General features: G+C 37.2%; 1 protein-coding gene across 1 annotated transcript; it reads left to right on the forward strand.

Annotated features, from left to right (window-relative positions):
• The first annotated feature begins 3,143 nt into the window (after positions 1-3,143).
• Positions 3,144-112,963, forward strand: tns2a (tensin 2a). Its single transcript, XM_056448691.1, has 28 exons — positions 3,144-3,478; positions 53,793-53,898; positions 56,064-56,101; positions 81,458-81,496; positions 84,170-84,208; positions 85,205-85,254; positions 87,251-87,434; positions 89,188-89,238; positions 89,357-89,479; positions 91,381-91,445; positions 91,617-91,700; positions 91,790-91,902; positions 92,133-92,193; positions 95,024-95,099; positions 95,222-95,351; positions 95,842-95,907; positions 96,085-96,201; positions 97,819-99,273; positions 99,437-99,596; positions 99,789-100,783; positions 101,668-101,799; positions 103,338-103,430; positions 103,965-104,042; positions 106,366-106,443; positions 106,522-106,690; positions 107,290-107,358; positions 108,557-108,586; positions 110,922-112,963. Exons 1-28 carry the CDS (start codon positions 3,365-3,367, stop codon positions 111,061-111,063), a joined length of 4,857 nt encoding a protein of 1,618 aa, XP_056304666.1. The 5' UTR covers positions 3,144-3,364; the 3' UTR covers positions 111,064-112,963.
• The last annotated feature ends 10,387 nt before the right edge of the window (positions 112,964-123,350 follow it).

Consider the following 123,350-nt stretch of genomic DNA (forward strand, 5'->3'; position numbering starts at 1 on the left):
GAGAACACTGGACATCCATCACGAAGAAGCTACAGGTGACTCAGCTGGTGTTCAGGCTGGCCCACGGGATCAATGCAAAGACTTGTCTGTTTAACTTTACATCCAACATTACACTAAACATTACTTTTTATAAACGTAAAGTTAAGATTGTTAAAATAGGCTATTTCCTAAATGTTATTTTAGACCTCACTGATGTCCTTATAGACAAGTCCAGTTTAAAACTTTAAGAAAGACTCATAGAAGAAAGGTGTAGAGCAAGTTGCAAGTAAAGTATAAGTAAAAAGTAAAATATAACAAAGTTTTCATTTTTAAGTTGTATTCTTAGGATCACCACCACTTTCAATCATTTGCACTTGGATTTCATTTGGACCTAGTTCAGCATTAGCATTATTGTCTGTTTATTTTTTTTCCAAAGCAAGCTATTAGCTGAATTCTGAACACATCATTAGATAACATGTACACACATCTAGTGGTACTTGACTAATCTGTTAATGTGTTTTCAGAATTTTCAGCTGATGGTTTTTCCAGATAGGTCTCCTGGAGACCTGTGAACTCTGAGGCACAACAGCATGCAATACAGGCAGAAAAGTGTTTACAAGAAGAGAAATCATTTCAAAAATCATTGAAAAAGTTGTTACTGCGACATTGGTATTCAATAGAGAGTTGGCCTGTGTGTGCCTTTGGGGAGAGAGAGAACAGGAAAAGAGGAGGGAGGAAAACAAGAGGGGCTGAGGAGGCACGAGTGGAATTTGCCTTAAAAGGGGTACGATTTAATAGTCCTACAGGCCATCCTGTCACAACCACCCACTCCCCACCCCCCCACCCGTGCTCCATCTCTTATTCTCCTCTGAGAAAAGAAAAAGTTCCACAAGAAAACTGAAAACATGCCATTTCAAATGGTCTTAGAGAAGCAGAGTTTGAGAGTTTGGATTTGGGAGGCCTCGTCAGGGTAAATCGGCTCTGAAGGGCTGATTCTGTTCACACAGGTTCTCAGTTACACAGCCTAAGCCCAGCAGCTACACATTAACACTGCCAACTTACATACCAGCTCAGCCCAAAGCCCTGCAGAGCTGCGGCTTCTCTCTATTCCCAGCAATGGTTGTTTTGGTCTGATACGCCATTTCATTTCCTGGTGAATAGTCGTGGTTTCAGTAGGCCTGCTCCACAAGAATACTGGGAAAATATGCTAGGAAAAATGAGTGAAATGGATGAGTGAAGTCGAAAGATATTTAGTGTGATCCTAGCATGAGAAACCCCTTTGAGGTCAGAAGATCTGTAAGAGTTGCATGTTCTGTGTTGTGGATACTGGAGACAAACTGTCGCTTCACTTCATTCCAAAGCCGTTCTTCAGTCCAGATTCTATCAAAAGATCTTGTTCTTGTTAGATCAAGTGGTGCAAAGTGACAGAGAAAATTATTTCAGGATAAAAAGTTTTTGAGTGTTTTTTTAATGCTTAGATGTGCAATCACTTGGTTGTTCGGAGAGATCGCTACAGTGTTGCTGATTTTGACTGATCAGATGTCCTGGGTGGTTGCTCATGCATAACTAAGTCATTGTTTTGGAATTCTGGGTGGTTGATATGGCTTTGTAAAGCTTTGGTATTCTGATGATTGCTATGGTCAGGTGATTAACAGAGTTTGCATTAACTTTTAGCATTTAGAAGATGCATTTAACAGACTTACACCCGTAAACACACAACCAGAGCAAGTAGGCTGTTGCGGGTTCGGTGCCTTGCTCAAGGGAATCATCTCAGCCATGGATTTGTGGGTGATAGAGAGTGTTGGATCACTAGTCCAATTCTTCCCTCATGTTTTAAATGGTTACTAGGCCACTGCTAAGTAATTGCTAGTGTGCACTGTAAATGAATGATGACTTGGGTGGATGATAGGACATTGCAAAATGATTGTTTCACTCTTCTTTGTGGTTGCCAGGGCATTACTTGTGGATTACTTGTGCTGTCTCGGTAGTTGATACAACTTTGTGAAGTGATTACCTTGCTGTTCTATCTGTGCGCTCACATCGCTGGCAGCTAGAGCTCTATGGTAATGATCTTTGATGCGGTTCAGTGGCAACCAATCGAAATGTAGAATGTAGATTGCAGAGAACACAGTCCTGTGAACTTTGGTACCAACCAGTTGTTTCTATCTATAAAAACAGTACAAAACAGTATTGCTGCTTCAGAATATTTCAGACATATGGACGTAATGGATAGGTGGAGTAAAGCCACAACACATGCAACAACTTGATCTTCCATAGTCCATGAATTTGATAAAAGGCGTGCAACATTTTCACACTAGAAAGCATGTTTTTATGCAGGAATGTAAATGATTTGCTGATATGCAACAACCCCTTTAAATACTAGATAGCAAATTTTTATGATCTCGCCAGCAGAGGCAGACATCATCGCCGACAGGGCAGCAAGAGCAAACTTTGATGCTCTCGCCACCTGTGGTGTGAACGCACAGTAAGTGGTCCACAGTGGGCGCTCAATCTATAAGCAAATGTAAGGTCATTTAATATAAAACTATGCAGATAGTGCTTCATGGAATCCTAAGTTACTTAAAAGTGGTAGTTACTTAAACGTAAAAGAACATTCCTAGGGCATTCTGGGTTACAATGGTTTCCTCTTGATTGAAATAGAAGTGTGTGATTACTACAAGGGCATTGCTATGTAATATACTATTGTGCTGTGCGTAGTTTCTAGAGAGTTGCTATGTAATTGCTAGGGTATTCTGGGTTGTTACTAGAGTGTACATTGTGATCACTAACATGTTCAAAGTCACTGTAATATCCAAGTCTCTAGAAATGGTTCTGGTCCTTCCCTTAATTTACATCTTGATTTTTTTCAACAAGATATTGTAAAATATTAATCTTTTATATGAGAAAGATCTAACACACTACTCCCCAATAAATTGCATGATTTGAGGCATCGTTGGATGTGCTTCTAACACTAAAAATGGGCAATTAAGGAAGAAAAGTCAACATTCGTCTGTTTACGTTCTGAAAGACAGATCACTTGAGCACAATGGTGTGTGTGTTTCTGGGAAAAGTTGGGGGTGGGGGCTGATATCCTCTTGATGTTGGCTTGTGAGTTGTGTACGTTTGGCTGACCGGACGCAGGCTAAGAGTGCTAATAGACTTTTGATTTAATAGGCATATTCTCACCTTTGTTTACATACGTGTGTGCTCACCAGAGACAGATGAGTGTGAACTGGCGAACATGTGTGTGTGTTTGAATGGGAGCCAGGAAAAGGGGAAGGGCTTCGAGTGAGCGAACAAAAACAGCTGCCTCTTGTGTGCTCGGAAAACCTCATCCAGAGAGAGGGAGAGAGAAGAGACGGACCAGCAGGGTCCAGGCCTCTATATGGGTTGCGCCTTGAGTGGGGATAGCTGTGGGGACGAGCCAGATCCAGTACCGGTGAGAGGGTCTTTAAGGAGGGAAAGAGCAAAATCCAGGGGAAACATGAGGCTGACCAAGGTGGGTGCTTCCCGTATTTGTTTACAGGTGATGAGTTCATGTTTATTTGTATGCTGCAGTGTTGGATGATCAAGTATCTGCTTGTGGTGAAGGAACTGGGTTTGTTTGAATGTCAGTCAGAAGTTTTGCAACTTCTTGTAGCAAGAGAAGTTACTCCCTTGTAGCAAAGACAGCATCAGATAAGGATGCATTTGCAACTTGTCAAAGTATATGATGCAGTACCACACATTTGGTTTGCTTTCCTTGATTTTTCATGTTTACTAAAATAGGATTAACATTTTGAAGAAAATATGAGGTATGTTTACCTATGCGGTACTTGGGTATATTTGCCAGAGTGTTGCTTTGCATTTGATAAGCTGCTCTGGATAGATGTAAGGGGTACTATGGTGTGTTGCTCAGGTATTCTGCTGCTTTAGAGTATTTTTAGTGAGTGCTGCATTGTTTTGCGTGGTTGATAAGGTATTTTGGATGATGCTGATTCTCCGAAGACTGATTATGCAATTCTTGAGCAAACAACTGTTATGGTTGTTGTTGTTATTGTTGTTGTTGTTGAGTATTTTGATGTTTACGTTGGTACTCAGGTGTTTGTTTTGGTTGGTTAGATTAGGTTAGTGTTAGGGTTTTGTTTCCCTTGTGTTCTGGGTAAAGGTTGGGGTTTCTAGTGGTTCCTGCTAAGATATTTTGATGGTTACTTTGGTACACCGGTGGTGGTTTGGGTGGTTAGATTAAGGTTCTTGGTTGTGTGTTCTGGGTAAAAGTTGGGGTTTCTAGTGGTTCCTGCTAAGATATTTTGATGGTTACTGTGGTACACCGGTGATGGTTAGGTTAAGGTTCTTGGTTGTGTGTTAAGGGTAAAGGTTTGGCTTTCTAGTGGTTGCTGCTAAGATATTTTGATGGTTACTTTGGTACACCGGTGGTGGTTTGGGTGGTTAGATTAAGGTTCTTGGTTGTGTGTTGTGGGTAAAGGTTGGGGTTTCTAGTGGTTGCTGCTAAGATATTTTGATGGGTACTTTGGTACACCGGTGGTGGTTAGGTTAAGGATCTTGGTTGTGTGTTCTGGGTAAAGGTTTGGGTTTCTAATGGTTGCTGCTAAGATATTTTGATGGGTACTTTGGTAAACTGGTGGTGGTTTGAGTGGTTAGGTTAAGGTTCTTGGTTGTGTTTAGGGTAAAGGTTGGGGTTTCTAGTGGTTGCTGGGGTATTAAGATGGTTTCTTTGGTACTCTGGTGCTCGTAAAAGTTGTTGTTGGTTTTAGATATTATTACTTCAATATACATACTCCAAGTCTCTGGAATCCCACAACTTCATGTTTTGACTTCTTTTCCAGCACAATGTGAAAACTGTTGGATGATTTAGGGGACATTTAAGATACCAATGTTCTGGATCTGTGAAAATGCTACATAAACCATTCCAGGTCAGTAGAAGTGTGTAAGGATGAGCATGTCGATTCTGAAATAACAGTGTCTCTCTGATTGTTGACACTGACAAAGAAGGACTGGAAAACTTGAGGAGGGCTTGATTGTGTGTTTACATGCCTGAGAGTGAAAGTCTATAATGGTCTGGTCCCTGAGGCTGGTTCACGTGCAGTGCAGCGTGGGAACTTCAAGCCCTCTGCATGATGTCACAGAGTTGCAGCTGATCCTGTAAAGCAGGCCTGGGAATCATTATGTTTCTCTACGCATTTATTCAGCCATGCCACTTTCATATTTCACCGCAGATCCATAATCTGTGCCCAAACACATACAAATTTTAGTCTTGTCACTATGGGATTGCAAAAGAGTCCATCCACTGCCCTGTTGATATTTTAATAGCAAACTTGCATAAGGTTGAGGTTTCTCTTGAATGCTTCCTCCTACTACTATAACAATTTTATTTGTTTTTACAGACATTTTTCATTTTAATTCAAGCCCAGTTTCTTTTCTTTTTCTGCGGCTGCAGAGTTTAATGGTAATACTCCTAAATCAGTATATGATCATGTCACGTAGAAACATTTTTGGTCTGCTGATGAGATTATAATGAAACACTGTCTCATGCAAGCATATAATCCATTTATGATGCTATAGTTACCCAATCTGACATATAACTGTTGTTTTTTAGTTCCCAGTTGACCAAGATAATGCTTCCTAGATCAACTTTTGCAGGATCTGAACTTACGACCCTTCAGATCTTTAACTTCACTCAGCACCCATGCATTGGATAGTTGTTACACTAAAACAATCATTGCAGATTGAATTATGTGTTGCCCTTGGCTATTTACTGTTTTTGTTTAACAAAGAGAAGCTTTTGCCTTTCTCCTTGGCTTACCCTCACTGAGCTGCAATTGTCTTAGCGTGACAAACAGCAAGTCTTCACTCTCTGTCTTGTAAGTCTCCAGGCTGTTTTGCATTGTGTCATTCTTTGTCTCTAAGGGACAGCTGTACTTGGGGATGTTCACTGTTTTTGACATGGACCTTAGCATAGTGCATATGATCTTTGGGATGTCTAGGATTTGTACATTTCCTATTTTTATTTTAAATTTAAGTTTTTTTCCTGTCTCGTTTTGTTTTGTCCTGTTATAGTGTCACGAAACACCAAAACATATTTTTTGAGATGCTGACAGATATATACATGTCCCAATTTGCTAAATAAAACACTATTAGGACACATATATTTCACAAAAAAGTGAAAATTGTTTGTTTTTGCGTTGTTTCGAGCAAATTTGTTCTTCCGATTTGACAATTTTTTTTTTAAGCTGCTTCATGGAGATGAGATCCTTGTGTAAATTAGAGTAGAGACTGGATATCTGTACCGGCTGGTACAAAGGGACATCATTGAGTTTTCAGCACATCTATTCATTAATTCATGAGAAAGACTTGGTTCGAACCAATCAGCGTGCTCTATTGTGAACGAGATGCAACTTTATTAATATGCATGATATAGCTTTGAAGACTCTTTTTACCTGTTACAGTGTTCAGAGATATCCCATGCTGCCAACCATAATTCAAACAAGTAGTAGAACTGATCAGAGACATGGTTCGTCAGTGTTGCATTTATAAATGTGCTACAACAAAGGTTTTGTTTCCATTTCCCCATGATGAGAGCACAGCTCGTGTGTGGGTCCAGCTGTTGGATTACAGTGGTCTGCTAACATGCGACAAAAATACGTTTGTTCAAATCTGGAAATGGTGAAATCCATTAGTCTTCTTTCAAAAAAGACACAATTCCAGTTGATGTTGATTGTCCTGTCGCTACAGATTTGGTAAATGTGCGATTAATGTTCGTTGTTTATGTTTCTCCAGATGGCAAAGTTAGTTAGTATCGTCAGCAGAACTCTTTCTGTTTTTGAACACTTTAGTCACTTATTTGATTTATTTTTAAAACCTTTTTACACATTTTCTAAAAGTTGCTCAATGCTTTTCTCTAAAGTTGAGGTTATATTTTGTTCGATTTTTTTGTTGTTGTTATTCTTGGTTTAATCAGGATATTTTTGAAAAATGTGTTTTTGTTAAAAAATTATTTTTGTCTACATTTTTGACTAGGTCACATGACAAAAGCAAAGCCAAAAAACCCCACAAAGCTAAAAAATAATAAGCTTAATTTGTCTTTAATAAAAAGTCCATCTCAATTTGGGGTGACACGGTGGCGAAGTGGGCAGCATGTTTGCCTTTCAGCAAGAAGGTCACTGGTTCAAGCCTCGGCTGGGTCAGTTGGCATTTCTGTGTAGAGTTTGCATGTTCTCCCTGTGTTCGCGTAGGTTTCCTCCGGGTGTTCGGAGTCCCCCCAAGTCCAAAGACATGGTGCTATAGGTGAATTGGGTTGGCTAAATTGTCCACAGTGTATGTGTGTGAATGAGTGTGTATTGATGTTTCCCAGTGATGGGTTGCGGCTGGAAAGGCATTCGCTGCGTAAAATATATGCTGGATAAGTTGATAAGTTATTTCGCTGTGGCGACCTCGGAATAATAAAGGGATTAAGCGGAAAAGAAAATTAATGAGACTCAGTTTGGACAACAGGGCAAAATGGGGGGAAAAGATGTGTTTTTAAACATAAATGTATTAGTGTGGCCAACAAATTTTTGTTTTGTTTTTAGTGATGTTGATTTTTGCTTTTAGCAATGTCTAGAAAACGATCATGCGCTATCACAAATCTGAGTTTGCTTTGTCTTCTGCAATCTAAAAAACACAGCTGTTCTCAAACTATGATCTTTGTTTATCTTTGCTCTTTGGGACTTATGGTATATTCCTAGAATATCCATGGAATGATAGAAACTTTACCAAGTGCTACTTTACTGCAGCCATAATCCACAGGCATCCACTATAAACACCACACAGGAAAACGCCTGGTCAATGTATAAATAGGTTCTGTTTCTCCCACAGCACGGGACACACACACACACACAAACACTGAACACACTCATGCATGCTGCTTGTGTAAAACACATTCAGGGCATAAACATGTTTTTCATTTTCTTTTCCACTGATCGCAGCATGCACATGAATATTAAGAGATCTGCATATGAATAACGAATACATAAAAAAAATTTTGGTTGTTTTAATTCAATTCTGTTCATCTTTATTTCTATAGCGCTTTTACAATGTAGATTGTGTCAAAGCAGCTTAACATAGAAATTCTAGTAATTTGAAACTGTCAGTTCAGTTTTCAGAGTCAGTTTAGTTCTATTGTGGTCTAATTTTCACTGTTGAAAGTTCAAACACTGAGGAGCAAATCCATCAATGCGCAGTTCCACAAATTCTAAACCAAGCAAGCCAGCGGCGACAGTGGCGAGCAACAAAACTTAACCAATTGACAAAAGTGAAAGAAACAAACCTTGAGAGAAACCAGCCTCAGTTAGGCATGACCATTTCTCCTCTGGGCAAACTTTTTGTACAGCGCTGCAGTCTAGGCGCTGGAGGCCAGAGAATGCTGGAGGTCTATTAAGGAGAAGCTGCAGGTGTGACTAGATCACCGGCAAGTGTTCAGGCTGGCCCACGGGATCAATGCGGTCACTGGCGTCTTTCAGGAATCAGCTTCATGCTCTCCACTCCTCCATGACCCCCACAGCATCTGCAAGATACGGGCTGGTCCAGGATTATGGAGACCTCGGGATAAGGAAAACAGACTAACATAAACGCAGATGCCTTTCAAATTATAATGTATTTTGGGAAGTGTTCCCTGCTCCAGTTGCCCTAAATCAGGGGTGTCCAAACTCGGTCCTGGAGGGCCGGTGTCCTGCAGATTTTAGCTCCAACTTGCCTCAACACACCTGCACGGATGTTTCTAGAAAGCCTAGTAAGTGCTTGATTAGCTAGCCCAGGTGTGTCTGATTGGGGTTGGAACTAAACTTTGCAGGACAGCGGCCCTCCAGGACCGACCTTGGACATGCCTGCTGTAGAGGATTTGAATCTCAAAAGCATTTGTTAGATATTTAAAATAAATCCAACCATACTGTCATTAATTTTAAATAAACGGCTGATTTGTCAAAAGAATTTGATTCTGTGTTTTTACCCCAAATTGCCAAAAATGGACAACCCAATGATTAGATTTTTTTATTACATTTTTAATGCAATTCAGCCAACAAAAAACTACACTCAGGGGGGAGGCACAAATTAATTGTTTTCTGTTCGATCCACTTAAATTTGTAAAAACGATTAACTTAACTTAATAGATTTGTGTTGAGACAACATGAAGGAATTGTGTGGATCCCAGCATTTTTAACAGTGCTAGACCCCCTAGTAACCACATTTTCAATTAAAGTTTATTTGTATAGCACTTTTTACAATAATTATCATTTCAAAGCAGCTTTACAAAAGGTGCACGTTGTTACGTTATTACATTACAGACAAAAACAGAAAGAGTTAAGCTATTGTGTATTGGGTGGACAGAATAATATACATGGTTAACCTGCAGTTCTATAATATATAGTGTCCTTTTAAAAAAAAAAAGTGATGTCTAGGTGTACAATACATAACCACATATCAACGTGTTGTTAATCCATTTGGCTGCTATACATATGACTTGCACTTGATTTTGCACATAGACACTGTAATCTCAGAAGCATCGATTCTGATTTGCTATCATATGTTCATCTCGAATAAACGTATCAATGCACATTAGGGTGTTACTCTGACAGGATGTGTCGTCGTGAAAGAACATGAGAAAAATAATGTGCACAGGGAGAAATGTGAACTGGAAGCACTTGAAAGGAAAAGGAAAGCCATCTCTGTCCTTTTAGTGCCACTTCATCAAAGCGCGAGTGTTCTGGGGTCACAAAAAACAAAGCTCTGAAATCTCTCTCTGCACTCTGTTTGCATTGCTGTCAGGGAATAGTGCCCTGACATCTGCCCGCTGCACTGTAAATGTTTTGGGAGCGAGTTGGGAAATGGGCAGAGAATGAGAGGAGGGATATGATTCAGCGTTTCATAAAACAAGTAAAAATCTGTGTAAATATTGTGTGCTGCTTCAAACAGGGGATTTAAGAGGGAGTTTACATGATACTGTTTAAAAGAGGTCTTTCACAGTGCAAGTTTTTAAAAACTGTACCATTATTGTAAACTACAAAAATGCAATTTTGAGCTAGATTTTCAAGCTTCTCCAGGAACTACTTTGTGACAGAAAGAGCTTTGAGGAACTTAAAATACATTTTAAAGTTCCTAGAGTACTAGGGTATTTGAAGCACCTTTACTTTTTACAGTGTATATGCATGATTGCAAGCTAAGCTATACAGGACAATATGTGCACATTGACAAATTACTAAACAGAATAAAACATTTTTATTGTTTTGGTGGATCTGCATAAACAGAAGTCATTCTTACAACATTGTCAATTTTTCTTAATATACCCTTTTATTCGTAGGCGGAGGGTGAACAAACTCCAGGGTAAGGATAAGATATGCACTGCCCTTTAATGTAGTTAAAGACATTTGCGTCCAACCAAGAGGTTTCAACAAAAGCACCGCCTATCAACAAATGTCTATTATATTCAATGCGCACATTAAAGCGCACATTGAATTATTTTAGAATCTAACCCACTGTATAATAATCTATATATTAATAATAAAGATTCAATTCAATTCCTCTTTATTTGTATAGCGCTTTTACAATGTAAATTGTGTCAAAGCAGCTTCACATAGATTATAGTGATTTGAAACAGTTCAGTTTTCAGAGTTTAAGTTCAGTTCAGTTTAGCTCAGTTCAGTGTGGTTTAAATTGCACTGCTGAGAGTCCAAACACTGAAGAGCAAATATAACGATGTGCAGCTCTACAGATCCTGAACCATGCAAGCCAGTGACAACAGCGGCGAGGAAAAAACTTCACCAATAGGTGAAAGAAAAGCATAAAAAACCTTGAAAGAAACCAGGCTCAGTTGGGCACGACCATTTCTCCTATGGTCAAACGTCTGTGCAGAGCTGCAGTCTTGGCGCCGGAGGCTGGAGAGCACTGGACGTCAACAAAGACTAGGTGGAAATAGAGAATAAAGAGAATAATTAGCGTAGCTGCTGTTCATAGTGTATATAAATGAGATGCAAAAACCTGCGTGTAGCACATTCATGCATCATACCGTTATGTGATGCAATGAGTGGATGCTTTACTAAAAAGACTTTAATGTAGTTTTGAACTGAGAGAGTGTGTCTGAGCCTCGGGACATTATTAGGAAGGCTATTTCAAACTTTAGAAGCCATAAATGAGAAGGCTCGACCTCCTTTACTTGACTTTGCTGTTCAAGATACTACCAGAAGCCCCGAGATTTGACATCTTAAAGAGCGGGTTGGATTGTAGCGAGACAGAAGGTTGGTTAGATAAACAGGAGCTAGATTATTTAAAGCTTTATATGTAAGAAGCAATATTTTATAATAATACGAAACTTAAAAAGCAGCCAGTGTAAGGAGGATCAAATTGGGCTGATATAACCATATTTTCTAGACCTGGTAAGAACTCTGGCAGCTGCTTATTGTACTAGCTGAAGTTTGTTAATAGAGGATGCTGGGCAGCCAGCGAACAGAGCATTAAAGTAATCCATATAAATATATATGGTAGCCTTCTGTCTAACTAACAAACATGTGTTTTGGCATGGCAGTCAATATAAATAATAGCCACTGCTCTACCTTATGCAGCAAAATCCTCCTTTTAGACCTGGCATTATAAGCGTTGATGTTGTCTTCGTTATTTAGTTCTGTGGTTATGTCACTTTCGATATGCAGCCAGGGGCCAGAAATTTTCAAATGAGTTGACCTAAATAAGGTGGACCTCAATGCCTACTCTTAAACTAAGTGTATAATAGCTAGTTTATTATATTTACGATCTCTGGTAATATAGTAATTGACTTAACAAGTGACATTTTTGAGTATTCAACCCTTTTGCAAAAATGTGTCAAGAATCCGAAATCATTAACTTCTTTTAAGTTATCAAAAATGTCAATGACTAAAATATATTTCACAAATGCCCTTTTGCAGGTTTTATTGTTTAACATTTATACTAACAGAAAATGTATATAAATCGTCACCTTAGAATTATAAGGTTCTATCTGATTCTGACATTTTTGTCAAAATTTAGTTATTGACATATTCTTATTAAATGAGAACTTAAATGACAAGTCTTGAGTAACACAATAAAACAGTCACAACAATTTGTAAACTCATGTATAAATTATTAAACTATATCCTGCATTTCCACCATAAAAAACATTTTTGCCCAAAACATGAATATACTAGATTTCATATAATATTTACAATGTATTAACAAACAAATCAGTTAACAAAATTGTGTCAATGATTGCCTTTAAAATGTGTATTAAAAATACAGAATACTTTAGGACCATGTACAACACTGCTTGTTCAAACTACTCATTTCAAATGAGCTGAAACAACACAATTCTTGCGATTTTTTTTTTATTTTTATTATTATTATTTATTTATTTTTTTTGGTACAACTTGTTTTATGTTCAATCCACTTAAATTTAAGTTAAGTTAATCGATAACATGTGTGGAACCCTGTATTTCTTTATGTGAATGCCAGCTGTGTAATTAACCTTTCTCTTTTATTTAATAAATGCTAAATTGTCAATTCCACCATAAAAATGCATTAAACCTTAAACATTATTAGAGACAGAAATGGCTTTTATAAAAATAGCATTGAAAAATATAACTATAATCACTCAGAAATCACTAGTATATTTAGTAATTACAAAGATACTATTATCTCGTAGAAGTAGACAAACTAAAACAACGTTTTGTAAATCCTGTTTAGTTTTACAGCTTCTTGGCAGTGGTGTAAAGTAACGACTTACAAATACTCCAATTACTGTAACTGAGTAGGTTTTTTTAGGAATTGCTGTTTTAAAAATGTGTACTTTTTTCCCTTGAGTACATTTTTAGTGCTGTAGCAGTATTTTACTCCACTACTTTCCTTCAATATGCAGTCAGTACTTTATTTTTTCTTGTCCATGGGGATTGGCTAAGTAGAAAAATCTGTCTTGTGATTCCTGTCCAATCGAATCACACATAGACAGTAAATCGCATACTGAACAACCTCAATACATGGGCGCTTTATAAATGCAGCAAACCATAATTAAAAGTGTTCAAGACAATGTCCAGAATCTTTACAGGCAATGATTCAGAGACTGTTTAGAATGCATGTCACTGATGAGAAAATGAAGGATGTTGACTGAAATCCCCAAATAGTCTTAAACAATAACTAAACGCACTACAGAATATTACGTTTTCACACACACACTATAAAATTGCATGTAAATGCATCAGCTTTTCCCAGCGTAATACTCAGTACTCACTACTCTTAAGTACTTTTAAAAGGGCTACTTTTTACTCCTACTTTAAGTAACATTTACAACAGATACTTGTATTGTACTTACACTTTAGGGCAAGTAATGGTACTTTTACTTGAGTATGATTTTTCAGTACTCTTTCCACCACTGCTTCTTGGTAGTATGTTGGATTAGTGCACAATTAAGAGTATTTATTTTTCCGATTATTTTCTGAAAGTCCACAAAACTGCACCCTCTCATGCCCATCGCCTGTTTCTCTTGAGTCTTCATATTTTGTCTCCCTCCATTTTTTTTCTCATTTTCCCCAGCTTATTTGACTCCCACTACCCACGAAAATTCAATCCTCTCTCTTCCTCTCTCATATATATATATATATCTCTCCCTTCACAGCTGTATTTAATCAGCTCTTGGCTCTCTCATACCCAGTCATTCCTGTGCTCAACCCTCCCTCCATTTCCTCTTACTGCATGTTTTCATCTCTCTCTCTCTCTTTCTCTCTCTCCCTCTCTCTCAGTATCCTCCTCTTTTTTTCTTTTTAATAATGTTTGTGTTCTCCCTCGAACATTCCTTCCAAAACTGTTGGTCAACATTACATCACCACACAGCGACTATGTGTTTCATTGCAGCGCATTCATTCGAGAAGGGCCTTAAATGTAAAGCAGTCAGTGTGTTGACTTCGCCACAGGTGTTTCTAAATATCCGGGCCTTCCTGTTTTGTAATTTTGGAGGGATTTTAGGAGCTGTGGTGACACAAGTCTCTCCTGTGTGTGACAGAAACACGGCTGCATTGAAACACAGATGATTATCCACCTCCTGGAGGTGCAGTGAGTAATGAATGATACTCCACTACACAACACACTGCTTCATGGCTCAATTTTTTGTCTTCTTGGTTGTTGCCTCATACTTTAAATACAAGATTTTTGCATTTTCTGTTGCTTTTTGATGTAAAACGTACAAAATTCTCCTCTAGTAGACATAGTTTGGAAGTTTGGGTGTTATGCTTACTCAGAACTGTTTACTCAAAAGTAGGCTACACTCTAAAAAATGTCCGTGTCCGTGTCAGTAAAAGTCTGTACAATCTACAGTTAAAACCTGTTAAATGATTAACAGCTCATTTCAGTACAAAATACGGAAAATAACTGTAACAGATCTAACCTGTTTTCGAGAAACTAATCAGAGTGTCTGAAATCTCATCCCACACCCTCATTCACTAGTCTCTAAATTAGTCAATTAGTTTAGTCCACTAGACAGAATGAATGACCACAAGTAAGTGAATTGTTGAACACCTGCAGCTAACAAGCACAATCACTGAAGGAAAGAACAAGAAATAAAACTACAGACACAGCCTCACACCAAACCAACTGAATTAAAAGTGAGGATTAAACAATTCCATTAAATAACTGCATTAGCAGCTTCACTGATTACAGTTTGACTTCAATTCTTTCATATCTGCAAGAATATTTGATAAGGAACAGAGGTTTATATTTTTATTGAAAATGTTTCAATTGACCTCACCATCATGGAGATCAGAGGCAGTTTTAGTTGAGCTCTTGAACCTTTATTATTCTATCTTGATGTGTCTCTGGCTGTTATAACTGTGTTTCTGAAACTCATCAGTTATAGCACGAAAAGCAATGAAAACTGTCATGTATTTATTACAAATTGCAATTTACTGTATTTAATATATGAGATGTTATTTGGGACAGTAGTACAGCTTCCAGAGGCAATAATATCTCTCCAGAGGGGTCAATAAACAATTATGAAGGAATTAATAATTAGAGTTTCATCAACTCATTAAAGACAATTAATTAATTCATTCCGCAATGCATGCTGGGTACCAGCATAGTACAAAACTCCCAGCATGCATTGCAGCATTAATAAGTTATGCAGCTTTATCCTCTTAACATTTCTTTCTTTGCCTTTAATTTATTTTGTTTTTGGAGTGTAATATTTCAGTAGATTGCTTTGTATTGTTCTGGGTTGTTTTTTAATTTGATTTTTATTTTTTGTTTGTCACCATTATTGAGATTCAAAGACTAATTGTTGACATCTGTGTGGTTTTAAGTTCTCATTAGATCAAAGGTTCTCATAATGACTGGGGTATTTAGACCTGTCAAACTGTCATTGATTGCTAAAGTTTCAGTGGTTGTGTTTACGTATTTTATTCAATTCTCACACTTAAGATGATATTTAACAAGAATGCAAAGGTGGCTTTGATATGATAGTTAATCTCATCACACTTAATTTTATATTTAGTCTGGCTTTTCATGCTATAAAAATTGTGTGATTAACACAATTAATTATAGCAAACAAATGCAAAAACTAGTTTGAAACAAGAAGTTGAAGATCACGACTAAAGCAGACTCTGTCCTCTATCATGGTGACTTCAAATGAACAACAATTTCATTAAGAGCTTTTGTTCATGTGACAGAAATAAGTGAAGCTCCTGATGTTTGTGGAGTTGTTTAATGATCTCTGCTGAGATCTTGAGAAATAAAAGTTTTATTGAGTAATTATTTTTATTTTTATTTAGAGTTTTATTCTCAGTTGATTCCATCTTTGAATTTGGCTGTAATTTGTGTTATTTGGTCTTGTTTTTCTTTCCTTCAGTGATTCGGCTTGTTAACAGTTGTTCATCAATAATTATTAATCCTCCTTTAATTAGACACTTAAGTATCTCATTAACTTCATCCCTGTCTGAGTGTTCAACCCTCTGTAATGAGGACACTAGTGAGGATTCTGCTCTGGGATTTGAGGGGTTAAATTTTTTCAATGAAAAATACAGACTGTGGAATGTATTTTTAACAGAAATATTCTGTAGATTGAATTTACAAATGTGAAATGTTAAAAACAGTAGATTACTGGCAACCACAGCTGCCGGTATTTTTTGTAAAATCAAGAAAAACAACAGCAAAATACTGTAAAACATTTTTGTGTCACCATTGTGGAGGATAATAGCATCTGTGTGCAAGTCCAAGATGAACTCAGTGAATCTGATGTTATGCTGTATCTTCTTTTGTTTAAATGTAACTGTGTAGTTACTAATGCAGTGAAAGTCTGTTTGTTAATTACAGTCACACATGAACACAATAATGCATTTAATGACTTCACATTATTTTAAGAGTTTTTGTAGTGAACTGATGTACAATGATTCTCAATATCAATGTGCTCAGATATATTAGTTAGACATTTAAAATATTGATTTTAATGCCAGTAAATGTCATTTAAAATGTAGTTGCTTTCTGCAAATATAAATAATTAACTCAAAGGTTTGTAAATTATCATTGCATCAGTTAATTAATAACATTTTTTTTACAAAAAAGTTCTGGCAACCATAGCTGCCAGTATTTTTCCCTAGATTTTACAGAATTTTTTTACAGTGTTTGATTTAACCCTTGTGTGCTGTTGGGGATGTTTTTATCCACTCTGGGGTGATTTTGAGTCTTAATTTGGCCATAACTTCCTCTGTGTTTCGGCAAATAGAATGATTTTTGGAGACAACTTTTAATTTGACACACATTTTGGGAAATTTGGGAAATTTATTTAAAAAAATCAACCATGTGCGCTAATTTACTACCCTTTCATTATGTTTGGTGGCTGTTTGACTTCTGTTATGATCACATTTTTTGATTGTAAAGACGTGACAGCATATAATCATGCAAGTTTGACTGTTGGTGCTTTTTCCTGTTGGGAAGAGATACATTTACAAATTTTTACTGTTGATCATCAGCTACAATACAAAAAAGCGTACACTGTAAAACCCAATAGTCAACTTTATCAAATAAAACGAGTGTAGTTAACTCAAAATTGACTGAAAAGAGTTTGGAACTCAGTGCTGAAGGTAATGAGTTAATTAAATACCTCATCACTTCAACTTAAATGGTAGCGATTGTAGCGATTGGTTTCCTCAAACGGTTTGAGTTGCCTTAACTTATTGGGTTTTACAGTACTCAATTGGTTTAAGTTCTCTTCATTTAATGGGTTTTACTGTGCTCAAATTGCTTTGTTTACTCAAATGAATTAGGTTTGCAGTACTCATTAGGATTAGTTTGTGAACTTAAATGGTTTGTTGCAATCGGTTTCCTCAAATGGTTTGAGTTACCTTAAATTTTGGGGTTTTACAGTGTAGTTTCTGCTTTCTACGTATATGGAGTATAGTGTGTGTGTGTGTGTGTGTGTGTGTGTGTGTGTGTGTGTGTGTGTGTGTGTGTGTGTGTGTGTGTGTGTGTGTGTGTGTGTGTGTGTGTGTCAGAGAGACCTTTGCACACTAATCTGGATATGTCTAAGAAAATCAAAAAAGTAGCTTTAAAAAAATTGTAGTAGTAAAGTAAAATAGTAATAGAAAAAATAGTAAATGTATTCATGCACACACACTATAATTTGTTGTTTTACTCTATAAAATGCCATATAAAAGCCATAAACATTTTAACCAGGCCTATCTAAATAGTTATTGTCGCAAACTGATGATCAACAGTAAAAATGACACATTTTACCTCCTCCCAACACGGAAAATCACAAAGGAAAACAATCAATAATGCATAATCATATGGTGTCGTGGCTTTGCGATCAAAAAATGTCATTATAATGGAGGTCAATGGGGCAAAAACAGCCACAAACATAACAAAAGGCTAATCAATCTGAACAGTATACAGGGGCTAAAGAGATAGTTCACCCAAAAATTAAAATGTAATCATGAGTGGTTCCAAACTTTGAGTTCAGAGCATTTCTATGATTCAGCCAATATTTAAAATTTTCAAGGTCAGGAGAGAAGCATAAAGGCAGTCACACAAAGCAGTCTTGTTTTATATCCAGTGCATTGAATTTAAAACATGAAAGTAGACACTAAATGACATTTATTATGCTTCCTGGATCTATACAATCACTTTTGTAAACTTAAAGGGATAGTTTATCCAAAAATGAAAAAATATATATATTCAGAAGAATGTTGGAAACCTGCAGCCATTGACATCCATATAGGACAAAAATATACTAGGGAAGTCAATGTCTGCTTTTCTCCAATTCCTGCTTTTCCCTAACTTTCTTCAGAATAATGTGTTGAACGAAATGAAAGAAAGAAAACAGAAAAAACTCAAACAGCTTTGGAACAAGTGGAGGATGGGTAAATAATCCTTAATCTTCAGGATGAGCACTACACTCTAAAACATCTGTTAATTAACTTAGTTAATTAAATTAAATTAGTTTTCGTATTTTGTGTTTCACAAGTGTTTTCCATTAATTTATAGTTGAAAATTGTATTATGGGACCTTGATCTCAGCTCTGTTGACGTTTGATGTTGAAAATTCATCTTTACAGTATAACAAAGTGACTTTTATTGACATTTTAGAAAATTGAAATAATATAATGTATAAGAAATAATAAATAGAGAAAAATTGTTCATTGACAGTTTATTACAATGTTTCAAGCTCCCATAATACAACTCAAATGCATAAATATACAGGGAATAATGAAAACAGGAATCACAAAATGCAAACAACTGCTAATTTACGAATATTTTTAACAGTGTAGAACAGACAGAAATAAAAACATGTACATGAGTACTGCAGAATAATTAAACATAATTTCTATTTTCCACATAATTTTAAACATAATTTCTATTCTCTGTAAGCGATAAATAATGTGAAGAGCTCATGTCTAGTGAGTGTGTCAGGCTGTGTTTCTCTAATCCTCCAGTGTTTCTGCTCCAGGGCCCCCGTGTCCCCTGACATGTGCCCTCCACATCCTGCCTGCGCTCACTCTCTCATGGCCTGTGTTTGCTCCACACGGCTCTTCTTACCCCTCACTCACTCGCTCTAATCGGATTGTATAATTTCCTCTCTCCACCCGATACTCTTTTTCTAGACTTTTCTCATTCTTCTCTTTGCCCTTCCCCATATTATCTGTCATTCATTTTGTTTTCACACGTATTATCTCAACACTGATTAACTTCAAACACCTCTTACATTCTTATTCTACGTCCCGTAATTCGGCCATATTTATCAGACCAGTGAAAGTCAAAACATTTGATCACATGTGTAATCATTAAAGAGAATCAGGCAAAAAGACAAAGGTAGAAGTGTAGGCTACATGATGAAAAAACTTCAATAGCCTACAATAAAGCATTTGAAATTAGTGGTTGTATCTACAGAGGCAATATGTTTCTGGTTTATCACAAAAATATATGTTTATTGAAAAGAGCAATGACGAAAATAAAATTTTTCATAAAAGCATATTTTGTAAAGATAATGCTTTTAGCAGAAATATATTTTTTGCTGTGGTTACTGATGATGCGGCCACATTAGAGTTTGAGCATGCGGAATTCTGTTGTACGGCACTGCAAAAAGGGGCGGGATTAAACATGATGATTAGACATTTTAAAAAACGAGTGATTGGTCCATATTTTATTTCTGTCCAGAGAAGTCATGTTTTGATCCCAGATTAGTCTCACGCAGATATGTGATGCGATTTCGCTGGTCAGAGTTCACAAAGCTTGAACTTTGCAACACAGCGAACTGCGAAACATGTCACACGAGCTTGTGTTTCCAGTCTGATGCATTTGCCTGCGTATGAATGGAAGTCTATGAGCAGAAAGTCCAGTGTGATCGCAGCTTAACTCACAACTGTGGTCAATCAAAATAAGGTGTTATTTTGTATCAATGTAGAACAACTCCAATGTAACTTCACTTTAAACAAAAACTGGGGCAGGGACAAAAGTAACACATTTTCAATATTTGCTAGATTTACTGGCTTAATCTTGTTTACTTGATATATATTTCTGAATATGACCTGCAAACATATTTTATCCTTTATTTTTGCAAAAAAATGTATATATATGAAACAGCATTTTCATTTTTAATTTCAGCTCCATCAATTGTTTCAAAAGCAATCCAACAATGCAATATGTTAATATTTTATACAATAAAAAAAAAATATATAATTGGTAATATGCATTAATCTTATAAACACATAAGTCAAAACACTGCAAACTAATGTGGACGTGAAAAATAAGGTCTATTAGCAGTGAGACATACTGTAAAGTGTTACTCTCTCCCCACAGGAACTCTCGCCCTTTAAACCTGATTGACTTTTAAACTGAAATAGACATTTCAAACCCAAGGATGTGTTATTGCACTAAATAACCTGTAGATTGATCATTATTGTGACACATGAAAAGAGAAACACAGCTTGTAATAATGAAAAAAGAACCCCTATAATAATTTACTTTTTGCACATAAAAACAGAAATTTGGAGCTAACCGCGGGACACGGTCCCGAAATCAGCTGATATTTGGCAGCTCCAAGGGTTGCATGCTGAATGTACTGTTAGCCTGGAAAGCAAATGTTGTCAGGGCTTCGAGAAAATCCCTTTGTTACTTTCGTCCCCGTTTCTCCCCTATAGCTATTAACAGGAGGCTTACTAGGCTTACATCAGTTGAGTAGACAGAGCTAATAATCACTTTTGCTATGCTTTGCTAGCTGCAATTGTCTGAACGGTGGAACGCTCTGTACATTATCTTGAACAATGTAAACAAAACAACAAAACTCCAAGTCCACATAAACCGGTGGAAATATAGTGGAAAGCACTGAAGTAAATTCCAGGTTTAATTGTAAAATCAGTTTCCCCTGTATGTAAATGATACTTTTACACAATTTAAAGACACTCAACATTTACAGTAATTCATTTAAACATTCAATAACACAACATAATGTACAGTGTGTTACAGTGTTACTCATTAGAAGGCATACACATTTGCACAATATGTCTGTATGGGCTTTTAGTGCTTCACGTTCACTGCTTTCTGTTTGTACAGCTTGTGGACTGAATTCATCACTTAAGTCATTCATTTTAATCACGTAGCGTTTGAAAGTGTTTATTAGCCTATTTGGCTAAAGGAACAACTTGTTTCACCGGTGAGTCTGGAATGTGTTATATGGGGGCTAGCTAAAGGTGCTGTATAGGCTAATTAGAAGAATTTGGATCTAGCATGTCTTTAAAAATGAATTGATAAGTGACATTTTATGTATTATAATAGGACTTTTTTAAATTCAGTAAATGAATGGAACTGCAGAAGTAACTCCACTAGTGACCACTAGATGTCGATATTGCGTTTTCAATAGTTCAGAATGTCACTTTTTGGCGGGCAAATATACAGTTCACTGACTTTCATACTAGTTTCTGAAGAAAATGCAAATAATTGAAATACATTGATAGTTTATACTGTTTTGTTTCTGCATATGCATCAATTAGGACAGAACCGTGAACTTTAAAATATTAATAAATTGATCTAATTTACATTCTAATTTCAATTGCAAAGGTTCTTAAAACATATATTTACATATTCATATATTTTATTGGTGTTGCCAGTGCCAGTTTTTGTATTAGAGTGGTATAGGCATAATATAATATAATATAATATAATATAATATAATATAATATAATATAATATAATATAATATAATATAGTATAATATAATATAATATATAATATATTATAATATAATATAATATAATATAATATAATATAATATAATATAATATGTTAATGATTAAGTCATAGTTAAAAGATGTTAAAACCTTGAAAAACCTAAAGTTGGCCCATGGTAACCTATAATTTGGCCCACCATCCCATCTGAGAAGAGAGTGAAAATGATGGGAAAGGTTGGAACGAATGCCTTTAACAGAGATCATAATTTTTAATTTAATGTAACCTTTTTTGTTTGCTTGTTTTATTGCTGAGCTACCAAAAAGCATACTTAACTTAAATGTTTCAATTGCATGTTTATAAATGAATCAGATTTTTAAAAATATAAATAGTGTCACTTGATAGATAGTGGATAATGGAAAAGACATCACATTACATAACTATAGTAAGTTCAATATAAAATTAGAAGATATATACTGCATTGGTTGTTTACTGGTTATTTATATATATATATATATATATAATAAATTAGGAAATTACGCATGGCAACTTTAATGTAATCGTTTGGTATATTTACCTTCGGCCCACCACGCTCAATGAAGTTTGGTTTTTCCTTGATAACCTTGTTAAGAATGATGTTACAGAGCAGCGCAACATTCATGAAGACAGGCGCGTCTAATTTGCATTCTGTCCAATCAGCTCTCGATGTGTCTGGATGCAGCCAATCAGAAAAGTTTGCTTCCAGTATCAACATTCCACAGTGTTCTTTTCCCGCCGTAACTCCACCCACACCGCCAGACTGTGAGTTTAGTGAGAGTAAAGAAAACAAGACCATCAGTAGTCGAGTGCCTCTCTATTGAATCACTGGGAATGTAGCCCATGACATCTTTCAGGAAAACTTTCTTAGCTGGAATATTCTCCAACAAGATGAACAAGGTAAAATAAAGTATCATTCAGTAGGCCTATAGATGTATTTATAAATTCAGACTATAAAGAAACAGAAATTTGTTTAAATAAGATGTCTTTAGTGAGCAATTTTTATTTCTATTATGTTATCGTATACATGCTGTATATTTAATACAAACATAATTGTAAACAATGATGTTTCCCTCTGTTAACGTTACATGTGCTAGCATCCTATAGACCAGAGTTTCTGATAACTTACTTTTAAGTGACTCTAGGTTGTGTTTTTTGAGCTTATAAATAAGAAACAAGACTTTCTGTTATCTCATTGACCACTTGTAAAACATGTGCTTTGGAAGTGTTTGTATTAATGCTGCCTTCTCAATTCCCACGCTTTCCATGTTCACTATCATGACAAACAGCATGAAACATGTCAGACGAGATGTGTTACAACGACACGAGAAGAGTCTCTTCTTGTTTGTAGGATAACACGACTTTCGTTACCGCAAATGAAAACCCTTGTGAAGCTCTTAAAAGTTTTATCACTCTGCTAATTAAGTCTGGCAAGAACTAATTTGAGTCCTGCGTTTGAGTTTGTGTGTTTACTGCGTTTCGTCGTCGATGAAAGAAACGCATACCTTCTGGTTTTTCCTCACTTTTTGCCAGGGGTGAAACTCCACTGAAAATTGGAGCAGAAAGAAACAGTCATCATATGACTTCACGAGCTGGTAACTAATAGTTACTGCGTCATCGTGCATTAAACGCCTCACTAGTGACAACGGGCTGTGTCTCAAAACACAATGAGCTCACTAAATAGACAGCAAGCGTTTGTTAACTTGTACAGTGAGTTTTCGTTAGTTTTAATAAACGTTGCCTATTATTAATATAAACGAATAATAGCACATTCTATTCACAATTCAGTACAGCAATCGCCAAGCTACAATCTAAAACGGTTCTTATTCATTTTCCTTCAGCTTAGTCCCTAATTATCAGGGGTCGACACATCGGAATGAACCGCCAACTTATCTAGCATATGTTTTACACAGCCGATGCCCTTCCAGCTGCAACACATACAATCTCACAAGCACACACATACACTATGGCCAGTTTAGTTAATCCAATTCACCTATACTGCACGAACATGGGGAGAACATGCATACTCCACACAGAAATGCCAACTGACCTAGTGAGGACTCGAACCAGCTTCCTTCTTGCTGTGAGGTGACAGTGCTAACCACTGAGCCACTGTGTTGCCCCGGTTCATATTCATTATTTATTTTTTTAAACTAAATATACAGTAATATTTATTTATTTTATCATGCAAAGGGATGTATACAAACTACATTGAAACACGCAAATAGAGAGGGAAAAACAAAGAAGAGAGATGAAAAAAACATATGTATGTATGTATGTATGTATGTTTGTGTGTGGGTGCACATGTAAAGGTACTGCGTTGATAAGTCAAAGTACATAAATAAGTAAACAAAAAACATACATACAACATGCATAATGGCAGAAAGCATGTTAATATTGATGTAAATATCAAAAACTGAAGTGAATCAAATAGATAGAAATAAAACAAAACAAAACCAATCAGTGGTATGAAATGATAATAATGATAGTAATGTAATGATAGTAATAATGAAAGTAAAAATTGACAACAACAATAATAATAATAATAATGTAATGACCGTAATAACAGTAAAAATTATAACAAAAATAATAACACCACCAACAACTCTTCTAAATCAACTACTACTGCTATTATTATTTATCTTTAATATATTATGATCGGACCTGTTTATATATATATATATATATATATATATATATATATATATATATATATATATATATATATATATATATATATATATATATATATATATATATATATATATTTTTTTTTTATGAGCAAAAAATAATAACTATCATACATTTTTATTATAATTCACTGAAGACGTCTAAAATGTCAGTCAGGGTAATAGTTTTTACCAAGCTATCTTGTCAGCCCTTTTTAAATTGTTTGATGAAATATCGAAGGATCAGGATCTAGGCATGGGCCGGTATAAGATTCTGACGGTATCATAATTTCACGGTATCACGGTATTGTGATTACTGCTCTAAAAAATATTGTTTTTAAATGTTTGAGTAAAAAACAACATTTTCTCATTTGAAAACAAAATATTCTATTTTTTGAAAGATTTATAATATTTTGAAGCAGTATTTTGGAGTGTCTGGCTGTATAATTCAAATGAATCATTGACTTGTGCTGTCTTCATTTGCATCTAAAACACAGATTTTTTACAATTTAAAACGGCATAATTGGATATCTTTTCTGCTGGAGATACTGTTGTCCTAAAAATAAATGTAAATAAAAAATCTTACGCATACCTTAGGAACGGTATTACAGAAAACTTTGGCGGTTTTAAAACCTTGACTTTTCCAAACCGCGGTATACCTTGAAAACGGTTATCGTCCCATGCCTACCAGGATCACAGTGCAACACCAGAATCATTAACTTTGTAAGGTCATGTATAATTTTATATATTTAAAAAAGTATGGGTCAGAAAAGAATACAGATGGGTTTAATTTTTTACATAAATGCTGAATGACATATTTTACCTTTTGTTCCCCCAAATGTATTTTTATTTTCTCCAAATCAGCAGGATTTACAATCACAATTACAGATACAGAAAAACATATTTTATCTATTTTGACATTTTATTTGCACAAATGACAGCCTATTAAACCATTAAAGTTGGCACTTCCATTAATTATGCTTTCTATATAAAATAGTCTAAATGGGATATTGTTATGAAGCGGACAGGAGACAGAGGTAAGGAAACGTTAGGGTGTTTATTGAATGACAACAAGGAGCACATGAAGGATAGCCAGGAGGATCAGGAATGATGTTGGGGTCTTTTCCTCCGTGGCTGGGTAACAGGAATACACGAGGATGGACAGCACACACCAGATACAGCTGACAGAGGATGACACAGACTTGGAAGGACTGGAAGACAGGACGATTCGGGAGGACCAGGAAGACTAGGAGGAATACAAAGAGAACAGGTAAGTAAATCGTTTGTTTAGCTGAGGATGACTACGCTGAGTGGTCGCTCAGTTGTCCGCTTTCGTCGAGACGAGCCCGGACAATGAGCGACTGGAGTGCTGTGCTTTTATCTGGTGCTCGTGAATGTGATGCAGCTGTGTGCTCATTAGAAGTCAGGTGATGGTGATCTTCGTGAGTGGGGGTCGTGAGAGCCTGACCAATCCATGACAGTACCCCCCTCCCCAGGGCCCGCTCCTGAGGGCCGACACCTCCGACGCCGTGGTGGTCTCCCTCTGCCTCTAGGCGCTGGGAACTCAGGGTGGCTCTCATGAAACTCCACCATGAGACTAGGATCGAGAATATCAGCTCTGGGAACCCATGTCCTTTCTTCGGGGCCGTACCCTTCCCAGTCCACCAGGTACTCCAACTGGCCACCACGACGTCGGGAACGCAAGATCTCCTTCACTGCGTAGACGGCTCCTTCTTCTAGGAGCAGTGGAGGAGGGGGTTCCTCTTCGTGGTCAGGCTCTGTGGAGGGAAGAACAGGATCGTGATAGGGTTTCAGGAGTGATACGTGGAATGTAGGGTGAATACGGTAGTGAGAGGGTAATTGTAGTTTGTAGGTGACGGGGTTAACCTGTTCCACGATGGTGAAGGGACCAACAAATCGGGGACTTAACTTGCGAGAGGGCAGTCGCATGCGTATGTCCCGGGTGGATAGCCACACCTTTTGTCCGGGTGTGTATCTGGGTTCTTCAGACCTTCTTCTATCGGCGGTTACCTTGCTTCGACGGACTGCCCTCTGCAGATGTTGATGAGCCTCGTCCCAGACTCTCTCGCTCTCCCCGGAACCAGTGATCCACTGCGGGGACATCAGATGGTTCGCCATCCCAGGGAAAGAGCGGTGGTTGGAAGCCCAGGACGCACTGGAATGGCGTGAGTCCGGTGGAGGGTTGCCGCAGTGAATTTTGGGCATATTCTGCCCAGCCCAAATACTGGCTCCAGGAGCTCTGGTGACCACTGCAGAAGGTCCTCAGGAACCGTCCCACCTCCTGAATCTTCCTCTCTGTCTGCCCGTTGGTTTGGGGATGATATCCAGAAGAGAGGCTGACGGCCACACCTAGGAGCTTGAAGAAGGCTTTCCATAGACGTGAGATGAACTGTGGACCTCTGTCCGACACAATATCTTCTGGAATACCAAATGACCTGAAGACTTGATTAAAGATATTGTCGGCTGTTTCAAAGGCTGTGGGAAGACCTTTCAGAGGGATTAGTTTGACAAACTTTGAGAATCTATCTACTATGACTAGAATACAGGTATTACCTTCTGACGAAGGGAGATCAGTGATAAAGTCCACTCCTAGGTGTGACCAGGGACGGTTCGGAATCGGCAAGGGATGGAGCTTTCCAGCGGGTAGATGACGTGGGCTCTTGGATTGGGCACAGTCCTTACAGCCCTGAACATATTGCCTCACATCCCTTACCATGTTTGGCCACCAGAATCGTTGGGATACTAGCGAGAGAGTATTGTTGATCCCTGGATGTCCAGTGCCTAGCGAGGTATGTAAGGAGTGGATCAGATCTACCCGGTGTTCAGGTGGTATGAACTGCCGATGAGGAGGGCATCCCGGCGGAGCAGGGGCTTCCGGAGTGGCAACGACTGGAGGAGCGTTCCAGGTGATCGGACAAATGGAGATGTGTTCGGGAAGAATCTTCGTTGGGAGTTCTTCATGATCGTGATGCTCGTGTAAACGAGAGAGAGCGTCTGCTCTTAGATTCTTGGGTCCTGGACGATAGGAAATGGAGAAATCAAAACGTGAGAAGAAAAGTGACCATCTGGCTTGACGTGGACATAGTCTCTTGGCCTCTTTGATATATTGGAGGTTTTTGTGATCTGTGATCACCTGGAACGGATGTTTGGCTCCCTCCAACCAGTGACGCCACTCCTCCAAGGCTAGCTTGATTGCTAGCAGCTCCCTGTCTCCTATGCTGTAATTCTGCTCCGCCGGGCTCAACTTCCGAGAGAAATAGGCACAGGGATGCAGTCGGGGCGGTGTATCATGATGTTGAGATAATACTGCCCCGACGCCGGTGGTGGATGCGTCCACTTCCACCACGAAAGGAAGATTTGGGTCAGGATGAGTCAGGAGTGGGGCCCTTGTGAACTCCTTCTTAAGAAGGCGGAAGGCTGCGGCTGCTTCTTTGGTCCACTCCAGTCCTTTGGGTTTACCCTTGAGGAGATTAGTGAGAGGTGATGTAATCCTGCTGTAGTCCTTGATAAACCGTCTATAAAAGTTAGCAAACCCAAGAAACCTCTGGAGCTCCTTAATGGAAGTGGGTTCTGACCAGGATAGAACAGCCTCAATTTTCTTCCCATCCATACGTATACCGGTTTGATCAATGATGTATCCCAAGAAATGAATCGACTTCTGGTGGAATGAGCATTTCTCCGCTTTGAGGTAGAGGTGATGTTCTCTCAATGTGTGTAGGACCTCCGCAACGTGTTGGCGATGTTCGGCCTCACTCCGGGAGTAAATGAGGATGTCATCTATGTACACTATTACAAAGTGGTGAAGAAACTCCCGGAGGACTTCATGAATGAAGTTTTGGAATACGGAGGGGGCGTTGACCAGACCGTAAGGCATGACCTCATATTCATAGTGGCCAGTAGGGGTCACGAATGCTGTCTTCCATTGGTCCCCCTCACGTATTCTTATCAGATTATACGCGCTGCGGAGGTCCAATTTAGTGAAGACTTTAGCTTCTCGGAGCTGTTCCAAAGCGGCTGGTACCAGAGGAAGGGGATATCGGTATTTTACTGTACCGTTATTTAGGACCCTGTAGTCGATGCATGGACGCAGCCCTCCGTCCTTCTTGGCCACAAAGAAGAAGCTTGAGGCGGCTGGTGATTTTGAGTGACGTATGTACCCCTGACTCAGAGCCTCCCTTATGTAATCTTCCATTGCCTGATTCTCTGGAAGCGAGAGCGGGTAGATCCTACCTCTTGGCAACTGGGCATCTGGAACTAGGTCGATCGCGCAGTCCCATGGCCGATGCGGCGGTAGCTGGGAAGCTCTCTTGGGGCAGAAGACATCATGAAAGGAGCTGTACTCCTTAGGAATGTGGATAGACTGCTTCTCAGGAGGGCTCTCGACCGATGTTGCAAACAAAGAAATGGGGTTCCGACCTTGAAGAGGGAGATTTGGAAAACAGGTAGGTGTACATCCAGATCCCCATTTCTTTATCTCTCCTGTGCCCCAAGAGATGATGGGATCGTGCTTCACCAGCCACGGGCGCCCTAGAATGATGTCCATATTTGCACCCTCCAGAACCAGAAATTGAATCCTCTCTTGATGTAACAGCCCCACTTGAAGAAGGATGTCTTCGCATTGTCGATGGATACGGGTCGAAGATCGAGTGCACTGGGTTATCGGTTGTATCTGGTATATATGCGAGGACGCCTCAGTACGGAGGTGGAGTTGACGACAGAGGGATTGGGAGATGAAGTTCCCTGCTGACCCGGAGTCGATGAGGGCTGTGACAAGGAGAGAAATAGAGGCAGTAGTTATTTGTACGGTGGTAGTAAGTGGTTTACATTGTTCAATATTCGTACTGAATACACTCACTGAAGTCCGAATGGGACGAAGGGGACACTCCATACGGGTGTGTCCACTGACACCGCAGTATCGACACAGACCCCGGGTCAGCCTCCTCTGTCGTTCCGCTGATGTCAGTCTTCCAGACTCTATTATCATGGGTTCTGGTTCTGGAGAGGCTGTTGACTCAGGCGATTGGAGGAGTGCAGACGAGGGGGTGATGGTGTCCTGTTGATAGGAACGGAGACGATCGGAACATCGGAGAGAATGTTGGATGAATCTCTCCAGACCCATTGTATCATCTAATGTGGCCAGCTGGATTCGGAGAGTGGGTTCCAAGCCGAGCCGGTACGTGGTCAACAACGATCTCTCATTCCATCCACTTGCAGCTGCTAGAGTGCGAAACCGGAGAGCATATTCCTGTGTAGATAGAGTACCTTGCTTTAGATGATACAGCTGCTCTCCAGCGGCTACTTCCCCATCAGAACGTCCAAACACCTCTTTGAAATACTCCGTGAAGGTAGTGATGGAATTCATGACCGGCCCGGCTTGGTTCCAGATCGTCTCAGCCCATTTAAGTGCAGGTCCAGAGAGTAGTGATACGATGTAGGCGATCTTTGACTTATCTGTGGGATATAGAGAAGGTTGCATTTCGAATATGAGGGAACATTGTAACAGAAAACCATTGCACTCCCCCGCTCCGCCTGAGTAGGGCGCTGGTCGGGCCATGGGACTGGAAGGAAGGGCCGAAGAAGAAACTGTGGAGGCGGAAGTGCTCGGTGCTGGTGGTGCGTTGGAAAGTGGAGCTGGTGGCTGTAGAATCCGCTTCAACTGGTCCACCAGCTCTTGAAAGTGATCGAGGGTGCTCATGTTGTCGTCGTTATGGGTCCGGGCTTCTGTTATGAAGCGGACAGGAGACAGAGGTAAGGAAACGTTAGGGTGTTTATTGAATGACAACAAGGAGCACATGAAGGATAGCCAGGAGGATCAGGAATGATGTTGGGGTCTTTTCCTCCGTGGCTGGGTAACAGGAATACACGAGGATGGACAGCACACACCAGATACAGCTGACAGAGGATGACACAGACTTGGAAGGACTGGAAGACAGGACGATTCGGGAGGACCAGGAAGACTAGGAGGAATACAAAGAGAACAGGTAAGTAAATCGTTTGTTTAGCTGAGGATGACTACGCTGAGTGGTCGCTCAGTTGTCCGCTTTCGTCGAGACGAGCCCGGACAATGAGCGACTGGAGTGCTGTGCTTTTATCTGGTGCTCGTGAATGTGATGCAGCTGTGTGCTCATTAGAAGTCAGGTGATGGTGATCTTCGTGAGTGGGGGTCGTGAGAGCCTGACCAATCCATGACAGATATCTCATCCTTGACATTTCAAATGAATTATTATTTATTTTTACATTGTAGTTAATACCACACTGTTATCACAACTCATAACATGTTATCACAATGTATTTATAACATCTTTTAGTACTATACAGTGCTTAGCATATATAAGTACACCCCTTACAAATCTATATTTTGAATTCATATTTTTAACAGGAAGCTTTACAATATTATATTTGTGCATATACATTAGATGAGTCAGTACTGAAGCCAAATCTGGAGCTTATCTAGCAAATAACATGCGATAACGCTCCAAAAACTAGTACACCCACATTTATAAGTTATAGAAAAATGTTAAATACAAATTTAAAAAAGAAAAAAAATCAAGAGAAACAAAAAAAAGTATCAATTTAGTTGAAATTTTGTAGGTTGTAATTTTTTTCTTTGCAATATTATGCTTGAATTTAATTGTATTATCTTTCAATTTTTACATTTATTGACTAAAATATTATTTTAATAAATATATCTGTTTAATAAATCTGTTTTGTTTAAATGCACCAAAATACATTGCCTATATTCACTGAGAAATGGATAAAAATATTCATTTTCAAAATGAGGTGTACTCAATTATGCTAAGCACTGTATATACTGTATTAGTAATTGAAATATTATTGTAGGCTGAATACCTTGTTAACAGTGTGATGTTATTGCGAGAAGAGGAAAAATGTGTCAAAAGTTCCTCAAACTCATTAAATGATCTTTCAAAATGCATATTAAATCTTCCAAAGTTGCACATTTTCAACAGCTAAACAGTTTAATGACGTACAGAATGTCAATGAAAGCAGTTTTTGTAACTGCTGTGCTGAGGATGCAGTGCTGTAAGTCAGTGGATCTGGTGTGGGATCATCTGTAAAGCTCTGAATCCGGCTAAACAGCCATTAAATTTAACCACAATTTTTACGAATGCAAGAACAGCTTTAATTTTCAATGTGCCGGTTGCTTGTTAGTGCAGAGTAAATAGCTGATATGAGTTGCCATCTACATGATAATTACCATCTGCAGTCTTTTTCTCTTTCTCGTGATCTTTCTATCCATATATCTGACCTCGCACATCCACCTGAATACACAAACCACATGCAACTCAAACTTTATTATACCACACTCCAACAGTTAAGTCTATAAATCGGCCTGCTTGAAGAATAACACTGTTCACCTTATAGAAAAAGTTATAGATGTGTAAGTGTACACTACAATAGATGCATCTCCAAGCAACACACTGTCATAATTCTTTCTGTTGATTTTAGAGCAGTAAAAAAAAACCTTTCACGTAATTACTATGTGATATAAGCCATAATCAGGGGGATTTCTTTACAAGCATATTGAGCCATTTATGTAGAGTCATAAAATGAGTGCGGTTACTGATTAGTGTGTTTTACTTGGTCCTTTCTGAAGTTTCATGTTTCAGATCGTATTGAGATGCTCAATCATAACAGTCAGAGACCGACCGCCACGGTTAGATTATAGTGTGCGAACGTTTACTGACATGAGGGTTCACGTAAGAGTCACGCCACAGGAATTCCTGATAAATAATCGGACATGCGTGAGCGTGATTGTGTTTTATCTTTATATTTTTGTATCGGGCCGCCTCAAAGTCTTTCCCGCAGCTTTCTCTCGGGGCTGAATATAGTAACGACAACATTGTGCAGTAGTAAGTTCTTGATAACGCTAATAGGCTGCTTTGTGATTAGTGTGTGAAGTCTCAGTGACAGGTTTACAAGAGGAAGCGCGAATAATAACTCACAACACAACAGGATGGGCAGATTAGCTCGTCATATCCTGAGGATGCAGGGCTGGAACTATCCTGGAAGGTTACATGGAGTTAGATTTAATACATTTTCAGATGGATAAAATAATTTTTGTGTGTTTAAAGCTGGGAAAAATTCGGTTTTCATTAAGAGGGTCTTTAAAATCTTATTACGAAAATTGTTGAATTATATTAACACTATTAATCTCGAAGCAAAAGAGGAATAAAACATTTTTTATTATTCATTTATTTATTTTCCTTCGGCTTAGTTCCTTTATTCATTAGGGGTCGCCACAGCAGAATGAACCGCCAACTTATCCAGCATATGTTACTTCAGCAGCTTCACTGGCTTCCTGTTACATCACGTATTGATTTTAAGACCTTGATTTTAACATACAAAGCATGGGCTAGCACCTACACTTGTGAGCTGGGAACTCTTGCCACTCCCACTCATGGTCTTCGTTCTTCATCTGGACTTACGCTGTATCAGCCACGTTGTAAACTAAAGACCATTAGCGGGAAAGCTTTTTCATACAGTGTGCCTAAGCTATGGAATGGTCTACCCATCAGCATCAGGAATGCCGCTTCTCATATCTTGTATTTGAAATATGTTATATTTGTTGTTTGTAATGTATTATAGTAGAGCTGCATGATATTGGAAAAATCTGACATTGCAATATTTCGTTTTTCTGCAATATATATTGCAATATGAATACAATTTCACCAGATGGCTTAAACAGCTCTGTTTGGGGGGGGAAAGATAGATTTAGATAGATTAGGGGTGATTTTGTAAGGGTGTAAATCACGTATAAAAAATAGTAAACAAATTATTAATTTATTAAGCAAGCAAAGCGAAATGAAAACAAACAGTGCGTTATGGTTTTCCAGAGAGTCTAACAGTATTCCGGTACAGAAACAGAGTCTCATTCATTCATTCATTTTCTTTTCGGCTTAGTCCCTTTTTAATCCGGGGTCGCCACAGCGGAATGAACCACCAACTTATCCAGCATATGTTTTACGCAGTGGATGCCCTTCCAGCTGCAACCATCACTGGGAAACACCCATACACTCTCATTCACACACACACACTACGGACAATTTAGCTTACCCAATTCACCTGTACCGCATGTCTTTGGACTTGTGGGGGAAACAGGAGCACCCAGAGGAAACCCTCGTGAACAAGGGGAGAACATGCAACCTCCACACAGAAATGCCAACTGACCCAGCCAAGGCTCGAACCAGCAACTTTCTTGCTGTGAGGCGAACGTGCTACCCAATGAATTATTGTTCAGTAAAATTAATCTTCTTTAAAGTTACAAATGTACTTTATTGTGCCCGAATGCTTTATACTCTCTTGAAATGTCTTTAAAACGCATGCAAAGGATGAAGTTTCACTCTGTTATAGTTATACTTTGCAACGACTCCACAAATCCTATGTATTCCAATTGTTGATCAACTATAATCCTAACTCAACTTGTGTATTCTGCGTTGTTACTATTACGGACACACATTGCGATTTCGATGCTGAAACAATGTATTATGGATGTCTTTCAGTGTAAACAGTCTGCAGTGTTGTTAATCACAAAAGTGCAGGATAAATGAAGATATTGTCTCTCAAAAGAAGAGTCATTAGCATATTTAGCCTACAACTAATATACGTCAAAAAGATTATAGTAATACATTTGCTAAATTCCTCCCTGCCTGCAACAAACTATACATATGGAAAGACCAATCAAAACAGACTTCGCCAACTGACTAATCAGAGCAAAGTTGGCTTATGGAGGTTTACAGACCTAAAAGGCATAGTTCACCTAAAAATGATATTTGTTAGTAATTACTCACCCGTATGTCTTCCAAACCCCGAGAGCATTGTTCATCATTGGAATACAAATGAAGGTATCATAGATTACATCTGAGAGCTCCCTGATCCTCTACAGACACATAGGTCTAGACCAGGGGTGTCCAAACTCGGTCCTGGAGGGCCGATGTCCTGCATAGTTTAGCTTCAACTTTCTTCAACACACCTTCCTTGAAGTTTCTAGTATACCTAGAAAGAGCTTTGTTAGCTGGTTCTGGTGTGTTTAATTGGGGTTGGAACTAAAAATATGCAGGACACTGGCCCTCCAGGAACGAGTTTGGACTCCCCTGGTCCAGATAAATACCAAAAAATATCCTCAAAATAGACCACTGAGTGGTTCAATTTTAAGGACAAAATTAAGGAATTTTTAACAGTTTCTTCTCCTCAGTGTCAGTACAGGATGCGTGTTAACAAGCTATGTGCATTGACGAATACTCTGGATGCCCATGTGTGACTTTCTCTGTTTGAAAATAAAAATAAAAATCACAGCTGCACATTAAGGCATACTGTACGTTTAACTTTTTGGGGTGAACTCTTTAAGCTTTGAATTGATTCCAACAAACCGTATTGAAATCAATTTAAATTATTTTTATATTAAAGACATAATCTGAGAAAGTTACAATGTTTTCTGACTTAGGTGTGTTAAACTTATTGTAGAGGACTACAAGACATTATGGTCACATTAAAATGCCATATGACCTGCCAACGCTATCTCACGGCAATTCGTAACTTTTTGATTCGGTGGCTAATTCGTATGAAATCTCATTGGTACAATTTAGAATCATCCCCCAATCACTGTTGAGTTTAGGGGTGGGGTTTGGTGCCGCCTTCTTTAAAAAGTCCAAAATTTTCATACGACTGAATTAGCCACTAAACTGACAAAGTGAAAATAGTTACGTTTCCTCATGACATCAGGCTGAATCTGCTGTTTAAGATCTTTTTCTATACAAATTGTTACCTCATCACCAAGTTTTAACTGGTTACTTCTTAGTCAATTTATTGCACATTTACCATATATAGATTGTAAGCACAACTAAACTGTATAAGTTTGTGATAATTATCAATATACAACATAATTCAGAAGGATGGGATTGGTAAGAAATCAAGTGCCTAAAGCCTGGCGATTTTGATAATATTTTACGAATTGCAGCTTTTTAGTCTCCATGTTACATTGTAAGATTTAACTGGTTGTCATGATGTCATGACAACCAAGACGCACCAAACACAAATATGCAAGTGTCATCTGGATTGTGACGTCATCAATCCATGACACATTCAGTAAACTGCACTCAAACATAAACAATTTGTTGCGATAATTTGCTCATAATAACATGCCGTGGTATTAATAGCATTTGAACATTTCCCTAAAGCAGTTTTGAAGTTATCACGCTGATTGCATGATCAGTTTCAGCGCTCCTATTGGTTCTTGGTTTGGCACTTGTTGTAAGAGTCACACTGCAGGAAAGTGTCTGAAATCTTCGGACACTTCCAGAATTTTATTGGAGGGAAATTTTGATCACAACAGCCACATGTTTCGGTCAACATGTCCAACCAACAATCAAAGACCACAGATTTTAGCCTATAGGAATTTTTTTTAAATTTGTGTCAGACGACCAAATCATGATCAAAATGATACAGTGTGTGCCAGGTTTAACCCATTGTAAAGTTTAGTAGAAAGAGAAACAAAACAATGACAATTGTTCTGTGTGGGGCTTCAGCAAACTCCCTCTATTCTCTAAAATGATTTACAGTACCATCTTTTAATATGAATACGATATTCAATATATTCATTTTGAGCAGTTGTATTAATTATGCATGCAAAATGGTTTGTTGGGAAAGGGCTGTTTTGGTCATTGCGTTGTTTGTTTGTCATGGAGATTTATTTGATTAGCACAGGAAGTATGTAATGGCACTGCGCTGACTTCATCACTGGAACAGGCAGTCTCTGTTCTTCCACTGCCTGGCCCACCCTACACACACACACACACACACACACACACACACTCATATTCACACACATGCTTTCCCTTTACCAGCCCTCAGTGAGGACGAGGAGGGAGGCTATAACACTCTTTTATACTCCCCCGGTTGAGATACTCACATTTTATTAGCCCTGAAAGGTTGGTGCACTGCACACTCGAGGATGCTGTTCTGCAGATGTGAATGCCGCCAAAAGCTATAAGGCTCGCTGTCAGACTTTTTTTTGGCCATCCAAATGGGCAAAAGGGTGTATGGGATCAATTTAGCGAGTTATACTTGGAAACTCTTTTTATTCAGCGACACCGCTGGCCATTAAGTGTACTGCAGCCAGTATCTCATTCGTTAAATCTGACTGGATTCGATGCCTCAAACATACTCAAAGCTAAATAATTTTCGGTTCTTTGATTTAAAGTAAAAAGTAAGTTAGAAATAGATTTGTGGTAATATGTTGATTATAAACGTCAATGAATGACAATGTTTAGATTCTGAATATATATTTTTGCTGTACTCTTTCCTTTTAATCCTCTCTCTTTTCTGGGTCGTATTGTCCTGTCAGATGCTAAACGTGAACTGCAGATGAAACTAATTTGCGCCCACTGTGTGCTGTAACACATACTGAAATTCATGATCGTAGTAAAGTTTATGTCCATGCTTGATCACAGATGCTCACAAAGTGAATCGTCTTTTTTAATTTAAAATATTAATTTCTAGAATGCAGCAGGTGCAGATATTTTATTGTCCCCATCATTTAATAAAAAAAATAGCTTTATATGACTAAACAGTGGTTATAAATGACTAAGAGAGTCTTATTTTCTGTGATTTAGTGCACGTTTCTTGCATTATTTAATGTTGTGTTTTACTCTAATGGTGTTTGAATGAAACTGAGCAAAATCTACAGTGTATGTGATTATTGGTTATATTTTATGGACAGGCCACTTCCGATAAACTCTAATTCATTATATGGCTTTCTGTTTTATCACCTCTGTTATTATGTTGGTTATCAGCAGAGCCGTACAGAATCTGCAGACAATATTTGCAATTTCTGTGAAGACGTTTGTAAAAAAATCGGCAGATTTATGTGGAATGGTTTTGAGAGTATAGTAACTTAAAACAGAAAAAATAAAACTATTACCTAAGTTTTACAATGCAAATCCAATCATGTTTGGTAAACAAAGCCAGTCTCTCAATATATCTACTAAAAGACAGAAAATAGTACTTTGTAAACTGTTTTGTAAATAAATCATATTAACATTTGCATATTATTCAATAATATTCCTGAAATTAACATATTAACTGAATAATTCTACACTTACACACATCTACATCAGTAAATATATAGACTCAAGATGGACTACAAAATCTGTGGATTTATGCGAGCGCAGATTTTATGTGGGACAGTTATCAGTACTATTTAAGGTACATTAAGCCAGTGGTCCCCAACCACCAGGCCGTGGACCGGTACTGGTCCGTGGATTAATTGGAACCGGGGCGCACAAAAAAAATCATAAATTATTTCCGTTTTATTTATTATCTGAGTCTGAATGATCTTTTATTCAAAAAAAATAATTTTTTTATTATTATTCTCTCGCTTACATCTCGGTCACTTGAGGGTCAAAAAGTCTTTGAAAAGCTTATTTGCAAAGGGGAAAAGGCCCAGTGAAGGACCCACGAACTGCCAAGGAATAGATCCACAACCCATTTGTCAACAAATCAGGGGAATCCAGCTTGTCTGTGCAGGAAGATAAACTGCTGGAGATCGCAAAAGACGGCAGCCTTTTAGGAGTCATTTGCATATCGTGTCTTTTCTAGAGTTTGCGCAAGTTCGTTATTTCCAAAGGAGGTGTGCAGCTTGACGCGCTCATGCTTTCCAGACGCACCCAATTAAATGAATGCCATGAGTCACGTGACAAGAACTGACCAATCAGCTTCAGCTTTTGTGGAATATACACATTACGGTAGACTAATTACCTCAGACAAACACAAAACTCCCAAACACTGTAGTGCTTTGGAATTTTCTCCATAAATAAAACTGTATCAGAGTGACAGAAAAGTTTGTCATCCTCACCTAGCAACCTATGAACCATTGACCACCAGCTCCCACCCCCTCGTTTCGCGATACACTGCATTAAGCCACCACCACCATTACAAAGTAAGTCATTATACCATTTAAATAAAATAAGTGGTCATAATTTGTTAAATAAACAGGCACTCATATGCCTAATAAAGATTTTATTAATTTTTTAAGGATTTATTTTTGGCATGTTGCCAATATTTGACAGGACAGTAGAATGACAGGAAGTGAAGTGGGAGAGAGAGGGGGATTGGATCGGAAAATGTCTACGAGGCGGGATCTGAACTCTGTTGCACTATATGTCATATATGAATATGTCATATATGTCATATATGAATATATGCAATATATGAATGTTACAATTGTTACCGCTGTTGCACTATATGTCAGTGCACTAAATACTGGGCTACCGCGCTGATCAATCTGCAGATTTTTTTACAGTAAATTCTTTGGCAACCACAGCTGACAATTTTTACTGTAAATTTGTCAGGATATTTTTAACCCTTTAACTGTTCAGTAGATCTATTTTCCATAATTAAAACAAAAAAAACTTGCTTTAGAAATTGCTTTATTTTTAAATGCTTTAAAATTACTTAGAGGAGTATCAGGAACCCTGTTAAACCAAAGAAATGCTTAGAGTCAAATTTAAAGGGTTAAACGTGCATCTGAATAACAGTATCGTTATATCACTGTGCCAGGGAGTTTTGCAAATCCAGATCTCTAAAAAATCTATAATCTGCAATGGGAGAAATGGTTCAGTTGCGTTGAAAGTCACTATAAACACCTCGCTGGGATACGTTGGGAAGCAAATCTAATTCCTCTGGCATAAAAAGCACTTATTCAGCAATTGTAGGTTATAGCAGCAATTAATCAGGTGCTCACATATTCCTTCATTGGCTCATCACACGAGGAAAGTTTGATGTCCAAGACCTCGGTTCCCCTCTTCATGTTTATTCTTCTGGTTTTCCCGAACGGTTTTTGCACCAGCTTACCAACCTTGTTTCTATGATTTGAGAATATAATGAGTAGCATCTGTTGCTGGACCACCAGGGCTAAAGGCATGATTTGGTGATTGATAATGTGGTATTTCCCAGATGTTTCTTTGTTTATTGTGCCTCACAGGAGACTGATGGCAGGGACGGTCTCCTTGGGACACCCTGGGCATTAATGCCAGGCTGATTGGAGAACATCTGTGGTGAGATCTTAGACATTCTGTGGGCTGTTTCTACTCGAATCTTTACCTTAGAGCTCTAAATTCTCCACCATCTGGCTCCAACACCAAATCTGCAGTGGTTTTAATGACGCTTTTGATTTAGATCTACAACTACAACAATATGTTTTATGTCTCAGGAGTAAATTTGGAATGATGTTTTCTGTGTCTGTCTATGAACTTTTAAATAACATTAAAAAAGCTATTCGTATATTCGGTGACTTGAATGCACCACAATGACTGTTACAATTGTTATGAAAGCTTTAAAGGAAGAATTGAAATAAATTAAATCATAAGAAGAAAAGAAAACCATCTCAAATAATTTCATAGACAGCCTGTGTGTATATTTCTATGACAAGGCAAGACTAATCAGCCATGACTCCTCAAAATACCACAAAATATTAACTTAGATATTTTTTATATTTGTCACTAGGCCTGTTACAATATATATTTTTTGTTGTATGATATATTGCACCAAAATCCATTGCGATAAATTATATTATTGTCATTTTAAGACCATTGCTGCGTCCCAATTCCCATACTTATAGTACGCCCTAAAAGTATGTACTTTTTTTGTGAAAGAAAAGTATGTACTTTTGAGTGTGTAACAGAAGAGTATGCAAGCTTTGGGATATAATACTGTCTCGTTAACAGATCGTTATGATGCTTAGTTATGAGCCCTGTCAATCATCCACACATCATCCACATTTCTGTCATATTTAATTTCCTACCTTATTGGAGAAGCAGAAGCAGGTTAATCTCCCAGTCACGAGTCTGTCATGCAGAGAAATCTCCTCAGGTCTTTGGATAATTATGCATTCAGACGTTAATGTCCAAACACGTCTTTATATAGGTTCAGTATTGTTGTTGCAGATAAAATATAACACAGAAAACACTATTTAAATATTTTCCAGTTAACGAAATATTATTTAACAGTCACACAAACATCTTTACCGAAGCCTCTCTACTTGACGTTGAGTCTCGCGCATCCATCATGTTTGTAGTTTATTTACACTTTTCACCCCTGTTTGTAGTTCGAATCGAATTCACGTCCAACACGCAATGTACTGTATTCTATATCATCGGTTAGAGTATGGACAGTTCTACTCTTAAGATTTTTAACGGAAATCGTAAGCCAACTGGGAACCTTTGGCTTACTCTTTTTAACAGACAACGATTTGGGACATACTTATTCTATTTTCAAATACTATTTAGGACAGATAGTATGCGAATTGGGATGCAGCACATTTAATGCCACTCATTGCAAAATGCCAAAATGACACTATATAAGCAACATAATCCAAGTACAAATTTTATTCTTTAAAATGTTGAATATAATTATAGTAGTTTAAACAATTGAATAATTAGGAATTGGTATCATAATGTAAAAACGAATATTCTAAACACATAAACAATAATAAATGTTAACAAAAAAGTGCAATGTAACTAGAAAAAAGTAAGTCATTTTAGACTTTTAAAGTGTCAGATCTATTAAAGTTGTTAGGTACTCACATTGAAATATGCGATGGTAATCAGCTAAAATGTTGCCGACTTTGATTTTTATGTATGGATTAAATCTATTGCATCACCAAAAAATTACTGAGGTCTGTTTTGTTTGATAAGTCAATATATTGATTATTGCGACAGGTAGGGTTGTGCAATTAATCGAAAATTCAGTTTCGATTTCGATTTTGGCTTCTAACGATTATGAAAAAACATTAATCGAGATAAAATTATTTCTGCATCATATACCGCCCCCTTTCCAGTTGTACACATTTGTTGCTCTGCGAAGCTCAGTTTCACATGAAAATTACTAAAGCATGTACTGTAATGTAACTTCTGCAGCACGGGATGCGCATCATTCATTGGCATGCTGTTGTGTGTATGCGCTCAGCCTCAGAGATGAGCAGAGCACACACATCTAAAGCCATCTAAATGTGAGCGCTTTAATGGTCAAATACATGCAAATTTGTGTCAAAACGCGGTCAAAACCCTCATTTATGTAATAAACAAACGAGTTGAGAATCAAAACACATGTGAAAGTGAAACCATAAATCAGAACCACACTGCTCTTAAAGTGACAGCGCACAATATTCCTGTTTTTATTCTATTCTAACTGTTTTTATCATTAATCAGACAACAACAATGACAAAATCACTCACTACTCTTGACTGAAGGACTTTTGTAGCTATAGATTCTTAGATGCTTAAAGATGCTTGAAGCACAGTTTGTTTCATATTTTTATTCTATTGTATTTATCTTTATTTCCTTGTTTACAGGGAGAGAAATAACTGTATAAAGTTGAGGTCATCATTATTAGCCCCCCTGAAATATTAGCAACCCTTTTCCCCCAATTTCTGTTTAACGGAAAGGAGATTTTTTTCAACCCATTTCTAAACATAATAAATTGAATAACTCATTTCTAATAACTGATTTCTTTTATCTTTGCTATGATGTAAAGTACATTATATTTTACTAGATATTTTTAAATATACTAGTATTCAGCTTAAACTGTAATTCAAAGGCTTGATTAGGGTAATTAGGCAAGTTATTGTATAACAGTAATATCTTTTGCAGACAATCAAAAAATAAATTGCTTAAGGGGGCTAATAATATTGACCTTAAAATAGTTTTCAAAATATTTAAAACTGTGTTTATTCTAGCCAAAATAAAACAAAAAAGACTTCCTCCAGGAGAAAAAATATTATAGGAAATACTGTGAAAAATTCCTGAATCTGTTAAACATAATTTGGAAAATATTTATAGAAAATAAAATTCACTGGAGGGCAAATAATTTTTACTTCAACTCTATATCTTTTTGTATAATTTTGATTACAATTATGACCAAAATATTCATATTTATGATTTTTCCCATAATCGAGCAGCCCTAGCGGCAGGTCTATTTAATGTTTTTATTTTATGACTAGGCAAGGATAGTTAACTTTTTAAAAACTCATGTGGCGAGACTTTTTAAAAGTATAGTCATGTTTTTTTCATTTGGAATGACGATACAGTGAGGAAAATAAGAATTGAACACATCCTGTTTTATCCAGGGAATAATATTTTTAAAGGAGCTGTTGACGTGGAATTTAACCAGATTTTGGCAAAAACCCAGACAACACAAACATAAAAATAAAACAAAACAAACCAAACTGATAAATGAGTTATGTATAATATTGGATTCAAGTCGGGTGATTGGCTGGGCCATTCTACAGCTTGATTTTCTTTCGCTGAAAGCATTTTAGAGTTTCCTTGGCTGTGTTTTGGATCATTGTCTTGCTGAAATGTCCATCCTGGTTTCATATTCATATATGGATTTCTTTGTTTGTTACCAACATCCAAAAATTTCAAGTCAACAGCACCTTTAGAAATATGTTTTCAGAGAAAAATGGTGACGTGTTCTATTCAATACTTATTTTCCCCACTGTATATTTAAGAAATTTTTTTATATTTGTTCCATTTTCAGTGACCTCTAAATGTCAGTCAGAAGTTAAGAGCTGCATGTTCTGAGTTGATCTGGAACACAAAGTTGGGTTCATGGCAGGATATTATGGCACACAATGTGAGCATCTATTGAAGCGTGAGCTATTAATGGAAGAGAGTGCAAAGGTGAAGAATTATGGCAAAATTGGCATGTGGGTGTGCGTTTTCCCAAAATACGGGCTCGACTGTTGCTCTCTGCCATTTCTACGTCTCTTTACATCCAGATTGTCTGTTCAATTCCTCTTCTGTTCTTTCATATGGGGCTGAATGGGAGGGTTTTCTCTTTCTCAAAGGCTTTCCTTTTTGCTAGAGAGCTTTGGCATGCTGTTCTGGATGGCTAAAATTAAGTGAACAGTCCCGCCTTGTCTTTGCTCCATGCCCTGGGGGCTGTCTCTACTCCTGCTGCCCGCTTTTGGCACACTGTGAGCCGGGCAATGGGTTAGTCTGTTAGCGGCTGGTTCAGTCACACCTTAGAGAGCCGGAGCTGAGAGATGTGATCCTGCACACTCACTTTAAAGGGTGCTTTACTAGTGCAGGTAATGGAGTGCTGATTAGTCTTGTCATTTGGGACTCTTGTGGACTTTAGCACTGGAAAGGTAAGCTTTATTATACATGTTATCGTTGCACATTGCTAGAAAACTTACTTTATGCTAATTAGGGGTGAATTACATAAGCAGTGACTGAAAGTTTCGGTTGTGTCAGGTGACGTTCTCATATTCTTTCTCAGCTTATAAAGTGTGTTCATGTGAGTTGAAGCACCATTTCATTCCATTTATGTTTCAGTTTAACTTGAGTTTAACTGCAAAACTGCTTTATTCATTCATAAAAAAATACTTAAATCTGTCATTAAACTTAATTTCATTGACTTCCACAGGGTTTTTGTTTCTACCATGGAAGCCAATGGCTACTTTTTTCCAACATTTTTCAGAATATCTTTAAATTCAATTCATAAAAGTTTAGAAAAACTTGAGAGTGAGTAAATGTTGAGGACATTTTCATTTTGGGGGTGGTATTTAATCCTCTTCACAATAAGGCATTATTATTATCAGTGTTGGGGGTAACATGTTATAAGTAACGCGCATTATGTTATAATATTACTTTTCCAAAGTAACAAGTAATATGACGCATTACTTTTAAAAATAAGTAATATTATTTGAGTTACTTTTTAAAAAAAATGTAACGCAGGTTACTTTTTACCTTGCTTAATTGGCTTTTACAAAATATATTGCAGAATAAAAATGACCTTAGTCAGGTTGAATCACACACTCAACTCACTCAAAAATCAATGGCAGGCCGGAGACTTACATTTTTGCAATGGATTCTTGTTATTTTGAACTCATTGAAGAAAATAAGTGGATTGTCGTTAAGTGTAGATTATGTGTAAGTACAACTCTTGACAGCTGCAAGAAAAACTACATTGAAAAAAACAAAAACAAACAAAACTGGATGCGAAGCACTACACCTGCACCCCACCTCCAGCTACAGCATGATTGACATCAGTTTACATTCTAAATGTAAAAGAGTTAATTCGACTAAACTTAAATGGTTATTGCTTTATTGTGATTGCTTTATTGTTAAGGGGATGTGCCACTGCTGTGGCTACATTTTGTAATATCATAAGATTTTTTCTCTTTTTGGTAAACGATTTACACATTTGTTAAGGCCACGTGAAGAAATGTATTCATTGTCTAAAGCTCAAAGGTTTATTTTGATTGAGGGATTTTTTATCGTCTTACTGTTCATTTAGTTATTAAACATTTTAAAGGTTTAAAATCTGTTTATGCCTTAGTATAAATTATTTCTTGTTAGTACTCTTAGGCTTTATTGCAATCTTTATCTCAATGTATAGTGAATTTACTTAACTAATAACACAAAACATTCAAAAGTAGCAAACACATTACTGCACATGCTTTCATTAATCTGTATATAAAGCATCTACTGTATAGCTCTGGGTTCAGAAAGTTCTCAAAATGCAGTTTTATCTTACATGTTTAAAGGAAAATGAAGGTGTAGGTTATATAGGTGGTTGTTAAATGCAGAGCTGCTCTATAAAAAGGTGAAAAAAACACCTGCAAATTCTAAAAAAGATCAAACCTCAGCCAGGAAAAGGAACGCAAAATTAACTCAAAAGTCTTATAACGCATTACTTTCCATATATAAAGTAATGGCTTTTTGGGGGGAGTAACTCAATGTTGTACTGCACTGCTTTCAAAAGTAACTTTCCCCAGCACTTATTATTATGCTTATATCATCTTTATTTTTCTACAAAAATCTATATACTGTATGTGTGATTAGATTCATTAATTTATCTGTATTTCTGCAGCTTCCTTTGGTTAATCATCAGTTATGTAATTAATACTTTTTATTTTTCATTTTTTGGTTCAACTTATTTAATATTTTCAGCAGTATCTGGCATATTTGTGAGTCTCAAAATGTTGTCGAAATTTATTGCTGAATATTTAGGTCTCCTAAAACAAATACTGCAGACCAAACTGTATAGTAAGTCACAGAGATTTCAGTGAATTTTGGTGAATGAAACCCCTGATAACACCTAAACTGCTCATCATAGACTCAGGTCTGTATATATGAAAGCAATTCTTAGTTTAAGATGCACAAAATAATTTAATATCGTCCAATTTTTTTGATAATTTTGTATTTTGGCAGAAGCCAGTGCAGATTCTTTAGATCCTGGAAAATCAAAAGTTAATTGTATTATATCCGATTCACATCACGATTATACAGTGTTAAAAAAGAATGGAGCCACTAAAATTTCTCTAACTCTTGAACAGAATGAAATGATTCTTAAAACTCATGAATACACATGTAGAGGCTCATTCTGTCCTCACATAAAAAGGGTTGCAGGTACATTTTAGATGGTCATGTGGTTAGTGAATGGGTTTTAGGTTTGTGAGTATTTTGGGTGTATTGCTGAGTTATTATGTGGCTAATAAGGTGTTCTGGGTGGTAACTTGGGTGTTGCTATGTATATATTTTTATGGTTTATGACTCCAATCCAGGGCAAATAAGTCAAATAGATTGCAATTGTTATTTATTATTGTTGAAAAGGGCCTTGCGGTAGCGCAATGGGTAGCACGATCACCTCACAGCAAGAAGGTCGCTGGTTTGAGCCTCAGTTGGGGAAGTTGGCATTTCTGTGTGGAGTTTGCATGTTCTCCCCGTGTTTGCTTGGGTTTTCTCCGGATGCCCCGTTTTCCTCCCACAAGTCCAAAGACATGTGCTATAGGTGAATTGGGTAAGCTAAAATTGGCTGTAGTGTGTCATGTATATGTGTGAATTAGAGTATATGGGTGTGTCCAAGTGATAGGTTGCAGCTGGAAGAGCATCTGCTGTGTAAAACATATGCTGGATAAGTTGGCGGTTCATTCCGCTGTGGCGACCCCTGATGAATAAAGGGACTAAGCCAAAAAGATTGAATTGTATGAAGTATGAATTGTATGAAGTATTAATTGTTTGAAAAATCAGCATCCTAATCTGAAGTTATTCCAACCCTCTCCTGTGACTTGTATTGGGGGAAGCTGCCTCCTGGTCATCTCAGATTTATAACAATACAAGTACAATGCTTAAAAGCCCCACCCCCCCCCACCCCCCCAAAAAAAGAGAATGCTAGGTAACCTAACCTGAGATGAAGATATATAAAGAAAATACATTTCATTGGTTTGTATCAGTGTCTCTTTTACTTACTCCTTTTATTGGAGAAATGATCTAAACCAAACCCTGGCCTGACTTAAAAAACTTTAATACTTACAACTTTTTGATGATTGTTTGTTTGTTTTTTATGAAAATGATGGTGGGACAAGCTGCTGGAAAGCCATATTAGCTACTGAATCTACAGAACCCACAAACATGACGTTACCGCACAGCTTTTTCCACATTCTAACAGGTTGCATACTGTACTATCAAAATTATACAGCTTAGCAAACACTGCTGTCCTAAAAAAAAAAACCCCAAAAAAACATGTAAATAAAAAATCTTACACATACCTTAGGAACAGTATTACAGAAAACTTTTGCGGTTTTAAAGCCTTAAAAACCGAGGTATACCTTCAAATCGGTTATCGTCCCATGCCTAGTCAGGATGCCATTTTAACCATTCTTTCTGCTGATGTCCACTTTTAAAGGTTGGCATTTATGGGTTATGTAGCATATAATAAGCTTGTTTGCAGTACATCATGTACCACAGCAGCTAATAAACATTGTTCTGTTTTTATTATAAGTCAGAAATGACGCAGAAACAGCTTTCCTCCTTTAGAAAAATCAGTGGAGATGGTTGAGTGGCCTAAATGCACTGTCTCTACAGAACTGCTTCATTAAAATCTAAATAATTCATTCATTCATGCATTTATTTTACTTCAGCTTAGTCCATTATTTATCAGGGACGCCACAGCGGAATGAATCGCCAACTATTCCAGCATATGTTTTACGCAACGAATGCCCTTCCAGCCACAACCCAGTACTGAGAAACACCCATACACTCATTCACACACTCACACTCATACACTACAGCCAATTTTTAGCTTATCCAATTCACTTTTATGTCTTTGGGCTGTGGAGGAACCCGGAGCACCTGGAGGAAACCCACGCAAACACAGGGATAACATTCCAACACAGAAATGCCAACTGACCCAATCGGGACTCAAACCAGCGACCTTCTTACTGTGAACCAATAGTGCTAACCACTGAGCCACCGTGCTGTCCTAAAATCGAAATAATTAAGCATGATAATTTTATAGAACATGTTTTTAAACTGTATACATTTTTTTTTATCAGCTTAGCACATTTTCATCCAGATTTTTAATATGTTTTTTAATATTTTGGACATTTTTAGATGTCACTGACCCTTGGCTGAAGGTAAGGAAAATGAATGAAGTGAGCTCTGGGAAAACAGGCTGAAATTAGAAGAAAGACAGGAAATCCAAGCATTAAGGAGCTGTAAAAGAGAAAGGGAAAAGCAGCTGATGATTTTTCATTTGGGTGGGTTTATTGAACTCCTGCAGCAGCCAAGCAAACCACCGTGATTTGGCCCAGATTTTCTCTCTCGCTTACTCTGAGAGAAATAACACAAGACAATATGGTTGCATTAACAGTCGACTTTATTAACAGCCGTGGATCTTCAAATGGGTCACTTTGAGGCAAAACACATAATGTTTGTCATGAGGCTCTTTTACAGGGCATTGCTAACGTCGGAAGCAGCTGATCTTGAATGTTTGCTTAAAAGTCACTGATAGACTTGCAATTCTTATTAAGCAATTATAGTCCGTTATTAACATTTCTCAAGCATCTTAGTCATGCTCAAGAAGTCTTGTGTCACAGTACAGTCAAAGGAACAAGCTGACCCCATTAATGTGATGTCTCAGTGGCTGTTTTTTGTCCAAAGATATAAACTATAATTGTGCACAAAGCTGGAATATAGCTTATGTATTATGGTGCAGTATGTAAGTTTAATACCCAGTGGTTGAACTAGGTATTGCACTCCTGGATCAAAACAAATGCAAGTGCAGGTTGCCAGATTGAGAACAGGAGCAAGTGATTTTAACCATGTTCTAAATAAAAGCAATGGCAGCAATAGAAGCAATATTTTCCATATTAAAAGGAGTTTTTATACTAACCAATACCTGAAATTGACATATTAGAAACGGCTTCGATTTCTCAGAGGTGAATAAACTGAACACCTCATCTGCTTTATTCAGTGTAAAATGCTAATAATGTGAGTTTGAATGCCATTTTACCTGACATTTATTGCCATACTACTGAAAGCAGCAGATAGTTCAACCTCAGATCTTGAAAATGAAATAAACCGTTTAAAATTGAACTTTAGAACTGTTCTTTAAATTTTAGACTCAAAGACCCAAACAACACATATTAGTGATTCAGCACGTGCATTTAATAATTTTAAAGAGTTTTAATATGTATTAATTAGATTATAAACTTTACCATTTCGGGAAGAAGTGCATATTCTGTGCCTCTGAATGGCTGTATTTAAATTTGTTTGTGTTTCGTCTGGTGCAAACAACCAAATTGCTTATCAGTGCATATCTCATCATGTGGAGTGTTGTTAGGACACGGGGTTACAATGTAACCTGCTCACCTAATATTTACGCTTTTCATATTTATATCATTTGCTAATAAATAACCTCATGTGGAACTGAATCTGCATCGCATTTCGGAGTATATAATTGGCCAAAGTGGATTGGCCTTCTTTCTTATTGATAAATGAATTGGGCTTCAGAAGACAAATCCGAAACACTATGTTTTGGAGGCGTGAGATCGCTATTTGGGATCATAGCCGCTCCAGACAGTTCTGTGAGGTAATAATACTCAACCACTTTGATGACGGATCTTGGCTAAAGCAAACAATATTTCAGATGTTTTACAATGTACTCAATCCACTGATTCGTGCCTATAGTTATTATCACATGGCACATCACATGACTTTTTGATGCATATTATTTAATAAATGCTTTTCCATCATAGTGTACAGACATTCTTTCTGATCGGATAAAACGTTTAACCTACTCACTTGTGCAAGTTTTTACATTTGCATTTCCCAAATTTAGCAACTTGGCATTTCCATTAAACTTTTTTTTTTGCAATATTTCAAAATGTGCATTAAAAATAGGTGTATGGAAACAGCTAATGTAACTGTATTGACAAAGGCTTGAGGAATTTACGTTGATTTTTACGTTGATGGATATACACTGATATTATGTCCCAATCTGGTACTAATTCAACTAATTCATTATTTATTATAAAACATTCATGAAAAAAATTCTTTTACATGAGACAGGAATAACATTATTATATGTTTAACTACAACATGCACATTCGGATGTGGTTGAAAATGATTTGGGTGGTTGCTGTGTGAATAGTGGGGTGTTTGGATTGGTTGCTTGGGTTTGTGTTAAGGTGTTGCTGTCTGGTTATGATGGTGCAAGTGGTTACTTGGCTATTTCTATATGCTTGCTAGGGTTATAATGTGGTTTGTGTAGTTTTCCAGGTGGTTGCAAGGGTGTTGCAAAAATGTGGCGTTTGTGATATTCTGGGTGGTTGCTAGAGTATAGCTTTGTGTTTGATGTGATATTATAGGGTTATGATGTGTACAATTCTGGAGTGTTTTGGGTGGTTCTTATGGTTCTTATGTTTCTAGTGTAGTAATCTTCTTCGGTTGTTAGGGTGTTTCTATGTGCTTGTTATGTTGTACTGGGTGGTTTCAGGGCTTGTTTTGATGGTATAGCTTAGTTCTGGGTGTTGGCAGTTGTTTTTGTAATAATGTTCATTGTGGTTGCTTGGGTTATTATAATGTAAGTAGGGGAGTGCTCTTGGGTGGTTGCTAGGGTGTTACTATGTGGTTTATGTGATGTGGGCTTTGAATATTTTAGGGTTTTGGTTTGTTTTGGGTGGTTGCTAAAATGTTGCTATGTGATTGGTTGGTAGACTGGTAGAGTGTCCTGATGTTACTACTCTGTGGGGGGGTTTGTGCATTCTGAATGTGGTTGATATGATATTCCTATGGTTATGATGTGTATAGTCCTGGAGTGTTATGGGTGGATATATGTATATTATGTTACTAGTGTTGTAATCTTCTTTGGTTGATAGAGTGATTCTGCGTGTTTTTTTATGTTGTACTGGGTGGTTTTAAGATTTGTTTGGATGGTTTAGCCTTGTTCTGGGTGTTACCAGTTGTTTTTGTAATGTTTGTTGTGGTTGCTTAGGTTATTATAATGTGAGTAGGGGAGTGTTCTTGGGTGGTTGCCAGTGTGTTACTATGTGGTTGTGATGTGAGCTTTGGATATTCTTAGGGTTTTGGTTTGTTTTTTAGGGTTTTGGTCCATCTTTCGGATGAGACGTTAAACCGAGTCCTGACTCTCTGTGATCATTAAAAATCCCATCGCACTTTTCATTAAAAAAAATAAGGGTGTAACCCAGGTGTCCTGGCCTATTTCTCTCCATTGACCCTTTCCCATCATGGCCTCCTAATCATCCCTATCCACAAAATTGGCTCTTTCACTGTCTCTCTACTCCACCAATAGCTGGTGTGTGGTGAGTGCACTAGCGCCGTTCTCCTGTGGCTGGCGTCGCATCATCCAAGTGGATGCTGCATACTAGTAGTGGCGGAAAGAGACCACCCTCATAATTGTGAAGAGCTTTGGGTGTATGGACATACACCATAAATGCGCTATATAAATACACATTACATTGTTTTGGGTGGCTGTTAAAATTCTGCTATGTGGTTGTGTGTTCTGATGTTGCTACTCTCTGGGTGGTTGCTATGGTATTGTTATATGGGTGGTGGTGCATTCTGATTGTGGTTGATATGATATTCCTATGGTTATGATGTGTACAGTTCTAGAGTGTTTAGGGTGGTTCCTATGGATATTATGTTACTAGTGTAGTAATCTTCTTCTGTTGCTAGGGTGTTTCTATGAGCTTGTTTTGTGTTTCAAGACTTGTTTTGATGGTATAGATTAGTTCTAGGTGTTTGGAGTTTTTGTAATAATGTTCATTGTGGTTGCTTGGGTTATTATAATACTGGTAGGGGAGGGCTCTTGGGTTGTTGCTAGGGTGTTACTGTGTGGTTTGTGTGGTGTGGGCTTTGGATATTTTTTGAGTTTTGCTTTGTTTTGGGTGGTTGCTAAAATGTTGCTGTGATTTGCAGACTGGTTGTATGTTCTGATGTTGCAACTTTGTGGGTGGTTTGTGCCCTGGGTGGTTGCTATATGCTTATTTCACGTGGCGGCCATTTTAAAATTGTGGGAAGAAACCAGGATGTATAGGATCAGCACTGTAAACATTGCAACAACATGCTGTGTACTACAAACCTCCAGCTGTCGCCGCGATTTCAAAATGCAGATATGGTGTAAACATCGCTTTAATAGCATTCAGTTCAGTTCAGTCATCGCTCTTCACAGATTGCAAACGGATCACTCGTCTGTGTTTGCACTCGGTAAACATCGGAGAAGTGCGGTAAACTGATGACCTTCACGGCCAATCACAGTCATTTCTGTTGAGCACGTGAACACAATGACAAATCAGCGGTGTTTAAGAACGCCATCAACAGTGCTTAAATGTTAACGGGAAATGGACAGGTTTTTTTACAGTTCAGTACCGAAATTTTGTATCGTGACAAGTCTAATATAGTGAAAGAATCAGTTCATTAACTTAAGTTTGATAAAAGGCATATAAAAACATGTTATTGGGGAAGATAACGTTAGCCAACTAGTGCCATTTCCCTTAACTTAGCTGAAAATGAGGTCCAATATCCCTTTTAATTTTCACTATTCATTTAGAACGGACAATCGGGTCACTCGGAAGGCGGTGAAATTATAAATTTGTGTCACTTGCTCTTCGCTGAAAAGATATACAGCCAGGTACCCAACATTCCTCTGTGACTCAGGTGATACTTCCGGATTTCTTCCCACTGCAGCCTCGATTTCGCTGTTTAAAATGGCGGCCCATGAAATCAGTCTATGGTGTTGCTATATGGGTGGTGGTGCATTCTGATTGTGGTTGATATAATATTCCTATGGTTATGATGTATATAGTTCTGGAGCGTTTTGGTTGGCTCCTATGGATATTATGTTACTAGTGTATTAATATTCGGTTGCTAGGGTGTTTCTATGTGCTCGTTGCTCAATGTGAGTAGGGGAGTGCTCATGGATAGTTGCTAGGGTGTTACTGTGTAGTTGTAATTTTTAGGGTTTTGGTTTGTTTTGAGTAGTTGCTAAAGTGTTGCTATGGGGTGGTGGTGTTGTGTTATAGGTGGTTGCTATGATGCTACTTTGTGGATGGTGGTGCATTCTGAGGGGTTGCTAAGATGTTGCTTTTTGATTATTACATTCTGGGTGGTTGCTAGGGTAATTTTTTTGGGTACTGGGATACTTTGAGTCTTTCTAGAATGCTATAGGCGGTTTCTTGCCTAGAGAGGTCATCTGATCAAGATGTTTTATTATTCAAAGGCAAGTGTAATAGGTAAATCATAACATAATCTACTTCTTTAACACATTAAACTGGAAAACAAGAAAGTATTTTTCTCTTCACAGTGAAGGTCTCAGGTGGCTGTGTATGATGGTGCCAGCGCTTTGAAGCAGCCAGAAGCTATGGCACCTAGCGGGCACATGCTGCTTTTTTCGCCAGCTGTCCAAACAGGGTTGAGAGAGAAAGAAAGAGAGAGAGAGAGAGAGAGAGTGGAAAAGAGTGCTAAACCCCTTTACCTCTCTGCCAAATGGAAAAGTGCACATCCAAACACAAAGCTGCATTATGCTTCTCTGCTGGGACGTCATACACAGTAATAACCAAACCAAATTAAGTATACAAACATTGGCCGACAAGTTTGCGCTGTCTGTTAGTCTTTGACCTAATCAGAAGTGATAACATGCATATTAGCATTAAAGGAGGACATAATGTGAGGTATTTTAGCCAAACGCATACTTATTGCAAGATGCGTCACTCTCAGATAAAAGGTGTTTTGTTGGGTTTTTTGTCTTTGTTCTCAGAGTTGAAAGATGAGTTGCTGTTCATGGAAAGAGAGACAGAGGCCTGAAATCCACAGAAAAGTTCAGGTCAGTGAAGGCAGTCGGGCATAAGCAATGACAGAGCAGAACAAGACACGATTATTTAGAGAAATAGTGAAGTAATGGCAAAATAACGGGATTACAGAAGGTGGCTGAGAGGAAAGCTTGAGTTGAGGGTTACATAGAAAGGCATTTAGAAATATATATATATATATATATATATATATATATATATATATATATATATATATATATATATATATATATATATATATATATATATATATATATGTAATGATGTGTTTGTGTTTTCCAGACGGGGAAGGGTGAGCCACACGTCTTCAAAGAAAAGGCCTTCAAAAAGAAGCGCCAATGTGGAGTGTGCAGGCAGAGCGTGGAGAACCTGGGCTCTTTTTGTCGAGGTGAGTCACTTCAGAACATTTCAGCCTTTGTATTCTTTTTTTTTATGACAAGGACCCCAAATGTCAACATAGGCTCATACTGAAAACGCAGCCCTATATACATTTCTGGAGATCACGAATTATGTAGCCAGAAGTTTGTATGGCTGCATTTCATCTTTAAAATGAATGCTACAGGGCGGTATGACAGCGTTCTGTTTCGCGCTTACCAGCTGACCAATTACTTCCTTATGGATGGCTTTCCTGCTGTTACCAGTTTGTCCGGTAGGTTGCTATTGTACATCGGCAGACTTGAGAAGCAGAGAGGAGTTGACCACTACGACAGGGTTCAAGTCTGGCGAAGAACGGTTTCAGAAAGCAGGTAAGACAAAAACAGAAGAAAAATTTAAAATAAACAAGGAAGGGGTTTATTGGGTGGGCGCTGGTCAATCGGTGCTTTTGAAAACACTATCGGTTGGGTTTAGGGAAGAAGGAGGGTGGGTCAGTCGATCAGTCAGTCATTCAGTCAGTCAACAGTCAGTCGATAGCGACCTCTATTAGATTTAAGCAAGAACAGCAGGCACGAATGGCACTCGTGAGAGTAATTTGAGCGTACACGGAGGCCTCTGGTGAATTTGCGAAAACAAAAACTGCAGGTAAAACATAGCTCTTGGGACGCATTCTCCAGAAATGTATATAGCAATCCGTTTTTAGAATGAGTCTGGGTTGCCAAATGTGATGCTCCTCTTGTGACATTTTTATGCATAAAGATTTGGTTAAATTATTATTATCTTAAATTATACTGATAAGTGTACTAATTTAAAAGAGCATATTATTATGAAAATAACAGTAAGGGATAATAAATATTTGTGTAATATTTTTCACACAAAATCTTGTTTCAGTTTCACACTTAACTTTTATCTCTTTAACAGCCTTTACATGTAGTAATAGTATTGTTAGCGATAAGCAATACTATTAAAAAATATTTTGAACAATTCAGCTAAAATAAAAACAAATTTATAATAATATGAGATGGCAACTTGTTGCATGGTGTCACTTAAAATAAATCACTGCTATTTACAAATATAAAAAACTGACAAAATCCAACACATTTCCTAAAATAAAAAAAATGAAAACCCCAAAATATTAATTCATAAATAGTAAATAATACATTTACTTTATATATTTTTCATTTTACATTTATATTCTTTTTATTGATTTTCTTAAATAGTAATAATAATAAAAAAATACTTTGAAGAAAGACATTTGTTGCTATTTTGATATTAATCATCACAAATATAAACTGCCATCATTTATCTCATCCTATAGTTAACAGTCAGGGTGTCCGCGAGGTCTTTAAATATCTTAAATTTCAAAAACAAAATTTAGGTGAAATGGTCATGGAAATAGTCGGTCATAGGTCTTAAATAATTTTAAACAGGTCTTGATTTTCCTATGTCCAAGTGAAGCTACTCTATCGGGCCAATACTATATCACTAATAATCCGTCTTAAAACTTTATTTATATTTCATTTTTTTATTGCAAAGAAATACAGCTGTTAGACATTTTTACAGCAAATTCTTAAAATGTAATTCTCTAATCAGGGAAAGAAAACTAAAGCAACACATGATCTTCCAATAATACTAAAACGGTTTACAGAAGTAACCGACTCTGGGTATCTATGTCTGTCAAAAATTTCATTCATAATGGTTTTAAAGGGGTCATTGGGTTGTAGGTCTTAAATCATTTTAAACAGGTCTTGATTTTCCTATGTCCAAGTAAAGCTACCCAATCTGGCCGACACCCAATAACCAATAATCTATTTCAAAACTTTTTTATATTTAAGCATTTTATTGCAAAGAGATACAATTCACAACAGCTGTCAGACAATTTTAAAATAAATTCCCTCAATAGGGAAAGAAAACTAAAGCAACACATCCAACACAGCACATTTACAGAAGTAACCATAAGAAAAAATCCTTAGTGTTAAGCCCTGTACATGTCTAAAATTTCATTCATAATTGTCATAAAAGGATCTTAAAAAGTATTTAATTTGACTTGAAGAAACCTGCAAAAACCGTGGGGTTTCCTTATGATTCCCAGTGCTCTGCTGATGCCTAGTGATTTCAACTATTTCAAACTTATTAATTCTCCCTAACCAACACGTCTCCCTCTCTTACCGCCCACAGTCTGCAAAACAGCCACCCATAAGAAATGCGAAGCCAAGGTAAGAACTTTTTTCCCATTTCTCACCAGCTGAGTTCATAATGCATCTCTCAGTGTCTCTTGCACTCCCTCCTCCGATTAACATGGGTGTATAAAATGGGAGTTTATGTAGTTAAAAAGCTCTCTCACTCTGTGTTTCCTGCACTGAAGGCCTCCCTGTGTTGGGACGGCAGTGTTGGCAGCCGTAGTGAAAGACTCATTGATAAAGCGAAAGGATGCCAGCGCTGGCACACCCATATCAGGCACGTCTCTAGAGGAGAACCCTGGGCTCTAGAGTCCTGGGCCACGCTTTAAAACTATTTGCTTTATTCACAGTTACTGACCTTGCATAGAGTAACTGTTGTGGACCCGGATTTTATATAACTTTATTCGTCACTTCTTGGCACTGGCTGAGGTTTGGTCAATGTGCAATGAAAAAGTGAGTGGTTTAACACGCCACATGGTTATTCAATCAACAAATCGCCAGCCCACTAAAACGCTCTTTATGACATGGAGAGCTGGTGCTTTGTATAGAGCTGTAACATGCTGGGAATGGAGGGTGATTGGCATCATTTTATGTGGACGTATTTAGAATCAGTTAAACCATTTTATAGTAAATGCTTTTTGATGATTATACACTGTAAATTATACAGTCGATAATTATAATTATCGATTTGTGTTGGGACAACATGAAGGAATTAAGTTAACTTATTAGTTTTTGTTATTATTTAAGTGGATTGAACTTAACCCTTATGTGCTGTTGGGGATGTTTTCATGCACTCTGCGGTGATTTTGAGTCTCAAGTTGGCCATAAACTTTTCTGTGTTTTATCTAGTGGAATGATTGTTGGTGACAAATCTTATTTTGACACATATTATTGCAAAATGCTTTGAATTTTTTAAAAGAACTCAACGATACCATCTGGGCAAATTTACTACCCTTTTGTTATGTTTGGGATGAAAACATTCACTAAATTAAACTGCTGTAAAATTGCATCAGATTAATATTTTTTTTCCTTTTTTGCATAAATCTGTTAATCAATCTCAGTGCTGATCTAAACTACTAAATTGTATAGAAAATTACAGGATTTTAACTCTTTTATTGTCAAATTCATAAATGATATCACTGATTTGGTGAAAAATAACACACAAAATTACTTTTTTCAATATAAAAAGTAGTTGTGGACTGGATTTTTTTCAACGTTTTATCACAGTCTTGGACATGTGAATGATTAGTAACTACATCAGCTTTTGATGCGTCATTAGATTTTAATTTATTCTCCCCAATTTACTGTTGGTGGCTGTTTTTTCCCCATTGACTTCCATTATAACCACTTTTTTTTATTACAAAACCATGACATACTGTATGATGTCATATAATCATGCATTTTTGATTGTTGATGGTTTTTCTTGTTGTTGTTTTTACTGTTGATCATTAGTTGGCACCATTAACCTTTAGATAGGCCTGTGAAAAAATAGGGTTCTGGATATTATATGGAGTATAACAGCAATTTAAAGTGTGTCCATGTGCGTCTGTGAGTGTGTGAGAGTGACTTTAGCGCACTTACCTTCATGTGTCTGAGAAAGTCAAAATATGCATGGTAACAAAAGGTAGTAAATTTGAACAGTGCACAAGGGTTAAAACAAGTTGTCCAAACAAACCTCTCAAGAATTGTGTTGTTTCAGCTCATTTAAAATAAGTAGTTTGAACAAACAGAAAACATAATTTCTGAGTGTATGGAATCAGGGTTTAAAATAGCTGTGACACTGAATTTTAGGGTGACGCGGTGGCGCGGTAGGTAGTGCTTTCACCTCACAGCAAGAAGGTCACCGGTTCGAGCCTCGGCTGGGTCAGGTTGGCATTTCTGTGTAGAGTTTGCATGTTCTCCCCGTGTTCGCGTGGGTTTCCTCCGGGTCCTCCGGTTTCCCCCACAAGTCCAAAGAACAAGTCCAAACATGCGGTGCAGGTGAATTAGGTGAGCTAAATTGTCTGTAGTGTATGTGTGTGAATGAGAGTGCATGGGTGTTCCCCAATGATGGGTTGCAGCTGGAAGGGCATCCGATGCGTTAAACATATGCTGGATAAGTTGGCGGTTCATTCCGCTGTAGCGACCCCAGATTATTAAAAAGGACTAAGCTGAAAAGTAAATGAATGAATGAATAAACTATTGCATGCCAAGCATCAAGACATAAGCATCTAACTGTAAATTGCTTGGTACAGTGATTATTGTTCTGGGTTAGTAACTGAAAGTTTTTAGATTGAATTCCCACAACAAGCTTTTACTTTGATTAATTTTGTTTCTCATAATATCATTTAAAAGTTAGTTTTTTTTTTAAATAACTTATTGAATGTCAAACATCAGGACAGGACTGTGGTGTAGAGGTTATAATTGTATGCTGTAATGAAATTTGTTATCCATAATTCCTGCCATTAAGTCATAAGAATTATGTTCAAAAATCATAGAAGGTCAAGCTTTAAGACAGAATCACCTAACTTAAGGGTAAATAGTGAATTACAATGGTTATAATACTGAACTTCTGAAAGGTTGTAGGTTTGAATCCCACAATCAGTTATAATTGAATAATTTGAATGAAAATTTTGAATTTTTTAGAATGTCAAACATCAAGCGAGCTGCATGTAATTGTAAATGATGAAGAACACAGGCTATAATTGTAAAAGTTTGAATCTAACAAAAATATATGTCCTAATTTCATAATGTGAATGTAATTGGAGTAAAACACTTTAGATACTTAGTGAAGTTTAACTGTTCAAAACAAATTTGTTTTTCATTTAAGGTTTAAAATGTCAAAATTGAAGATCATTTAAGTCAATTTGTGGCTTTTGCATTTTCAAGGGTATACTTTTATACATAAATGATGCCCTGATTTGTGGTTTCTTATACTTATAATAAGCTAAACATCAAACTTTTAAAAGTATTTAGTTTTATTTGATCCAATAATCGCCCAACTATTCAATGATCAAAATAATAACACATATCCAACGAATAACTTTTCATTAGATCTTTTTGGTTATACATTCAGAATCACTCTTCTTCAGACATTTGGGAGATCAATAATTTATTGGGAGAGCGCAAGAAGAGCATACTGTAAGTACAGAATGGGCATAGGAACCTATCTTTTCAGAATAAAAAGAGTTGTGTTACCCATTTAATCCAGGTTTAAGTGAGCTTGCTTCTACCTTCTAGTTTTAAATGTTCAGTAACTAATTCATTTATCAATACTGACCAATCAAATGCTCAATTTTGGCTGTGATAGCCATCAACTTTACCCCAGTAGGGAATAGTCTCCTTCCCTAGAGAACCGCAGAGAACGTGACCTTTTACACTTTCTGAAAACCTCATCGGGCCTCAAGAGCGTCGATCAGCCCTCATGCTCTTAGCACCTAATAAGACAGAACAAAGACAAATTTTGAGAACACTTAAGCCCTCTTAGGTCAGAATACCATGGCATCGCTCCAAGTCATAGGTTCAAGGGGATTCGACAAACTGTCGCTCCAGTAAGAACTTGGCAGCATTGAGAATGTGGATTCAAAAATCAAAACATTGAGCACTCCTGCATTGTGCCCCTCAAATCTCATATTTTTTCAAATGATTATACACTTTATTTGACCCTAAACAGTGCTTAATTTCAGAGTGTAACCTGCAGATGTTTCATTAGGCATAGCAGAAATCAGAGTAAGCCCTTCTTTTCTACTCTTTAATATACAAAATCCCACCAAAGCACCGTTCAGCTGTTTCATGTTGCTCTCTTAAGCTTTCGTCTCCTCCCTGGGATCTGGTGCGTTATTAGATGTGAATGGTTTTTTTATTCACCTCCTCATAGCTCTGGTCTTATGGGATTCTACACAGATTTAGTGCTGCTCGCTTATGGATGGCTTCATCATGTGTCCATATGGTGAAAGCTAACTCAGATATGTGGATAGTGAATAGGTAAAAAAGAGCCAAATGCTTTATAGAGGTCACACTCTCGACTCCAATGGATAGTAAAGTTTTGGGGCTCTCATTAGGGAGTTGTTAAATACCAATCCAGTTCTTATGTTCCTTATGAAGTACAATGTGACAACAGTTTAAGATGTGATGTCTGGCTATGTTTTACCTGTGAATGGCAGCTTCACAATAAATCGTTAACAGTGGTGTAAAGTAACAAATTACAAATACTCAAATTACTGTAATTGAGCAGTTTTACTCAGGAATTTTACTTACTAAGTAAAAATGTGTACTTCTACTTTCACTTGAGTACACTTGCTGTTTTGCTTTTACTCCACTTCTTTTTTCCCTTGTTTTCGGTGATTGGCTTAGTGGAATAATCAGTCCCATGATTGCTGTCCAATCAGATCAAGCAAAGGAAATTTGCATCAGCCATATGAGAGATTGTTTAGACTGCATGTCACTAATGAGAAGATGAATGATATGACTGCATACTGCATGATGACTGAAATCACCAAATGACCTTAAAGAATAAATAAATGCACTACAGAATGTTACGTTTTTAAATACACGCACAAACTGCAGTAGTTTACTGTAGGAGTTTGGTTTGCGGCACCACCTGCTGGACACTTTTTATTGAAATATTTAAATTAAACGTAGGCTACTAAAATTCATTTTAAACAGCATAATATTATGGTCTATTTTTTTTTCCTAAGTCATGCGTTATAAGTATCACAATAGCTAAATATATCATTATATTAAGAATATTAATATTATTAAAATGAATAATTAAAGGCACAATACGTACATTAAAAAAAAAAATTTTATATACAAAAATCACTAGAACAGCGTTATATATTTTGCTGACTATTTTGTGTACTTGTGTTATCTCAAATGTTTTCGACGAACATTCAAATCCAACAAAATAAGCAATTTTCACTAGTAAAACAGCATATCCTGTGTCGCCATGGGAATGACATCACACACCCTCAATTTCCGGTTTGGCTTTATAGAAAACAGGGAAACACCAAAAATGCTTTAATGTGTTGTGTGTTTTATTAGACTGCACAGATCAGCATTATAACACAACCCTTAAAGAGCCCCTATTATGGGTTTTTGAAAATGACCTTTCATGCAGTGTAGCACAGCTCTAAGTGAAGTGAAATATCTAGCTATGGCTTAAATCTGAAAGTGCACTGTGTTTAAAACTATTGATTCATCTGAAAAGTCGACTCTGAGTAGTTCAAATGAATTGTCCTGGTAACGAATCTTTAGCCGTGTTGGTTAAAATGGTTGCCTCCTTGTTTTCTCTAGCTTGCAAATTATGTTTAATTGTGTTGTTACTTGTAACCGCTCCACACGGCTTGTACTGTATCTGGTTAACTCTTTATATTCACAAATCACGTCTAAAGCCACATTGAAAACGCAATGTGTGCCAATTTGTTTGTGGAATTAAATGCGTTTGTGAGCTCGCCATCCACTGCTGTTTGTCATTGCTATGGCCACTGTCAGCTGTTCCTACACACGTGCGGCGGTCAAGTTTCAAAATAGTTTAGCTTTTGCCACTGTGTGGATTAATCCTGAAAGTGTGTCATGGTTAAGAATACAGTACTATATACTGTATGTTGGTGTTAAACTTCATTGCTGTAATGCCCTCCTGCATTGGGCTCACACATACACTCTGCACTCTGACTACTTTAATATTGTTGATAAGCCGTGTTGGGCATTTCTCTCTGTCTCTTGCTGAACGCAGCCGAATCGCAATAGACTATTGCGTCATCGGACCAATCAGCGCAGATTAGCATCGCGCTAAGGAGGGGTTTGGGAACAAATGGATCGCTGAACGAATCATATGGGAGTCATTAGGATAATTAGGTAAAAATAATTGCATATAAGACAATGAATGTGTTTTTTGACCTTATATGTACATCAAACTGTTGTTGGAGTTCCCCAAAACCAAAATATGACCCTTTTTAATGCATAATAGGGGCTCTTTAAATTTATTTAGTATGATAAACAGTGCTGCTACTTTCCCATGTGAAGTGGTGGACTGTGACATAATAAAAGCTCTGCTGTTTTTGAAGTAGAAGCTTGTCTCCCATCAGCAATTGCTTCAATTGTCTAGTTTCATTTCGATGGCTTTTTTTAACCTTATTCTGCTTTATACTTCCATGATAATAAGTGTTAAATACTTTAGCTCATTCATGAACATGTTTTCTGCAGGAGTCCCATTGAACGAAATGATGACCCATGAACTCCAATGATTCCACATGGCATCATCAAACTATGCCTTTGTTTGTAGTGAATAAGCTCCCTCTAGTGGTAAAAATTACATAATGTGCCTTTAAATATACAGATGAAACATTTTAAACTAAAATACTTTTTAAAATACTTAACATTTATTCTTAATTAATGTAATCATAATAATCGATTAGTGATTTTTATTGTTTATTGTTAGCTATTATGGCATAATATCACCTACTTTATTTATAATATCTGTTTTAAGTGAAATAGGAGCACATGGTTTAAGGCCCACAACCACTTTTCAACCAACCAATCTAAAATCTTCCAGTCCCCTCCAGTACAACAGCTGGCAGCAGATGGTGTTTGTCTGGACTGACTCATTCGCCTTTTGATTTAACATACATTCTATTTATATCCGTCCTTGTTTGGTTGAATATTCACTGGAGTCGTACAGTAAAGATGAGCTGGTCTGTAACCAATAAGCATAGTTTAACCACCACCAGTGTAGCCTACAGCGACAGTGACCAAAAACCTCAGATCCGCACTGCTCTGTTAATGTGTCTTTCATTTTTCCTCTTACATGGAAAACCCCGGGCCCTTTTTACCCGAAATGCATTTCCTGAAAACAGAGATGAAAAGGAATTATAGTCAGTTCTGCTGTCTTTGTTTGTGTGTCTGTCTGGTGTGATACACCCTTGTCTACAACCTTAACCCACAGGAAGTAACCTCCAGACCACTAACAAACCACTGACTCATCCGTAACTTGCTTTTAGCGTTCAAGATCAAGTGTTGCTGTTTCTGAGTCAAACTGACTCAGAAATACGATAACACTGCACAAAAACATGCTGGGCTGATTTAAACCAAATTTGGGTAAGATATGGACAAACTCAAACCCAAACAGTTGGGTCACACTTTATTTTAAGATATAATTCTTAAAAAGAAAAACTATGACTTTTGCTTCAATAAACTCCTTGTTAATATGCTTATTTATAGTTATTAAGGGAGTAATTGGGTTGTAGTTGGGATCTAGAATAAGATTATGCTGAATATATATTTATATATATAACAATTTATATCATAATAGACAGGTAATAAGCCACTAGTTAATAGTGAGAATTGGCACTTAAAGGGCACCTATGGTGAAAAATGTACTTTTCAAGCTGTTTGGACAGACATATGTGCAGGTATAGTGTATAGACCGTCATATTGGGGTGATATAAACACACCCTGTGCTTTTTTTTCAATTTAACAACATAAAAACGATGGACCAATTGGAGCGGTTTTAAGATCGACCACAACTTTACTTAGGAGTGCGGTCCCCCCGCCCACTGAATTGATTGACAGCTGCGTGTATTAACATGTCCCGGTAGTCACATGTATAATCATATCAACAAGAGAGGATGACCGCAAAGCAACCGAGAATAAAAGGTGTGTTCAGTTCGCTAGGATCATCAATCATCATCAAATGTAATCAAGAGTGAGTTTTACAAGTTTAAAATGTTTTAAAACAGAGCATGTGTGTAATGAATTACAGCGATTCACTTCAGCTTTACTTCATCAGCACAGCCGCGTGTCAGAACAATTATAAAGGAAGACGCTTCAATCCCGGTTTGTAGACGTTAAATCAGGTTTATTTTGTACATTAACATAACAGATATCCATACAGCAGTGGAGATTAACCTGTAGCCTGTCACATATTCGTGCAAAAAGAGTGCAAAGCTAAACATCCGCTTTGTCTGTCTGTCTGTGCATGTGTGTCTGCTGCACTGTGTGTGTGTGTATCTGTGTGTGTGTGCGTGAACTTTGTAACGACATTGTATGCGACTCGTCGTTAAGTTGACAACACAACAAATGCATCAAATACCAATTGGTAAAGTTCTCACTGTAGTATTTCTCACAAACGCTACGTGAGATCTGCTTCCTTTATGTCTTTTTGTTGTCTGACACAGCCGAGAGAGGAGATTAAGGCACGCAGAAAGGCACGTAGAAACGGTAGGCAGGGAAGACTAGCCTTAAAGGTGCAGTACAACAAAACAGCCTCCTGGTGCAAAAATGTCAACCCAGGCTCATTCTGAGAACGTAGTCCCGTGGTAAAAACCGGACGAGGACTTTTCTTTTTCTGGACGGCTTTTGTGAACCGTCGTTGGTTGGGTTTGGGGACGGAGGAGGGTGGGTCAGCCGATTGGCCGGTCGCACGGTCAATCATTCCGTCATGAAGACAGGCAGACGGGCGGAAGGTCGTTCGACAGCGGCCTCTAGCGGGTTTACGCGAGAACGGCGCGGGAAAAAGCGCGCACAGCGGCCTCTCGCGGACTCGCGAAAACAAAAACTGCACAAATACGTACCTCCCGGGACGTATTTCGCGGTCTCCAGAAACGTCCCCGGGACTACGTTCTCGGAATGAGCCTGGGTTGAAAAATGTATAAAATAGAATCTTATAAAAGGTGTAATAAATAATCTGATGGGTGTTTTGAGCTGAAACTTTACAGACACATTCTGGAGACACAAAAGACTCATATTAAATCTGAAAAAAAGGGTAACCTAGGTGCCCTTTAAATTAAAGTTACCAACATTTCATTGAAAAAATGTAACCCAGGCTGATAGGCTGATAGGCTTGTCCATATTTTCCCCAAATTTGGACTAAAATAATTCAACGATTTAAGAGACTCAGCTCGAGATATAAAATTAAGATCTTATGTTCAGATAATGTCTATTGAGAATGCCATGAAGTTTCAGACTGAAAAGTTTTGATTTATGTAGAAAAAGAAAATTAAATAAAAAATAAATAAATAAATAAAAAAATCACAGATGACTTACAGGTTTCTATATCAATCTCCTGTTCTGCTTACCTGGATATAATGTACAATATGCTAGTATGCATACTGAGTGTAATCATGTAAACGATTTTACACAAACTACATTTCTGGGTTTGATAAAGCAAACTAGCATCTGACAAGTAAGATTTCGATGAATAATGGTTGCAGTGACATACAGTTGTACAATACACATTTATGTGTCTGTTATTATTAAAGCAGAAACTATGTGTGTATGAAGTGTTTAGTGTGTCATTAGTGAACACATTAGTGTGAGAATGTTTTTTGGGAAAAACAAGACAAATTAAAATAAAAAATTGCACCTCAATGAAACAAAAGAAAAAACTACAAATTTTTAGATGCACTTTACCAAAAATCAAAATGAAAATAATCATTTAATTGTATTAGATAATGTAATGTAATTTTGTAAGACTTTTTAAAATGAGCTCAATAACTTAAATGAAACTGCATTAAAAACACATATAACCACATTTTAAATGCAGTTAAATTTTAATAACAGTGAATGCGTTACAGCAGTTAAGTTGGACAGTAGCTTTTTTCCTTTTGGCTGTAAACCAAAGTCATTGAAAAGTCGGTGCATCCATAAGGAAATTACATTAAAGTTGGCACTATATAAAATGTGCTTATTTTTTTAAAGAACTTAAGCAGCCTCTTATTTCAATAAAATGTTAACTGCACATAGAGTTTTTGAAAATATACTTTTAAGTGTACTTTAAATGCACACTCTTTAGCCAAATTTGAAGGCAGCACCACATATCATAATCTAATAATACATTAAAAGAAGCTCAGTAAAAAAAAATCCAAGATGGAGAATAAGACAAATTTATATGCATTGCTAAAAACGCTATAAATAATTGTTTAAAAATATTTAAAAAAAATAAGGATTATTATTAAAAATAGTATAAATGTAGTATAATATAGTATAGTATAGTAAAGTAGTAGTAAAATAGTATAAGTATAAAATAGTAAAAATGTATTTAATTTTAGAGATGTTTTTGACTCTAATGCACTACCTGACAAAAGTCTTGTCGCTTGTTCTAGTTGATCATTTGTTATCAGAAGTGTCTTATATGAAAGGCAAAGGCCTCAGATTATGCTTATTTTATTAAAATAAAATATGTTCATACTTTGATTTTTAATTATTTAATTAGGACAGTAAGGTCTGACTTTGCTTAGACAAAAGTCTTGTCACTTAACTGAAATAATGTACAGTATAGAATATAAAGTCATGGTGCATTGGAAAAATAATTAATATTGTGTGTGACTCCCATGAGCTTGAAGGACTGCATCCATACATATCTGCAATGACTCAGATCACTTAATAATAAAGTCATCTGAAGTGGCAAAGAAAGCGTTCTTGCAGAACTCCCAGAGTTCATCAAGATTCTTTGGATTCATCTTTAATGTCTCCTCCATCTCAATAATGTTTATGTCTGGTGACTGGGCTGGCCAATCCTGGAGCACCTTGACCTGTTTTGCTTTCAGGAACTTTGATGTGGAGGCTGAAGTATGAGAAGGAGTGCTATCCTGCTGAAGAATTTGCCCTCTGCTGTGGTTTATAATGTAATGGGCAGCACAAATGTCTTGATACCTTAGGCTGTTGATGTTGCCATCCACTCTGCAGATCTCTCACACGCCCCCATACTGAATGTAACCCCAAACTATGATTTTTACTTTACTAAACTTGACTGATTTCTGTGAGAATCTTGGGTCCACGCGGGTTCCAATAGGTTTTATGCAGTATTTTTGATGATTGGGATGCAATTCAACAGATGATTCATCAGAAAAATTAGTTTTCTGCCACTTTTCCAAATGATCAACTCGAAGTCAAGTTATTTTTGTTGCTCTTACAACTGGGATCAACAACAAGACTTTTGTCAAGTAGTGTATATCATTATATAAGAATAAATAATAATATTAAATAATATATTTATGATTTAAGAAAATTGCTTGTCGATTTCAGTTCAGTTCTTTAATTTTGTGGCAAGTGAAGTCACAACAGTGCATATCACTCACTCACTGGTTAGAATACAGTCTTGGCAAACAAAGTCTTGGTCTTTTTTGTGTTTGCCATGCATCCTGTTAGCAGTAGGGTCTTATCTATGTGCCAGAGTGGAAAATTTAGTCCATGGAGAAAAGGATGTCTAGAAGGAGGGGCAAAAATTATTAAGGGGGCCAGAAAGGGTGCAAAAAGAGGAATGGATGGCTGAGTTGCCCGGTCAGATTGAGGGAGAATCATTTCCGCCACTTTTCAAAGGAAAAGAGGTCTGTGTTTCCCGTTGTACTGTTCCTGCTGCTGCTGGCTGAGATAGGATATGGACTGATTTAAATGAAGGAAGTGAACGGGTGGCTCTTCCAGTAAATCCTTCACTTCATCACCACTCTTTATGAGCTCATCAGTGCCATGTGTTTCCCATGCTTCACCCGGCCAGTGTGCATATATGTATGCGTGTTTGTGTGTGTGAGAGAGAAGGAGAGTGGGTGTGTGTCTCAATATTGTCCAAATCAGGGCTAGTTTCATTTTGCCTCATTGAGATTGGTTGGTTTTCTGACTCAGAGGTCTGGATTACATCCGACTTCTAATATTGGGTAACGCGTAAAGCTGTATGCCAAAAAAACTACACTAACAGAATGAACAGGGTAAAAAACCAGGAGGGAATGAACCGCTGATGCCCTCTTGTATGCTGCGTCATGCAATTTAAGCTGTAGAAATGTCAAAACGCAGGATTTTATCTGTACACCACATGCAAGACGTTTGACTCCTGACGGTAATTTAGAAGATCAGTTTACTCAACTGAAGAGCTGAAACATGATTCCAATAACTGAAGAATAAAGCCTGACCTGCAGCTACAGCTGATGTGTTGGCAGATGATATTTAAAGAGATTATGATGATGATTCACAACACAAACATCAAGCTGGCACTGGGTAGAGGATCTGTCTGTCTGTCTTAGACCATGTCCACATGTACAAGGGTATTTTTATAAACGGGTTTTCCCCACTTTTGTTTTTAAAAAAATGTCTGTCTACATGAAAACACAAAAACACACCATGATGCATGTTAAGGCAGTGATAATGACACTTTTATCCTGGCTTTACACTAAACATGGAATTAAGTATTTGCATGAGTAAATTGCAATCGTGAGAGCTAGGGGTGTAACGGATCACGGTTGATCTGTGATTCGTACGGATCACAACCCACGGTTTGGAACACACATGGCCTGTGGGTTAATACATTTACTGGTAGATTAATCCTAAATTTGTAACGATCACAGAGAGATCGCCTCTCGTGTCATTCAAATCACATGTATGAAAGCATTTTGGTCTTCCTGTAAAATATAACGATGACGGAAGAAGTTGTAGTAGGTTATTCAGGATGTGGTGGGGGGTTTCCTAGGTTATTAAAGGTGTTTTCTGTCACTATTGTTTAGCCTGCAGCAGTGCATTCAGTGTAAGCTGCATGATTAATCATTAAAAGATTGGGATCTCAACACCCACGCAACATAAATTATAAATGATAGTGAGCTGCATGTTTATTAATCCTTCGAATCGCTGCATTCAAATCTGTGTCTGAAAAAATGCCAAAAAAGTGATTCAGTCTTTAGTTTACAAACAGGTAAAGATGGTAAAGATTTGCATTTAACTTGATGCTCAAAAATGAAAGTTGTAGGCAGCAATTACATTATTTAACCAATAGGTGGCGACAACCAGCCATCAAAAATATGCCACAAAATAAGTCTTCAAAAATGAAACATCTAGTAATAACACAGGAAGTTTTATGAGTGAATAACTGAATCATTGATTGAAAATGAGACTAAAAATAAATATGGGTTGTACAAATTATAATGTTAGTTTTCTACATTTAGAGTTATCATTAACTATCTATCTATTGTTTAAACCATCCATCCATACATCCATCCATCTATCTATCTATTGTTTAAACCATCCATCCATACATCCATCCATCTAACTATCTATTGTTTAAACCTTCGATCGATCCATACATCCATCCATCCGTCTATTATATACAGACAAACGATCTGTCTGTCTATCTGTTCTTCTGTAGTTTGAACACCCATACATCCATCCATCTATCTCTCTGTATGTCTGTCTGTCTATTATATACAGACAAACGGTCTACCTAAAAAGTCGTCCTGGTATGAGTTTCTGAATGATTTTTCTCATCAGTGTAATTGGCACCATATGGTAACTCTCCATATAAATAATTTTGAGTGACAGCCAAACTTCAATACATTTTTCAGTTTGTCCACATCTTTGTATTTATAGCTCCCATAAAGGATTGTATAAACAAATGAGATCAGATCAAATGCAGCATGTCGATTAATTACAGGAGCCATGCCTGCAGAGGTGGGATTTTTCCATTGCTGAAATAAATCTGCTGATGCTGTGCTGTTAATTGTTTAGTTTTGTTTCTGTTTTCAGGCAGTAATTTGACTTCTGTCTTTCTGATTTAATCTGGAGATTTGAAAGTCTTTGTTTAGTTTGGCAATAAAACAATAGAAGAGTGATACAATGGTAATAATAAAGAGACTAAAGAAAAAAGATAGTAATTTTTAGGAGATGAGTTCCTTAGTAGATAATGGTGTGTACAGTGCACTGTGAGCATGGAGTTTGGAGAATATCGGATCTCCTTGTAGGGAATCAGTCCAAATAAAAAGATGTAATTGTGTTGTGTGAAAGCAAACCGCTGTGTATTCCCAGCCTTTCTCATGGGATCTGCCTTAAGCTGAGTGTGTGTTTAACACGATCACAGCTACTTGAGGCTTGAGAACATGTTCACATAAACACACACACACACACACACGCACGCACACACGCACACACACACACACACACACACACACACACACACACACACACACACACACTAAATGGCTGTAAATTAAGTAGTATTAGACAGTGCTGTCAGAGGACCCATACACACACACCGGTGCTTAACAAAAATATGTTGCATGCTCAAGTCGAACCAATATTTAGATGATTTGTTAATAACCCGTTGTATATATAATTACTTAAAGCACTTTATGAAGTCTATATGCTTCATTTTTAATAAGAATAATTTTAAATGTATCATGAATAATGTAATAATAATAATTATTATCATTATAGTTGTTGTTGTTGTTTTTATAATAATAATAATTATTATTATCATCATTGTTGTTGTTGTCGTTATAATAATAATAATTATTATTATCATCATTGTTGTTGTTGTTGTTGTTATAATAATAATAATTATTATTATCATCATTATTGTTGTTGTTGTTGTTATAATAATTATTATTATTATAATAATAATAATTATTATTATAATAATAATAATTATTATTATTATGAAGTTTACCTTATGTTCTTTGTATAGTAAATATGTAAATAGCTGATATTTTTGTTTAATTTTATAAATGATAATCATTTAAATGTTAATGTTAGTAGTTCAGAAAATTACTAAAGTTGTTCCAGTCTTGTAGGAGTTTCTTTTTTTCTGCTAAACACAAAATAAGACATTTTGAATATGCTTATATTCTCCGTTGATATTGACTAGCCTAGTAGAAAAAATACTTTACAATAGTAAGTCAATAGGGACCAACAACAGGTTGGTTGCCAACATTAAACTCTTCAAAATATGTTTTGCTTCAGCAGAGGAAAGATTCTCATTCCTGTTTGGACAGAACTGTGTGTTGGTAAAGTATGTCAACTGTCATATTAGAGTGATATAAACACAACAAGTCTCTTATCTCGTATTAACATGTTCCGTAGTAACACGTCCCCATTATAAACATGTCCACAGAACAGGATTTGCAAAGAAACTGGGATTAAAAGATCTGTTCTAACCCTCTTTGATAAGCTGCACCTCAAGAATGAGTTTTACAAGTTAAATCGCTATGTAATTCTTAACCGCTGGAATTACCACACATGCACGCAAACTTTGTAACAGCATTTGTGTGTAATTCATCGTTGCAGAAAGGCTTGAATAAACTCCACCACAAATACATCAAATAAACTTACTTGGTATTTTTGACTAATGAGCTGGGTTTCACTGACTGCTGTTTATCTGATGTAATGCATGAGAAGCAGACATGTACGTGGGATCAGTGGGTGGGGTAAACAAGCTCATTTGCATTTAAAGGCAAAGGCTACATAAACAGCTTCACTTTGATTTGAAAAATTACAAAATGGGCATATTCTGGAGAAGCCAAAGACTTATCTTACATCTTGTAAAAGGGGTCAAATAAAAGCCCTTTAAGCCTGTCTCAGTAGTAGTAAAGCCAGAGACCCCTGCATTCTGCTCACACTAATCACAGTAATTACAGTGTTTACGCCTGATCTCCATCCACCATCACTCTCCTCCTACACTTCCTTCAGTTCTCCCACCATCTCTCCATCCTTCCTCCACTTCCACTGCTCTCAGATTCATTATCTCCACCCTGCTTACACCTCCTCTTTCTCTCCAGTTTTATCTTTACATACATCTCCACACACACACACATTTACACACATACAAACACATTTGTACAACTATCTTAATGGGGACTTCCCATTATACTGTACAAACTATATATTCTACCCCCTATACCATAACACTGACAGGAAATCTGCATTTTTAAAATACTTAGTTCTGTGTGGTTTTCCTCATGGGGACCAACATATATGTCCCCACAAAAATAGAATTTACTGATATTGCTATACTTGTGGGGACATTTGGTCCCCACAATGTTAGGAAGACAATGTACATACACACACAGCAATAAGGATCATTTCCTCTGTGCCTGCAAGGAACTCTTAAAAAGCCTCACACCTCTATGAAGAGGAAATGAGTGCAGGGCAGATGAAGCAGCTGCTACTGGGAATATAGAATCAAAGTCAATGGCAGGAGAAATCAGTTCCACTGCTGCCTAATAGATGCTGCGCCTGCATTCGCAAGATGGTTGCACACTATTTTACAGTACTGATTCACATGTACAGTAAATACTATAGTGCAATACATAAATAGCCTGGTACTATTGCTGAGCTTACAGCTGAACTCATATAAACCGATACTTTCTGAGGTAAGTGTTCATTAACATGTAATATAAAAAAAACTATTTCAAATTGATCTTTTGCAACATTATAATTGTTTCTTTAGATATTAGATAAGTAAACTAAAGTAAATGCCTCCTCCATCTTACCACAGACATGCTCAATAATGTTCATGTCTGGTGACTAAGCTGGCCAATCCTCGAGCACCTTGACCTTCTTTGGTCAAGACAAGACTTTTGTCAGGTAGTGTATGTTTCTGTCATATTTGGTTTAAATAATCTAAGAAATATGACACTAAAATATAAATTCACAACATATAAAGGCACCATATAGGCATCAACAGCATCAAGGATATTAATTTTGATCTGCATTTAACCTTTAGTTAGAGGTTTTAGGGTGGCGCAGTGGGTAGCGATGTCACCTCACAGCAAGAGGGTCGCTGGTTCAAGCATCGGCTGGGTCAGCTGGCATTTCTGTGTGGAGTTTGCATGTTCTCCCCGCATTCGCGTGGGTTTCCTCCGGGTGCTCTGGTTTCCCCCACAAGTCCAAAGACATGCGGTATAGGTGAATTGGGTAATCTAAGTTGGCCGAAGTGTATGTTTGTGATTAAGAGTGTATGGGTGTTTCCCAGTGCTGGGTTGCAGCTGGAAGGGCATCCGCTGTGTAAAACATGTGCTGGATAAGTTGCCGGTTCATTCCGCTGTGGCAACCCCGGATTAATAAAGGGACTAAGCTGAAAAGAAATTGAATCAATGAATGAATTAGAGGTTTTAAAGATATCTGTGTGTGAAAATAGTACTATTTTTCACTCAGAGGTTGCTAGATAATTCCAAGTAATAAGTCAAATGTAGAAATAATTTTTTTTAATTGCACTCTGGAGAGGGACAAATGTTTAGTTTTCAAAATTTTGAGGTGGTCTCATATTACAGAATGAGGAAGAAATCTACTATTTTAAAGTATTCAATACAGTGATAAGAGTTTTTCTGTTAGCACTGCATCATAATTGTACTTTATTCTTATAAAAATACCCCGGATGGTTTGAAGAACACAAACTAAACATATATAGGCACAATTGTTTGTGTATTGTGTTCATTTTTCAATTCATCAGATAAGTTTATCCATTTCTAACTTCTTTTACCTCAGCTACTCTCACAGAGATAGCTGATGTCTTTACTTCTGTAATGCAGATGTGGAATTAATGCATGATGGCGCCCTCTAGCATCCAGTATGAATGATACAGATATTGCAAATGTGCTAAGATTATTAATACTTTTATCTAAAGTTACAAGCCTCTTTTGTCTCTAAGTAGATGGATATATGAATTATCGTTATCACAATAAATGCCAAAACAATAAAATTCATATCACTCTAGCTATAGGTTTGCTGTCTGACTGAAAACAATGTCTTACGTCGAACTTTACCTCAGTTTTGGCGCTCAAAACAGATCCCTGTCCTGCCTCTGCACCAAAGCTGGGGTATTACACTTGGCACGTGGACTCGCCTATGGACCCTGAACGTCCCATTACACATGGGAACATGTTCCTGTGGGCCCGCCGAACAACACAGGGGCACAGAACAGGGGCAGCCTGATACTTCAGAGACAGATGGAGCGAGGGAAATAAGACTAATGGAGGAACAGTGGGATGAAAGGCTGCTGCGCAAGTCCTATGTAAGATTTGGCCCTGCAGACGGAATTCAGAGTTTGTTCTGGCTTCAGGCCGTCCAGTTTAAGGGAGGCGGATTGGCATTTTGTTAAATGAGGGATAAACGAAAAGCGGAAAGTGTGGATTGGATAAGGAGAAAGAAAGCCAGAGCTGGAGCGATGGAGGGAGAGAAGGAAGGTTACACGCAGGAAGAAACAAAAGTGTGCTGGCGAGGGCAGGAGGAAAAAGATTAGCGAGAAGTATTTTGGATTCAGGAACACTTAGGGTTTGTGCGCCAACAGCAGTTTACCATGGCGACCGTAGTTTCCACCAAAATAGCATAGTTACTGCACTTATTAGTGGTTTCTTCTCTGGCTGTGAGATCTGAACAAACCCTTAATAATGTTTATTAAACTTTAGCGTGAAGCTCAACTAGTACTGTTTGTGCTGAATACACCAGTGATAACTTGAAAGTTAGTTTGAGAGAGATTTTCTTGGCAGATAGACTGGTATATTTTTTGTTGAAACAGCTGAAAATATCCCATGAACACAATGAAGAAGGAACTTAATTTATTTTTGATTTACTTTTGGTAAATCCAATGTCCTAAAAAAGACAATTTACTTAAAATTGTGAGTTCATATCTCACAATTCCAACCCGATCACACATGGAAATGAGTTGAGTTGAGTTTTATTGTCCTTTTTCAGGAAAAAATGTCTTGGAGTCAAACAGCACATTTGTCTTAGACAACATGTAACATTCACCAATGAGATTTAAACGACCTTCAAGGTAATTTACCATTTAAAATGCTAATAAACACTAGCTATGTTTCCATCTACCTATTTTTATGTGCATAAGTTTTGAAAATGCGCATAAAAAACATATGCGCAAAACTGAGTAGGATAAACTTTTTATTCAAAAAGAAAAGATGCACATAAACTACGACGGAAACACTTTTACCGAACAAATTCCAGGATGCACATTAAAAAGTCATGTGATTTTGTTATAAGAGATCATGTGATGATAAAAATGTGTGAGAATGGACAAATCAGCAGGCTGAGCACACTGTAAAACATGTGAAATGTTGTTTTGGTCATTCTAAAACGCCTTAACTGTTTCAGTATTAGTGTTATTATATTATTAATTACCTCCCGACTCAAGAGCATCTGTGCTCTACGTCTCACGCCTTCAAACGCCACCATACGTTCATTGCATTTGTCTTCTGAGGTGCAAGTAATTTATTAAATAAAGAAAAGATTGACGCAGCTTCTCCTACCACAGCAAATTCTGTTTTTACTTTCAATATTTGGCGCCAGTTAATCAGGAAGTGACGATTTAGTTTTCTTTAACTCGTTGGATGGAAACGTTGCTTCATGTGCATGTCTTTTATGCGATATTTCTGTTTTGCGCATAAATTTAATCGCATCTTTGGATGGAAACATAGCTACTTCTTGTAGGAAGGAGCTCTGTATCGCTTCCCCAATGACAGTACTTCATACATTGGAAATAAAACATCATTTGGATCATTTGCTATTACTTGTGTATCCCTAAAAACCAACAACTCATATGTTGACTGAGGTGATGTATACGTTCTTACACCAATCATAGCAATTTTGACAAGACAGACAAGTTGTGTTTTTAATTGAACTGAAAGTCTTCCATACCAAGCCTGCAATCTGCAAATGCCAAGCCTGCAATTTTATGTATCATCAGTAAATTGGATAAATTATAAGCTTTTATATGATGTCGTTTGTATGAAAATGTATGATTTTTATAAGGAGGCGTGCCCTCAAACCACACCCCTCATTGTAGGATGGGTAAATTGTACTAAAATGTACAAATAAGATCATACAATTTAATACAAATTATTCAATAAATTAAAAACTTATGAATTGCCATGAGACTATTCTGTTATAAACTCACAGTTCTGATTTTTTCTCAGAATTTTGAGTAGTATACATTTTGTAAGTTGTACACTACCTGACAAAAGTCTTGTCGTTTATCCCAGTTATAGGATCAACAAATAATATCTTGACTTCTAGTTGATCATCTGAAAAAATGGTAGTTTTTTCTAATGAATCATCTGTTGAACTGCATCTCAACCATCACAAACACTGCAGAAGACCCAAGATTCTAACAAAAATCAGTCAAGTTTGGTGAAGGAAAAATCGTGGTTTTGGGTCACATTCAGTATGGGGGTATGGGACAGATCTCCAGAGTGGATGGCAACATCAACAGCCTGAGGTATGTATCAAGACATTTGTGCTGCCCATTACATTACAAACCGCAGGAGAGGGCAAATTCTTCAGCAGGATAGCGCTCCTTCTCATATTTAAGCCTCCACATCAAAGTTCCGGAAAGCAAAGAAGGTCAAGGTGCTCGAGGATTGGCCAGCCAGTCACCAGACATGAACATTATTGAGCATGTCTGGGGTAAGATGAAGGGGGAGCCATTGAAGACCTTTGCCACTCCAGATGACTTTATGAATAAGTTATTTGAGTCATTGCAGAGATGTATGGATGCAGTCCTCCAAGCTCATGGGAGTCACACATAATTTTAATTCTTTTTCCACTGCACCATGACTTTATATTCTATACTGTACATTAATTCTGTTTAGTGACAAGACTTTTGTCTAAGCAAAGTCAGACCTTTCTGTCCTAATTAAATAATTAAAAATCAAGAAATGATCGTATTTTATTTTAGTAAAAAAAAAGCATAATCTTGAGGCCTTTGCCTTTCATATAAGCCACTTCTGATACCAAATGATGAACTAGAAGTCGTTATTATTTGTTGTTCCTAAAACTTGGATAGGGGACAAGACTTTTGTCAGGTAGTGTATGTTTATATCTCATAATTCTGACTTTATAACAATCAAGTTCATTTTTTTCATGCAGTTCTGGTAAAGGTTGTAAGGAGAAATTAGAAAAAAGTCAGAATTGCGAGCTAAAATGTTGAATTTACCATTTATATATTTTTTATTCAAGCTTCCATAATTTAGTACATTGGATGCATGATTTGGATGGTTTATAATCATTTAAGTTTTCAATTTCAGAGAAATGCTGCTATTTTGAACTTTGTATTTCATAAAATTCCTGAGCTTTAAATCATCACATTCTTTTTTTTTGTCATGGAATTTTTATTCTTGCAAATAGCATTTTACAACAACCCACACACCATATACAAATCATCACATTCTAATGATTTCAGCAGGATCATTTGACACTGAAGACTGGAATAAAGATGCAGCTTTGCATAGGAATAAACAGTATTTATTTATTTTTTAAATAATATTTCACAATATTGCTATTTTACTCCATTTTTAATCAGTTAAATGCAGCCTTGGTGAATATGAGATCTTACTGAACTCTGAAAGTTTTGATTAGCTGTGTATTTTTAGTGAGACCTGCAGTTACTATAGTACACTAAAATAACAAATGAGTGAATGAGCAGTGCTTGAAAACATGAACAGGATGAGGAAATGTTAATGGAATGATTGACACGCAGAGGGAAAAAAAGGGAAATGATAAATGTAAGCTGGGGGAAAATTACAAGAGGAAGCAGGAAAACGTTTCCAGGGAATTAAAAGGAAAAATGAAAGCTAGAGAGAGGGGCATTGAAGAAGAAACATCTGCTCATATAGTGTGAGGGTCAGTAATTGGCTCTCAGCAGCTGATGTCTTTAACACAGACGCAGTGATATCTTTTACACCTGGTAAAAATAGTTACACTGTGTTCCACTTAACACTCATCCTCCCTTACAGCATTACAAGCAGGTTGGGAGAGAGATTTCTTGTCTTTGTATACTATGGGGAAGATGTCTTTTTTTACGGGAGTGAAATATTATACTTGAAGTTTGTCTGCACTGTGTCTTGAGACATAATTGTTCACTTGCTTCAAATGTGACAGCTGCTTTTTATGCCAAGAAATAGTAAACTTGATATCATAATGGGATCCCACCTAGCAACACACAAAGAAAACAAAGGCTATTGTAAAAATAGTGGACTATTTGCTGCATATTTCACTAGATAAATACTGCATTAATGGCAGATTTATTACATTTTCTACACTGAAAAAAATGTTGTCTGCACAATTGTTACAAACAATTGAATTTCAACAAACAAATTAAATATTGTAACGTTTAACTTAATTTGTTTGTTTAAATTTAGCCCAAACAAATTTTTTACAACCACCTAACTTAAAAAAATTTAGTAAATCCAAGGAATCGTCTTAAAAAAAATTTTTTCAGCGTACTTATCAAAGAATCCTGAAAATGTTGTACATTTCTACAAAAATATGATAACAACAGCAGCTTTAATATTTTTCTTGACCTCAACTACAGTGTTTCAAATTACATTTTTCATTGAATTGTCATGACATATTAATGACGCTGTTGTAAAATTATTTTAAAGAGTGTTGACTCTTTTACAGAGAACATTGAATGAAAAAAGTTTGTTTAGCTAAAAAGTGATTAGATAAATATTCATGTTAAATATTCAATTATAATAGACTCATGACAATCATGTTTATTACAGATTTATGACAAGTCATGTTGTCTTCGTAAAGTCAAGTTGTCATGACAAAGACATTTGTATTCGTTCACATACAGATCTTCACAACAAAGGCAACTAGTTCTTGGCATTCAAATGACCTAACTGAGCCAATGACAGCTTTCATAAGCATGCATAAAATATACTTCATTCATTACCTGTGTCTTATGAATACCCCCTCCAAGTAAAGTGGTAATGAAATGTTTAATTATTATTAAAAAATACCAAGAAATATAAAGATATAAATTTTTTCATCAACATCACACTCAGAATTGGGTGTAACGTGTTCCACGGTAACGTGTTACGGTTTTTGGGAAACGCAGTAATGTAACAAATAAATTTTAAATGTGTGTAATTTGTCTTCAGTTACTAAAGTAAGTGTAATATAGATTTTAGAAAACAATATTTGCTTTTATTAAAATCACGTGTTCTGCTGCTACGTCAGTTAATGAGCATTATTCGCTTTTTTAAATTGCTAGAGAACGCAAGCTGGAATAGTTGCTGATGAGAGTGGCTGCTTCTTCAAGTGCAAATGCAAACATTCATTTCATTGAGGGTAAGAACAAAAGTATTACTGTCAAAAGTATTACTATAACTTTCAACTACTTTTAACTCGACCAGCAAGTTGTTCAAGCCCTTGAACTGAAAGCATTCCACGACAATACTCATCACCAAGGAGGACACTGGCGCCCCCAAAAAAAACACAGCGGCCCAACTCAACATAAACGGGCTAAATTTAATTTCTGTGCAGGATCGGGTGTGAAGGTTACTTCTGAAAATCTGAAGAGAAGCATAGCTGCTTATGGGGCCTTAGTGTGTCCTGAGTGTGCTTTAGCGCACTCATAGGCGGAGGGTGAACAAACTTCAGGGTAAGGCTAATACTGTATATGCGCTGCCCTTTAATGCATATAAGATTTGCGACCGACCAAGAAGAGGTTTTAACAAAAGCACCACCTATCAACAAACGTCTATTATATTCAACACACACATTAAATTATTTTATTAAACTCACCCACTGATAGCGGTCAAAAGTTTGGGGTCAGTTTATTTATTATTTTACTTTTATTTAAAAATCAAATTAAAATGATTCTGTTCATCAAGACGGCATTTATTAAATATTAAAAAATTGTTAAATACTTATTTATTAAATATTTATTACTTACTTTATGTAGTTTTATTACTCCTTGTTGCTTTTATTACTATTACCAATAATAATCATAATAATAATTAATATTAGAGAGGACACAGCCCTCACTATTTTTCCGCCCTAGGCGGCCACCTCTGGACGCGCTGGCCCTGAGAATACGAAATCATTCTGTTTTTCTCGAGGCCAATCGAAAACCGAACTTGTCATTCAGCAATAAATATTTGACCTTTAAAATATGAAACTCGGATTGCCAAAACAAGGCAATTACTACACAAAAAAAAAACATTACTACTAGACTACAATGAAACTACCAATTTCATTTAAAGCTGAAAACAAGTAAAACCAATGTAATATATTATAACTCGAAATACTCATTTGTCGTTTTATTACTTATGTCCTTGACCAGCAAATCAGAATAGTCCGCTGGCCAGCACTTTTGGTTTGGTTTTCAGAGCTGCTGCGAACGCCAGTAATAAACAGCGCTCATCAGTGCAACGTGCGGGGTTGGACAGTTCCATTTTTGTGCGGAGGGGGGCTTTAAATTTGATTGACAAACTTACAATAGCTAAAGTGTTGTGTACATTTCATGTATTCAACATTTGAGCGTTTACTGTGTCTCCACAACCGCAGACATAGTATGTGTTTTTCCTACTGTGAATGTCAATAGTCACAGGTATCCAGTTTTCTTCAAAATGTCTTCCTTTGCGTTCAAAAAAAGAAAAAAAAGAAAAGAAAAAAAGACAAACAGGTTTGGAACAAGTAAAAGATTAAGTAATTGATGAGAGAATTTTCATTTAGGGCAAATTATCTCTAACTCTTTTGATTATTTCAAACACAAGTTTATGTTGTGTTAAACCCATTGTAATGTTTTTCATTGAATATTAAATTACTAAAGAAGCTGCAGTTTACTTAGTATTTTTTATATGTTAAAATAAAAGTAACTTCAAAGTAAAGTAATTAGTAATCTGATTACTTTTTACACCAAGTAATTAGTAATGTAATCAGATTACAATTTTCCAGTAATTACCCATCACTGCACTCGTATAATGCTATCATATTGCTACTGTACATTAGCACAAAGACGATCTCAAACGCAACAGACATACTAAAAGCCGCAAACCTCCTGTTTTGGTTTTGTGAAAATGCATACCCATCATGCTTATATTTGGAGAAACAAACAGCAAAACAAACGCCCCAAAAGTTCTTCCATCCTCCAGTGCCTCATAAGTTAAGCTTCATTGTCTTGTCGAACAAAAACATACAATCTATTAATAACTCTCACTCCCAAGAACACCCCCCCCCCCAACACACACACACACACACACACACACACACACACACACACACACTGCTTCACAGTGACTTCTTTCTGCCTCAGCCCTTTTCCTGTGGCCAAACAAACAGGGCAGGACCGGGCAGTGGATCGGATGTGTGGGAAGGGGGAACGATTCATGTTATGTAAGCGTGAATGTCACCACACACACACACACACACACACACACACACACACACACACACACACAGGGAATTTACTGCCTAGTAATGACGTGTCCTCCCCCTTTACCCAGTACACCAGTAGACATGTAAACATGGTCTGTTTGGAAGTGTGAGGTTTGTCCGTCATGCACAAAGCTGTACCGCAATTGATGTTGTTGTGTGCTTTTATTTTGTACGAGATCATCCGAGAGGAATGCGCATGCTAACGTATTTGGTTCCTGCCCTTCACCGACAATCCCTCGCATCTACTGTAACTTCTCCTCCAGTCCCAGTGTTATCAGTAGATAGCTTGCTTATCTGTTGCTCTGGGGAAGCATTTCCTTCTCCCCATCCCAACAGATCCCTCTTCACCACTCCCTTCCCTTCGTCCCGGGATGGAAAGGTTCGGAGCGGGGAAAGGCGACAGGGTTGTGAGCGAGTGCATCTGTGTTGGATGTTGAAGGCGATGCTGAATTTGGGTTTAAATCATGCTCCTTTGCTTTGTTTCAGATCAACACGGCCTGCATCCCAGCGCAGCCCTCCGAGCTGGTAAGAAGTGTTTTAATATTATTTATTATTATTAATTATGATTAGTATCATTATTCATTATCTTTGTTATGTCTTCATTCATTCATTTACTCATTGGGTTATTCACTTTTTCAGTTTTTCTGTTATTCATTCACGTATTGCTACAGCTGAAAATAAATGGCTCTTCTGGTATGCAAAGAAAGTAAAATCCATTTAAATTTTGAGGGTTTTTTTTATGATTTTTTACTTTTATTTTAAAGTCTCAATATTTTCTGGATTATTTTGCTCACTATGTAGTTGAGACCAAATAAAGTAGAAACAATAATATTATGGAATTTTATTACTATTTAAAGTAAGTGCTATATTGCTAAATTTGATTTATTCCTGTGTTGTCAAAGCTGAATTTCCAGCATCCTTACTCTAGTCTTCAATTTATATGTGATCCTACAGAAATCATTCTAATATGCAGGAAACATTTCTTATATATTATTACTGTAATTAATGTTGAGCCAATTCATATACTTTTGGAAGCTGTTATTTGTTTCATGTATATTGGATGAAAAGAGTTTCAAAAGAAGTGGATTTATTTAAATATAATCTTTTATAACATGATACATGTCTTAACTGCCACATTAGATCCATTTATTGTATCATTTAGAAGAATAAAATAATTTAAGTCTAATTATAAAATTGTTGAAAGAGTGAGTGTATTATCAGAATCAGAATCAGAAAGAGCTTTATTGCCAGGTATGTTCACACATACAAGGAATTTGTTTTCGTGACAGAGCTTCTACAGTGCAACAGAATTACAGAGACAGGACAAAAAACAGATAATAAATATATTTAAAAAATAGAAGTAAGTAGTGAATGCAAATATACAGATTGACAAGTGTATGTACGTGTTTATTACTATATACAACGTTATATGTGCAGCTGTTATGTGCTAATTGGCATGTAAGTGTGTGGTTAAATAAGTGTATATGGTATAAAAGTGTATAGCAAGTAGTGATGTTGGTTACACAATTATTATCATTATAGATAATTATAGGACTTTTAGTGCCACCAGTCCATTTGAGACATAATTTTTTGTCATAATAAGATGGCCAAAATTATGGATGTTTGATTTTGAGTATTTACTGATACCGAAACCTGATCCGATATTTCTATAATACACAAAAAAAGAATAAAGAAGAGGAAAGAAACATATACAAGATGTTCCTTTTTTTATTATTCACCTTATTTTAACATTCAACAACTCTGTTAACAAACAGAGCACTTCTGTGAGGTAGCTTGAACAATCAAGTAATAAATAACATCAATTCTTCACCTCTTGCATTCCCAAGTTTTCATATCTCACAGTTTGCTATGGCAATGTTGTAGTCATCCTTTGCTTTATAAAATCCTTTGCTTTATAACTTTATAATACCGCCAGACTGCAAATGTTGATAGATCAGATACGGCAGTGGCCTGAAGTTAACGAGAATTATTTATATTATTTATTAAATTTCCCATTAATTCTATTTTTTTAACATCTACCCCTACCCCAACCCGTCACAGTACTGTAAAAATATTAATTATTCTTATACATTGTCACAAAAATTATGCTATATTGCTGTGTTTCCACATAGATATATCAGGCCGGATTTCCGATCTCGTGATCGGATCTCTACATCCCGAGCCAAAATGCTGTTATGTTCTAAACCGGTGATGTCCAAACTAGGGCCGCTGGCCAAAATTGGCCCATGGTAACTTTTGATTCGGCCTGCTGCGAAGAGAGAAGAGAGGAAAAATGATAGGGTTGTTTCGAGAATGTCAATTCGAATTTAACGCAACCCTTTGTTTTATTGGTAAAAGCTAACTGAAATTAAAGGTTTCAAATAAATTATTTTTGGTTATTTTTTTATTGACTTTGTTTAAATGTACATACTGTTACCCAACAATGCAGAGACAGTGGTGAGCGAGTCAAGGCAAAAGCAGATTCTGCTTGACTAGTGTATTCAGCATTGAACTCCACTGTGTTATAAATGTGATTATTTATGTTTTTATGGCATTAAGTTATCCTTAAAAAGTTCTACTGCATCAGTTAACATGATTCAAAGTAATGTTTTCTATTTATTTTAAAATATTAGGAAAGAAATTAGGAAATTACCAAGGGCAACTTAAATGTAAAATAGTTTGGTATATTTACCTTCGGCCCACGGCTCATAATGATATTTAGTTTTTGTCCCTTCATACGAAAAAGTTTGAGAACCCCTGTCCTACAACCAGAAATGTGCACACATCTAGAATCTCAAAGTCAGGTGCTCGATCAAAAACAAACACAGTAGCAAAGATCAGTTAGGAATCTGATGAAGACCATGTAGGTCGAAACGTTGTTACATTAACATTTTTTGAGATCTAAAGTGGCAGTGTGCTGATTTTCTTTTGATCTTTCACCCCTGTCCTAAACACAGAGTTTTATTCTGTACACTTCATGAGATAATTCTTTACATATTATAGTTTCATCAAATTCAAACATATATAAATTGTTATATAATTATAAAGCAGTTTGTATAAAAAGGGGTGTCTTGATTGTTTGTACTATATAACAGAGGATGATATGTGCAGGATGATGTTTTCTGATAGTAAAATAGGGCACATTTTTGTGTTGTTACTCTATTTATGACCTTATATCTGTCCCCTCATCTATTTCAGCGAAGGGGAACGTCCTCCTCTAGACACATTCAGCATCTGGTAAGAACTTTTTTTCCTCTCCTTCATTATCTCTCCCATTAAATGACACAAGACACTTCCTGTAGTTTAGAAATTCCCACACTTCCCACCCTTTGACCTTAAAGTACATACATATAAATAATTAATTTTCATATATGAAGAATTCAAATGCAAAACTCCCTACACTGAAATAAAAGACTTTTGCTGTTTATTTACTTATTTATTTTTATTTATTTATTTTTAATAATAAAAAATTGTTTAACCTAATTAAAGGGTAGGGGGGGGGGTAATTGTTTATGTTCAATCCACTTACATGTGTAAAAAACGATTAGGTTAACCTAATTTTTGTTGGGTAGACATGAAGGAACTATGTGGAACTGAGCATTTTTTACAGTGTAAGTGCCATCTGAAATTATCTTCAAAAATGAGCATTATTTTTCATATTCAGCTGTCTCACCTTAAACGCAATATAAAGAACCAACTCTTTAAAATGCGTTAACTGAATGTAAACTTTTTTGTGTTTGAGGAATATTTTAGATGCCACTTAGAGGCTTTTGGATCTGAACTCTTCACATTTAGCTTTAATTAATGTTGAACAGCACAATTCCCAATTTGGAAAACAGCTTGAGATAATATTTTATGATATTCGATTTTTATTTCGTTTGAGTCTTCAGCTGTGACATCAGACGTCATTGAGACACTATTTTGTTGTCCAAGAGATGGATTTAAACCTTTAGTGACCCTTTCTCCGGTTCTGACTCAAATGCAGAGTTTAATCAGAACTGTTATACTCTATTGTCTCCACAATGACTCTGTTCTTCATTTTGCTATTGGGCTTCAGACAATGCTTCAGTTCTTACAGTGGCATTTGTCTGTTTACACATCACACACATGCATCCCCTTAACAACAGAACTGGAATTAAAAGTAAAATCAATAAGCACACAAACAGAGTCCTCTAGACAAAAGTTTACTGTGTCTAAACACAATGTTATAATCTTACTTTGTCGTTTTTCCAGGGCTCAACCAAGTCTCTGACCTACACCAAACAGAGGAACACTCTCCCGAGGTACGTTTGGCGGAGAAGAACGAAAGCTTTTAAAGCATCAAATCTCAAAGCATGAAGATCAGCGATCGCTGCAGGAGCGGTTGAGCATGCTCGAGCTCTGAGACTTTATTTCCTCTGCTAATCTCTACTTACCTCAGATGAGTTAGCTCATCTCAGCAGGGCTTTATTCCCTTCGGATTTGATGTGAAAAGTCAAAAATCCCTTTTGGCCTCGGTGTGGTGAAAAGCAGAGAGATAATATGTGTCAGGGAGCATGGTTAGTTCAGCTCAGCTGTGTCCAGTCAAACACAAGTCCCAGAACAAACTGCAGTCATCCAATATTATAACATTGACTGGACTACACATTCTTCTTTAGCAGTTTTGACTTGGAAAGTTTTCTTTTTTTGACTGTGTTCACACAACAATGAATTGGTGTGGATCAAACAGACCGATTTCTGTGTTTTAAAATATATCGTAACCATCTTAATCTTTAATAAAATCATGGTTGTAATTTTGTTGTAAGTTTTAACACTGGAAGCACCAGAATTCTATAACTACTAGAATGGCCATAGTGGTAATTCTGACCATTTATATAAGACTGTAAAGTTGGTGCGGCTGCTCAATGGTTAGCACTGTCACCTCACATCAAGAAGGTCGCTAGTTTGAGTCCTAGCTGGGCCAGTTGGCGTTTCTGTGTGGAGTTTGCATGTTCTCCCGTGTTTGCGTGGCTTTCCTCCGGGTGCTCCAGTTTCCCCAGTTTCTCAGTTCCAGTTTCCCCAAAAGTCCAAAGACATGCGCTATAGGTGGCCTATATGCACAGCTAGTGTTTTTCAGCCAATCATGAACTTTCAGTGAAAACTTTATGTGACTATTTTCACATTCATAAGGTTCCTTTTACAGCATCAATGTTGTAATGTCATTCATATATAATCAGTCAAATAGACTTAAGCATCCATTTGGTTGTAGACCAAATGACCGTTTAAACGCAGGCATAGTCATTAGCAGAAGGCAGGGCAGAAATTCAGTTGAAAATACTGGGGTAAAATTCATTTCCATATTTTAAAAACATGGCGTGGAAAAATATCATTTAATTCAGTGATTCTTGTTTGGTCTGATGCCCACTTTATATCATATCTCAGCCAGGCAGTGAAGATCACTGTTTTTTTAAAGAAATCAGACCTTAAACACAGCGATTTTGTATGGGATGAGAGTTCACCAGAAGCCCTGGGGCTGGCTGACTGAAATTAAGTCTGTGTGCATATACCCCATTGAGTAAACTAAATTGACCGTAGTGTGTAAATGTGAGTGTATATGGGTTTTCCAGTACTGGGTTGCGGCTGGAAGGGCATCCCCTCGTAAAACATATGATAAATAATGGACTAAGCCAAGGAAATAAACCAATGAATAAGACTGTAAAATTTGTCATGTTCTATTTACATTCAAAGCTTCTATTGAGATCTTAGAATTGAGCTCATTATTTTATGAAGTTATTACACTAATAATATCATCTTTCTTGTGATATAGGCTATACTGGGGTACACGTTACTAAACCACCCCAGAATGTACTTACCTCATCTTTTCTGGCATGTGGGATTTTTTCACCGCTGTGAAAATGTTGTTTTTAAACGTTTTAAAGAAATCTCTGAAGTTAAGTGATGTTTTTGCTATCAGAAAGTTGTTTTTGTTTGCAGAAAGTTGCTAAGCAACAGAGGCTCACATAGTCAAAGGCATAGGACAAAATAGAGGATACTTGCATTCAGTTTATGTCCATTAAGGGTAGAAATACTGAGAACTCATGTGTTGCAAGTTAATTAAAACAACAATGTTAAAATAAAATGTACACACAATTAGAATAAGTTAAGGTACTATAGCTAAATTTTAATAAAGTTATTAAATGACAAAGTTTAAAAATGGTTAAAAAGACTGCCTCAATAGTTCTAGTGTTAAGTCATTAGACATTTCTCTCTCTCTCTCTCTCTCTCTCTCTCTCTCTCTCTCTCTCTCTCTCTCTCTCTCAGGAGCTTCAGTGTGGATCGGGTGATGGACAGAGTGATGGAGAGGCACTACGATTTTGACCTCACATACATCACAGAGAGGATCATCTCGGTCTTCTTTCCTCCTCTGCTGGAAGAACAGCGTTACCGCCTCAACCTCAGAGAGGTGGCAGCCATGCTCAAGTCCAAACACCAGGACAAGTTTCTGGTAAGTCACTCAATGTGTATAAAACACACTTAAACCAAATCCCAATCAGCACAGTTCACTTTATGCCGAGTTGACACTGCATGTTTTTCAAAGCTGTCGAATCGCAGCTGTTTTCACATTGCACAGTGGGTTAGTGACAGTACATTACACACTCATGACTTTACTGCTGGAGGAATCGCTGACAACTTTACCTGGCTTGCAAACTACATTTCACAAACACTCATAAGAATAAATAAGAATTCTCATGCAGACTGGAAATAGTACCCAGTTGCACTGGCTGAAGTTACTGCCATAGTTTTTCCAAACTTTCCCTGATTTCTTGGGTCCAAAAAGACAGAAAATGAGCCTCTCACAACCAAATTCATGTTCCTGATATTGTGGTCAATCTCTCATTGGCTGTTGGTCATCGTGATGTGTTTGTCAGTCAGAACACTTTTCACACAGCAGGATTTTAAATCACTGAGAGGTCCAGATATTTAGCATGCCAACTATTTCGCAGTCACCGGTGACATGTTGGTGATTCTCTCAGATTTATAAGTCATTCTCTCAGTCTTTAATAATTTACACTGCGTTACTATCACTTGCATAAATTAGAACTGATTTCCCATTGATTTCTGGCATTTGTCTAAGATTTCACAAAACTTGTGGACGGGTGAAAATCAGGGCTAAAATTGTGAAAATTGTAGTAAACTCTGCATTAGAAATCACTAGAAAATTCTGGTTGGAGCTAAAATCTGCAAGACATTGGCACTCTAGAAGCAGTATTGGACACCCTTAATACACATTAATCTAGATCAGTGTTTCTCAACCATGTTCCTGGAGGACCACCAACACTGCATGTTTTGGATGTCTCCTTTGTCACACCCATTACAGGTCTTTCAGTCTCTCGCTAATGAGTTGATGATCTGAATCTGGTGCATTTTGTTAGAAAGCAGGATGTACAGAGCTGGTGGTCCCCCAGGAATGTGGTTGAGGAACACTGATCTAGATCAAGGGTGATCAATTTCTGTCCTGGAGGGCCATTATCATGCAGAGTTTTGCTCAAATTTTGTGCAAAAACACCAGCTAGTAGCTTTCTAGAGATCTTAAAGAAAAGCTTGTTCAGGTGTGTTTTCTTAAAGTTGGAACATAACTCTGCAGGACAAAGGCCCTCCAGGATCGCCCTCCATTCCTGATCTGGCTAATTCTGGCATTTTCATTTTCAAAAGGTCTTCGATCCAACTAACTAATTTGTTGGGAAATTGCTAAAATGATCTGTTGAACACACACACACACAAAAAGGATATTTCTGAAAATGTTAGTATCCGAACAGTTGATGGTCAACATTGACTTTCATATAGTAGTAGGAAAAACAATACTATGGAAGTCAATGGTGACCATCAACTGGAAGTGAACAACTTCTTTAATAAAGTTATCATGCTATCTCTTCATTTTTTACCAGAAACGTTCAGCCATTACATGTTCATCCAGATTGCACTCAAACACTTTTTCATGTTTGGTTTGATCATCATATATTGCTGTCTTTGCTGAAATTAATATGAAGATTTTACAATTTAACATTTGTCTTTAGCAGCACAAAGTCTGTAGCACATGTTTGGATCTATGAGCATCTTCAGTTTCATCCCCTTGGACAAGTGTCTTCAAAATACTCTATTTCCACTGGACAAAAACAGATCAGTTTGAATGGAAGGACAAAACAGAGATAAAGAAAATGCATTAGAGGCATTCTCATTGTTGTTTTTTCTTCCCGCAGTTATTAAATCTGTCTGAGCGAAGGCATGACATCACCCGCTTAAACCCAAAGGTAGGGGCTCGGTTTTTACTATTCTGTTTGTTTATGTTGCTGGTTGCTTTGCGGTTGAACTTTTAAAGACCTGATTACACCACCCAAGATTAAGAAAGTCTGTCTTTCTCGCTTTCAGGTTCATGACTTCGGCTGGCCAGATATGCACTCTCCTCCGCTGGATAAGATCTGTGCCATGTGCAAATCCATGGAGAACTGGCTGAACTCTGACCCCCAGCATGTGGTCGTTCTGCACTGTAAGGTCAGAGGTCACAGTCTTTGGACAGTTCATGTCAGGGTCACTGACAGGCCTTGTTTTCGTCTAGTACTACCACATGTTTTTTAGTGATCCAGTCACAAGTGGAAGTCTTCAGTGTAAGCTTCATAAATTAAATGGATATTTGAAAGGCGACCACAGTTTTGATTGAAATCTGTGTGATTTAGTGCAATACGGTGATGTATGAAAACCTTGTTTTGGTGTTTTTTCCCCTCAATGGTCATGTGTTAAGTCAGTAGACAGAGAGAAGCTGGCTTTTGTGACTGACATTTGATCACATGAAAATTTACTAAAGCAATTCAATCAAATAATTTAGAACAATCAGAGGTTTGTAAACAAGCAGAGCTTTAAAATGATTCATGATCCAAACCAAATTCTCCAAATGGAGTATGAGCTGATGCCCTCAGGGATGAGATAATGATATACCATCTTGTAGGTTAAATAGGTTAGGCAAATTAATTCTATTATCAATTACATGATTGAATATTAGGAAATAGTTTTCCTAAAATGTTTTAAGATATTATTGAGAATTTCATGGACAAATGAAGCAAATATAATGAAGAATTAAAAGTTCAAATACTCAAGTGTCCCTCACATATGATCATTTCACATTGATTATATAAATTCCTATAGGGCAGGAGTTCCCAAACCTTTTCATATGAAGGGCCAAAAACCAAACTCAATACCTTCAACACTGAGTTCAAAACTCTTTTCAAATGAGTAGTATTAACTTTCAGTAAATTTTGAGTTAACGACACTCATTTCATTTGATAAAGTTGACTGTTGGGTTTTACAGTGTAGCCGTGGGCCAAAGATAAATATACCAAACTGTATTACAGCCATGGCTAATTTCCTTATTTGTTTCTTAATATAAAAAATAATTCGAAAACGTCACTTTGAACCGTATTAACTAATGCAGTAGAACTTGACTAGAAATATCTATCTCTAAACCATTCACAGATGGCCCTAGTTTGGGCATCTCTGCTAAAGGGCATATGTTTCAAACTCAATTCCTGGAGGGCCACAGCTCTGCACAGTTTTGCTCCAACCCTGATCAAACACAGCTGATCCAAATAATCAAGGCGTTCAAAAGAGTCATGAACACCTTCATTAGTTGCATCAGCTGTGTCTGATCAGGGTTGGAGCAAAACTGTGCAGAGCTGTGGCCCTCCAGGAATTGAGTTTGAAACCTATGCTATAGGGTACCGTATATGCACAGCTAGTGTTTCTTTCCATACCGATAAACTTCTGGTGAATCGTGTAATGTAATTAAAATATAATAAGTGAAATAGACTTCAGCATTCATTTACATGTTCAAACGTAAAATGAGATGAAAAGCCGTTTACACACACGATCAGCAGGCTAGTGCAGATACTCCATTGAAAATACTGGAGTAAAATAAATGTTATCATATTTTAAAGACATGGTGCAGAAAATTGTAATTTAATGCAGTGCTTCTTGTACATTCTGAGACACTTTATATCTATCAGCCACTGAAAATTGCTGATTTTTTAAAAGAAAACAGAACTTAAACGTGCTGATTTTGTAACGGCACACAGTTCACCGGAAGCGTTTGACGCAGGTTACTGAAAATTGAAGTCCTTTTGCATATAGAATTTAGAATATAGAAATCCCATTGAATTGAAAAACTGAATCTCAAGCTGCTCTTTTGGATGATGATCATCAGGCTTTACACAAGCTTGATGCTATTAAAGCAAATAAAGGAAATGCCAGAAGACATTCTTAAATTTGTGTTGATCTTTCAAAGTACTTTTCGCTCAAATTGCCTGACTATACAAGAAAGTCCTACTATGACTGATTAGTTTATTTTTATATATTTTATTATTTATATATATATTTATTCATTGTTATTTATTGTTTTTCAGGGCAACAAAGGAAAGACCGGTGTAATCATCGCTGCCTATATGCATTACAGCAAGATATCAGCGGGGTAAGTTCATCCACTCCACATTTGTCTAATTTGCAGACTCATTATAATGAATGCTCTGTGTCATGTAGTTTTAATTGGTGACAAATTAGCATCGTCTCATAATCTTAAAAACATGCACAGGTGTCTTTGACTTGTATTTCTCCTATATCTTCAACGCATTTGTGCACACAGGGCAGATCAGGCGCTCAGCACATTGGCAATGAGGAAGTTTTGTGAAGATAAAGTGTCATCCTCTCTCCAGCCCTCTCAGAATAGGTACACGTTTTTGTTTGTTCATGGCCAACCTTTGTGCTTTTGAAGTACTTAATTTTTTTTGCATCGATAAGACTGATGTCTCTCTGCAGGTATATCCAGTATTTCGGAGGGCTGCTCTCAGGGTCCATCAAAATGAACAGCAGTCCTCTCTTCCTCCACCAGGTCCTCATTCCTACCATCCCCAACTTCCAGGAAGATGATGGTGAGTGAATGTTTTCATGACATCACTGCCTGACATCATTCATACAGTACATAAGCCCTCGATGAGGCCTCTGAGTCTTTTTGAGAGTATTGTCATTCGTTAAGTGAAACCTCCTTCACATTCACACACATTTCATGTTTGTTTTTAATATTTTGCGGTGGAGGAGAGACACTCAGAGGGTTTTAGCCAATTCCTCCTTCATGCCTCGCCTTATTCTTCTCTCTTGACAGGTTTCTTCCCTTTCCTGAAGATCTATCAGTCCATGCAGCTTGTCTACACTTCTGGCATATAGTGAGTAAAAGTTTTCTCATAATTAAAAGTATTTTTAAAGGGGTTTGCTTGGGCAAGCATAATTCTATTTTGCTGCTTAATACTAAAAGTCCTAATTATCACAGACAGTTTGGTATGTGAAGTTTTTTATTTGATTTCGTCAATACTTAAGTTATTATGCATCAATAGTTTTGCACTAGACACGTAGTTATAAACGCTTCATATTCCTGAGAAAACATTGTGCAAATCTGAGTGTGCTTCACACAGGTGAGTGGGTTTGACAAACCACTTGTGAGAGGCACACTTTCCTCTCTAATGCATCAGACACTTTATAATAAAAACTAACGAAAAAACTGCTTAACTAGCTTTTACTGGTCATGAAATCTATATATTGCTACTTTCTGATGATTTGAATGGCTTCTTTAATTTTCATTTGTAAGTCGCTTTGGATAAAAGCATCTGCTAAATGAATAAATGTGATTGTTATTACACATTAAAGCTGGTTTATACTTTATACTTTAATTATAATGTAAATACAAAACAATAATTTCCATCTGGAGCTACTTCATGGGACTCCACACTTGTAAACACTCGCTCGTTGTGATGTGTTGTTACATTTTTAGAGAGGTGCGCATCAGCCATGATGATGGCTATGCGATCGCGCAAAGGCTACGCCGGCTCATACGCGTGCATCTGACGCAGAAATATAAATCAGCCTTTAGTGATGCTTCCCATTTTGCAGCTTCTTATAAAGGTAACATTTGTATTGAGAGCAATTTTTTAAGCAGTGGTGAAACACCCTAGCAGCTACTCAGAATGTTCTAGCAATGCCATAACAACCACACAGAACACCCCATCAATCTCATCACACACAAATCACATTGTAATACCAAAAAAGGTAGCCTTTAACACTTATACACTCTCAGGAAAAAATGGTACAAAGTTGTACTAAAGAAGATACAAGCATTTGTCACTGGGGCAGTAGCTTTTTATGAAACATAATTGTACCTTAAGACAAAGAAACAAAGTTGTACCATTGCAGTTTGTACCTTTAAGGACATGATTTGTACCATGGGAAACCAAAATTTACCTTTGGTTTTTAAAACCTGCAGATATAATATTGTACCTTCATCAAAGGTACAAATCTGATCTAAGGTACCACTGCAGTGACAAGACACTCTGTACCTTAACAGTGTCTAAAGTGCTTACCAAACATTTATTAAAATGCCTTAAATGTTTAGTTTACAATACCCATAGTTTTATGTACTCGTTGTATTGTTGTATTATATAACTTAATAATTAATGTTTATGTTTATTCTTTAAACATTAGCTTTTAAATGAGGATTCATAAAATCACTTTGCTTTCCAGTAATATTTATTTTCATAGATATTGTAATAAAGGAGTTGTCCAACACTTATGTACATTTTTATGAGAACAATTGTATACCTTCATTTCAACTGTACCATAAAAGGTACAGAACAGTATCATAATTTCTGTACCATAAAAGGTACAACTTTTACAAAAGTACAAAACTTTTCCTTAAGGAAGAGTGTAGATAATTTGCATGTGGGTTAATTGTGTCAGTAAACATATAGCCATCTAAATCATCAAGCAACTGCTAAGAATGCTCTTGAAGCACCCTAGAAACCTACTAGTACACCTTAGCAACTATTTAGAATGCCCTATCAACAACTTCGCATCCACACAATATCTCACACCTTAGTAAAAGACCCAGAATGCCTTAGCCATTAAAGCATTTTAAAACCTTAGAAAACTGTGGCCTTTAATGGCAGCATTCAACGATGGGAGGCATCCAAATACAAATTCTGCTTCACTTTGTGCCTCGGGAGGTACCTTTAGTGGATCGATTTCGAAAACAGCATAGATGTGTTCTACTTTGCCTTCGATATCACGCAATCCTCGACATACTCTTTCTGATAGTTAAGCTTAAACAATTTACATGGTATTTCAAAGCACATTTTGGACATCTTTTTCTGTTCAAATGTAAGTTTATGATCAGCTTTTGGCACATCTAATAATGTTTCTAGAAGAAGAAGTTAATGTAGTTTGCAAATATTCCCATAGTTGTCACCAAAGCTCTCTCTATCTTGTTACACAAGATTAAATCATAATGCCATCTCAGCAGTATGCTTGAAATCATTTTTATGAAGTGTCTTTATGCACAAACACTGCCTCCAGAGTCACTACCTGATACCTTAAATCACAACCACCCATAATTTCCTGCCAACATCCCAGAAAACCCTATTAATATCCAGAATGTTCTAGCAACATCCTTACACCTTTAACAAGGCCCTGGTATACTTCAAACAAAGTTATTTTTTTGTTTGAGGCCAAAAAGAAGTTTAAAAAGGCTGAGTGATACAGGGGGCAGGGTTGTAAATGTGTAGCGCTGCTCGCATATACCCCTAAATACAACGTTGAGAGAGAATAGCTTCTTAAACATCTGCAAAACAGGCTTTACGAGAAGTGCACAAACTCAGAAAAAGCATGGTGAGGTGGGCTTCTCATCTGATGTGTGACCCCCTTAGAGTCTTTAAAATCTCTCTGCGAGCAATCGCACAGGTGCGGATACATCTGTACCAGCTCTGCTACTCTACTCTCCAGTGTATTCACGTGGCTAAATTTGTTGTCTCAAAAGAACACATTGTTATATGTTTGAAGTATTCAGTAGTAACATAGCAAGCATAATTCATGGAAACAAGGTAAAACCATCTACAATCTGCCTAGCAACACCATAGCAGCAACCTATTGTACTGAAGGCCAATTTATATCTTCATCTCGTCTTCAGAAAATGACAAAAATCAATTTATTTCTTCTGTGTTTTTATAGTGATCTGCAGGGCTCTGCGAGCAGACGGCTGATCATTACTATTGAGCCTGCACTGCTCCTGAAAGGAGACATCATGGTATGCAGGCCTGTTTTTTTTTTGACCCTGACATATTACAACTGTCAAAAACATAGACATTTCCATCACTCTAATCTCGCTGTCTGTCACTTTTATGGTCTTTCTTTCCGTCTGTCCTGTAGGTAAAGTGCTATCACAGGCGAGTGGAGTCTGCTGAGAGAGACTCTGTGTTTCGACTGCAGTTTCATACATGCACCGTTCATGCAGCTCAGCTCTGGTTTGGAAAAGGGGAACTGGATGAAGCTTGTTCAGGTACATTCCTAGTGGAACAAGCCAAAAGTCATATGCCAAGCTCATATATTTTTGCAATAAAACCAGAGCTGTCTGTCCAGTTCTAACTGCCTTGAGCAGAAATGGCCTTGGGATATCAGCTGAGCTTGGTTTTTTATGATGTCTATTTTTTTTTCAGTGGTCTGTGTTCTTTTAGCTGAGCTGTAAATTATTGCCCTCACTCCCATTGGGTAACACCTGCGCTCCGCAGCTGCATAATTGAGATGAGATACAGATTTTTATGTGATAATGGTTTCTCTATGGGCTTACATATGAGAATAGGAGGCAGCTTCAACTGCTTGTAAAACTCTGGGAAATTTCTAGATATGAATCATCATTATAATCAGAAATGGGTTTATATAGTGTGTCATTTGGAAAGGTTATTAAATATATAAATATGAATTGACAAAGCCCATTATTAATGAAAAATATTGCAATGATGAACACTCTCAATTCCCACTGTTTCTTGTAGATGACAAATTTCCCCCTGATGCCATTGTGGAGTTTGTGTTTTCATCTGGGCCTGAGAAAATTAAAGGTAATATAAACTTTACTCAAACTGCAGATGATCTTACTAACCTTTTAATTTCTCTTTCAGGGACCATGACATTGTTTGACAAACAGTTTTCTTCCTTGAGCTAATGTGCTGAATTTCCATTAAAATGGCAGGGCCACATTATGCGTGTGTGTGTGTGTGTGTGTGTGTTTCATTCAGGGAGAGTGAGCCAAAGGAATGATCCAGCTGTCAGTGTGGACTATAACACAAATGATCCAGTGGTGCGCTGGGACTCATATGAGAACTTCAATCAGAGGCATCAGGACAGCCTAGAGGGTACAACTATTCATTCATACAACCACACACTGGTATTTATTCAAGCCTTCAGAGAGAACATACTGTTTTATAATAAATATGGCTATTTAAAATAAATGAATGCATTTGTTCAGCATGAAATTGTCTATAAAAGTTTTACTTTTGCAAAAGACTAATAATGTCATGTATAACAGTTAGCCCAACACAATTACCAAGCAGTAGAACTGTTGAAATGCTCCTTCAGAATCAGAATACAAAAACGGTTTTCTGAAAGATCATTTGAAGATGAGTAATAGCTGCTAAAAATTCAGTCACCAGAGGAATTGCATTTTTTTAATTACATTTTTAAAAATCAATAAGGTAGAAAGCATGGTAACACTTTAGTTTAGTTCACAACTCATGCTATTAACCACTGGCTTATTACCAGTTTATTATTAATATATTTACTGTTTATTAGTAGTTAAAAAAAGTATGAGCTTATTCTGCTTTCTTAATCCTACCCAAAACCTAAACCAAACTTCTAGCTTACTAACTATTAATAAACAGCTAATAAGTAGTGATGGGTTGTTCTTGAACCATTCGTTCATTTTGAACAAATGTTTTGTATGATGCAAGACCAAGGAGTCCTCTCCGGGAGTGATTTGTTTCATTTTCGTGCGCGCACATTTGTGCAGGTGGAGTAGAAATGAGGTCCTTTTTTGAGTCTTCAATCAGGTATTGTTCATCACGTGAAAGACAGAAGCCAATCATACGCATTTAGAGCCAGAAAAAGATTTGATTGTTAATCTCTCGAGTCCTCTATTTGAGTCCTTCGTTAATCACATGAAAGACAGAAGCCAATCATATGCATTTATAGCTGGAAAAAAATTTGATCCGTTCTTCTCAAGTCCTCGATTTGAGTCGTTCGTTCGTCATATGAAAGACAGAAGCCATTCATATGTTTTTAGAGCCGGAAAAAGATTTGATCAGTTCTTCTCTCGAGTCCTCGGTTTGAGTCCTTCGTTAATAACGTGAAAGACAGAAGACAATCATACGCATTTAGAGCTGGAAGAAATTGTTCCGTTCTTCTCAAGTCCTCGATTTGAGTCCTTCGTTTGTCATGTGAAAGACAGAAACCAATCATATGCATTTAGAGCCAGAAAAAGATTTGATCGTTAATCACATGAAAGACAGAAGCCAATCATATGCATTTAGAGCTGGAAGAAATTGATCCGTTCTTCTCGAGTCCTTGATTTGAGTCCTTCGTCATCACATGAAAGACAGAAGCCAATCATATGCAAGTCCTTGGATTTGAGTCATCTCTCTTTACATGCAGTCATGATAATGGCAAATTGAATGAATTGACTCAAAAAAAGATTTGTTCATCTCAATGAACGAGACTCTGAGAGGTCTGAATGAAAGGTCTGTAAAATCATGTGAACTTCCCATCACTACGAATTAGTAGTTTATTAAACTAGTAGTGTTAGTTAATGTTTTTTTGTTACTGTAAATTGTGACCTAAACTAAAGTGTTACCAAAAACATTTAGTTTCACATGTTTAGTTTCAAAATTTTGAAATCAAAGTATAGAAAGTATAGAGTATGAACCTTTAAATTCTTTTATGCAACAAAAACGTATCTTACAATTACATCTCTCCAGATATTGCTCACACACGTGGCCCTGTAGATGGCAGCTTGTATGCGCAGGTTAAAAAGCGCCGTGCTGCTGCTGGCTCCTCCTCCCTTCCATCGACCAATGGAAGCCCTGCAAGGAGCTCTGAGGAAAGACCAAGTCAGCTTTTGTCTGTTAGCACTGATTCCGGACACTCATCTGTTCCTCCTGATCGACTCGATGAACCAACTCGACCAGCCCCGCCTACTCAGCAAGAGAGGGAGGAGCTTGAGCGGCTATTGGGTGGGATTGAAGGTGATGGACTGAGAGACCGTGACCGGGAGACAGCTATTTTGGATGATGGTGATTCCTTGCCTCCTGAAAGAACTGGGTCACTGAGATTAGGCCGTTCATGTTCTTGTCGGGTGGGTTACCGATCTCAGCGATGTGCTGAGCCTGGATGTGATGGATTTCACCATTTATCCAATGGCCATTGCCTTGATCGGCCCACCACCACTAATGGACACACAGGGGCTCTGTCTCCAGGTATGTCATCTGTTATAGGACTTTGCCAACATCACAGCACCCATCCTCACCAATCCCTTCCTCCTCCAGACCTGCTCTGGGACCGCCAGCAAGGTCCACAGCACTACCTACATCGCACTTGTTCAGAGGGACCATCACGCCACCTGTATCCATATCCATCCCAAGAGATCAGTTCTCATCCACACAGTCTGTCCCCCCGACTGCTCTGTAGGCCGGATGAGTACATTTCATACCCTCACCATCACCACAATCATCCACACCACCCCAAACCCAGTGGCCCCTACCATGATGTCATGATGATAGATGGCCTAGTGACACCCGGCTGCCCCTGTCGAGACTGCGCTCTACGACGAGAAGAGTTCCACACTCTCCGTATGGACAGAGAGGAGGGAATACACTGGGAGAGAGAGGCAGAGCTTCACCGGGATAATGGGTTAAGACGGGGGAGAGATGCTGACATACAGAGAGGGGCAGAGATATGGGACCGGGAGGCAGGGCTAAGGAGAGGAAGAGAAATGTCTCTTCACTGGGACAGAGACAGAGATGCGGAACTACAGTGGGAGAGAGAACGTGAGGCTGAATACTGGCACAGAAGGGCTACTGTATCCCCATACGGGCCCCACGGTCATGAATTACCTGCGTTTAATTTTGATCCACTCCCAGCAGGCCATCCTGCATACCCAGAACCCTCCCGGTCCCACTCTCATACCCATCTGGATCTTAAATACAGTAGCAGCTCCAGTGGATACCAGACACCACACCAGACGTGCCCCTGCTCCCCCTACCAGCCTTCACCCTCAGAGAGTCGAGGATATGCCTCAGGTTACCAGTCTGAGTCTACGTCTCCTCTTCCACCTCCATCTGCCTCCTGCCCCGGACCAGTGCACCATGTCAGTGGACCTACAGAAAACCAAACAGAGCCCCATTCTCAGCATTACACCTCTGACTCAAATGCAGGTGAGGACTGGCAAAGCTGTTTCAGTTAAACTATAAATACAATTACCGCAGTGTACTGGACTATTTGAAAGCATGCTAAAATAAGTGTATAGTCTTCACCTGCATTCATTTTCATCTGTGCATTATCAAATTTACTTACAAGTCTGTACCCTATCATTATCAGATTGCCCTGGTGCAGATAGCATAGGATGGCGTAATCATATTACCCATGGATCCCTGCGGCGGATACATCGAGATCCACATGCTCCATGTTCAACACCCTCTGATATTTCAGGACCTCCAACACCAGTCCACACAAGCAGCCCTTTGCGAACCCAGGAAAGGTAATGTGCACCTACATTTATCAGTAGATCAACCACAGGAACCTTGAGTTCTGTACCAGTTAGTTAATCAAGGAGTACAATTACTTAAAAATAACATGCAGGGTTGTTGGTAGCTCTCCGGCAACAGGGTCTACAACTATGGTAATTTGTTGTATTAATTTAATACTGTTCTGGTTTTCTCTTTTTTTTCAGTCCAAGCCTAAGTGTCCGTGACTATGACTCAAGAGAGGGGAACAGTGAAATCAGTTCTGCTCACTCCCTCAACAGGCCGCATCCAGCTACCATACAGCCCAACATGACCAATGCAGGATCTCGGCAAACTGTACTAACCTCCAGTCAAGAGACTCCTGAGATAAACCCCCTTCCTTCCACACCCACCACTGCCCAACATCTTTCATCTCATTCCCTTCCTACAACACCTCCAACCCCACAAATTTCAACAGAACACTCACCCCCCTTAACGCCCCCATCAGAATCCACCCAACCACAGGCAAATTGCTCGCCTACTGCTGCTACAATGCTGCCCACAGTGGAAATGGTGCCACAATCAACTGAGACTATTAAACCAGCACATTCCCCACATCCCTCCTCTCCAGTCCTGGCTGAGACCATTCCAGCTCACACACAAAGCAATGGAGTACCACCATCTCCTGAACCAGATGCCCCTAAACCTGCTTCTTCAGCCCCTGCATCCCCTCAGCCACCTGCTGGTGACCACGAGAGCTCTTCTTCCCCTGAACCTTCAGTGCCTGGATTTGCCACACTGGGCAGGAAGTTAATGTTGGGCTCTGAAACCTCACTTTCTGCAGGACACAGTATGGATGCCAGCTCTAATTCTACTCCCACTTTCCCAGTCTCTCCTGCCTGCTGTACTCCGTCTCCTCCACCAGGCTCCTACCCAGGGTGCCCAGCATCCTCCGTCCCACAGCCTCCACTCCCAGAGAAACGCCGCCCATCTGGCCTCCCAGGCTCACCCAATGGGAGGTCTGGAACACTGAGGGCATCCATGAGTCATCAGCCCTCTGGGCAGCACCATGTTACATTCTCACCCTCAGTAGGAGACCTGGCCGTACCCATTGGTCAGGTTGAAGTTGGTGTGGAGGGTGAGATAGGCAACCGTGTCAGTGTGAAATTTGTGCAGGACAGCTCACGATTTTGGTATAAACCTGGCATCTCCAGAGAGCAAGGTGAGACAACCAATGTGGCCTATTTATTTGAAACTACTGAAGTGTTTATAACCACATTTTTATTCGCAGAGGGTAAAACATAAGCTTCCAATGACTCTTTATTTGAACAGTCTTGATTCATAGAGTTAAAATTGCACTTGTCTCGTGAACTATGGTTTTAAAGAATCAAAACACAACCAGTGCAGTGTGTTTCATGAACAGATTCATCTTTTCAGTTTGTACTTTAGGTGCTTTTACAATGCGGTTTGGTACAGGGGCATGGCTCAATTTTTGGGGGCTTTTCTTCTTTTTTAGTACAACTTATGATAAAGTTCTAAGTGAGCCATACCATTATCAAGACATTAAGTAGAGACACTGCTGATCACTTCCATCACTACCAGTGTTTTTCGATTTGCCAAAACCACTGTTTAAATTATAAATTTAAACTACAGCAATAATTCCACCTGCTTTAAGTGGTAGTAAACTGCAGTGAAGATGCAAAACGAGCCAAGCAAAACCAAACTGAAGCAAGCTGCGCCAAGCCGTGCCAAACCTTATTGTGCTGTACAGCACAGTGGAAAAGCAGCTTTAGAGTAAATCAGTAAAAGACTTTGAAATGTTTTCTTACATAAATAGCAGTTCTTATGTATAATTTAGTGTTTGAGGTTTAAAATAAACCTTTTTTGTAATATACAAAAGTTAAAAATGTCCTTGTATAATTTCACACACTAGTAGCACAAATTTGGTCCTTGCACTTATCATAACCTAAAGTATTGGCAATCCTAATAGTGATGCTTACTGTTATGCTGTAGTGTTTTTGCACATGCTGCAACAGATTGTTGTTCCATATGCTTGGATCCTTTCTTAAAATAGTCTCATTAAACTGTCCTGTCTCTGTTCAACAGCTATAGCAGCACTGAAGGAAAGGGAGCCAGGGGCCTTCCTCATCCGAGACAGTAACTCTTTCCAGGGGGCCTATGGTCTGGCCCTGAAAGTTGCCAGCCCACCCCCCAACGTCAATAATCATAGCAGCAAAGGTACGCCACATCTGCAAGCATTTCCTCATACAAACATTCATCTTGCTCCACTGTTGCTCCCAAAGCTCTCTGTCTGCACAGGAAACACACGACTGCACCTGAAGTACTCTAGCAGAGCTAAACATCACAGGAATATAGAGCTAAAGTGTCCTAATTCTTTGGTATTACACTTGAAATTCAAGAAAATTGTGATGAATGTCTTCAAAAACTGTTCCTGTCTGTCATTGATCAGACAAACACGTGAGCCCTGTTGGCAAAATTATTTATGAGCTACAAGGCAAAACAAAATAAAATGTGTTAGTATTGGTCAAATGTACGGTTTTCATAAAAGTGTATTAATAAAGCCGTCATGTAGTGATCCCAATTCTCCAAGAAGCAATTAAACAAATACAATACAATAATATTTTTACTTAGTACTGCATTTTGTTAAGTGAAGTTTCACAAACGGCTCGCAACTGGTCCCCCTTCTGTAATCATTAGCAAGCCAATCAGATCAATCCAAACTCAACATAAATACCATATCTAACTATACTCCTTTATCTTCATCTTTTGAAGAACCACCCCATCTACCTCCTCCTCTTTCTAGATTAATCCAGGATTGGGCGACATATCGGCTCTGTGGCTAGCACCGTTCCCTCACAGCAAAAAGGTCGCTGGTGCAAGTCCCAGCTGGGCCAGCTGGCATTTCTGTGCGGAGTTTACATGTTCTCCCCGTGCTCGCGTGGGTTTCCCCCGGGTGCTCCGGTTTCCTCCCACAGTGCAAAGGCATGCGATATATGTGAATTAAATAAATCAATAGGAACAGTATATGAGTACTTTAGTACTAAGCTTTCACCGCGTGGGTATGTGCTGGTAAGGCTGGCTGTCTTTTTCTCTAGGGTTGCCCTCAATGATCAAGAAATAGGCCGTATGAATTGGGGAGCCTTTGAGAACTTCCTGATCTCATACCTTCTTACATGCTCATTGACCAGGCAGGAGCTTTGGGCTCAATTATATCCTATTATCTTGTCTTGTTTTTATGCTTTAATTTATGAGATACACATTTATAGATGCGTATAGCTATAGTTGTGGATGTGGTCAGGTTGATCTCAAGTGTTCATGGACTAGCTTCAGAGATATTTGGATGTTCAGATGGTTTACATACAGCAGCTCATAGACACAAACTAATGAGGAATCTACAGTGTATGTATATAGGTCATACAGGCAGAATGATGAAAAGGTGGTTCCTTTACCAAAAAACATGCATTGTAGCTCTTTGCTGATTATTTGATTGATTATTTTTTTCGTTGTCCTAATTAACACCAGACCATGTGAAATTGAGAGCATTGTTGCACTGTTTATTTTGGTCTAAATATTTAATTGAGACAACATTGGGAACTGCTTGGGAAAAGCTTTGTATGACTTCTGTCTTTAAACAGAGGCATGTGTTGGTCTAAATATCCATTAATCACCACTGAAGTGCTGTATTTTGATTTCCTGATTTAATATACAACCACCAAACTTTGCATTAAAGATTGCAATTTCCTCTGTGTTACCAGGAGACCCTCTGGAACAGCTGGTTCGACACTTTCTGATTGAGACGGGGCCGCGAGGGGTGAAGATCAAGGGCTGTCAGAACGAGCCCTACTTTGGTGAGCATTTCAGGAATCCTCCATAAAACTCTATGGGGGCTTTCTAGGTGATAATTGATATTGATAACCAGAAATGATCACATGTTAAGAAGATCGTTCTTATGGTGCTATACCTGATCTGGAAGCACAAATGTGGAGTTAGTAAAACTGAATGAAATGCGAGCTCGTTTCAGTGTGAATTATCTGAGCGGTGCATCAGTTTGCTCAATGCATGCAAGGTATTCAGGCCACAGAATTGTCCAATCTCCACAATATCTCAGTCGTGCACTCCAGCAGAGCTCTGGATATGTTAAATAGTTCAAAACGCATGCTGCACATTGTAGGCGTTAAGATAAAGCTCACAACTTTGATGTAGCATTTGTTTGTTTTTTGTATCAGAAAGCCAACAAGTTCATTTATGTCAGCGATTAATTGCCGTCTGGCTCAATTTTGTTGCTTTTGCAATCTGGCAACATCAGTTCTAAAGGTAAATAATGTTGAAGTGTTATGAAAGCCAAGTGCTGAGGTCTTCTGTGTGTGTTTTGTCATTGGTAGGGAGTCTTTCAGCACTGGTGTATCAGCATTCCATTACACCCATCTCTCTGCCCTGTGCCCTCCGCATCCCAGAGAAAGGTAAACACAACGGCAGACGTCAACACACCATGTTGAGATAGCACTGTATGATGAAAGCACCATCACAACATACACACTCAGTGGGATGTCTGCGAGGAGTTCTAATGCACAAAATAAAATGCTTCAATTTAACCAAATCCACAGCATTCTGTTCAATAATTCAGCTAATTTGTTGCATATTTATTTTACATTTCCTTTATCTGCCATTTATTAAAAGATTAGTTCATCCAAAAATGAACATTTATCCACCCTCGTGTCATTTTCATTTCCCCTGAGACCTTCGTCCATCTTCATAACACAACATAAGATATTTTAGATGAAATCAGAGAGCTCTCTCATCCTCCAAAAACAGCAAGGCTCCTAAGATGTACAAAGTGCAGAAAAGGAAGTAAAAACAATGTGACTTTAATGATAATCATATGAAGCTCCAAAAACACTTTTGTGAGCCTCAAAAAAACTTTTGTTTGCCTGTATCTTTGGTGTCATGTCAGGATGTGCATTTACTACAGGATATACAAAAAACAAAGCTTGTATGTTGCTCTGCTGACTCTAATGGCAAAACGTTATTCTGCCCACCCTTAGTATGTGCAGTCTGACAACCTGAGGTCTCATTTCTAAATGTATCGTATACATAAAACAGTGTCAGAAATGTGTTTGTTTTGATCAAGGTTATGATCTATAAAAAACAAACTTGGTGGGAGAATGTGTGCAGCTGCAAGTAAAGTCAAAGGAAACATATTTAACTTAAATACTTTTAATCATCATAGAAGTCATAAATAAAATATTCTGGTGAATGTTCCCTTTTAGGAAGGTTTCTATGCTATTTATTTAATCAGAGCCCTGATGCGGGAGTGAAGATATAGACAAACAAAATCGATTTTACAGTTTTATGGCATATATAAGTGCTCTTGGCGCCTTTGTATGATTACAGTTAAACCACTGAAGTCACATGGAATGGTTGGTATGGTCTCACAGCAAGAAGGTTGCTAGTTTGAGTCCCGTCTGGGACTGAACTGTGGAGTTTGCATGTTCTCCCCGAGTTCGAGTGGGTTTCCTCTGGGTGCTCTGGTTTCCCCCACAGTCCAAAGACATGCGCTACAGGTGAATTGGATAACCTAAAATGGCCAAAGTGTGTGAATGGGAGAGTGCGTGGGTGTTTCCCGGCACTGATGGTTGTACTGAAGGAAGGGTATCCACAGGTACAACATATACTAAAGTATATATAGTAATTGGAGATTCATTCCAATGTGGTGACCACTGATAAAAGCAATAATACACAATTATAAGCAATAATGATAAAAGGAATAAAACGGAGGAATGTAAGGAAGTGTGTAAAGACTGAAGTGAAGATTTTTTTGAATTCACCTTATATCAAACTAATAAATGACATTTAAGATGTATTAAACTAGACAACAGTACAGCTGAATGTACATTTTTACAGTTATTAAATGGCTACTTACCACAAAACTAAACAGACACAAAAGATGGATCTCTATTCAGTGTCTATAGAAAATCATCATACCCTGTGAAAATATTTACCTTTACTTCGGGCGGGCTGATAAACTTATCAATAACAATTATAACCTCTGGACTTCTTTACTCTATATTGATCTAAGAGCCAATCAGAAAGCAGAAATGTGCAACAATGGGAATCTTGAAGTGTGTTAATATTAGAGATGCAGCAAATTTTCAGCCAACGAAAGTTTGTCGGCTGCAAATATGTAAATAATATGCCATATAATGGACCCTCTAAATTTGTGGCGTCAGCTATTGTTGGGGAACTCTTAAATCTGGAAGCATTAACAACTTATATCGAAATATAAATCGTTATTGTTCGTGATTACATTTTTGGTACATCGTCCAGCCCTACCTTTACTTTCAAAAGACTTTTGGGATAAAGTAGTAGAAAGGCACATTTTAGGAGAAGCTTACAAAGCATTTCAAAGGCTGGAAAAGTGTTGTGTATTTGGAATGTGATTTGATTTCAGGTTGTATGACAAAGTATTATCTATTAATTATTTCAAAGGGGTATGAGGATTTTCAATATGCACTATATATACATGGAAATTATTTGTAGTACACAAATGAGAATCAAATATTCCCGAGAGCTGTGTAATAAACTATAATAATATTTCACAATTGTGCTGTTTTTACTAAATCAAATGAATGCTGCATTGGTAAGCAAAGAAAAAAAATTTAAACATCCTACTAAGCCCTAACCTTTGAATGGCAGAGTAAACATAGATGATCACACAACATTTGTGTTTATATAGGAATGTTTATATCTTCTTCTGCTCTATAAATGATAATGTCTCTCTGTCAGACCCAATAGGTGATGTCGTGGAGGTTCAGCCGATCAGTAACATGAGCACAGCCGCAGACCTCCTGAAACAGGGGGCAGGTGAGTGTAAAGCTGCACGTCTGACCTGCGTCATATATTTATTTCTTCACATCTTTAACTTCTGACCTCTGTCCTCAGCCTGTAACGTGCTGTACCTGAACTCAGTGGAGACCGAGTCCCTGACGGGGCCACAGGCCATCGCTAAAGCTACAGGGGCCACTTTGTCCCGCAATCCTCGGCCCTCGGCCACAGTGGTCCACTTTAAGGTGTCTGCGCAGGGCATCACACTGACGGACAGCCAGCGCAGGTATACGTGCTGATGCTTTTCAGAGTGTAGCCAAATCATTTTTCTGTGTTCTGTGGGAAATAAGATGTGTGGTATGAGGACTAGAGATGCGCCAATCGTCTGGCCAGAAATCAGAATCAGACAATTTTGAAGTGCTCTGTTTTTTTTTTTCAGAAATTGCAAAAAATTGCACTGCAATGATTTATATTACTGTATATTTATTTAGGTTTTTATTAAAGTATAAGATCCGGTTTCCCTCACAGTCCAAAGACATGATCTATAGGTGAATTGGATTAACTAAATTGGCCTCAGTGTATGAGTGTGTGAATGTGAGAGTGTATGGGGGGATTCCTGTACTGGGTTGCGGCTGAAAGAGCATCAACCATGTAAAACGGAATGGCGGAATAGTTGGCGGTTTATTCCACTGTGGCAAGTCCTGATATACAAGGGACTAAGCCGAAGGAAAATGAATCAATGAATGAATCAAGTATAAGATGAGTCCAGAAATTGGTTTCAGAGTCAGCCAATTTGCTGGGGGGGAATCCACAATCAGACAGCAGTAGTTGAGAGCAGGTTGTTTGCGTCACAGAGAGCTGACTGTGAAAGGTCTGGTTTTTCAGGGTGTTCTTCAGGAGACATTATCCCATCAACAGTGTGACTTACAGCAGCATCGACCCACAAGACAGGAGGTGAGACTGTGTTGACTGGTGTTGTATATATCAATATCACAATAATACAACATCATTTGTTGCATGTTGGTTGAGAAACAAAAACTTTCCAGTGTATTGCACATTTAATACAATTACAACCCATTAAGGTTACAGAAGAAAACATGGACATAGGAGGATTGTAGTTATTTTGTTTTTGTTTATTTTTGTTTATTACTTGAATTCCTTTGATTTTTATTGTTTTTGCAGTTTTTTTGTCTGTTGTTTTTTTTTTTTTTTTTACTTTGGTTTGCATTTCTTCTGTTTTATTTTGATAGTAAATATTTTTTTATCATTTGTTTGAAACATTTATTTGTATCTTTTTTAATACTCTGAATTGTTTGATTGTTTTTGTTTTACTTTGCTTTGGCTATAGAAGAGGTTTTGTGTGTTGCATTTATTTTTGTTTCTGGGTATATATTTTTATTTAGTATTTTTTATTTCTTGTATAATGTTTAATTTTTTTGTGATACTTTGTTTTGCATTTGTTTATTTGTTTGGGATTCTTTTATTTGTTGTTTTGCGTGTTTGTTAATATACTGCAGGAGGGTTTTAGTTTTGTTTTAATCATTGCTTGCCTACAGTAGTAGTAGCACTAAATCTAATCAGGTAGTGCATGAATCTGTTTGGGCTGCTCTGTCTGTGTGTGCATCATAAAAAAACTGTATGTGTCTATGTTTTCAGTTGTAAGTAAAACACATGCTTTGGGGCTCAACTTTTCTTTAAAGATTTTTGAATCTAAAGAATTTTAAGTAGTAACTTTAAATGTTACAAGAAAAGAGGATTTGTCATTTGGGCAAGCTACCTCCCAGCCCCAACCCCCCCCTTCCCCCCCCCCCCAAAAATGCAATGGACCTATATATAAATTTACTGTTTAATTTCTCAGTTGCATTTTATAATATACACCACATACTCATATATGCAAAAGCGCCAAAGCAGTGTTTGTGTGTTACAACTGCATCCGCAGCACACTCTACACAAGCAACGCAATAACTACAAGCTACCAAAGCTCCATTTCAAGACTCATTGCAATCTGAAATGTGTCAGAACGGAATTCAGCTACAGTCCTTGTGTAGAGTGTGTTCAGACTGAGAGCATGTTTGTGTGTGACTGCAGCATCTCTTCTGTGTGTGTGAGTCCATTCCTCAGTCTTGTATGTGTCTCCCTCTTGTGGCTGTAGGTGGACTAACTCAGACAGCACGACTACTAAGTAAGTTGAAATAATATGTGTCGTCTGCACCAGGGGTTTTAGATTTTTTAGATTTCACGCACCACCACAATATCATGTGAGGACCTCCATCCTAAAATGTAAACACTTCTTGTATAAAGACCCGATTTCACAAGAAGGGTATAAACAGGCCTGAGCCAGCTCCAAATGGGCAGATCAGCTCCAAGTGGGTGGGACTTCAGCTCCAAGTGGGCTGTACAAACCACATGGAGTTTTCATTGATTTATTTAATGAGTCCCTATTGTGTTTTATTAACGTCTACACCTATCACAACCTCAAACCTAACCTCACTGTAAAGCTGTGGTCACACTAGAGTTTGGGCATGCAAAACTCTGTTGTTCGGCACTGCGAAAAGGGGCGGGATTAAACAAGATGATTAGACATTTAACAAAGCGAGCGATTGGTTCAAATTTTACATTTCTGTCCAGAGAGGTCACGTTTTGATCTTTAATTGGTCTCATGCAGTCACGTGATGCAATTTCGCAGGTCAGAGTTTACCAAGCTTGAACTTTGCAATGCAGCGAACTGCGAAAACTTTTTTTTTTCAATTGCATTATAACACAAGTACAATAAGGCAAAATTCGATAAACAACTTTCATCTACATTTACAGAACAGAGCACAAATAATAGTCAAATCATTATTAATCCAATTAATTTAAACATAGAATGGACACAACCAAAAAAAAAAATTAATCATAATTTTCACTACCCGGTCTTCTATTAATATAATAGAAGGGTCTTCTTCCAAATCATCATTTTACTAACTTTAAAGATTTACAGTATAACCAAAATTCCTGCGAACTGCGAAACTTGTTGCGTTTCGGGTCTGACGCATTAGTGCATATGCATGGAAGTCTATGGGGTGAAAAGTGCAGTGTGACTGCGGCTTAACTGGTTGTTTTATTAACGTCTACACCAATCACAACCCTAAACCCACCTCACAGTAACTTCTTGTGTTTTATTAATGTCTTCTACACCTACAGCTCGGGCTGTGCGATTTGGGGAAAATATTTAATTGCAATTTTTTTTTTTTTTTTAAGATATTGCGACTTTGATTTGATTTGAATTTTGTAGTCAAGCTTCCACTCAATAATCTGTAGTTTCTTACTGCTAAAATGCAGTGAGTGTTAGTTAAAAAAAGGAACTGAAAAGATATTAACTAACTTAAACTTTTATTCAAATTTGTTTTTAAATATTCACAAATGCAACACTCATTTTTCTCTAGAGCAAACAGTAAACACAAATAAAAACCTGTTTTAGTTTGGTGTCTGTGACTTTGAGACCAAAATATTCCCATATTACTGGTCTTATTTTTCTCATTATCATCCCACTCCTTCCTGTTTGTTTGTTTTATTGGGCTTTCTGCATAGTTTGGTTGCACAATTCTGATTGGGCAGAACAAAAATGTGCTCATTCAATTGGATAGCGAGACTATCACACACAGGTGGCATGCATTTGCTCTGGGCAGCGGAAATGAAATAATACATATTTCATATCGCAGCCTCTTGCAAAAAGCTAATCGCAACATTTCAAATCGCAATTGCGATTTCAATGAATTGCACAGCCCTACCTACACCACCCATAAACCTCTTGCGGTGCAAGTCCCACCCACTTGAAGGTCTCTGGGCTACAGCGATTGGACCTATTTGGATTTAATTGTGAAATGTAATTTTATGACTAAACTATTTATTTTTTGTATTTATACACTTTTTAATCTATTTCAATCCATTTGTGATAATATTCATTTATCACATTTCTGATTATTTGTTTTAATTAGATTTTTCTTTGTAAGTATTAGATTTAATCAGAACAGTTTTTTTCTATTGTATATCGCAAACATTTCCACAGACCCCACTACCACTTCCTTGAGGGTCTCTGGTGTACCAGAGCCCTAGTTTGCAAACCCCTGGTCTGGACAGTTTCGACAGCTTGTTTCCTGTGTTGCTCCTAGGAAACTGATTATGTGCTTATGTTTTTACTTGCTCTTAAACGACTATACTGCCATCCAACGGCAAACTGCAGTAACTACACGTTTGATTGAGTTAAGGCCTAAAATATGCTCCTTGTTCAATGTTGTCCTGTTTCAGACAAAGTAAACCACTAATCTACCCACAAAATGTTTGATTGGCCGGTGTAAAAGCCTCTTTAACACTAGTAAAACACCTTTACTCTTATAACTTAAAAGAGCATTTCCCCCCTTAGTTTTAGTGTTTGTGTAGTTACCGTACTTTGCCTGTTTCGAGCAGTGTAGCGTGTCTGTGTTGGGATTTTATATGGTAAGTTGCTGATTTACATACCTCCCCCTGTCTCCTCTCAGAGTTTTCGGGTTTGTGGCCAAGAAGCCGGGCAGTGTGGCAGAGAATGTGTGCCATCTTTTCGCAGAGCTGGACCCTGAACAGCCCGCGACAGCCATCGTCAACTTCATCAACAAAGTGATGCTGGCACCGCAGCGGCGCTAGAGAGCCACAGGACTGGTCGTCTTCACATACACTGACATGTTTAAAGTCCACACGAGGCAGAAGTTACGACAGTGTTTAATAACGTGTTATATAAGCGAAAGAAACGACGAGAAAGTGTAGGCCGCGGCATTTCATTTTGAGAATTGATTGAATGGTCGTGTTATGCTATTAGTCCATCTCGTTTGAGTGACAGGTTGTCCCACCCTCACGTCAGTCATCGTCATCATGTTGAGGGTGAAGTTAGGTGCGGTTTTAACGTTTAATCTATAAACCACACTACTATCTGCTTTCATGCTAACAGTATTTATTTGTAACGACTCGTGTATTTTTTCCATTAAGTAGCCTAATAACATTTATTCATTAGCTACAAGTGGTTCTTCTTTTGAAACTAGTACATTTTAAACCGTTGTACTTATTAGTTATTCTTATTCATTAGATAATTTACATTTAGCGACTTACAGTTTAGATACCAATACTTATTGATTAGATAGGAATTGATATATATTGTATACTAGTCAGCGTAACTAGTAAGTAATTGTTGGTAGAAAAATAAATTATTTTTTGCCACTGAATTCTGAGTCATTAAAATATCAACTATTTACTTTTGACTAGTATTGTAGTTATTCATTGGGTACTAGTATATTGACCAGCTATTGGAACATATTCAATAAATACTAGTTCTTATTCGAAATGTTACTAGTAATAATTGTTTTACCAGTAACATTTTAACTCTAAAGTGGTCATCCTATATGAATAATTACAAAAGATACTAGTGCTGTTAGGTGCTAGTAAGTCATGATCAATAAATAAATACTAGCGTATAATACGAGAATATGAAAATGTACTAGTATTCCTCAAGAGTAAGTTTTACTATCAAAAGAATAAGCATTAGTTGCTAATGAATGAGAACATGCACTTAATGGAAACGATAGTAGTATCTACAAATCAAGTTCTAGTTGCATGAATATATATTAGTATGTTACATAGATTAAATGTTAATGCGATTTAATAATTTGGATGGCACATGAATACAAATATATGTACAGGTCATTTATATTGCTGAAATGCTCCATAAAAAACAAGAACAGAAGATGTTGACCCCATGAGGACTTACACAGGAGCGTTTCTGCAGAAATAAGGGCTTTACGGTAAACTAACATGATACCAAAACACATTAAAACCAAACTAGACAGAATGTAACCAAACTAAACACAACAGACTGATGGGGTTTTGCCTTCTTAGAGCTGTTTTGTCGTTGGTGGGATTGTAAAAGACTTTATGACAAAATCACAAAGATTGTTAAATATATTTAAGGTGTTTTTAAAACTATAATGGGATGGTTCTCCTAAAAATGACAATTTGCTTTTAGTTTACTCACCCTTAGTTCATCCAAGATGTACATAAGTAACTTTATTAAAACATTTAAAGACTTTTTTTTTTTGCTGAAAATGTGGTCTTTGATAATTAATAAACTACAAAAACTGTTTATATGCACAATTTGAAGTATTGCATGTGGCAAATTTAAAATAAAAATCCATTAATTTAACTTTGCTTGATGTGATTTTGAATTTGTACGAAAAGTGTTAATGCAAATTACTAGGTTACCATTATTACAGACAGTCACGGTAATGCTGGGTTCACCAAATGCCAATTTAAGTATTAGCGTACGTAATTACATAAGAGTCAATGTAAATTCATGATATTACATTTTGTAATTTTGTCGCAGTGCAAGTAGCCAATTGCAGTCATGCATTTAATGTGGTCAAGGGATCAAAACCATGTGAATTGATGTCTGAGATCATGTGTCAAATACGTTGTTTGCGCATATTTTACATGTAAAATACATGTTTAAGCATATTTTACAAGTACAACACATTTGTGCGATAATTTTATTGTCAAATACATGTTGTTTGCGCTAATTTCATGTGACAAATATGTTTGCGCTAATTTTACATGTCATATATGTTGTTTGCGCATATTTTCCGTGTAAAATACGTTGTTTGCGCTAATTTCATGTGACAAATATGTTATTTGCGCTAATTCAACGTGTCAAATACATGTTTGAGCTAATTTAACGTGTCAAATACATGTTCTTTGCGCTAATTTTATGTCAAACATGTTGTTTTCGCTAATTCTACGTGTCAAATACATGCTGTTTGCGATAATTTTATGTGTCAAATACATGTTGTTTGCACAAATTTTCTGCATTAAATACATTGTGCTAATTTTACATGTCAAATATATGTTGTTTGCACATTTTACGTGTCAAATACATGCTGTTTGCGATAATTTTATGTGTCAAATACATGTTGTTTGCGGTAATTTTACGCGTCAAATACTGTACATGTTTTTTTTGCACATATTTAGCATGTAAAATAAATGTTTGCATGTAGTTAACATATAAAATAAACATCCAGTTTCAAGAAACACATGCTACATATGTAAACTCAACACAATATCACGGCAATTCGTAACTTTTTGATTTAGTGGCTAATTCGTACGAATTCGTACGATCTAATTCGTACAATTTAGTACGATTTGCTCATCCGCCAATGACGGTTGGGTTTAGGGGTGGGGTTAGGTGCCACGCCTCCTTTTTAAAATCGTACAATTTCGTACGACTGAATTCGTAGGAATTAGCCACTAAACTGTCAAAACGTAAAATACTTAAGTTTTCTCGTGAGATCAGGCTGGTAAACTACATGCAAACAACACATTCTCAACGGGTTTGTTTACACTTTAATGTAAATTTGCAAATTTTTAGCTTTTTGGCTTTTCGGAAACATCCCGCGAATAATCTAGAGGGAGTGACATGATCCGCGTGTTTGGTGTGAACCCTGCGTAACAACTTTTTTTGGCATTTGGGATTTTATGTTTTGCAAACTTTGAAAATATGTGCTTCATGGTAAGATGTAAACCCTTCTATAGTCTTCTGACATTGAGGCTTAAAAGGCATATAGACACACTGAGGCCTTATGAAGCTAAAAAAAATAAGCCTGTGCAAGACAATGAATATTATTAAGTGAATAAATGAACAGAGGATTTTCATTTTTAGTGGAACCATCTCTTTAAGCACTGTTATTAACCCCTGAATAAAACAAATCTGCTTTATGCACTCAAATGCTAGGAGTTCTCTGCGAGATGACAATCAAAATCCATTTTACTATTCAGGCTAATAGTTAAAAGTGTCCTTGTAAGACTGGAAAGGAGGTGCCATGGTTAGTGAATCTGGCCCAGTGTCTGCGAAAGACTGAGACAGAAAGTTCCAGAGAGTGTGAGAGGGAGAAACCGATGGAGGAGCAGACATGGCGGAGATGAGACTCTGATGGAGTTCCAGTATCAGCGAGATTTATGTGTCACGTAGTTAGAAGTCTTAACGGAAAGCCAATGGTCATGTGTTTATTACCCAGAGAGAATCAGTGACCTTTAGAGCAGGAAGGACTTTTATTTTGTCTTCTTTTGATGCATTTTATGCACTGTTAGTCAAAGGTAGACAGTGGTATACTTCACTGGTCAAAATGTGTTTTTTTGAAAGAAGTCTTTTATGGTCACCAGAGCTGCATTTATTTGATCATAAATACAGTAAAAATTGAAATATTATACAGTTGAACTGAACAGTTCTTTATTTCAATGTAGTTTCAAATGTAATTTTGTGATTCAAAGCTGAAATTTTCTTCACATGATCCTTCAGAAATCATAATAATTTGACAAGCTAACATTCAAGAAACATTTATTATCACCATCTGTGTTGAAAACGGTTGTGCTGCTTCATATTTTTCATATCATTACAATGGATTTAATTTATTCATCAATGGCAAAGCACTGAATTGTAGAAAGAATAAAAGATTTGATATTTAAAAAGAGAAATTCTGTTATTTTGAACTTTCTTTTCATCAAAGATTACCAAGTAGTAAAATATAGCAGTTTCCACAAAACTATGAAACAAGAAAAAGTTTATAAGAAGCGTTAGTAATGTTACACTATAAAATATGATTAGTTAACTTAAATTAAAAATAGTGAGTAAACCCACTCCCATAAAAATATGAAAACTTTTGTTAAGTAACGAATGACTTTTTACAGTGTAATAACAGATTATAACCTGTGTTGGGGGTACCGCATTACAAGTAACGCAAGTTACATAATATCACCTTTTGAGTAAAGTAATGAATAAAGTAACTTTTTAAAAGTAAATTACTTTTAAAAATTAAGTATTAAGATTTGAGTTACTTTTTTTGTTCAGTTGATTCACTTCTAAATAATTGCTGAATTAGAATGAACATAGTCACGTTAAATCCCGCACGCAATGAGAGAATGCAGGAACAGAGAGAAATTAAGAATGCAGAGCCTTACATTTCCGCAATGGAAATATTCTCATTATTTTGAGCGCATTGAAAAAAGGAAAAGAGGATTATCTGAATGAACCGTGACTTTACTTTTTAATAAGTACAAATAATTAAATAATAATAAGTAAAAGTACAAAGGTAGCAAACATACTGCTTTAAAATTTCATTAAATATATATATATATATATATATATATATATATATATATATATATATATATATATATATATATATATATATATATATACATGTGGCATGTAGAGCTCTGGGGTCAGGAATTTCTCCGAAGATAACATTATCCTACATATATTATTTACAGTATGTATAATATAATATATATTCATATATTATACAGTATGTTGTTAACTCCTCTATTTTACAGAAAGAATAAAAATAACCCCTGGAAGTTCTGAAAGAGATCAAGCCTCAGCCAGGTTAGAAAAAGTAATGCGAAATTAACTCAAATGTAACATAACCAGTGGTGGAAAGAGTACTGAAAAGTCATACTCAAGTAAAAGTACCATTACTTTTACCCAAATGTGTAGTGCGAGTAAAAGTATCTGTTGTGAATATTACTCAAAGTATGAGTAAAAAGTAGCCCTTTTTAAAGTCCACAAGAGTAGTGAGTATTACACGGTGAAAAACCGATGGGTTTACATGTAATTTGTGCGTGCGTGTGTATTACTAACATTCTGTAGTGCATTTAGTTATTGTTTAAGGCCATTTTAGTCATCATACAGTAAACATCTGCCATCTTCTCATCAGTGACATGCTATCTAAACAGTCTGGGTTATTGCATGTAAAGCAGGGGTGCCCAAACTCGATCCTGGAGGGCCATTGTAATGGACATTTTAGCTCCATCCACAATTATACAAACTGAAACCAACTAATCAAGCTTTTAGTATGTATTCTACAAAGCTACTGGCAGGCGTATCGATGCAAGTTGGAGCTAAACTCTGCAGAACATTGGCCCTCCAGGACCGAGTTTGGGCACCCCTGATGTAAAGCATCTTCTTGGACACTTTTAATGCTTCCAAACAGTTTGCTGGGTGTCCTAAGGTAGTTCAGTATACCCGATATTGTAATACATTACTTTCTAAAGTAACTCTCCCCAACACTGATTATAACAGAACAGGAGCTCTGCATACTATAATGATTTCTGATGGGTCATGTGACAGTGAAGACTGGAGGAAATTCGGCTTTGAATCGCAGGAATAAATTGCATTACAGAATGTATGAAAATAAAATCAGTTAAAAGTAAATCATTTCACAATCTTACTGCTTTGATTGGGTTTTCAGTGAGGAGACTTCTTCAAAACTGTTTTCTGATCTCAAACTTTGCACTGGTAGTGTTTAATAATCCACGTTGACACGAAGCCTAGCTTGACAAGCAGACAATCACACTTCCGTGCTGCCGTATCGCATACAGGAGCATTATATTGGAATGTAATCCGTCTCTTAACTGATCAGACAGGTGGACGTCTCCATCTTCATTCTGTGTTGGTTTTTTTGCGTAACGATTTCTTGATGTCCAGAAGGTGTTTATAACCAAAGACATGCGGCCATGTACTCCTTCAGTTACTTTGAGCTGTGCCATTTATTTCACATGCCTGTATCGATGAGTTATTGCTGTTTTTGACAGATAGTAAGACACGTCTATGACAACTTTAATATATTATATTCTGTATTTTTCTTATTGATCTTTGTATGTAGTAATATATTTTCACACATGCAGCTGACTTGGAACGTAAAAAAATGACTACATGGAAGGATTTTGATAAGAAATGTTTTTTTGTTGTTGTATTATTACCATATGTTATTTTTTCAGTGTATGCACAAGTAAAAGATATAATAAATGTAAAGTCATGGTACCAAAAATTCATTCATGTGGTGATTTATTTTATTACTATTGTATATAATGTATACACTCACCGGCCACTTTATTAGGTACACCTTACTAGTACCAGGTTGGACCCCCTTTTGCCTTCAGAACTGCCTTAATCCTTCATGGCATAGATTTAACAAAATGCTGTAAATATTCCTGAGATTTTGCTCCATATAGACATGATAGCATCACGCAGTTGCTGCAGATTTGTCAGCTGCATTTTCATGATGCGAATCTCCCGTTTCACCACATCCCAAAGGTGCTCTATTGGATTGAGCTCTGGTGACAGTGGAGGCCATTTGAGTACAGTGAACTCATTGTCAGGTTGAAGAAACCAGTCTGAGATGATTCACGCTTTATGACATGGTGTGTTATCCTACTGTAAGTAGCCATCAGAAGATGGATACACTGTGGTTATGAAGGGATGGACATGGTAGGCTGTGGCGTTGACACAATGCTCAATTGGTACTAATGAGCCCAAAGTGTGCCAAGAAAGATCCCCCTCACCATTACACCACCACCATCAGCCTGAACCGTTGATACAAGGCAGGATGAATCAATGCTTTCATGCTGTTGACACCAAATTCTGACCCGATCATCCGAATGTCATAGCAGAAATCGAGACTCATCAGACCAGGCAACGTTTTTACAATCTTCTATTATCCAATTTTGGTAAGCCTGAGTGAATTGTAGTCTCAGTTTCCTGTTCTTAGCTAACCAGTGTGGTCTTCTGCTGCTGTAGCCCATCCGCCTCAATGTTTGACGTGTTGTGCGTTCAGAGATGCTCTTCTGCATACCTCGGTTGTAATGTGTGGTTATTTGAGTTATTGTTGCCTTTCTATCAGCTGGAAAAAGTCTGGCCATTCTCCTCTGACATCATCAACAAGGCATTCATGGCCACAGAACTGGCACGCACTGGATATTTTCTCTTTTTTGAACCATTCTCTGTAAACCCTAGAGATGGTTGTGCATGAAAATCCCAGTAGATCAGGAGTTTCTGAAATACTCAGACCAGCCCGTCTGGCACCAATAGCCATGCCACGTTTAGTGTCATTTAAATCACCTTTCTTCCCCATTCTGATGCTCGGTTTGAATGGCAGCAGATGTCTTGACCATCTCTACATGCCTAAGTGCATTGAGTTGCTGCCATGTGATTGGCTGATTAGATATTTGCGTTAACAAGCAGTTGGACAGGTGTACCTAATAAAGTGGCCAGTGATTGTATATATAAAGTCCAATATCTCCAAAATGGTGGCGTAAGAAATATGTATATGTATGGGACGCCCCGTATAAGTGATAAGCATTTTTTTTTTTCTACTTATTAAGTTCGCTCTTTAAATGACCCTAAAGTAGTTTATTGGCACATTTTTCTACACTCCTGCATTAAAAAAAGGTTTCATGTATGCATATGGGACGTCTCATAGAAGAAATTATATATTTTTCCTACCTCTTAGAAAGTGGGTCTTTAGAGACCTCTAAAGTGAAAAGGTTTCATGAGGTATGTACACAGTATGAGATACCCATTATAAAAAATTACCATTGATTTTTCTACTTACCAGAAATAAGGTCTTAATAGCCATCTAAAATGTTTGGTTGTTTTATCTCAATTGAGCCCCCTTTTTATTCAAATTAAGACATTTTTTTAATACTCTGGAGTGAAATGAAGGTATAGTTGTATCAACTAAGCAGGCTTTAGGACAATTAAAAACACAATTCAGGTGTTTAGAAAGAGTAGCCTATACTTTTTTCTGTTTGAAAAACCTGCAGAAAATACTATATACCATAATCACGTGCGCTCAATAATATAAATTGCGTTGTTCTATAGCACGGCTGCTTGACTGCAGTGCAACACGCAAATGAAGAATGTATTTTCTGCTCAACAACCCTGCTGAAAACAATCAATGGAAGACATCACAACAAACAGGCACACCATGAAAACATTACAAACAATATTTCATTTAAACTATAGTCCTCAGAGCCTCACCTCAGGGCTGCACAAGCATGGTTACCCGGATGTTGCTTGGCGGTACATTTTAAGCAACAAACACGTAATATTCTTCGCGATATTTCACGAAGCAGACTCTGAAAAATTGGCGTGGCTCCATTGGCGTACCGTTTAACTCACCTTGGTCAAGTACGAACAGCAACATTGAGAGAGAACTGAGAGAAAACTGAGGAGCTTCATGAGAATGCTTATCGAATGTTTAGAACATGACGTCACTGACTGAGAATCTCCCCATGGACGCTGAAAAGGGAGAAGCCCCTGTCTGCAGTCCGCAGATTGGGGCGGGGCTGAATATGGGGCGGGGATGCATGTGCAGCCCCGCCCATACGTAATAATGGGCGGTGCTGAACATGTCGCTCCGCCTATTCAGTTGACGTAACGTATGCTTTCATTTCCGGTTTTCATCGCATGGTGAGTAGACGTCTTATGTCAGTGTACGTTACAAGCTACGTATTATGTGTAATCATTTAATTTAAATCCTTTATTCATTAGTTGTGTGTAGTGTTTTGTTAAAAGGTCGTGTAAAGTTTTAAAGCATTGTAAAAAACGAATGTTTACTGTGTTGGTGTTTTCCAGGTAGATCGTATTAAGGTAAATTTGGTTGTATTGTGCGTCTACTCTGTGTTTTGCGGTAGATTAAAGACGCGTGTGTTTAATGCGCTGCAGTTTTATAATCTTGTTTCACTTTTATTCGCGTAAATGAATTCAAATGAGGGATAATAAAAAATCGTCACATTTGGGTATATAATAATCATGAATTTGCATGTAGGCTATGCTATTATTCCTTTGTTTTGCTGTAATTGTGTTTTGTTTGCGAGTTTAAAACAAAATTAATAGTATTAAAGTCATTACCCGGCTGTCATGACTACTCACATTCCTTTTCATATTCACAACTTACTATTTAGGTGTTTACTGTGTAATTATGACTGTTTTATTGGTTTATTTGTGTTTTTCTGTAAATATTTTCCCCTTTTTCATGTGGAATGTTGCTAAATTAATGATTTTTTTTTTGTACGAATGTTTATTTTCCCTACTTCAATCACATTTAAATAATAACATACCAAAATAATGTAAAATACTGACTTTTTACTGAAGAGTCATATTAGAAAAATCATAAAAATATAAAATCAAATTGTTTTCTGCCAGCTCCACAAGATTATTATTCTACATGTCCTGATGTACTAATGTGTCCACTTTTCATATCATATTACTGTTGCATATTTTAATAATAGCGCGCTAAAAATTTTCTAATATGACCGTACAGTAAAAAACACTGTATTTTCCATGATTTTAGCACGCTATTATTAAAATATGCAACAGTAATATGATATGAAAAGTGGACACATTAGTACATCAGGACATGTAGAATAATAATCTTGTGGAGCTGGCAGAAAACAATTTGATTTTATATTTTTATGATTTTTCTAATATGACTCTTCAGTAAAAAGTCAGTATTTTACATTATTTTGGTATGTTATTATTTAAATGTGATTGAAGTAGGGAAAATTAACATTCGTACAAAAAAAAAATCATTAATTTAGCAACATTCCACATGAAAAAGGGGAAAATATTTACAGAAAAACACAAATAAACCAATAAAACAGTCATAATTACACAGTAAACACCTAAATAGTAAGTTGTGAATATGAAAAGGAATGTGAGTAGTCATGACAGCCGGGTAATGACTTTAATACTATTAATTTTGTTTTAAACTCGCAAACAAAACACAATTACAGCAAAACAAAGGAATAATAGCATAGCCTACATGCAAATTCATGATTATTATATACCCAAATATGAACAAATGTGACAATTTTTTATTATCCCTCATTTGAATTCATTTACGCGAATAAAAGTGAAACAAGATAATAAAACTGCAGCGCATTAAACACACGCGTCTTTAATCTACCGCAAAACACAGAGTAGCACAATACAATTTAAAGCACAGATAGCGTGACCGTCTCTCTCGGAACCGCAGATGGCATGACCGCAGTCACATACTGACGTCCTCTTTATAATATAATTAAAAAAAATATATTATTTACAAATTCTAAATCGGGAAATCATATTAACAGCCAACGGCTATCAAAGTAGCCTACACCATTGTTCACGGTCAATTAAACAGTGCTAATGTTGTTTTCAAGTCTAACTTGTCATTTCATACAGAATATTCAAAATAGCGTGGCAAACAATATAAGGACTGTGTCATCAGTTGTAACCTAACAAATGTGCGAATATAAAATCAGCTTTTTCAGTTTGGTAAATGCAGTCTATCACATGAAGTTTATTGATATCAAAGATATGAACAAAATATAAATTTGTTTGGGATTTACTTCTATGAATTAAATCCATTCAATGGATTGTTCTCTAATTTACATATGTTACTCTGATAATGTTACTGTTAAATATGTGCAATATAAAACGTTTGATTCCTAACCTATTGATCTGTACTACCTTCTGTTTGCAGATTCCTGTCATTGATATATTCGTCCCTACAATTCTTGTGGAGTACATTTGCTTTACTTCAGTACTTTCCCTCTTTCTGTTTTGATTTATTTCTTTATTTTGCTCTTAATTATTTTTTACATTTTTGTTTACAACTTTTTAATTTAATTCATAACCCAACGGCTCTTTTAAGAGCCATTTCCCCTTGCAAATATGCATAAAACCGTGCTATGCAAGGATGAATGTGAGCAGTATTTAAAAAACTGCAGTGCAAGTGCCCATTCTGCTCATACACTAGTATGCCACAAATTATGCTTTATCACATCAAAAATCATTTACAGTGGGCAGTACAATATCATGGTGAGTTTAAAGGTTTTGCTTTCAACACTTTAGTCTAATTTGTTGTCAAACTAGCCAAAATTGCAAATTGTATTTACATTTGCATTCTTATTTGTAATTATTATTATTTTTATATTAAGGCTCAGGCAAACTTAATTTTCTACTTAACATGAACCATCATACTTCATAAATCTTGGGTCTTTGTTGCTCAAATAATAAAAAATCTGCTTGTCATTCAACTGTCCAAAGGCCAGAGTGAGACACAAGTTAGGTTTATTGTACATAATTTAAAAAATATATATGTTTTTTTATTCTATTTCAGATTTCACAATCGTAAAATGTGGTTTAAAATGTAGAGAAAAATCCCACTTTCACTGCTGCTATTGTTCAGTGATTGTGTTAACTCTTTGTGTCAAATTTACTAAACCACATTGCCAGCCAGCATTCCCCATCAACCCATCCTCAGTCATCAGCTGTGCTGCAGACCAAGCCTGAGTCATCATCTGTCCAGGATTCACAACCTCAGTCATCGTCTACCCAGCGGACACAGCCACAGGTGACCTCTGCCATGCAGGCACAGCCTCAGTCATCTGCCCAGCAGACACAGCCCCAGGTGACACCAGTCAGGCAGGCACAGCCTCAAGGAAGGGAGTCCTGCGAGCATTCTACTCCACCATTGACTTCCCAGGATACTGCTCAGCAGATTGCCACTTTAATGCTGGAGGGGAATTACCCAATGAAAATGTTTAATTATTTTTGTTTATTAAAGACGATCAAAAAAACTGCTGTATCTTAATTTATTATTATTTTCTTGGTAACTTGTCAGTCTTCCTGCTGTACATCTGTGTACACACGCGCGCACTCACTCACTCACTCACGCACGCACGCACACACACACATGTTAGGCAGCACTAATCATAGTTCAATCGTGGTATTTATAGAAAAATTAAATGTGGCCAAAAACAATTATCACTAGTACTTTTGCAAAAGTAAAACTAGTTAATTTCTATAAGTGTAATCTTTCGGGAATCCTTTTTAATAAGTAATATTTTTGCAGGAGAAATACTATTGAAATTCACTTAACCGTTTCCTTGAATGAAATTCATGATTTGATAATATTTGTAATTTACATTAAAACATTTAGCAGGAATAACCGCTTTTGTGTATTTTATTAACAATAAAAACTGTTTTCGAGAAGTTGTAAATGCATTTCCTGTTTACTGACACGACGTAGTGGCATCGACGTTATTACGTCTCCACTAACCAATGA

The sequence above is a fragment of the Danio aesculapii genome, chromosome 23 (assembly GCF_903798145.1).
Source record: "Danio aesculapii chromosome 23, fDanAes4.1, whole genome shotgun sequence".
Lineage (NCBI taxonomy): Eukaryota > Metazoa > Chordata > Actinopteri > Cypriniformes > Danionidae > Danio > Danio aesculapii.

Bases quoted from the DNA above. Each gene is read 5' to 3' on its own strand.
- tns2a (XM_056448691.1), top strand. From the start codon at position 3,365: ATGGGTTGCGCCTTGAGTGGGGATAGCTGTGGGGACGAGCCAGATCCA. The intron at 84,209-85,204 runs GTAAGAACTTTT...TCGTTTTTCCAG, and splicing joins CTAGACACATTCAGCATCTG to GGCTCAACCAAGTCTCTGAC. The intron at 101,800-103,337 runs GTACGCCACATC...CTGTGTTACCAG, and splicing joins CAATAATCATAGCAGCAAAG to GAGACCCTCTGGAACAGCTG.